The following is a 144,179-nucleotide window of genomic DNA, read 5'->3' on the forward strand; positions in this document are numbered from 1 at the left end:
CAGGTCTGGGACAAGTTGGTGTAAATGCTGGCACAGACGGGCTCACCTGTTGTGTGATTAAGTCATGAGGTTGCCGCTTGCGCTCTTTGGGACCAGGCCAGGCAGCATTTGTTCAAGGGAAAAATAAGGCTCTGTATGTGCGGTGTGACTGTAGCAACAGAAACAAATGGGCAAACAGATTCCGGTGGAGGAAAAGAATGAAAAAGTGGGCGGCGGGGACAATCCGGCAGCTGTGTTGAAAGGTGTCTTAGTCAGGATGGCTTGGTGGCAAGAAACAAAACCTACTCAGCTTGAGCAAAGGAGGGATTTGTTTGATGGTACAGGAACCCAACTGAAGGAAGTAGGGTTGACATCATGGCAGCTGGGGAATTGTCCCTGGCTCCTCATATTGCCTGCCCTCCCATCACATGGGTCTGATGTAGAGTTGGATTGCCATGGTGCCTAGGAGGGCTCCAGCTCAACTTAGTCTTACAGCTCAGGTGCCCATAGCTCTGTAACAGATGTGACTCTATTGGGAATTCCTAAGGCAGGTATCTGATCGGTCCAGTTGCCTGTGGCCAGAGGGTGGGGTCAGAGGGCGGGCTTCCCTTGAGCAGGTGGGGGTAAGTCCTCTGAGAAAGAGGTAGACATGGGGGTAGAAGTGGTAGGTGGAGGAAATTATACACATTTGCAGAAGGCGGCTTGACATGGGCACTGACAAATCAATGGCTCGGAATGGACTCTGGCCATGAACAACAGAATAGTTGGATCAGCCTTTCCGGCTGAATACTGTACTGGTCTGAGCAGTACAGGAAAAGGGCAGCATGGAGGACTGGCTATGTATTCCAGAGAGGACGAGGAGGCAGTGAACCTAAAGGGGTTAAAAAGATGTCAAAAGTATAAAGGAATTGAGTAACTGAAAGTCCAGGTGAGAATAAACACTGGGAGTTTGGAGACTCATGAGAACAAAGATGGCCTCCAGGGAGAGATGGCTTTAGAGGAGGAATGACTGGGGAAGGAGGGGGTGCTGAAGCAGCACTGGGTGAGGTCTGGGCTGTGGTCATGCTGGGAATGATGTACAAACCCTTTGATAAATGTCATAGCCATGAATGATGTTATGGGCTGACTTGTGTCCCCCCAAATTCATAGGTTGAAGCCCTACCCCCTCAGAACCTCAAAATGTGACTGCATTTGGATACAGGGTCTTTATAGAGTTAATGTTAGATGCGGTCATAGGATTGGGCCCTAATCCAGCAGGACTACTGTCCTTATAAGAAGAGGGGATCAGGACACAGACACACACAGAGGAAAGACCACGTGAGGACCCAGGGAGAAGATGGCATCTGCAGGCCAAGGAGCGAAGCAAGCCCTGCTGACATCTCCATCTTGGACTTCCAGCCCCCAGAACTGTGAGACACAAATGATGGTTAGCCCCCCAGCCTGTGGTAGTTTGTGACGGGCACCCTAGCAGACTAACACAGAGGCAGCGGGGAGAGGGTTATTATCGGCCTAGAGGCAGCGCTGGGATTCAAAGAGAAGGCCAACACCCACTTGTGCCAATGAAACTTAGGGCATGAGATAAGGCAGGAGAAGGGGGATGTATATCCCAGGGAGAGCAAGGAGTTCAAGGAAAGAGGTAGGAGAGGAGAGGTCTGTGTTATGGGGAGACAGCCCACAGCGCAGGGGATTAGGTGATGGGAGGCAGCTGGGAGGAGGCAACACAGAAACTGGGTGAAGTGGGCAAAGATGGGATGGTTGTTCAGGTTGGGCACAGGCAGCAGGGGTGGGAGAATAAGTGCCCCATCCCGTATCCAGGATGCAGGTATGTGATGCCACAGAAGCACTGGGTGGAGGTAGAACAGAGTCATATTAGAGGCAGAAGGAATTGACATGGGAGTTTGGCAAGATCTTGTAATTGATGGAGGAAGTGGAGTTCAGAGAATACACACACACACACACACACACACAACACACACACCTTGTTTTGTCTGAGGAGAACTCAGGGATTCTGGAACAAGAGGAATCTCAGGTCTTGTGTCACAGTGACCCCCTACCAGGGAGTCCAGAGCATGTCTAGCCTGAATAAGAAGGGGTGGAATTCTTTGGGGTGCTTGGATGGGACTGGACACTTAAGGCCTATTATGGTCAGGTCTGTACCCCCAGCTGCCTTGTTTCTGACTTGTTTTTCTGTTTCTGCCAAATTATAAAGCATAGACTGTCTCCTGCTCTAATTCTGAAGCTTAGCTTTTTGAGGGCTGATCTTGCCCAGTGGTTTGCTTCGGCAGAGGAAGGATTGTGGGAGCTTTGTGTAAAATCTCCCAGAAGTGTAGTTGAAGGTCAGTAACTGATTTGTGCAGGGTTTGGAAATGGGGGTGGGCAGTCTTGACTCGTGGATGGTTAAAAAAGCATGAGAGTGAGTGTATATGTATCTTGGGGAATGTGTCCAGCATGAGCCAGGATGGTGCCCTGCAGTACAGCTAGGCCCTATGCTAGGGGTACAATGCATGGTGTCATCATGTAAGTAATGCCCTTACAAAACAGATGGCAATGTATTGATGGCTTAACATAAATAGACATGGCCAGTAACACTAGAATGCAAGCTGTATAGGAGGAAGGACCATTTCTATTGTATTTCCCAGTGCTTAGATAACAGTGCCTAACACATACTGGTGTTGAGTAAGTACCTGCAGAATGAATGAGTCAATCATGGGGTTCAAATGCATGGAGTTCAAAAACTTAGGTACTTCACTCCCATCCTCTAGTTTCTTTTGTCCAAAAAACAAACAAAACTGAACAAAGGACACCTAGAGAAAAATCACATAAGGGGGGCAGAATGGCGAGAGTATGCTCAGCATCACTCAGAATCGAAGGAATATGATTAACATGATAATCATATGCTGTTTTAAAATGAGCTTACATGTTATTTTGAAATTAGCAAAGATTTTTAAATGTTACTATTGAATGCTGGCATGAATGCAGTGAGATATTCACTTATATTTCAGGTGGGAATGAAGGTGGGTATAACTTTTATAAAAAAGTCCATGTCTATTTAAAGTTGTAAAGGGTAAAAATATTGTAAAAATTATAAAAACATTCATATGAGTTGATGCAGTTCTGATTATAATTATATGGCTAAATCTTGGACCAAGTTTAATTCATTATACTGAGTTCCCCATTCCAGGAGGACATTTGCAAGGAAATGGCATTGTATTTTTTAAGGAAAAAATATTGGTAGTAGAAATAGTGAGATAGGAAGACAGAAATAGAAATGAGCAATTGAGAAAATGTTCCTGACCACATAACAAGATTGTGTGTGTGTGTGTGTGTGTGTGTGTGTGTGTGTGTGTGTTTTGATGTAGAATAAAACAGCCAAAGGTCCCCATGAGACCAATTATCAATTAAGCACTAATGTGCCCAGAGCTGAGACCAAATTATTCCCTACTATATTTTATAGTATTTTACCAACTTGCTTTTGTATGACTGAAGTTTATGACATTAGATTGTTTAACTTTAAAAACACTCTAGTAAGCATTTAGCTAACACTTAAGAAATTAACACATTAATAATTTATATTCAGTATAATATATTACAGGGCTTCAGTTACATTGTAATCTTTTGACTAAGGTACTTTAATAATCCTTTGGCTTTGGATGAATGCCTAGTGACATGGTATTTGCATTATTGCATTTGTTATTTTAACACTCACAACCTATGTTTTACTGTATAGCAGTTTTAAAAAATAGTATATAGTGCATATAACAGTGATATGGGAATCTTTCTCAATTCAGAAACAGGGCTAAATGTAAAATGCAAATCCGGGTGATCTTAATAACTATGATTATTATGTGTGTATATCTAAGACTTGTGGAATTCATTTGTTTTCAGATTTTATTTGATGGGCAAGTAGGAATGCTTTGGAGCTAAGCCGTCGTTAATAAACCCCTGAGTTGCAAATGTCACACACCTGTCAGCCATGAATGGCCCTTTCTTTTTTGAGCTGCTGTGATGTTAACTCTGCCTTATTTCCCTCCTAGCGAGGCTTCTCTTTCCAGGGTAGTCTCTGGCGATTAGTCATTTCAGCAGGACTTCCCCATCAACATCTGTTCCAAAAGCCAGTTATGTGTGAGAGAATGTGGCACTTTGAAATTTGCACAGGGTTATTATGCAGATGGCGGCAGGGAGGTCTTGGCTCTCCCACATAGGTGACAAACGCCACCTCCACTCACCACACATGTTCCTCCTCAAGCCTATGTTTGTTCGGTTTTTGGAAGCTTCCAGTATGAGCCTTCCAAGGGAGCTCACCTTCCTCATCTGCAATACCTTGTGACACATGGGTCAATATGAGACATATTCCCTGTCCTCAAGGAGGTCACCATCTGGGACACATGTCCCAGCACCACCTTGCCTCTGCTCTGTTCTTTTACCCAATGCAAACTGGCTTCTCTTCCCTTGGGAGGTTCCCCCTGACCCAGCAGTTGAAGCTTGGTGGCCTCCTTTTGGGCTGGTCCTGTTGGGTTCGTGTGAACAGGGGTCAAAACATTCCTCTCATCTTTATTCTCCTTTCAGTGACCAGGAGTCCTTCTTAAACCCAAGTGTGGCTTTCATATTCCTTGGCTCCAGAGCCTTCCCATGATTCTCTGTTGCTTATGGTATATTATTAATTTTATTTTTTGCATGGCACCCCCTTCCCTTCTTTCTGCTGGCTTCACTAACTCCGTGTGTGCTTGCTGTCCTTGAAATGATAGAATTTTAGGCCCAGGGCCTTACCCAATTGGTACATTTGGTCCATAAGATCCTATCTCCCAATCACCCTCCCTTTTCATCCCTCTCCCCAAATGCTACCATGAACATCTATTCATTCTTCAAAGTCCAATTGAAAACTCATACTCTGGCAGCTTCCCTGACCCCCATACAAAGTGAAGTTTTTGTGCCTAATATCCAATTATTCTAACTGTGCTGTACTGCTGATAATGCATTATGGTTATTTGCATATTGCCTTATCTTTTTCACTGAATTATGGGACTAATTAATTCATTCAACCTACTCCTTTTTTTGCCCAGCATTTAATAGACGCTTAATAAAAGTTTGTTAAATATAAATGAATCACTTAACTCCTCCACTTCCTCCAATTGAGTACAAGCTTTGGGGGCAGCCATTCTGTTTTTCCTCTTTGTTTATTCCATTGAACTCAGTTTGGTATCTGCCACGTAGCAAATGCTCAATGAATGTTGAAAGTGGTATCTATGTATCTGTATATGAAAGCCTGAATAAAGCCACATACAAAATTTTCCTGGTAGCATTCCAAGTTAGGGGGGAAGATGGGAGAAAGATGGTAACATTGCCCATTTTTTGGATGAGAAGCCTGAACAACAGGGAAGGTATATGGTGGGTACAACTCTGACTTCCTAGTGTGCTACTTGCTTTGCTTTTCTGGATGCTTCTGAAAGTCTCATCTAAGGTAATGCCAAAGAATCGGGTAGACATCACAACCTTGAAGAAGTCTTAGGGTCTTGGGAAAAAGCTGAGGTCTTGTCTGCTGAGCACATCCACTATGTGAATGAACCCCCACACGTACCATGTCCCCTCCCACAGGAGCTCTTTCTAGTTGCACAATTCTGTTTTTCTTCCACTGGAGATCCAAGGGGACTCAGGGTTCAGCCCAGCTTTCCCATCAGGACTGTGGGCACTTATATGACAAACATTAAATCTCTACTAAAAAGCATTGGTTCAGAGTGTCTGTGTGGTTCAGTCGGTTAAGCGTCCAACTCTTGATTTGGGCTCAGGTCATGATCTCACGGCTTGTGGGTTTGAGGCTCACGTTGGGCTCTGAGCTGGCAGTGCGGACAGAGCCTGCTTTGGATTCTCTCTTCTTCTCTGTCTGCCCCTCCTCTGCGTGTACTCTCTCTCTCTCAAAATAAATAAACATGAAAAAAAAAAAGCATCGGTTCATAATTTTGAATTTGTTTTTCTTTTTCTTTTTTTGGAACCAGATTCATTCACCCAGCCACATTTAACAGCTTCTGCTGCTGTGTGTCAGACATTCTGCTAGTTGCTGGCATAGAGTGATGGAGAAAGTAAACACAGTGCCTGGTCTCAGGGGCTCCCATACCAGCAGGGCAGGCTGACAGATACACATTTGCTCACACCTGACTACTACGCAGGGGCAACATGCAGAGGCCCATGAAGGAGGCGTTGGGCTGGAGCTGGGGCTCCGGGTGTGACTTGGCCCCTGCCTTTTGTCCGGACTGGATGACTCAGGGCAGCCAGGCCGGAGAAGCAGAAGGAAGCAAGGAGACTGATGGAGGAAATGCTTCAGAGAAGAGGAAATATGCAGAATGTCCCTTTCTCATCCCACATGGCTCAGGTAGCTTTCTTTCCTATTATTCTAAGCTCTGCCTTGCTCACTCTGTTCCCCTTCCCTGCAGAGTTTAACCCTGTCTTTATTTTCTGTACTCTCATGCAGGCACAGAAACGTGCATGTGAACACACACACACACACACACACACACACACACCCCACTATGGCCTCTGCTCCAGCTTTCGGAACGTCTGTTTCAGGGAGGGAGTGGGCTCACTTGCCTTTCTGATCTCAACTGTTGCTTTCACAGCAGCTGGCCTGCCTAGTGACGTTTTGTTCCTATTGAGACAGTAGAAACCAAATAGAGGCAAGCAAAACATGGAGTTCAAGGAAACAGAAGGAAGGGAGAGAGCTAAGCTGTTTTGCCCTTGTAGATAGGAAACCAAGTGCTTTGCTAACGATTACCTGGGGTAGGGCGGGGCGGGGGTGGGGGTGGGGATCTGCCCTGCCTGATGGTTACATTCTATTTTCAAACCGAACAAGTTGGTATAAAAAATGAAACTCTCATAAAAGTTAAAATGGCAAATGTCGATTTCCTTGTTTTCCGGATTTCACAACTCAGGCAGAAGAGGAGTTAAATTGTAGTAGTGCAAGGAAATAGCAGAGCAAAAGTCACTGTGCTGTTTCTTGGAACAACTTCTGCCCAACCAGTTATCATTTCTCAAGCCCTCTGAAAGCGTGCCAAAAGCTGTCTGCATAAGTAGCGACAGGCTGAGCAGCCAGCACTGGGTGTTCTAGTCTTTGGGCGTAATGCTCAGCAGCTTTTACAGTTATCTCTTTAATTGGCCTCTGATTTGCTTTTATTTTAAGCAGTCCCTTTTGGTGGAAAGTGCACTGAACTAGGAGTCAGAATATCTGGGGTCTAGTCTTACCAGGCCATAGCAAACGATTGCCTTTGGGAAGCATCGTATTTTTTACCCATGAGAGGAGAACCAATTAAAGCAGAGGTCTTTAAGGCTTCTTCCTACCTCCAAGAGCCTTTGTTCTAGGTCAGGGGTTGGCAAACGATAGCCCCACTGCCTGTTTGTGTTCTGTCCATAGGCTAAGAGTGGTTCTTCCATTTTTAATGGTTGAATGAAATCAAAGGAAGAATAATATTTTGTGATCTATCAAGATGATCTGACTTCTAATTCAATGTCCATAAATAAAGTCTTATTGGCAATGGGCCTCTTCACTTGTCTATTGTCTACGGCGGCTTTTTTATTGCGGTGGTAGAGCTGAGTGGTTGCAGAGACCGCATGGCCTAAGATGTTTGCTATCTGGTCCTTTACAGAAAAAGTTTGCTGATACCTGTTGACCACAGTGAAACATATATTCTTACTTTCTGCATTCGTGAAAACGATATACCTTAGTGAGTTACTGTAAGAAGTAAATGAGCTAGGGGCACCTGGGTGGCTCAGTTGGTTAAGCATCCGATTTCGACTCAGGTCATTATCTCACAGCTCGTGAGTTCAAGCCCCACATCGGGCTCTGTGCTGACAGCTCAGAGTCTGAAGCCTGCTTCAGATTCTCTGTCTCTGTATCTCTCGCTGCCCCTCCCCGGCTCGTGCTCTGTCTCTCTCTCTCTCAAAAATAAATAAACATTAAAAAAATTAAAAAAAGGAAGTAAATGAGCTAATGATGTGTATTGAAAAAGGATGTCATGTACATAAATACCTCAGCACCTGCGGGTTTCTGGATGGAGAAGGAAGAAACCCTCATTAGTAGTTTGTACAAAAACAAGCTATATTTCTCATTCAGCAGGGTTGAAAATGTATAGGATTGCAGTTGTGTGAAATTATGTGTACATCTGTAAGGGAAAATAACAAGAACTTACTTGCTAGGTTGGTATGATTCTAGACGAAGGGGTGTGTGTGTGTGTGTGCGTGTGTGTGTGCCTCAATTATTTAAACTACTGCTAAAACTGTTTTCAAATAAATAAGAAAAAGGGGAAAGTATCCAGTCACCTTTACTTTGATATTAATGTTGAAAAAAAAGGTTTTGTTTTTTTTTTATTTCTGGGTGAATGTTGAGCTTTAATGGAAGAGATTTAGTTATCTGTGTGTTCCATACTAAGTTGTCTGTAGGCGGCTCTCTCCTAAACAATTGAAAGATATGAAGAGTTAAATATTGGAAACAATATATTTTTTATTTTTATATGATTTTTTAAAGTTGATTTGTTTTGAGAGAGAGAGAGAGAGAGAGAGCAGTATGAGCAAGGGAGGGGCAGAGAGAGGAGACAGAGAATCCAAAGCATGCTCTGCACTGTCAGCACACAGAACCTGACATGGGGGCTTGATCTAATGAGCCGTGAGACCATGACCTGAGCCAAAATCAGGAATCTGACACTTAACCAACTGACCCACCGAGGCTACCCAACACTATATGATTTTAGAAAAATTACAACAGCCATGATTTATGGGTTTTGTTATAATACTATTAGAATAACCCCTCACCTGTTAAATAGGTCATCTTTTACTTAAGTGTTTAGCAAGAAAAACAAAGTTCTACTTGTTTAAAATTTAACTAACTCAGAAAGCTGAGAGGAAAACCGAACATTTTCAATGGAGATTGGGTCAGTTTCAGGTTTGGCAAAATACACAAAGATCAAAGTCTTTCATGAGAGGTTCAGAGCTTGAGTGTGCCAAAGAATAACCTAGAGATAGTAGAACTTGGATTTCACATCCTATTTTCTAATAGTCACTGTCTAGGGAGCTTCCAGATCCACTCAGTTAATTTCATTTGTCATTGGTATATAAATAGCGATGTCCTTTCTCCACGAAAGTGGCCAGCAGTTTGGTTGAACTGGTGGAGTTCTCTGTGGACACAGCCTTACAGTGAGCTGTGTGCAAGCTTCACACAGAAAGTGGGATTGCCCCTCTCTCTTTCCTGAGGTGCAGAATGAAATTTCAGAAGGCTGGGGCACCCAATTCCCTGGGCTGGCAATGCAGCTTCTCTTGGTAGTAGCAGTGGGACCTTGGGCAAGCCACCTAATCCCGCTGAACCATGACTTCTTCATCTTATTTTTTAAATTTCATTTTAAGTGTATTTGTTTATTTTGAGAGAGAGAGAGTGAGCAAGTAAGCAGGGGAGGGCAGAGAGTGAGAATCCCAAGCATGAGCCCGCCATGGGGCTTGAACTCATGAACCATGAGATCATGACCCCAGCTGAAACCAGGAATCCAAGGCTTAACCGACTGAACCACCCAGGTGCCCCCACTTCTTCATCTTAAAAGAGGATGATAATAGAAGTCACTTCATAGATTGGTGAATACTAAGAAAATTTGTGGAAAAGGGCTTTCAATGAATGTTAGCCATCGTTATTATCATGGGTGGTCAGGGTAGCTAAAAAGCAAAAATGAATCAAATAGTTGCAGGGGGGAGGTTCAAGCAAATGCCTTTTCATTTTCTGCTAGCCCTGAGTCACGTGATAAATGTAGACTGTCCAGCTCACTGGTTTCTAAAGAATGGAAATGTCTGGCAGAATTTGTTATCAACTTTAAGTCTGTAGAATGCCTTAGGCAGAAGTTCTTTAGCTCTTGATGAGTGATTTTTTTTTTTTACATTAATATCCATCCAACAGAATGATGAAGTACATGCCGGCCATTGGATGTGTCAGGAATGGTCAATAAACAATGACAAAGGATCTTTCACATTCTCTCAATAAACACTGCTGCTCCTTCTCACCATCTTCCTTGATAAACACCAGCTGGAGTGAAGCTTTCACCCGAGAGGCAGCTCATTGCCATGATGGAGGATAAAGTCAGTGGCTGCCTGAATTTATCATTGCCCCTCTTTTTTTTTTTTAAAGGCATGGTAACTGGTGGGGGCTGCCTGGTTTTGGACCCTGGATTCTAGTGGCTTCCTTCCTCACGTGGCAGACATCAAGTGTGATGACCTATTTATCTTTTTCTTTAACTCTGTCATCCCAGCCTCTTGCTGGGGTGGAGTGAGGAGGAAAGAGACTTCAGGGCAGTTGAGTGTGAGAGTGGCCAATAGGGGAGGGGAGAAAGAGGATTTGAAGAGTGTGTTGTACATAAGGAATGGGCGTTCCCCTCTTTGCTGTTTTCACGAGAAACAACAGAAAGGAACTAAATGTATTTTTGGATGTTGAACTAGTGTTTAATTGAATGCTATACTGGACCAAGATGGGGCCACCACTCTCAGCTCCTAGCTTACTCCCTGTGTCTAGGACAGTGCCTGATGATGGTAAGCACTTAATACATATTCGTTGAATGAAATACCAGCATTCTGGTTCCAGGTATATATCTCATGAATCCAATGCCATAGATCTCCAAATGTATACATTAAAGATAAACATCCTCTAAATCTCCTTTTTATGGAAGGAGCCAGTTATTATAACTCTTCTTTTGACATTTCTCTGTCCTCCTCTAGAGGAAGATAGATGTGTGCTAATACCCCATGAACAAGCTATGATATAGAAGGGAAAGTGATCTAATATAGGGGAGAAATGGCCCCAGGTCACAATCATGAGTGGGTGAGGAAAAGAAGAGGCAGAGACACACAGAGGTTGGTCATGTGATTCCTGATATAAGCTTGGGCATAGGGTTGAGGGACATCCTCTTATATTTTGTGCATGTAGGGCAGAGGGAAGGGGGCTACTCTCTTACCCTGGACTTTTACTCCTGATTCTGACTCATTCAGTAGAGGAGAGGAGCAGGTGTATGTTTGTGTGTATATGTGTGTGTGTATGTGTGTGTGTGTGTGTGTGTGTGTGTGTGTGTGTGTGTAGCCTTGAGCCCTGTTTATAAGTTGAGCTTGAGGTCTGTACATGGGTCACAACTGTGCCCTAGTGGGCCCCTTCTCATGAGAGTGGGGGTTGGGAGGGCTTTAAAGGAACAAGTGGCTTTGGGAATAGTCATTCATGTAAGAACATAAATCCCACCAGATGATCATCATAAATTCAAAAGTATTTAATTGAGTAAACATGTATTGTGCTCCTATCATGTCTCAAGTGCTAGGGCTAAAAAGATGAACAAGAAACAAAATCTATTCCCAGGTGTCCCACAGCTCAGTGAGAGAATATAAAAGTGTAATCAGTATCATAATGAAGTACGCAGAAGGTGCTGTGGGAGGGGGGAGCAATCAATCTTCGGCTGTAAGCTAGAGACAGCAGGCCATTTGAGTTGAGCCATAAAGGATAGTTAGAAGGTTGTCACATGGGTGATGTGGGGGAGGGGAAGGAAAGGACATTTTATGCGGAGAGAATAGCAAAGAACCAAAGAGGGGCCATGCAGAAATGCACGATCTTTTGTTGGCAACAAAAGGTCAGAGATTCTGAAGTGTGTAGTTCTAAGGAGAAAGAAGGTAGAGGAGAAAATGGAAGGATACATCCTATCCCAAGGCCAGTCTGTTGCAGGTTGGGTTTTCCAGATGCTGAGATAGAGTTTGGAAGCATGATGTTTCTTAACCACCAAGGCTAATGAAAGAAGAGGAAACAGGATTGGGCAGAGAGAGAAATTGAATCCCAACATATACTCCACAAAACTTCAGCCACCCCAGTGGGAAGTCCTGTTCACCTCCTAGCTTTGGGCATCACTAGAAGAGTGGACCATTTAATGGCATACTTAGGAAGTCAGTCCCTGCCAGCCCATGTGTCTGCTCAAAGTTCTTAAAGGACCCTAGTTGGGGTAGTGGCATCCAATGAAGGGTTGGCTTTTATTAACTCCTCAGTGATAGTGAACACAGGTCCTACACCTAGACCAAGACCCAATTGTGGCCAAGAGAACCACCTTGAGAAATCTAAAAGCCAATTCATGGCTAAATGTGCTGTAATTATTGACCAGTCGTTGTGGGTTGCTATTAATACCTTGAGGGCAAGCTTTTCTATGAAGATAGAAGTCAACAGCCACAGACCTCTCGGTTTGGTGGTGAACATATCCTTGAACTCCATGCTTCTTTCTCTCTGTTGAATGATGAGACAGGCTGTCATACTTGACATTGCCAATAACCCTTCAGGAGGTCTGTGAGCATCAAATAAAGGGAATACCAGGTTGTGTTCCAGCTCCAGTATGAGCTGGAATAATGAAAAAATATGGCTGAGGGCTCTTTGTTTTGTAGGCTGGGTAAGGCTAGAGAATGGCAGGGAGAGTGGAACAGAGTTGTGGCCCATCTGTCTTATTACTTGGTCCTCCAAAGACTCATCCTTGTCTTTTTTTAAAAAAAAAAAAATATTTGAGAGAGAGAGAGAGAGAGAGAGAGAGAGAGAGAACATGAGCAGGGGAGGGGCAGAGAGAGAGAAACATAGAATCTGAAGCAGGCTTCAGGCTCTGAGCTGTCAGCACAGAGCCCAACGCAAGCTTGAACCTTTGCACCGCGAGATCGTGACCTGAGACGATGTCCGACGCTTAACCAACTGAGCCACCCAGGCACCCTGACTCATCCTTGTTTTTAACACCACACTGCCTTCGTTTAAATCCTGGTGCAGGCACTTCTAGCTGTGTGACTCTGATCAAGTTACTTAACTTCTCTGTGCTGCACTTTCTTCATACATAAAATGGCAACAATACAGACAATAACTACATAGGGTCATGGAAATTGTTATGAAGATTAAATGCCTTGATGAGGCTGAAGAGCTTAGAACAATGTCTAATGTATAGTAAGTGTTCTGTAAGAGTTAGCTCTTACTATGATTATTGAAAGCCACTTAAAATCTATAACCCCAAACATCTGAGACCCTGGAGACCTTTGAAAAAGAAGAAGAAAAGAGGAAAACAATGTGGAGATGGGCATGACACTTCCTTCCTTCACTTACTTAACTAATATTTTGGCAATAAATATCCAGTGCCAGGTAACTATGTGAAGACATGGGGTAGCCTGAAGAAAGAAGATACAGTTTCTGCTCCTGAGGACTCACAGTTTAGCTGGGGTGGAGTGGGGGAGGCTTATACACTTAAGTAAAATATCAGAATATGACGTCCTATGTGCTTGATTAGAGGTATAGAGAGATGGCTATGGGAAGCGGCCAAGGCTTTGGAGAAGGAATGTCATGGGGTGAGGAGGAACTCAGTGGGTGCAGGTGCCACGGGAGGAGGATTTTGCTGGTGGAGTTTGGAGCAGAATAAAAGCGAGAAGGTGTGGAGGGGCTCAATGCTCCATGCAGGGAGAGCTGAGCGCAGCCATTGCAGGGAGAGGTGCAGGCTGATGAAGGGGCAGGTGAGCCGATGCCAGGCTGCCGACGGTCTTGAACCACCCACCTGGGGGTTTGAACTTCACTCTGACAGCAGAGTGCAGGGGCGAGATGTGATCAGAATCTGTGTCTCAGAAGTCTTGTCTGGCTTCACAGCCATCCAGAGTCCCTTATACTTCCTCCTGAGATCCTTGATGCTTAGAGTGAGCTTTGGGGACAAGCAGGGCCCGTCAGCCATGCAGAATCTCAAGTCTTCCTCAGACCGACCCCCCTCTAAACTCACCAGACCATTACAGTCTGGGCTATACTGTGTATTTGGGTTCAGAGAGTTTGCCTTACAAATGTTGCCTTCTCCCTCATTCTGTTGCTGGAAGGCTGAGCTCCATGAGCAGCAAGAAGCTGGGGTTTTGGGGCTGAGGATTGCTCAGGTGAGGTGTCCTCTGGAAGGCTGTGGTTCCTATATCACTGCCAGGGCTCCTCATCCGTGTCTGTCTCTCATGGCTTTTCTCAGTCAGAGTGTTTGCACTCAGCAGCAGGGACACAGACATGTTTCAAGAAGTTTCTGCTCATCAAGGGCTTAAAAATTGTCATTATCAGATTTTCATGTCCAGCCCTTGAAAGTAATAATCTGTTCCCATAGTTGTCTGCCCTGTCAGGCTTTCTCCCCCATTACATTAACAGCCCCATTTGTGATATTTATTTTCCAAGTTTCTCTACCCTTCTAGAAGTTTCCAAAGTTGCCTCTGGGTCTCTCTCTCTCTCTCTCTCTCTTTTTTGCAGAATAGGGTGTCTTTTCAAACATTATTTAATCTACCAACATCCCTTCAGTGGTAAGCACCATGAGAAGGAAGCCTTCCTCCTTTTCCAGGATGTATTAACCTCAAAGAAATAAGAATGTGGATCTGGGGAGAAGGAACAGCCACATCCCAATATCTAGGTGCTGCCTGTCACCGGCTCATACCCAAAGGCAAATGCATATGAGTTGGATGCTGTATTGCCCCAAGTAGATGAGCCTCTATTCATCAAAGACTTTCTTTGAAAGCTTAAAGTATATCTTTTCAGTGCTGCTCCCTATTTTTCTCAAGCTACTGTAGGGTTGGTATGCTAGTTCAAAGTACAGGGAAAGCCAGGGAAATTGTGAGAGAATTCTTTTTTGCCTTTCAACCTCATGTGGTTACTGAAAAAAAAAAAAAATCCGCAGACCTGCCTGGATGTATCTTACCGAATCAACTCTGGGAGCAGATAGCCCATAGCAGAACAGCCGAATTGGACATTCTGTTCTCACAGAATGAATGGTCTGCTGAGCAGTTAATCAGCTCTTCATTCCAACTCAGGCAAGAGAAAGAGACGAAGGAAGCTGGTTGGGAAGAACAGAACTTCACCTTGTGTATCAAGAGTAACTCTGAAAGGGATACTATTAGAATCTATTCCAACAAAGACATCCTACCAGATCCGAAGACGTGAAAACAAACAGAAAAGGATTCGAGTCCTGTCATATAGCACAGTGGTCAGACCAAGTTCGCTCAGCCTTGGCCCTATTAACATGCTGGGTTGGATAGTCTTCTGTGCAGGGCTGTCCTGTGCTTCATAGGGTGTTCAGCAGCATCCCTGGACACATTCCCTTGGTCGTAACAAGCAAAAAGTATCTCCAGACATTGCCACATGTCACCTGGGGGTAACACCACTCCTGGCCAAGAAAAACTAGGCTAAAGAAAGGGCTAACTGGATTCATGACCCAACTCTGCCACCTACTAGCTCCATGATCTTGGATAAGTCTCTTAGTCTCTTGAGCTCAATTTCCTCATCTGTAAAAATGGGGCTACCTCACAGGATTACTATAGGATTAGGCACTTAAATATGCATAATCTAGCACATAGTACATGTTCAATAAACATCAACTATTTTTGTGATGATAATCACGTCCTCTCACCTGAGGTAAAATACTGTAACCTGTAAACTGGAACGACTCATGGATAAGAAGATTAAGGACAAAGACCACATCTTAGATTATCACATGGGGACAAGGTCTGCTGTAGTGGACAAAAGCACTGGTTCGCCCTACATTTGTGTTCAGCTAAAAGAAAAGCACTACACACATCGGATTAGCAGGGAAGCTCTGGAAATTCTGAAGGACTCAAACAGTGTTAATAGGGGTGCCGGATTTAACCTTGGAAATCTGGAAAACAACAGGGCACAGTGTAAACAGAGTAAAAAAAGAACAGAGGGCCTTTTAGAAGAGCTGTAAGGCTTAACCAAAATCCTTCCCCCTCCCTGTGCAACACCCACTGTCTCACTTAAGCGCCTCCCTTAGAAAAGTCCTTTGAGGTCTGGAGTAACCAGCAGTCCTTGCTGAGGAACATGGCAACTTCGCCTTCCACTGTAAGTTGCTCATGGTTCCTGAAGCCCGAAGCTGAAGCATCTGGTGTTCTCTGAGATGCTGAACCAACTCTAGGCAGAGCCTGGGGTTGGGGGTGCAGGACGGGGAGTCCCAAAGAATGGAGTTAAAATTGACTGAAAGGCCATTGCTTTTGATGGATTTTATGATGGATGCATAAAATCAAGCAAGATGTGAACTTTAAATTGATTGCAACATGTTACCTTATCACTGTGTTCCCTGATTAATTTCTGGTCTGATCTTATCTTGTATTTCCCAAGATGCTTCTGAAGGCTTTCATGTCCAGCTTAAATCACACTTTTCTTTTCTCCTGCCAGTATTCCATGTTCCCAGGGTGCAAGTAGATGGGGAAGCATTTTCTATAGGACAAGTTAGTGCTTTTGGGGGCCTCTCCCTTGCCTATAGCAAATTTCTCAGGGTGTGAAAGAAAAATCAAACTCCATGGAGTTCTTTTTGCTTTTTTTGGTATATCTTTAATCTGCAATCATTTCAAGGCCTTGGTTTATTTTTATATGTTACTCATCCACTTTTTTGCTTTATATTTCATTTTATCCTGTATTTAAATCTTCAAATTTCAATATCACCTTGAGTGTTATCAGGGTTATTCCTCATGCCAAAAGCTCAGAAATACTGGTGTATTTATGTAGGTTTATCTGGCTCTTTTTTTTTTTTCCTTGAGGTACTGTTATTAGTCAGAATCCTGGTAGAAAGAAGGTGGCTGAGTTGAAAAGAACATTAATGAAGCTCTTTGGGCAGAGTTAAAGGAAACAACTCCGGATGGCAAGGCACCTGGGAACCAGGAACAGCAAGGACCTGTGACCTCCCTGAAGCCTGAGGGGCCATGAGGGGTGGGGATAGGGTTGTCCGAGCCTGATAAGAAATGTACTGGAAGGGGCTCTCACAGGACGATAGCCACGTGGGAATACAACCACCAATAGCCCTTTGGAGAGACATGAAGGAAGCAGAGAGAATAAACACTCCAACAGAGAGAATAAACACTCCAACTGTCTTTTCTCCCACTTTTTGGTTTCCTAGTGGTGCCTCTGATTGGCCAATCTGGATGACCCAGTCCACAGAGATTAGCGTCCCTGACACAGAGAAGGGTAGTGAATAGATCTGGATTGAGGTGGGAATAAAGCACAAACAATAACAAACATCAACTTCTTCACTTTTGGCTGTTGAAATTCTCATTAGGGTATCAATAGATGAGCAACTCTCAGTAGATTATCAATGGTGATGAGTACACATGAATGCATGCCAATTCTATTCTTGTTATGATGAAATCAATTTTTGCTCTTCCTAGAGATACGTATATAGTTTTGTTTGTTTTAGGAAGCTTCTCTTTCTCCTGCTTGATCAGTCTGGTGTCCCTGTACAGAGTGGACAACTGTCTTTAAAAACCTAAATGCCCACACAAAGAATATATTGGAAATGTTAATTCTCAGCCCCCACATGACATCTACTGAACCAGAAACCTGGTGGGGAGGGTGCCCACTGATTTGTGTTAACAAGCCCTCCAGGGAGTCTGACGCATGCTCACGTTTGAGAAGCATGGGGCAAGATGTTGTGCAGAACATCTCTGATACTTCTCTCACACCACACCTTTTTGTTCTGGGTGTTGCTGTGGCAACCAGCAGTGCATAGGTATAGCCTGACCACACCTCGCTTCAGCTGCACCACATATATCTTCTCTGCCTCTGGGCTTCTCTTCCACTGTGGTGTGGTATAACTGGGGGGAGCATGCTCAACTCTTCCTAGGCATGTGCAAACCTGGAAATGCTAAAGTGTTCATTAATAGTCCTGGGGCAGCCTTGTGGACCAATGGAGGTTGGGAGCCAGTAGATATATATCTCTCCCATGGTCCTGGGGTGAAGGCGCATTCGACATGGCTCCTCAGTAGTTTCCAGTGGAACTGAGCTCCATTTGCCCAAAGTACTAACAAGCTCAGTAATACTCCTTTGGATTGGCTTTCTGTCTTCCCAATCACTTTCTAAAATTAACCACTACATGCAAACCCTTGTCTCACGCTCTGCTTCTTGGAGGAGTCCAAGCTAAGACAAATGTTCTTTCCTCATCCTTTAGCAATATTTTACTCAATAGTGCTTATTTTTACCATCCTAGCAGTGGCTATAATCTCTCTGGCAATATGGTTCCATAGTTCTCTGTCTCCCCAGTAGGTTAGTATTCTTGAGGTCAGGGACCTTATTCAAGGAATGAATACTCTTCATTCAAGGAATATTCCCCACCCACCCTTGTCCTGGCGGGTTTTTGTATAGTGCTGAGCACAATAAGTGTTGAATTTAACAGACTGTCAGCCATGTCTGATGACTTGTAAAGTCACATTGTAATATTCTCAGTGTGTCTGACTTTGGATAGTGTTCTCCTTTATTGTTACAATCTTGAAGTTATGGTCTTTCTCTTTGAGCTATTTTCAATCAAGTTGTTGCTCAAAAATGAGGTTGGATTGCTTGTGACCATTCAGTACAGCCAGGCCCCACTTCATGGACATTGAGCTGTGAAGTTGTAGAAGGTCCTATGTTCAGGAGCGCCTGGGTGGCTCAGTTGGTTAAGCGTCCGACTTCAGCTCAGGTCATGATCTCGCAGTCCATGAGTTCGAGCCCCGCGTTGGGCTCTGGGCTGATGGCTCAGAGCCGTGGAGCCTGCTTCTGATTCTGCGTCTCCCTCTCTCTCTGCCCCTCCCCCGTTCATGCTCTCTCTCTGTCTCAAAAATAAATAAACATTAAAAAAAAAATTAAAAAAAAAAAAAAGAAGGTCCTATGTTCAGAAGGGTCCCACCCTTGGATAATGCTTGGCTCTTGCTAGTTGGAACAAACTTTTTCTCCTCCTCCTCCTCCTCCTTCTCCTTCTTCAATGTTTACTTATTTTTGAAAGAGAGAGAACACATAAGGAGGGGAGGGGAAGAGAGAGAGGGAGACACAGAATCTGAAGCAGGCTTCAGGCTCTGAGCTGTAAACACAGAGCTTGATGTGGGACTGGAACTTACAAATCATGAGATCATGATCTGAGCTGAAGGTGGTCACTGAACCGACTGAGCCACCCAGGTGCCCTGCCATCTTGAACTTCTTAATAATTTTATCTTTGTGGTTGTGTTTTGTGAGTGAAGTTCAAAGGACATTGGAATATACATGTGAGCAGAGGAGATAGACATAACATATGCATCTATCCTTCCCTACTCCCCAGTATAGTTGTTCATGATGTTCCATGAGCACAGAGTCCCAAGCCGAACCACACACAGGAAGCCAGCAACACTTAAAATGAATACCAGGCAAGTGTGTAATGTTCATGACTGAGTAATCTGAGAAGGGGAAGGTAAGTAAGGAGAGGAAGTGGGGAGAGAGGGTAAGAGGCCATGCTTTCCAGGTGGAACCAGAACATGCTTCCAAAGAAAGAAGGCAACGGTGTTCCAAGAAACACTGGAGACCAGGGAACCCTATCATATCCTTTCTCGCTCATTTTACTTCCCTGTATTAGCTCACCACTTCTTCTGAAAATGATGATATAGAAGAATAGGAAAAGGTAAGGTAACTCCATTCTTTTCTTTTGGTCTTCCTTACCTATCAATAAGCTGAAGAAAGAAAGTGTTGGTAGAATGGGCACATAACAAGAGGTGCAATAAACACAGTTTGGTTAATTTTGTTCAGTGTCTCCATTGTTCTGATAAGAATAAAATGGATATATGAGCTATAAAATTCCAGTTGTTTAATTTCAGTGATTCTGCATATCAGCTGAATGTTGTTATGTTCGCACGTAAAATGATCGTTGTATGAGATAAAGATGAATGGGAAGATTTAAATATATTCACATGTGAAAAGAAATATTCATAAAAAAGAAAAATAAAAAATACATTAAAATTTGTGTATAATGAGCCACACTGTATGTGTGTGTCTCAAGCATGTAAAATAAAATGCTTTAATAAATAAGAAATAATAAGACTAAGGTGAGCTGCTTCTATTCCCAGTTAGAACGTGCCAGGCTTTGGGAATAAAAAGATAAAAGCCATCGTCCTTGCCCAAGGACTTCACAGATTAGCAGGGGATTCAGACAATCAACTCAACAATCAGAGAAGAGGGTGGTGAGAGCTCTGAACATCTAGCTGCTTGGGGATCAGGAGCAAAGACGGCAGGCATGTCAGTGGGGGTCTGGATGCTGGCTCACGTAGCCCTGGTCACCGGTCACACACACACTCTAGCACGGCGCTTGGCACACAGTAGGCACACAATCATCAGAGGAATGAATCTGATTCAGGGTAGCTTTCTGGAGGAGGTGATTTTTTTTATGCTTTTATTTTATTTTTGAGAGGGGGAGAGAGAGAGAGAGAGAGAAGGAGAGACATTGCACGAGTGGGGGAGGGGCAGAGAGAGAGGGAGACACAGGATCTGAAGCAGGTTCCAGGCTCTGAGCTATTAGCACAGACCCCAACGTGGGGCTTGAACTCATGGACTGCAAGATCAGGACCTGAGCTGAAGTTGGCGCTCAACCAACTGAGCCACCCAGGCGCCTCTGGAGGAGGTGACTTCTTAACTGGAAGTTCAGTAACCTGAGCTTGCGGACACCCCAGTTGCTCCATTAACCTCCAAACATCATGTGAGTGATGAATATTTCTTTTCACGTGCGAATATATTATAAGTTGTGGTTGAAGTTACTGAAGAGAAGCCTAGGTGAAACGGTATTTCCAAGAGTCCCTTCTAGGATGATGACCTTTGTGTCCAACGTCAGGAGGGAAAGGAAACATTGGGGCTCTCATTCCTGCTTAGGTGTTATTCTTAATTACAAGGACAGGGTTTAATTTTGCATTATACATTTTATGGTTAAGAATTAGAGAAGTCTTTGTGTATTCCTTATCCAGATGCAATGCTTTCATTTCATAAATCCATCCATATAACCTATTCTTTTTGCCTATGTACTTCATATTTCTTTGCAAGACACTCAACAGCCTTCATCCCTGAAAGAAAGAGTTATTCCACAAGGCCCTCCTCAGGCAGCCCCAGAACCTCCGGAAGGTGACATGTGGCAATAACCATCATCCACAGGGCTTCCGAAGCATCTCAGCTGCCCAACCTTATGGCTCTTCTGCTTGGTGTCACCGTTGTTCATGTATTAATTAGGCCGGGAGTTTCTTGAGAGTGGCTTTGTGTCTAAGTCACTCCTGGAATCCAGTACAATGTCTGGTACATAGAAGGAGCACAAAAAAATGGGGTTGGTTGAATGAATGACCTAATATCATCTGACTGCTCCCAAGCTTCTTTAACTATGGTCTTAGGTGTCTCACCTCTTTATCTTATTTATCACTCTTTTCCTGACACTTTTTAAATATAGAACACACACACATTTGCACAGGCTCACCTCCCTCCCTCCATATACACACACTAGCTTTGGAAATGCACAGTGAACTTGACTGAAAGATTTTGTCAGGGCACTTACACTTGTTAGGACAGTTCACAGAAACATAAAAAATGATGGATTGCTTCGTCCTGGCCCTTACACATCTTAGCTTGATGGAATGTCTTGGTGGTATCTGATTTCAGAGCACACCTGTAGACCTAGTGACAGCCTATGCTCCTGAGTGGGTTTAGGAAAGCACTTATTTATTATAAAGTTAAAATTAAACTACACGTTTTTACATGTTGTTTAGTGGCAGGAGCTGATGCAAAACTTTGTCAACACAGAACTTTTCACACCTCGGGTTCCAACTTCAGTAAGTGGATTGCCGTGTAAGACTGGTGTTGGTTTTTGGCACTGAAAATGAATGAACTAACTTGGGAAAACCCAAAGGCATGGCCCTTTGCCTTTCTTTGAGTTAAAATCCTTTGATTTTAAAAGAATCTGGGTCACTTCTCTCTTTTGATACACTTCAGAGCTTCTTGGTTCTACTTCCGGATCAAAGTAGGAACTCCCAAGTGCCGTGGCAGCGAGGTGACCCGTCTTTCCAGGAAGTGCCCTCATCTGGGATGTGAGGGCAAGCTCCCATCTGTGGTGCTAGATGTAACCGTCTTCACTTCCTAGCTGAGAGCTCTGCTGCCCACGGGGTTGTGCGGCCTGTGTGTCCCTTTGTCTGCTAACCATGTCTCATTTCTTTCTTCAGGACAAAACGTCCTACTCACAGTGAAGGGCCCCAGATGTGCCCGTGTGAAACTGCTCACCGCACCGGGTTCTTCCCACCGCCACACTCCCATTGATGACAGTTCTCTGCATGCAATTTCTCCTAAAACTATCCACTTTTGCAGGGCCAAAGAAATCTCTCAGCATTTAGCATTACAGAGGCAGCTATGGTCTCAAAAATAAGATGGAAACTAGGATGTAGAGCAAGAGAAAGAAACAAAATGCTAATTGAAATCGAAAGCTAAAAGCTAATGAGACACTCACATCGTGGATGGGATGAGTTCCCTGCAGGAAAGCCACCAATGGTAACATGGCCTGTATGATGTTATGATTTATGGTTATTATGATTATTACTTTATAATCCTTTAGACCTTTAGATATTATAAGGTATTTTTTATACATGATTGTTGATGTTTTTATTATTATTACTTTAAATGTTTATTTATTTTTTGAGAGGCAGAGCGTGAGTAGGGGAGGGGCAGACAGAGGGGAGACACGGAATCCAAAGCAAGCTCCAAGCTGTCAGCATGGAGCCCATTGCAGGGCTCAAACCCATAAACTGTGAGATCATGACCTGAGCTGAAGTCGGAAGCTTAACTGGACTGAGCCACCCAGGTGCCCCTGATTGTTGATCTTTAACCATAAGTAGGTATTGTAATTTTTTTACAAATGAGGAAATTGAGGCTTATAGAAGGTAAATAAGTGATCCTGTACCAGGACACCTGCCTAGCACCCAGAAATCAACACTTTCAAGGTGGCTGGGGGTCATGGAAACTGATACCACCTTTTGGGAGGCCACGTCTCAGTTTATTCTCAGGACAATGCTACCTTACTATAGAATGGCTAAATATGATATATCTATATTATGGAATATGGGCTTGCAGTTTTAAAATGAAGTGGAGTCTACTTATTGTTTTGAAAGGATCCCTAAGAAGTACTTTCAATTAATAAAGTTGCAGAATAACACTTAAGGTATGATCATGTTAATATATACGGATAAATATCTGCATGTCTATCTATCTATCTATCTATCTATCTATCTATCCCTCTACCTATCATCTATTTTTATGTATATATGAACATATAAAAACACAGAAAAATACACACATAACTACCAATATTCCTCTGCTCTGGGAGGAGAATGAAATAGGGCATGGAAAGGTGGGGACATAAATGTCGACTTTTGCTTTTAATTCATTATTCCTCAGGGTTGATTGTTTTAATTAAATGTGTCACTGTATTGCTTGTGTGATTAAAATCTAGTAATACAAATGGTACTGTAGTAAATAAACTTGGTTATCCTGTGCTAGTCATGTCATAATCAGCTCCTTAACTAGCAGTACAACTGTAGTTGAAAAAACAAGTGGAGGAAAAAACTGGCTCAGTCGGTTAAGTGTCCGACTGTTGGTTTTGGCTCAGGTCAAGATCTCTTGGTTTTTGAGTTCGAGCCTCACGTTGGGCTCTGCACTGAGTGTGGAGCCTGCTAGGGATTTTCTTCCTTTCTCTCTCTCTGCCCTTCACTCCCTCATGCTCCGTCTCTCTCAAAAAAAAAAAAAAAAAAAAAAGGAATTTTAGAACCGCCATGGAGGAGGAAGAAGGAAGATTTTCATGAACTCCTCCCATTTTGGCACAGCACACACTCTCTGGCTTTCCGTGTCTAGTGCTGAGCTTCCTAGTAAAAGGGAGAGAGAGAAACAGGGACTGAATTCAAGAGTTCAAAGATGATTAAAGAAAGAGCTAGAAATTAAGACACGGTAAGAGCAGAATACAGTCATTCCAGTAGACAAAGAAGAGATCTTAGGATATTACAGACCCTCAGGGGCTCCTGGGTGGCTCAGTCGGTTAAGTGTCTGACTTCAGCTCAGGTCATGATCTCACAATTCGTGGGTTAAAGCCCCACGTTGGGCTCTGTGCTGACAGCTCAGAGCCTGGAGCCTGCTTCGGAGTCTGTGTCTCCCTCTCTCTCTGCTCCTTCCTGACTCGCACTCTGTCTCTCAAAAATGAATAAACGTTAAAAAAAATAATATTACAGACCCTCAGTGACGACATCCAAGGAATACCTACCATGGGTTCTCAAAGTGTGGTTCTCAGTCGAGCAGCATTATCATCGCGAGGGAACCTGGTAGGCATGCAAATTATCCAAGCTCGTTCCAGACCTACCAAATGTGAAACTGCAGGTGGGGCTAGCCGTGTTTTGACAAGCTTTCCAGGGAATTCGAATGTGTGCTAAAGTTTGACAACCACTGCTTTCCACCAGTGCTTCTCAAAATTGAAAATACATCTGCATGGCCTGGGGATCTGGTTATGCAGCACATTCTGACTTAGCAGGGATGGAATGGAGCCCCGAGACCCTGCACTTCTCACAAGATCCCTGGTGAGCCCCTGGTGCTGTGGCTCAGACCACATGGAGTCACTTCAGAAGGCAGATTGAGTGTGTATTCAATGACGAGAGTGTTTCCTAAGGAAATAATGCAAATCTTGTCAGCGTTTTATTTCATTTTTATTTCAAGGCCATGGGCGAGACTAATGCCTCTCTCTTTGAAGAACTTGCTCTCTGGGGTTCTGGGGACGCATTCAGGAACAGTGCCGTATTTGTGTATCTGTAGCTTTGCCTCCTGAAAGCTCCAAAACATTCGCTGCCACTCCTGACTTTTTGTGAACAGTTCCTCTTTCCAGATGGAGAAGCTGAGGCTGGCCCCCAGAGCTATTTGTGTTCCAAGGTCAGAGAGACCTGGGACAGCCTGGGCTGGCGAAGCCCTCCTGACCTGGCTGGAAGCTCTTCCCACCCGCCCCTTGCGCCTCTCTCAGCAGCCTGCGGGAAGTGGTGATGGAGCTCAGAAGATTAGCACGGCCGCAGCTCAGTAGTAAAACCCAGAGCAGCTCACTCTCCAGGCTCGCTGGTGAATAAACAGGGATCTTTATCATCCTTTCCGTCAGAAAGCATTTATTTAAAACCCCTTGGCTAACTCACAGGGTGAGCTGGCCTGTCACACACCATCACATGGGATGGAAACTGGTAATTAAATTTAGCAACCCACCTCGGCAAATCCAGACGGAGATGTTTACAGGCCAGCACGAAAGGAGCCAGGAGTTTTCACTCCTAAATCAAGAGGTTTCCAGAGAAAGTGAAGTAAGGCTCGGTGGGTTATGCTGAATTATGGGCACCTGTTCCCATCAATAACTTGATGGCAAGACTCAGAGGCCAAGAATGTCCGCTCTGCACACAGCCTGATGGAGGGCTGTCGGCCTCATTGTTGAGCTGTGTGGCTCAGCAGCGGGGAGATGCCGAGAGGGAGGCATTTGCTCCAAGGACAGCTTGTTTGTTTACCGACTCTGGGGGCTGAGGCAGACAGCAGTAACCAAAGAATAAATGTCATTTTCCCTACACACCCGGCATTAAGCACTGCAGTTGCAACATGGAGCAGCTTAAGTAGATTTTCGTGATGGCAAAGAGCAAGGTGGGCATATCGAGTCGGGAGTTTTGCTAGTTTGCAGGGTGCTGTCGGAATTCTAGCCTGGATGCCTGATGCAACCCCTGCCTGCAGTCCAGGAAGCTTTTCTGTTATAAGACTCTACTTTCTGGAAAAGCCCTTGGGTTGAAAAGTGAGCAAAAGTGGAATTTTGTGTATTTCTGGATTTGGTGGCCTGTGCCGGGCTGTCTAAAGTAGAAAGGACTTCTCTCATTTTAGCCAAAGACTCGGCCAGAATCCCCTGCTTTTGTGTGCCTGGGAGCATGACTGTCAGAGGGAGGGGAGTATCAGGCCTGTGCACAAGCTAGGCTCCAGTTACACCTTCTCCAGTGCTTGACGTGCCTGGTCAATTACACCTGCCCAGCTTCTGTAAGAGCTTGTCTTTGACAGGAGCCCAGATATGTGGGTGGGACGAAGAGGACCCTGGCAATCCTCAAGGAAGGTGGCGGGTGCCACTCCATCTGTGTGAAAGCATTCCACCGTCCAGGTGCAGATAAACATGTTTGAGCTTCAGCAACACCCACATGAGTATCTGTTCTCCCACCTTACACAATAGCACCTTACAGAAAAGGGAACAGGACTTCGAGTGTTGTCAACTGGGCCCTGCAGGGAGGAAAAGGCCAGCTGATAATGGAAGCCACCCCAGATTAGTGCGAGGGGGACTGGTTTCTTATTCAAGCAACCCCGGTGAATTTCCAGTCCCAGCTAGTGATGCTGGGAGGCATCGAAGCCTTCAGGGCTGGTAAGACCCTCACAAGCTGTAGTAAAGAGTCAGGGCAGAGTGATTTCCTAAGCTGCGTGTTCTTATCTACCTTTTCTATCATAGCATAGCTTCTTTCCTTATCTCTGCTTTCTCTCTGTTCCTTTTTCCTTGCCTCCCTTGTTTTCCTTTCACTTGTTTCTCCTCTCCTTTCTAGGCCTAATGACAAAAGCACGTCACCTACAGATGTTCCTGAATGGCACCGGGGCCCTTGGGCTTAGGAGGTAAGTGGTCCTCTGTGGCTCAGTTGAAGCAGGTCAAGGCTGACACTCCTGAGGCCTTGAATCCGATGCCAGCTTGACCCACTGTGCTGGTCGCTGTATACTTTCAGTGCCTGGGTTTCTCTCTCTGTAAAGTGCAGATAAAAGTCCCTCCCCTTCCTTCACAAGAGGATGGTCTGTATGACTAGGTTGGATATAAGATCATGACTCAGGAAGGGCATGGTGTGAATGCTGGGCATTGCCCTCATTGTACATTTATGTGCACAATGGTTACCTTTCAGTGTGCTTCTCCTGGCGTTCCTCATCATGTCTTCCTGGTCTTGTAGGGCAGGTTGTAGCGGAAGAATTGTGCTTGGCACAAGGTCACACAAGGTTGGGTGCCTCAGCTGAATCTAAACAAAGAGCAATTGAGTTCCTAACCTATGCTCAGCTCATTGGACCACAGTGACCTCTGCTCTCTGTACCTGGAAACCCAGCCCTGGTGGAGGAAATAATGCTCCTGCTTCCCCAGGTGGAATGGAAACCTGTTACACTGCCTCCTCCGCCCCATGGCTGGATCAAATCCAGCTCTGTTTGCAACTGGTCCACATCTTACACCTACCCAGCACAGCCTGCTCCTTGCCGAGAGAAAGCATGGGGCAGGGCTGTTTGTCAGGGGATGCTCAGTCTGGCAAGGGGATAACCAGCGGACACAGATCCACTTTTGGGGTTCATAAGTGATGGGGTGGCCTGGAAAGTGTGAGCTTTACAGCTTAAATTAAAGTGTTTCCATTGTGTCCAACTTTAACTCAATTCCTTTACATATAAGGCACCTAAAGCAGAAATGGCAGGACAGGACAAAAAAAAAGTGAAAAAATCCACTCTAAGTCTGGGATGGTTGCAACATCCATGGCTGGATTGCTGGTCTTTTGCCTGGATTCCCTTGCCCTACTTTGGATTGCAACAGTCTGTCTTACAAACTACATCTCCCAGGCTCCCTTGCTGCCTGGTTTCCAGCTGGGTTCAGCCCAAGGGGGTTCAGTGAACAAGGATAAATCAGAGGGCCGGAGGAAGGGAAAGGCTGAGGTGTTTCCCTCTGTCTCTCTCTGAGCTGCCCAGGGTTCCAGCTCCACCAAATGGTCCAGAGTTCAGGTGCTAACAACAGTCTCTCTCCAAACCTAGGGTGCTGGGATCCTGTTATTTCTGCCTGGGATTGGCTTTTTGGCTCTTCCAGCATCTGTAACCAGTCCCCCGACATTACATTTCCTCTATTTCCTGGCTAGGCACTGTTTCCCTAACTGATAAATGGATGGAATTTCTAGAGGTGCCTGGTCCCCTTTACAGATGAGGGCCCTAGGGCCCAGGGGAGCCATGGGCCTGCCTGTGGAACCTGGGGCAGAGGTGAAGCTGGAGCCCAGCCCTGCCCCTCACCCTCCAGTGTTGTGTACAGACAGGGTGGGTGAGCCTCCTCACGCAGGGGGCCCTTGAGGTCTGAGCCCAAAGTCGGCCACGCTTTACTGATCAGGAGAAACCTAGAAATAAAGCTGTAATTGCTAGCTGATGCACAGAAATGGACCAGATATTCTAATCAGCCAGAAAGTCCCTTACTTTATAAGAAACTTGGTGTCAAGGTATTAAAGAGGGATCTTCTTATTTCTCCTTTCTATTTGCCTCTTTAGATTTTGAGGAGGAGCCATGGTCTGGGGAATCTTTCTTTCTTTTTTAAAAAGTTTTATTTATTTACTTTGAGAGGTGGGTAGGGGCAGAGAGAGGAGAGACAGAATCCCAAGCAGGCTCCGAACTGACAGCGTGGAGCCTGACGTGGGGCTCAATCTCACGAACTGTGAGATCATGACCTGAGCCGAAATCAAGAGACAGATGCTTAACCGACTGAACCACCCAGGCACCCCGGGGATTTCTCTTTTGAAGAGAAACAGAGGCCCTTCATCTCTTCTCTGGGAGGTCTGGGTGCTGCTGGGGGGCACCATGGCTCTGTCTAGAGCACCTTTTTCTTTGAGTATAGCTGACACACACCTTCCATTAGTTTCAGGTACAACATAGTGATTTGATAAGTTTATATGCTATGCTGTGCTCTCCACAAGGGTAGCTCCCATCTGTCACCATACAACGCGATAACCGTACCATTGACTATATTCCCTATGCTGTGCTCTTTATCCCCATGACTTATTCATTCCATAACGGGATGCCTGTATCTCTCAGTCCACTGCACCCACTTTGCCCACCCCCAATCCCCTCCATGTCCAGAGCATCTTGTAATGACTCCTCGGGGCATGTCTAGAAGCCTGACCCTTGTCACCAACCAGGCCTCAGCTCCAGGCAGCCGGCGTTGACATTAGATTGGAGCCCAGCACCTGTTCCAGCCATCCCCCCTCCCCCAACCAGCCCTCCCTGCAGGGCACTCCGCGGTCAGCAGGGCCAGCAGAGCCCTAGAGGGGGCCCTCCCTGACAACCGCTCTTTGACTCATGCATTATTCAGAGGTCCCTGCCTGCCGCCTGCATAGCTCCTGGAAAGGTTCAGCTCCAGCAGCCCAGGCAGATCCAAAGGGATTTGTGACTGGAGAAGTTTCTCTTTTAACTTTCTTTTTAATTGGAATAAAATATACATCACATAAAAGTTACCATCTTCGCGGGTTTTGAGTGTAAAGTTCACTGGCGTTGAGCACAGTCACATTGTTGTAGAGCTGCCTCTGCCATCCATCGCCAGAACTTCTTCATCTTTCCAAGCTGAAGCCTGCACCCATTAAACACTAACCCCTCCTCCTCCTCCCCTCCCCACCCCCCAGTCCCGGGCAATCCCCATTCTACTCTCTGTCTCCGTGAATTTCACCACCCCAGGAACCTCATTTAAGTGGACTCATCCAGTATGTGTCCTTTGTGTCTGGCTTAGTTTCACTGAGCATAATGTCCTCAAGGTTCACCCATGTTGTGACCTGTGTCATAAGTTCTTTCCTTTTTGAAGCTAAAGAATATTCCACTGCACATAGAGGCCACTTTTGTTTATCCATTCATCCATCGATGGCCACTTCTACCTTCTACCTTCCAGCTACTGTGAATAATGCTGCTATGAACATGGGGTACAAATATCTGTTTGAGACCCTGCTTTCAATTCTTCTGTGTGTATACCCAGAAGTGAAATCGCTGGATCATATGGTACCTCTGGTTTTAATTTCTTGAGGAACTGGTATTTGGTTTCCCATAGCTGTGTGATTTTACATTCCACCAACAGAGCACAAGGGTTCCCTTTTCTCCACATCCTTGTCAACACTTGTTGTTTTCTGTTTTTTTTTTTTGACAATAGCCATCTTAATGGGTATGAAGCATCTTTTACCTTTATAATTTAATATTTAAAAAATGTGTTCTGTGTGTGAAATAAAAATTTCAACATCAATTTTTTTTCCTTTTACCAACCTCTGTGTCTCTGTTTCTAGAGACAACCACTGTTTCCACCCAAAAGAATGCTTCTGGAGATGGTCTATGCATAGCTTATGTGTATATACTTCTTTTTTTAAATTTTTTAAATGTTTATTCATTTTTGAGGGACAGAGCGTGAGCAGGGGAGGGGCAGAGAGAAAGGGAGACACAGAATCTGAAGCAGGCTCCAAACTCTGAGCTGTCAGCACAGAGCCTGACATGGGGCTCGAACTCACAAACCATGAGATCGTGACCTGAGCCAAAGTCAGATGCTCAACTGACTGAGCCACCCAGGTGACCCTATACTTCTTTTTAAAGCAAATAAGACTATAGAATACACATTATTTTATGTTACCTTTTTTTTTTTTTTTGCCTTTTAAAAAGTTTATTTATTTTGAGAGAGAGAGAGAGAGAAAGAGAGAGAGAGAGAGGAGGGGCAGAGAGAGAGCAAGAGAGAGAGAATCCCAAGCAGGCTCTGCACTGTCAGTGTGGAGCCCAGTGCGGGGCTCGAACTCATGAGTGGTGAGATCATGACCTGAGCCAAAACCAAGAGTTGGACGCTTAACCAACTGAGCCACCCAGGTGCCCCAGGTTACTTTTTTGTTTAGCTAAACATGGCATTTTTCATGTAATGGATTATTCATATATATATATATATATATATATATATATATATATATATTCCTATATCTCTAGGTGACAAGAGATTTAAATCTGTATAGGACATTGAAACTATAATTAGAATCCTAGAGTCCTCATCCTTCCAACTTAATACAGGAAGTTTGGACTTTGGGAAAATAACACACTCCCAGCCTGTCATCAAACACATTAATATTTCTGTAGCAAAACATAAAGATAAATTACACGAAGTGGGATAAAGATTCTAAATAACTATGCACTGGTCATAGTCAGGTTTTGCCACCAAATGAGTTTAAAAAGCTTTCAGTTTTCAGAGCTCGTTGGATTTCACACTTGCAGATAAGAGATTACAGGCTTGTAGTATTTAGAGAGTGCCAGATCCTGGATTGGGAGCTTTTTTTTCATCTTATGTTTGCTTCTTGAAATAATCTCATGAGATAGAAACTTTACTGGTGGGGAAACTGAGGCCCAGAGACAGAAAGTAATTTGCCCAAGCAAGTGCGTAAGCTGGTACTGGAACCTAGGTCTGCCTGATTCCCAAGCCCAGGCTCTTCCCGTTATGTCCCAGGAGATGACATAACCTTGTCTGCCACTGATCAATAGTGCCGCTTCACTCTCAAAAGAACTGAGTCTTGGGATATAAATTACAGGGTCATAGGGCGCCAGGGTGGCTCAGGAGGTTAAGCATCCGACCTTGGCTCAGATCATGATCTTGTGGTTCATGAGTTCAAGCCTTGCGTCGGGTTCTCTGCTGTCAGCTCAGAGCCCACTTCGGATCGTCTGTCCTCCCCACCCCTTTCTGCCCCTCCCCTACTGGTTCTCTGTCTCTCTCTCCCAAAATAAATAAAAGCTTTAAAAAAAATTACAGGGTCACACCCACCATACCTTTGGTGACTGAGCTTTTTGGCAGGTGAGACCTGGCTCTTGATTCCTGTAGACATTGTTGGAGTTTAAGACAGCCTTTCTACTTCCTTGGCCTGGACTGTCCATTTTTCCAGCACTTTATAGTTTATAAGAAAGGGGTGGACAACCAGACAAGCTCTTCCTCTTCCATGAAGACTTCCCTGAATTCTGAAACCTCAGAGGAGCTCATGGTCCATACTACACTGTTTACTTCTTATTTTGTGGGATTATTTGTTCTAATTTATTTTTAAAAATTGTGGTAAAATACACATTAGTAAAATTTATCATTTTAACCAGTTTTAAGTGTGCAGGTCAGTGGCATTAAGTACATTCACACTGTTATGCAACCATCACCGCCATCTGTCTCCAGAACTTTTTCATCCTGCAAAACTGAAACTACACCCATTAAAACACTGACTCTCCCTCCCCTGCCCCCGTTCCCCCCCTGCTCCCCCCCCCCACAGTCCCTGGCAACCACCCTTCTACTTCCTGTCTCTATGAATTTGATGACTCTAGGGACCTAGTACAAATGGAATCATCCAGTATCTGTCTTGTCGTGACTGGTTAAATTCACTTAGCAACATGTGCTCAAGGTTCCTCCACGTTGTAGGAGGAATGTCCTTCCTTGTTAAGCTGTTCCCTCTGCTTAAGTTTTATGTAAATGCTCTGAGGACAAGGGCATCCTCGAAGGCTACTGGGTCTCACACAATATGGCCATGATTTGACGGCTCAGTCAGTATCAATGGGTGCACGATGGGCAGATTGGAAACTTTTAGGGTTGTGACTGCCCTGGGAGTGAGGCCAGAGGGGGCCCCAGGCGGGCTGTGGCTTGCTCTCTGGTGGCATTTGAGCTTTTGACCACACCTGTGCTTTAGTTTTGCCATAGATTAATGATTGACTTATTATGTGGAATCAAGGGGTAGATGTTACTATTGTGTCTCATCAGTTCAGCAGCATCGCCCTTCAATCAGGGTGTGTGAGTGTGAGGGTGTGAGTACATGCCAGTGAATGCTTGTGTGAGCGTGAACATGTGCGAGCACGAATGTGTGTGAACTTAGGTGAGTGTGAATATGCGTAAGCATGTGAGGAACGTGTGCAATTGTGAATAACTAGGAGAAAGTGTGTGCGTGTGGGTGTGGGCATGTGTGTGGGAGTGTGAATGTGCATGTGTGTGTGAGAACATGTGTGAGTGTGTGAGTGCGTGAGAAAGTGTAGGGGGTGGGCTGCCTGGGTGGCTCAGTCGGTTAAGCGTTGGACTTTGGCTCAGGTCATGATCTCATGGTTCATTGGCTCTGTGCTGACAGCTCAGAGCCTGGAACCTGCTTTGGATTCTGTGTCTCCCTCTCTCTGCCCCTCCCCTGCTCACGCTTTGTCTTTATCTCTCTCTCAAAAATAAATAAACATTAAAAAAATTAAAAGAAAAAAAGAAAGTGTAGGGGGGTGGTCACTCTGCAGTTATAGGGTGGAATGGGGACAGTGGATGATCTGTCTTCCCATTCACCCGGCCTTAACAGGAGCACTGGGCTTAGAGAAATTATGGATAAGCTAAATTCTAGATTTGAGATTCTAATGGGGCTTCAGTGGTTCTAAATGGAAAGAGGAAACAGTTTTGAGTTTCTTTCTCTCTTTATGTGAAGGTGTGTTCTCTTCAAAGGACAGGAAGGAAGGTGCTAGATCTGGGTCTGTGAGGTCTTTTGTCTTTTATGGCCAAGATAGTCCTCATACCCTGGATGATGGAGGGGTGGGTGGGGGGACGAGCTAGGTGGGTGATGGGGATGAAGGAGGGCACTTGTTGGGATGAGCACTGGGTGTTGTATGTAAGAGATGAATCACTGAATTCTACTCCTGAAACCAATACTACACAATATGTTAATTAACTTGAGTCTGAATAAAAAAAAACAGAGAGTCTTCATACCCTGATCCTTCCTTCCTGTGGGACAGCCACTGTCCCATGTGCTTACGTCAAAACATTCAGGTGAGGGCTTTCATCATCCTGCTTTACTGTTCTGGAAAAGGAGGCACAGACAGGTTAAATGATGTGCACGTGGTCACAAAGCTAATTCAAAGAAAAGCAGTCTTGCGTTGTGGGTGAGGTTTGATTAGGACCCAGTGTGGGGTTGAGTTTGGGCTTTTCAGCCTGGGAGGTATCCTGGTACGTCTGGTTCAAACTGCATCTGACTATAAGGAAGTGGCTGTAAAATGTCTGCTCTGGCAGAAGCCCAGGTCTGGCACAAGCCCACGTCTGGCACCTTGACCCTGCCACTTTCAGACAGAGGCCTGGTTCTGGCCATTCAGCTTGCTTTTCTCTCACTTAGTGAGAGGGCACCTACAGTAGGAGCTCTGCAAGATGGTCTTGCCAGCCTGCATATGCAGGGTCTCAGCGTCACCTGGCCGCGTGTCAGGGGAGCTGGTTTGCTCTGAGTTTGACCTGGAGTTCTAGCTGGGCCTGGTGACCCTGACACTGTCCCAGCCCTTGTGTGGCATCAGTTCAAGTCCTGATATCCACCTGGTATTGCTACAGCTTCTCAGAGGCCCACAGCTATGCTCAGCACTAGGAACACTGCCCATTCCAGAAGCTTCCCCTCATGCATGGTAAACACATTTTCCCGGGTGGAGGAGGGGAAGGTGGTGGCCATGGTCTGGGGTCATCATTTGGTGGTATTCTCTTCTTGTTACTGAGCTCTTGTGAGTTACTGAAAACCAACAGGAAGCGGGCAGAGTTTGAGCAAGGAGAACAGAGCCCCGTGCTAGGGCACTCCTGCCTCTAAGATGCCATGTTCTAAAAGGTGCATGATGCCCCTGGAGCTTTGTGACACAGGGGTCTGCAGAGGCTTCTCTGTGGAAATGCATGCAGGGCCTTGATCGATCACCCCAAACCAGTCAGAGGTGGGCACAAGATCAGAGCTAGAAGAGTTCATGTGTGTATGTATTTATGTATGTGTGCGTGTGCATGTGTGTGTGTATGAATGCGTGTCTGTTTGTGTGTCTACGTGTATATATGTATATGTGTATGTGTATATGTGTATATGCATGCATGTATTGTGTAAGTCTGTGCATGCATGTGTGTATGTATGTGTATATGTATGTGTGTATGTGTATATGCATGTATATGTGTATGTATTGTGTGTCTGTGCATGCATGTGTGTATTGTGTGTATTGTGTGTGTCTGTATGTGTATGTATATATGTGTATGTATACATGTATGTGTGCTTGTATTGTGTGTGTGTCTGTATGTTTGCATGTGTGTGTGTGTGTGTGTGTGTGTGTGTGTGTGTAGCAGTAAGGTGTAGGTTCCAACCTTTCCTCAGATGTCGGGAAGAAGCCCTGCCTGCCTGTATCTGCTCCCAGCCTTTCAGGAGCCCCACAGATCCGGCCTGTAGCACAGGCTGGATGATACAGGAGGCCTCTGGCTGTCAGGCCTGGAGCTTGTGTGCAGGTAGAGGAGCCCTGGGCCTGCTGCTGTGCAGCCTGAGTGTGCAGGAGGAGGAGGAGGATGGGCGGTGGAGGGGGAGGAGAAGGGGAGGAGGAGGAGGAGGAAGAGGAGGAGGGCGGGGGAGTGAGCAGAGGCTAGGGTGGGGTGGGCCTGGCAGTAGCTTTCAACCTGCTGCCGTGAGGGCGGGGCTTGGGCAGATGGCCCCTTGGGTCCCAATCCAAGTTCCTTTTTGAACAGCACAAAATGGTTCCGAGACAGGCAGAGAGTCTGGTTTTACTCCTTCTGTCGCTATGTTGTGGAATCTGTAGTGCACATTTACATTCTAACCTCAGGCAGACATACTGTTTGTTGCAGAGGCTCTAAGTGCTTTCCCCGCACTCTGCCAGCCATGAAAGGTCATCTGAGGCTGGGCTCACTCACACAGTCCCCAAGGCTGATTGTGGGACATGGGTCATGGGCCCGCTGCGTAGCTGTCATGGTACCTGCTCAGAGACGTCTCCCAGCTGGTGGTGGTTGGTGCTGGGCCCAGGTCCCCACCTCTGCTGCCTGTTCAGTGCCCCTTGAAATGCACCCAGAGGTGTCTGTCTTCTGGCAGGGCTCTGACCTCAGGGCAGTGGGGCTGGGGAGGTCTTGGGGAAGTGGGGGTGGCGGCCGTGCATGGCATGGCGGGGAGAAGGCCCCCATGAAAGGCTGTCCTCTGTCTATGGAGCCTGTGGGTCTCCAGAGCTCACTTGCACAATGCTTCCTGCGAGCGTTTTCATCATAGGCTTTAGCAACTGTCATGTCAGCATATGACCTTTAAAACTGTTGAAAAGGAGCCACTTCTGGAGAATGTGCTCACAAGGAGCAACCCTTCTCCCTGCCCCCTGTCTGCCGCTCAAGGACGTGCCTGCCTGCCTCATGGACTAAGGCAGCCTGCCGCTGGTGGCCTAAGTCAGACCTGGAGTGCATTGCTTGGTCACCTGGCATCTGGTTTTATTGTATTATTATTATTAATTGTTATTGTTATTTTACCTCAGCTGTCTTCTGTGTGTTTGGTAGTGAACTTAGCATCTCTTTATCTTCTTGAAGACCCAAGATCCACACCCTGTTTCTCCCTCTGACCCTGCTGTTGCCTCCAGGGACCCCCTGTCTCCAGCAGCTGTCCTCTGCCACACACATGCATGCAGACATTTTCTGAGCCTCAGTGAGGCTCCCTGAGTGGCCTTCTCCCAGGCACATAAGGCCGGGATTCAGGTGGAAGGGAGAACACAGGGCATCACTGATGGGATCTAGCACTGGAGGGTACGGGGTGGGGGGGGAAGGGGAGGAGAGGGGAAGGGAACCCTTTCTGAGGAAGGAGAGGTCAGAGTCATTGCCATTGCTGTAAGATACCAGTGGGAGGGATCCCTAAATTCAAGGCAGACCCCAGAGCCAATTAGGGAGAAGGGTGGTGGGGAGACCTTTTCTCTTCGTCATTCTGATTTTGGTGGTTCTTCCCTGGGCCATTGTGCAGCTCTTTGCTGAGTTCTTGGGGTCCTCCAGATTGGAAATAGGGGATTCAGAGCTTCTCCTAGGTGGACCCAGGGTCAGCCTGCACCTATGCGTGTGCTGGAGTGGGACAGCTCCGGGTAGGGCAATCCCCTTCCCTCCCCCACGCCCCTTCCCCCCCAGCCTCTGGAGCTTCCCCTCCCCCCATCCCCCACCCACAGCCAATTAACTCCCACTTCTACTGGCTCTACCTCTCCATCATTCTTGCTGCACATCCACTTCTTTCTATTACCCCCAGTTCAAGAGTCAGCAACCTGCAGCCTGCAGCCTAGGTCTGCCCATCCACTGTTTTGTAAATAAAGTCTTATGGGAAAATAGCCACCCTCCTTCATTTGCATACCTCCCCTGCTTGCTTTTTTGTTGCAATTGCAGAGGTGAACATGTGCCCCATATTTACTATCTGGCCCTTTTACAGAAAACGTTTGCCAACCCCTGCCCTAATTCATCCTTATCCTCTTTTAATGGGATTATTGAACCATCTTTCCAACTGCTGTCCCTCTCCCCTGTCTGGCTCCCTTCCAATCCATTTTGCACTCTGGTGTTCCTAAAATAACAATCTGCTGATGGTGCTTTGCCATTTGCTTCACTGGCTCCTCAAGCTTTCTGGAAGGATTCTTAATACCTTCTCCTGGTTTGCTGGGTTCTTCCACCTGGCTCCATGTTCAACCACATGTGGCTTCCAAGTGCACTACGTTCCCAAGGCACCTGGGCCTCTTTCCCAAGGTTGAGTTGTTTCCTCTTCCTGGACTGACCTTTCTCTCTGCTCTAGCCTGACCTGCTTTCATTCCACCTTTCTCAGGAAAGCCTCTTGACTCCTACAGACTGGGTTAGGAACCTCTTCTATGCGCTTTCATGGTGCTCCAGAACTCTTCCTTTATAAGATATATCTTGTTAGAGTGACATTGTTTATTCATTCACGCACACATGCATGCATGCATTCTCCATATAGATCAGTCATTCAACTAAGGGTCTGGATTAAAAAAAAAATCCCAAACTCCCTGATGTTCTCAGAGCTTATAGGCTGGTGGAGGAAATAGAAATGAACCAATATTAAGAAGTAAGATGGAGAATATTAAAGAGGAGAATACCCTAAGGTAGAAAAAAATAAATCAGGCAGGAGGAAATGAAATACCCTGAAAGTGTTGACATTCTAGATGGGGTGACCAGAGATGACCTCATTGTGAAGGTGGTTTGGGGTAAAGGCTTGAAGGAAGGGAGGGAGGGAGCCATATAGGTATTTAGGGAAGAGCATTAGAGACAAAGGAAACTTAAATACAAAGATGGAAGGCAAGAGAACATCCATCTTCCGGTGTGTTTCAAGACCAGACTGGTGTGGCTGGAGGGGAGACAATGGGAAGGAGGGTTGGAAGGCCTTGTAGGGCTGTGCAGACCTTGACCTTTATTCTGAGAGGCATGAGACCCCATGTAGCTCTCACTGTGTGGAGGAGTGGCACAGGTTGAGTTGAGTTATAATAGAGTCATCCTAGCTGTGTTCTTACTTTCCATTAGGCAGATAAGGTCCTTGAGGGCAGGTATCATGCTTGCGGACCTTTATTCTTAGACAGCACTCTGGCTCATAGAAGACCACAACAGGTGTTTTACAGGTGAGCAATGAACGAATGAATACATGAATAAATGCTATCTCTCCACAGCTGGGTCCTGACTCCTAAGGGCTTGTGAAGTCTTCTCACTGTTAAAGGGAAGCTCTGGTTGCAGATGCTGCCAACAGCCAATGTTAGCTATCTGCTTGGACGTCACTATGGCAGCAACACACATCCAAACCAGTTTTCCTTGTTGCCACAGAAAGGACTGTTTAATGGATCCATGTCACCCTGAGGGAAGATTTCAGGGGTGTATCATATAGCATTGACCTTGGCCCTGCCCTGTGCAATGTTCTGCTCAGTGACAGAGATGAAGCTACAGAGAGTTATTACCAAAGTTAGAGATGGAGGTGGGAGGGATAGATGATTTGTTGATGGGACAGACTCAGGATTTAAAACGATCTTTGTAGGGGGCACCTGGGTGGCTCAGTCGATTAGGCGCCCAACTTCGGCTCGGGTCATGATCTTGCAGTTTGTGAGTTCGAGTCCCACATCAGACTTTGTACTGACAGCTCGGAGCCTGGAGCCTGCTTCAGATTCTGTGTCTCCCTCTCTGCCCCTCCCCTGCTCGTGCTTTTTCTTTCTCTTTCAAATAAATAAACACTAAAAAGACATTAAAAAAAAACCCCAGACTATCTTTGTAAATTCAAGATTCCAGCCAAGAGGCCCTATCTGTAGGCGAAGGTAAGTAGAGAGCCATATTAGGTTCTATGTCAAAGCCAAAAAAATCAACTGCAAAAATTGAATTGGGGATATGTAGCTTTGGTAAGTGATAAACACTACCTGAGTTAAAAGTGTAAAGCCATCTTCAAAAATCCTAAAGCAACGTTAGAAGCCATTCTAGAAGTGTATTCACAGATGCCAATTATCTAGAGTTGTAATCCTTCTCTGACTGGGTAAGGCCACGCCCAGGACTTCACGTCCAGGCCTGGATTAGACACCTAAAGAGTGCTGTGAACACGCTGGAGGGTGACAGAAGTATACTGAGAGAACAGTCGGTGTCTGGTGAAGAGGAGTCTGGGGGTGAGGTCCTGATAGCTCTCTTCAAAATGTCTGAAATATCGGGGCAAGAGGGCTTAGTTTTGAGAGTTTTTCTGAATGGCCTTAAGGGGTTGAAATAGGGCCAGTTATGTGAGTTCAACTGATGGAAACACTGTCTAAACATCCAATGGGTTGCCTCAAGGCCTCTTTCTGTGGGGGTGAGGCGGGGGCTGGGGAGGAACAACCGTGGGCAGAAATACTTAAGCATCAGAGAAGCACTTTTACTAGATAATTTAAAAACCCCTTTTCACACTGGGATTCCATGCTTTTTTTGCTTCTCTATTACTGTGTGTGGCAGAATCTGCTAGTTATTCTTTATATCCACTTTGTACTTTTTCTTTAGTACTAAAACCCAGTATTTTTAACATGCCTTCTGCATGGAACAAGGTCTACTTTCCACAACCTTCCTTGGAACTAGGTGGGGCCAGGGGCTAAAACTGTGGCCAGTGAACTAAAAATGGAAATTTCAAGTTCAACTTCTGGGAAGTAGTAGTCAAGAGAGGGGGTATACTCTTCTTTCCCCTTCTTTTTTGCTGCAGGCTGGAATGTGGATGTGGTGGCTGGAGTGCAGTAGTCATTTTGGGCCATAAGGTAGAAAGTCTATGTTGATAAGGAGCCTGAGTTCCTGATGATTGGGGCTGTTATTACAACTCTAGTCTGTTCACCTTTCTTCTTCATTATGTGAGAACATAATAAAGAACATAGTAAAGTACAAACAATGTGTTTGTAACAAACCACAGTTATTTTGGGTTTTCTGAAACTTATGAACCCACTGATAACTAATCTACCATGGAAAGTACACACACACACACACACACACACACACACACACACACACACAAAGGAACACTATTGAAATGAAGGACATGGGCTTCCCAGTTGGATTGCTTTGCTCCAAATTCTAGCTCCACTACTTTCTAGTTGTGTGCCATTGGACAAGTTTCTTCACCTCTCTGTGCCTCAGTTTCCAAACTTATAAAATGGGAATGATATAACAATTATGCAGTTTTTGTTTGTTTTTAGAGAAGATTAAATTAGAGAATACATTTAAAAACATAGAACAGTGATTGACCCATAGCAAATATTTGATACATATTAGCTATTATTATTTTTAAAAATTTATTTGTTTTGAGAGAGAGCAAGGCGGGGGGGAGAAGAGAGAAGAAACAGAGAATCCTGAGCAGGCTCAGCACAGAGGCTGATGCAGAGCTGGATCCCATAAACCGTGAGATCATAACCTGAACTGAAACCAAGAGTCAGATGCTTAACCAACTGAGCCACCCAGGCACCCCTTAGCTATTATACAGACATAGTCCACTTGTTTGTTTATAATTTGCCTCTCCATACTGAGACAACTGTAGAGTTGTACTGTTTTCTCTTATTCATTGGTTCATTTGATAACTTTCATTAATGTCACAAGAAGAAACAGTAGAAGAACATTCAAAATGTGCATACACAATCAAGATTTAATCTTAAGACAGTCTGCTTTAAGACATGAGGTTAAGGAATGAATTGTATCTAGAAGGGTGGGTCATTAGGATTTGCTGTGTGTTCTGAATTTCTTCCCTGTTTGGGTTACTAATTTTTAAATTGTATACGAAATACAGATTTCATAGTGGTAAGCAATAATTGGTACCTAGAGAAAGAGTTTAGTTCTCTCTTAAGGGTTGTCTTCCAGAGTTTCTTAAGAAACCCAAGTTGGAACTTTATTTATTTATTTATTTATTTGTTTGTTTATTTATTTATTTATCCATTCATTCATTCATTCATTCATTCATGGGATGTATAGGTGAACAAAGAGGGGTACACACCCTTAAGATGATCCCAGCTAACAGAGAAAGCAGACATACTTTCTGTAGCTCTCTGGACGTGCCTCTTCTTATGTCTGGTTTTCTGGACTGTGGGTGTCAGAAGGTGAGTAAGAATTTGCCAGGAAGAAAAGGTGGGGTGGCACTTCTGGGAATTTATCCCCCAGAGGCACCTGCACATGTGTGGAAGGATGTACATACATGGTTATTCATGGAAGTGTTGCTTATATATAGTAGGGGAATTCTGGAACCCGCATGTCCATCTACAGAGTCCTGGATAATCTATGGACATCCTCAGAGTGGAATACTATGCAGCTGGAAAAAGAAAGGGGTTGCTGTCTGTGCACTGCTGGAACACACTTTCTAGAATATACTATTAAGTGAAAAAAAGGCAAGGAGCAGTGAGCATAGATAGTTGGCTACATTCTGTTTAAGAAAAGTGTGGTGGAGTTAGAGTATATATCTCTCTCTTTCTTGTATTTGCAGAAAGATTGGAAAGACAAACAAGGAACTAATAAAAGGGATCATACCCTAGTAGGGAGGGGGGCAGGTAGCGGGAAAGGAGAGGACCAGGTCAGGGTGTGAGCAAGACTTCTTACTTGTTCTTTATCATTTTGATTTTTGAACTATATAAATACATTATCTACTCCAATATATAAAATGCAGTGTAATAAGAAAAGGGAGGGGTGCCTGGGTGGCTCAGTCAGTTAAGCATCCTACTTTGATTCAGGTCATGATCTCTCGATTCATGGGTTCAAGCCCTGTGTTGGTCTCTGTACTGACAGCTCAGAGCCTGGAGCTTGCTCAGATTCTGTCTCCCCCTCTCTCTCTGTTCCTCCCCCGCTTGTGCTCTCTCTTTCTCTCTAAAAAATACATTAATTAATTAAAAAAAAATAAATGGGAAGAACATTCTCCACAGAGAGATTAGCATGTGTAGAGGTTCAGAGGCATGGGACAGCACTACAAGGGAACAAAGTTCTCCCTAACTTTATTATTTTTTAATGTTTATTTATTTTTGAGAGAGAGAGAGAGAGAACACAAGCAGGGGAAGGACAGAGAGAGGGAGACAGAGGATCTGAAACAGGTTCTGTGCTGACAGCAGAGAGCCTGATGCAGCTCGAACTCATGAACCACAATACCATGAACTGAGCCAAAGTCTGATGCTTAAACAACTGAGCCACCCAGACACCCCTCTCCCTAACTTTAATCTAGAGTCTCTCTGGCGGGGCTTCCAGAACTATTTGTGTGTCTCTGTTTTTGATTTCTGGACACCTACTGGGATAGAAGTTCATTAAAAATATGGGACTTTGTCAATCTTGCTCACAACCATATACAAATTACCTTTGGTTGCCTGATATTGTGGACTGACTCTCTGAGATCTCTTGCTCATGTGTATCCCAGCATCCTCTGAAGGAATAACCCCCTCCTGTTTCCCTGACATTGTTCTGCTTACCACCTGGGGTCCTATGCTCTCCCTTTCCTTCAGTTTCCTGCACCAGGAGTCTTTCCATCTCTCTTCAAGAAAACAAAAAGGTATGGTTGGCCAACAACAGAGAAATTATGCATTTAAATAGAAATATATAGCTCTGAATAAAATTACACATCAACATAAATCTATACGCATACATGCATAAGAATATAGTGCATATGATTATACTTACACATCCACACAGAAAGCTACATGAGCTGTACAGTAGATATATTTCACCTGTTAAACAGGAACTGTATAGTGGGTTTTCTAGAATAGCAGTTTTCAAGAATTTTAGCTTGCATACCTCCTAAAGGATTTTTGAAAAAACCCTCCTTAACTTGTATAAGTCAACATCTTATGATAATTTTTTAATCATAAATTCAAATAATTGCCAAGGATGTAATTTTTGGCATAATGTAAAATGTTGACATTTTAAAATAAAAATATTGCATGTCTTTAAAATATGAGCCAAATGGAATTTAAATGTTGTGATGATTTGATACTTGCCATATTTTAAATTACACCAAGAGTTGTTATTGTTAACATTCAGACATTTTTTTGTCTTCCCCTTTTTCTCTGTGGATTCCTATCTCTATTCCATTTCTTTGTAGATATTTATCCTAATGTAGTAGGTTTTTATGTTTGAAAGTCTTTTATTGGTTTCATAATTATCAAATCTATGTGTGTAAATTGCAATGTGATATTTGTTTTGTTTCCTGTGACAAGTTGCTAATGGTGAGTCTTTTTTTTTTCTTCAGAATTAAATGAACACCAGAATAAATAGTAGAATAAGATATATTTGCTTTCTCTCACCTCAAGAATGGTGTGTAGCAATAATCACAGCCCTAAAACAGGAAGCTCAGGAGTCTGTGAGCTGGCTGAGTGGCTCTTTAGTCTAGAAGGGCTCAGCTGATGGGGCTGGGCTGGCTCAAATGTCCATAGCCAGCCATTTGGATGGCTGGAATGCCTTATTTCTGCTGCACATGATTTCTCACTCTCCAATGGGCTATCCTAGGCTTCTTCCTGGGGTTGTTGGGCAGGATCCCAAGAGTGGGTGTGGCCAAACAAAACCTCTCATGCACAGCTTCCAGGCTGACTCATTGCACTTCTGCCACTTTCCATTGGCCAAAGTAAGTCACAAGACCAGCCCATACATCGGGGCGGGGGAAATAGACTCAACTTTGATGTGAAGAGCTTCAAAGTCACATTGCAGGGACAATATTTTGTTAGATTTATTCTAAGTATTTCATTGCGGGGGGTGCCAAAGTAAATGGAATTGTGTTTTTTATTTCAAATTTCACTTGTTCAGGGCTGGTGTATAGGAAAGTGATTGACTTTTATACATTAACCTTAAATCCTGCAACCTTGCTGTAATTGCTTATTGGTTCTAGGAAATTTTTGTTTATTTTCAATTGTTTCAGATTTTCTGCATAGATAATCATGTCATCTGTGAACAAAGACCGTTTTAGTTTTTCCTTCCCAATCTGGATACCTTTTATTTCCTTTTCCTGCCTTGTTGCATCATCTAAGACTTCTAGTGTGGTGTTGAAAAGGAGTGGTGAGAAGGGACATCCTTTTCTTGTTCCTGATATTCGTGGGAAAGCTTTGAATTTCTCACCATTAAGTATGATGTTAAGTTGTAGGAATTTTGTAGAATTCTTTATCAAGTTGAGGAGGTTCCTCTCTATTCCCAGTTTACTGAGGGTTTTTTTTTTTTTTAATCATGGATGAGTGTTGGATTTTGTCAAATGGTTTTTCTGTACCTATTGATAAGATTGTGTGATTTTTCTTTTTTTAGTCTGTTGACGACATTAATTATTTTTTGAATATTAACCAGCCTTTCATGCCTTAGAGGAATCCCACTTGGTTGAGTGTATAATTCTTTTTATACATTGTTGGATTCGATTTGCTAATATTTTGTTGAAGATTTTTGCATCCATGTTTATGAGAAATATTGGTCTGTAGTTTTCTTGTAGTGTCTTTTTCTGGTTTGGGTAATAGGGTAATGCTGGCCTCATAGAATAAATCAGAAAGTATTCTAGTTCCTCTTTTGGAATAAGATCTTAATTATAAAGTTGGTAAGAAGATGTTTTAGACTATCTTATTAAACAACACATCAAATCTGAAAGAAATCCCATGAAACTTTCATCCTAGGGCTTTAGCTAATGTACCTTGAACATTTTAGAAATTGTTTTAAATATTCCAATTGCAGTTAAAATGACCAGCATATGACGAAAATTATAACTCTCCAATAGTTACATGGCTTTAGCTATTTGAATGCACCTTTCTTCTCAGCTAATGACACCTCCTAGGGATGAGTCTTAAGACTGGCTGCAAAGAATTTCTTGCATTTGAAATTGTGGAGAGAAAAAAGTATTTTTTTAGCATTAAATAATTCTTACAGATGTTCTTCTTGATTTTTGTTCATAGGACCAACCTCAACAACAGTGATTTTTCTTTCTCTCTTTCTCCCCCTTCTCTTTCTCTCTTTCCTTCTTTGACAGAGGTGAGAAAGCAGAAGAGGTGACTGCTGATAAAAAGCTGTTTTTATTCCCATTTCCCCACTGTACCATCTAACTGAATTCAGACATCCAAACATGGGCCAAACACCCAGTTTGAATAATGGGCTTTCCCTTAACAAGCAAATGAACAAGTGTCAAAACCAGGGAAATCCCGAAAGCCCTGTGAGCGGACAGAACCTTCATTATTCATCATGGGAGGCTTCCCTTTTGTTGGCTGCCTTGGAGTTTTCCCATCACAGGATGATGAATCATGGTAAGATGTGTCAGAGCTCAGGGGCATGTCTTTCTTTCACAAAGGGAAGAAAGGCTGTAGGGAACTTTAGCACCTTCTTAGCCCAAACACTTGAGGAAAGAACACATGTGGAAAATGAGAATCTGGAAGGTGATTCTCAAGACTATGCAAGTGGTACCCATGGAAAGTCTTCATGTGCCTCAAAGTTAGGGGGTGCCTGGTAAATTAGGGGATCTTCCAGGTTATCGGAGTAAAGAGAGACTGTGCTGAGGGCAGACAGTTCTTATCAAAGAAGAGAACTTCATTATCCTTATGACTTGGTGATATGCAGGAGAACTGAGGACATCTCAGGCAACTCTGGGCACTTTCCTTGGACTTATGTGCTGAAAAGCCACAGAAGTTGCTTTTCTAAGTAGATCATATGCATTCTGAGTGCAGACGCATATCCTCTTTCTATTTCCCCCCAGAAGGCCCAGGATTGTGCTGGGCATATGGTAGACCTGCATAAACATGCAGCAAATGGACTTTTCTGTATCACAGGAGTGAAGGGCTCGAAGAGACCTCTAGAATTTTTCAATCACTCTCTTGTGCATCTGGTGAAATGGAATTCAAAGTCTCAAAGGCAGCTGAGAATTTGCCCACATCTTAAAAAGCAAGAGAAATATTGCAATAATATCACATGTTGACCCATTCCAGGACCTAACAACCAGAGTACAAGAAATGTTTCCCTATGTGCAGCATAAATGGCAGCTTGCTTTCCATCAAAGCAAGAATGGTTGATCCCATCATCAGTGACTTTATTTATTACTTAAAATATTTATTTATTTTTAAGAGAGAGAGAGGGAGAGACAGACAGACAAAGAGAGCAGGGGAGGGTCAGAGAGGGAGAAAGAATTTTTATTTATTATTTAAAATATTTATTTATTTTTGAGAGAGACAGACAGACAAAGGGAGCAGGGGAGGGTCAGAGAGAGAGGGAGAAAGAATTTTTATTTATTATTTAAAATATTTATTTTTGAGAGAGACAGAAAGACAAAGAGAGCAGGGGAGGGTCAGAGAGAGAGGAAGACAGAGGAGCTGAAGCAGGTTCCACACTGACAGCAGAGAACCCAATGTGGGACTTGAACTCACAAACCATGAAATCCTGACCTGAGTGGAAGTCGAATGCTTAACTGACTGAGCCACCCAGGAGCGCTGTCAGTGACTTTAATCTTTATCACTAAGCTGTGCCTTCCTCCCACCCTCCCTTCCATGGAGCGGAGAACTTTGTGCTCGCTCCTTTTATGTCTCAGAGACGTAGCATATGTTTGGAAGGTGTTCTCATTTACCTTCTCTTATTCTGAGCTGAGGAGAATTCTGGTTTAAAAGGAAAAAGAATATTAAAGTTACCTTTCTAACTTTAAAAAATCTGTGATATTCATGGAAAATGCTATGCATTTGCCATTTTCCAATCTTCCCTCCCTCTCAGAGTGCTGGTTCTTCACCCTGATATCAGATCTTCCATGGTCATTGCTGCTGCTGTTGCGAGCTGGGCACCAGGCTGCCCGGATAGAGACCACATTCCTTAACGCCCCTTGTAGCTTGCATCTTGTTTGTGGTCCCAAACACAAAAACCAGCCATGTTGCCTGGAAGCTTATGTACAGTTCCATCAACAATAGCAGTGCACGTGCTTTTTGTCTCTTCTTTGCCTCCTGCTTGCTGTTATTTAAGTTTATCTATTGCTGTGCACCGATACACTCTAAAAATTAGTGGCTAAACCACTGCAATTTGTTATTTTTGTCATTCTGTGGGTTAGGAGGTTTCTTAGCTTGTCTCGTCTGACTTCCTAAATAGGTCACAAGATCTCATATGGCCTCATTGTCATCTCTGACAGCTGGGCCTCCTCGATCCTTCTCCATGAGGTGTCTCATTCTCCCATAGGCTAGATGGGCTTCATCACCACGTGGTGTTCTCAGGATTTTAAGAAGGAGAGAGAGGAAGCGTCAAGATCCCTTAAGGCCTAGGTTCTAGAATTCATACAACATTAATTCTGCCAAATTGTAGTGGTCAACCTGGATTCAAGGATGGAGAAACAGACCCCAGGCATTGATGGAAGGAGAGGCAGTGTCCTTGACACTGCAAACATGTGTAGACACACATCATGCTTGTTGGCTGGGCTATGGATGTGATGTGTAGACATCAAGCAGCTATCCTGGACAAGCTATAGAAACATGGTGCTGAGAATGGGGGAGCGGTGAGAGGGAAAGATCCTGAGTCTCTGCAACTTTGGGAAGGCTCTCTTTGAGCCACCAACCAGCTCCTTTACTGTTTGAGCCACTGTCATTTTGGGCTTTCTGTCATTGGTAGTGAAATCTTTACATACTGTCCAATTTACATACTCTTAAATTTCCAGGGCTACTTACCACTACTTAGAGTTTTCTGCAGTTTCAGAGTTGGGGAGGAAGGGGGAAACCTAACACTTTGAAGATGACAACATGACATCGTGATGTAATTTCCTGTCCCACTTGGCGAGCCTGGGATCAATAAAATGAGGAAGGTGAACAAGAGGGATGCCACCATGAGGCAGGAAAAGGTTTGGAATTGTCAGGAGCCTAAATGTTGCCTGGCTCCAAGTCGTTCAACATAATCTCAGTGACTAGCCCAGGGGAGAGCCCAGGAACCACAGTGGCAGGACCAGGAACGTTCCAGGCAAACTGAAAAAGCCAAACTTGCCCATGCATGGACTTGCGGCTCAGTGGTTCATTTGGATGTGGTCAAAAGTGGGCCTGCTCCTTGATATAATGATAAGCTGTGCATCTCTGATTCCATCTGGAAACCATTCTTACATTTGCATTAGGAAGAGATGATTTTGAGCTGGGTCTCTCTTAGCTCATCTGTTTTGCATGTGCACAGGGTGGGTTTTAGGGATGAACAACAGCTTTTCTCCTCCCCATTTTTTTTCTTCCAGTTTTATGGTTTGGTTTGGGCTTTATTTATAACATGTCACATGTAGAAATACAGCAGGGCACTATCCAGAGGCCGAGCAGCATCATATCATTTTACATATTCCCCGCTCATAATTAGTTTAGGCTGTTTTAAGGTTGCATTTTCCCCCCTATAATGATATAGTACACACAAAGTGTTAACTAGAAACAGGAATATTCCCCTCTACCTCTGTCCCACCCTTAAACCATCCCCCTCCTATGTCACCTCCTTCCACCCCCCAACACCCTGTCAGTATATCATTCACCCACCAGTGAAAAACAGATTGATCTGGAGGCTTCAGCCACTCTCAGGGGCCAAGAGACCTTGAACTCTTACCCCATCCCCTCTCTCTCCTCCAAACAGAATGGTACACAAACAAGACTAAGCAGAGAGAAGGCATCTGTCTACAGACAAGGCTGATTCCGTGACCTTGCTTTGTTACTCAGCTCTGAGCATAGAGGCCTCACCGCCAGGGACTGTCCAGAGTTTCTGAGACCTCCAACAGTGTGTGGTCTTTTGGTCCCTCAGAGCCCATCAGTTGCTTCAGACGCTGCATCCTGCAGATGGTTGACCCGCCTTTGGCACTGTATGAAGGACAAGCTGGTAAGGCCACATATGGGAAAACCATGACATATGGCAGAATTACGGTCTAGTTAAAGAAAATGTACACATACATATATGCATTTTGTCTTCAGAGGTCTTGGTTTAGAAAACAAGTTTGCACATATCTGGGCACAATTTACATACACGTGGGCATACTCTGCATACACCTGGCACAAATTTGCAATGTTATGTTCATAAGGCTCTACTTCCAGGTAAAGTAACAGAACAGCTTATACACTGTAATTTGTATTTTCTCCCCTAGACCCATGTTGGGTTCCATCGGTTGTATAACTAATGTATTGTCTTCCCCTAATTTGTCCTCCATTTCCCAGAATGTGTTCTAATTTTTAAGAAATGCATCACATTGTTTGTTATGAAACCCAGTCCTGAAGGACATTAAAAGGCTTTTGCGAGCTGATAGCCATTGTCAGTTATTGTCTGTGGAGACACTGGGCTCCCTGGAGACACCCCACAGTGCCCTCCAAAAAGTGTTAGTAAATTGGACCTTTAGTTGCATTTATATAAATTATAACATTATATTCATAGTTGTGTAAAAAAGATCATAATTAAAAATGATACCTCTATAGAAAAGGACTTTACCAAAATACTAGAATCCACATCACAGTTGTTCTCAAATGCAATATTAGGGGATATTAGTCATTGCTCAAGAACAAGATTATCAAACCTGCCAACATAACTGTGTGCAAACTTGAGAAAATCATGTCACTTCCCTAAGCCTCAGTTTTCCCCTCTGGGAAGTGGGGATAATGACAGCTATCTCCGTGTTCCCCAAATCTCAGGCTTGGAGACATTACCTTAAGAATTTTTCCCATATCCTTAGATCACCAGTACTATGATTTACTTCACCTTTCTGGAATTTAATAATTTTTTATCTTAATCAGGTATTATCTACCTTACCCTAGTCCTAAGCAAAAGTGTCTGTGAGGGGACACCTGGGTGGCTCAGTCAGTTGAGTGTCTGACTTATGTTCAGTTCATGATCTCGTGGTTCATGAGTTCAAGCCCCTCATGGGATCTCACTGCTGTCAGCACAGAGCCTGCTCAGGATCCTCTGTCTCCCTCTCTCTGACCCTCCCCTGCTTGCACTGTCTCAAAAATAAACAAACATTTAAAAGAAAAAGTATCTGTGAAATGACAGGTTTGATGTATTCTTTTTTTTTTTTCACATTAAAGTAAATACATAACTCTCAGAAAATTTTTAAAAGATCCTTATCTGTGGGGCACCTGGGTGGCTTAGTTGGTTAAACGTCCAACTTCGGCTTAGGTCATGATCTCACAGTTCGTGAGTTCGAGCCCCGCGTCGGGCTCTGTGCTGACAGCTCAGAGCCTGGATCCTGCTTCGGATTCTGTGTCTTCTTCTCTCTCTGCCCCTCTCCTGCTCATGCTCTGTCTCAAAAATAAATAAAAACATTAAAAAAAATTTTTAAAGATCCTCATCTGTATTCATTTGAATTTTTTTCTGGTACCACTACACTTGAACTGTGGCCAAAAAACTGGAAATAACATGGATAAAGAGCTTGGTATAAAGCCCCATCATAGTCGTCAATGGTAGTCATATCTGTGATAGTCATATGGCGGCAGACACAGCTAGTTTCCTGCTTAAGCCTTCCCCTTCCCTTATAGTAACAGAATGTGGAATTTCATCTGGTCATGCAACAGAAAAACTACATTTTCCAGGATTCCTTGCAGATAGATCTAACCATGGGATTATGTTTTGGACTATGACACATCACAAAATCTTTGGTGAAATTTTTAGGAAGTCCTCCTAAGAGAAGTCATATACTTCTGCAATGCCTTCCATTTTGCTTACTCAGACTTGCATGGGAAGGCAGGCGTCTGCAACCATAAAGATGGGGGCCATCTCCCAGAGATAGCAGAACCAAGGGGCTGAGGATGGATAATTGTGTGGGAGCTCTGGATGATTTGCCTCTGGTCTTGTTTTACCTAAAGGAGAGGAGATAAACTTCTCCTTTCAACCACTATCTTTCAGGACTTTCCATCACTTGCAGCTGAATATAATCCTGATGGATATAATATTGTGCACATGGGTGGGTGGGGCATCCATGCTGAGCTGGGGCTGGTCATATAGGAGAAGGCCGACTTAAATTTTCATGAATTTTGTATGCTGGTGAATGTCACCTTGGTAGCTTGGAACTGGTTACGGTGGGAGTATTGATACCACAGAAATGGCAAATGCTGCACATCAGAGCTTTTTACATGTTTTCCTCCACGAGAGCCAGTTATTGAACACTTACTATTGACTGTCACATCACTGATGGGCTTAAGAACCATGAAAGTTTGATTATGTAGTGAGTGAGAGGATGTGAGTTTGGGGGAATGATCTGACCTCTCAACTTGTTCAAACTCTAAGTCAGGGACTGACTCTAAGCCAGACCCAGGAGCCTAGGCTTCCATATTTTCTAGTTCTGACCTTGAATGGAGGATGCTTGAATGCTCCTTGGGGTGGGGTGGGGAGTCTCCTGTGGGGAGGACTCAACACGTTGATAATAAGAGAGCTTGCCTTCCCCTTGTTGTAGGGATAATGATTAGGGAAGATAGGAAATTAGCATTCTGACTTTGCCATCAGGTGCTCAAAATATTGAGGTGCATATATACCTATGACTAACCTATTAACCAAGTTTTTCTCTTCCTTTTCAAAGGTCAAAGTCTCTAACTTGGAAATAGACATGGCACATATTTAGAATTTACTGCCACTCCATAATTAATTATATTTAACAATATGTGCTATATGTTGATTAGGCATCAATGTAAACAGTTGTCACAAATGGAGCTAATGAGGATAACTTTTCCATAGTCAAGTTTTATCCCTAGTTACCCTTGTCACTGTTTTGCTAGGAGGTTTACCTATTGCCAACTGTTGATTTCTTTGATATCCGTTGTGTTCAGTTGACCCTCACACACCATTTCACCCCAACCCAGTAGATAGTTCCACATCATAGAGGATAAATTAGTGTATCTTCATGGGAGAAAAGAGGCTTTGATATAAACAAGCTTATATTTAAATTCTGGTTCCTCTGTAATTTCGGCTGTGTGATCTTGAGCAAGTTATTTAATTCTCATGTCAGTTATTAATAGCTGGATAACAAACTACCTCAAAAGTTAGTGGTTTAAAACAAACACAAGTGTATTATTTCTTAGGACTGTGTGGGCTGACTGATATTTCTGCTGGTCTAGCCTGGGTTCACCCATGTTGCTGCATTCAGCTGGTAGCTGGGATGGAGCTGTCAACCACAGTCTTGGTTTTTCCCACATGACCTCTCTGTGTAGTTTCTTGGGCCTCCTCACAGTGGCCTTGGGATTTCAAGAGGGAGGAAACAGAAGCTGCCAGTCCACTATAAGGCCTGCGGTCAGAACTCCCCGAATGTTGTTTCTGCTGCATTGTTTGCTCAGGGCATGTCACAAGGCCAGTCTACATTCAAAGAGGGAGAAATAGTCCCCATCTCTTGACAGAAGGGGCTGCACACACACCAGGGCTGAGAGGGACTTTTGGCGGCCATATTTTCAGGTGACCTCCCTGAAGCTCAATTTTTCCATTTGTCAAAAAGGGAAAATACCTATAAGGCAAGGTGATTCTGAAAAACTTCAGTGCAATCATGTGTAAGAAACTGCTAACATAAGCCTGATACATGAAATAGCTGCTCTATAAGTGGCAGTTCACTATTCCTTCTCCTTCCTTGGCACTGCCCCAATACACCCACCTACCAGGCACCTATCATGTGTGGTTTCTTTTCTGCTCCCCCAGCACACATGAACCAGAGGTCTTAGGTGTCTAACAATTGATGGATGAAAAAAGAGTCTGAGTATCACAGCTAGATATTGTAGGCTTATTTGGGGGTGTTTGGGAGTGGAGCAGATACAGGGGTGGTGCAGAGGACAGATTAAGAATGGGTCTAGGAGCAGGGTGTGGAGAAGTGTGTGATAGAGTAAACGGGGGTGGAGTGGGGTGGGGGAGTTAACTCTGGGACTTGCCCCAGCACCATCTACTTCCTTCTGATATTAAAGAAAGTTCAAAGTTTACTATAGCATACATCTTCTTTTAGGGCCATAGTTATGAGTTATGGACAGGTAGGGGTGTGGGTGGGTGGATGGCGGTGAATGAGAGAGAGGGAGCAAGAGAGCACAAGAGAGCCTTTTGGGGACATGTTTGGAGACATTTATGATTGTCACAACTGGAGGGGGTGCTACTGGCATCTAGTGGGTAGAGACCAGGAAAGCTACTTTGCTAGAGACCAAACAACCTACTATGCACAAGATAACCCCAACAGCAGAGGATCATCGAGCTCCAAACATAAAATGCTTCTAGAGGACTATTGTGATTTCTGCTGGGCAAAGAGAAGGCACCCTGTTCCTCCCACCCTATCAAATGAGGTCGTTTCTTATGATAAAAAGCTTCTGCACAGTGAAGGAAACAATAAAAAAAATAAAAGGCAACTGATGGAATGGGAGAAGATATTTGCAAATGATATATTGGATAAAGGTTAGTATCCAAAATCTATAACAAACTTATCAAACTCAACACCCAAAAACCAAATAATCCAGTGAAGAAATGGGCAAAAGACATGAACAGACGCTTTTCCAAAGAAGACATCCAGATGGCTAACAGACACATGAAAAGATGCTGAACATTACTCATCAGGGAAATACGAAGCAAAACCACAGTGAAATACCAGCTCACACCTGTCCTAGCAGAATGGCTAAAATTAACAACTCAGGAAACAGCAGATGTTGGCGAGGATGTGGAGAAAGGGGAACACTCTTGAACTGCTGGTGGGAAAGCAAACTGGTGCAGCCACTCTGGAAAACAGTATGGAGGTTCCTCAAAAAATTAAAAATAGGGCTACCCTATGACCCATAAATTGCACTACTAGGTATTTATGCGAAGTATATAAAAATGCTGATTCAAAGGGACACATGCTCCCCAATGTTTATAGCAGCACTATCAACATTAGCCAAATTATGGAAAGAGCCCAAATGTCCATCGACTGATGAATAGATAAAGAAGATGTGTATATATACAGTGAAATATTACTCAGTGATCAAAATTCCTTTCACAAGATATAAATTTTTTCATACTGTAAGTAGAGCTAAAAGCCTATTCATGTTTCTGTAGTGTGGTCCTCTGCATGCTTATGTTACAGTCAAAGGGAGCCAGAAGAATGAAAGGAGTATGATTAAGGATGGCATAGAATCAGATAATAAGGTGTTTGTTTAACAAGGTTTAATATTTATTAGGTCCTTCCTGCAGGTCAGACCTTGGGCCAAACATTTCACATTTCACATGTGTCCCTGATGTCAGCTGCCTGATGGCCCATGTTCTCTAACTCCACAGATCACTCTTGAATATTACATCGCCATTACTTTACCTTGGCTTCTCCCTCAGCGGGAGCTCCTGTCTCTGGGTGCACTGTTCTATAATCCCTTAGGATACTGGAGATGGGATGGAGCTTGCTTTTCTTCTGGTTATTTTTCTTTGGAAAAATTTATTGAGATACAATTCACAGCCCACACAATTCAGTCATTTAAAGTGTACAATTGAATGGTTTTTGGTTCTTAGTATATTCACACAGTTGTGCAACCATCATTACAATTAATTTTAGAACATTTTCATTACCTTAAAAATAAATCCCATACTCATTAGAAGTCACGTCCATTTCTTCCTCTCCCAACCCCCCACAACCATGAATTACTTTCTGTCTACAGATTTGTCTGTTCTGGACATTTCATATTAGCAGAACTATACAATATATGGTCCAGTTCTAATAATAAAATACGTGACTGCTTTCTTTCACTTAATGATGTTGTTGAGGTTCCTTCATGTTGTGGTATGTATCGTTTTCGTCTCTTTCTTTCTTTCTCTCTTTCTTTTTCTCTTTCTCTTGCCAAATAGTTCATTATATGGACACAGCACATTTGATTTATCCATTCGTCTGTGGATGGACATTGGACTGCTTTCACTTTTTGGCCATTATGACTAAAGTTGCTATGAATATTTGTGTACAAGTTTTTGTGTGGACATATGTTCTCATTTATTTTGGGTATACTCAGCAGTGGAACTGCTGAATCCTCTTATGTTTTGAGGAAGAGCCAGACTGATTTCTAAAGCATTTGCACCATTTTACATTCCCACCAGCAATGTATGAGGGGTTGCAATTTCTCCACATCCTTGCCAATTTTTGTTATTGTGTCTTTTTGATAGTGGTCATCCTTAGTACTTCTGGTTAATTCTTGTGCCATAAAAAAAACTGTTAATTTCCTAATCTCACCTCTCATGTCCAGTGTCTGTTGTCTTCTTTCTGCTTTACATCAACCCTACAGAATTCTTTTTTTTGCCTCAAAAGATAGTTGTATGTAGTAGAGTTTAACAGGTGATTTGGGTCTATGGGGATGGGTGAGGAGAGACATCACTGCACAGTAAACAGACTAACATAAAAGTAAGTACAAGTGATCCCTGATTTATGATGGTTCCATTTAGGATTTTTCAACTTTACATTGATGTGAAAGTGACACGTATTCAGTAGAAACTGTACATCAAATTTTGAATTTTGACCTTTTCCCGAGTGGCTGATAGATATGCTATAGACACTCTTTCCTGATGTGAGGCTCAGCTCCCAATCAGCATGCAATCCCAAGGGTCAACAACCAATATGCTGACAACCACTTCTCACCCACATAGCCATTCTGTTTGTCACCTTCAGGATAGCATTCAGTCAATTACATGGGAGAGTCAACACTTTGTTATAACAGAGGCTTTGTGTTAGAGGATTTTGCCCAGCCGGGAGCTACTATAAGTGTTCTGGGAACATTTAAGGTTGGCTAGGGAACATTTAAGGATGTCTTGTGGGTTAGGTGTATTCAATGCGTTTTTGGCTTAAGATATTTTCAATTTATGATGGGTTTATTAGATGTAACCCCATTGTAAGTTGCAGAAGATCTGTAATAGTTTTTGTATTAGCTTATTTATTTATTTTTGAGAGATAGAGAGAGAGAGAGAGAGAGAGAGAATCCCAGTCCCAGTGTGGGGCCTGATCCTATGAACCGGGAGATCATGGCCTGAGCAGAAATCAAGAGTCGGATGCTTAACCGACTGAGCCACCCAGGCATCCCTGTATGAGTTCTTTAAAGTTCCTCAGTCATTGCAAACCTGAAGACTTTTACAGGAGCTGGTTTTCCTTCCCAGGATCTATGGCTTCCTTCCCCGGGCAGATCGTCTCTCTCCCTCCACTGTTGTTCACTTCCGCGTCCTGTCACCCTTACTCTAGGACTCAAAATCCTTCCTGTTCTACTACGTGGAACAAGTTAGCGTCCCCATATTACCCTCCCCCACACCAGTCTGGCCCTGGAACTATCTTACCACAACAAAGATACCCCATGTGTGACTAAACTGGATAGTTTCTCTGAGAGGGATTTGCCACTAGCTTTTTTTTTCCCCTGAAAAATTCCACACACGCAAAAGCAAAAACAAACAAATGGTTCAGCGTCCCACCACTAACAAAGTATGAGATGAAGAAAATGAATCTCTCACCTAACCCCAGCCCATTACCTAAAAGTAGGCTTGAGTAATTAGCTGCTGGGTATGTTCCACTATTTTCAAGAATTTCTATAAACATGAATACATGTGCATAGCATAAACCATGTTAGATATTGGGCTGCAACTACACTTTTTCATTTAACAATATGTTGTGGACATATTTCCATGTTGGCTTCATTTCTTTCAATAGCCATGTTATGAATTTATCATAATTAAAAAAATTTTCAATGTTTATTTTTGAGAGAGAGAGAGAGAAAGCAAGCTGGGGAGGGGCAGAGAAAGGGAGACACAGAATCTGAGGCAAGATCCAGGCTCTGAGCTGTCCACACAGAGCCCGATGTGGGCCTCGAACCCACGTGCAGTGAGATCATGACCTGAGCCAAAGTCAGACGCTTAACCAGCTAAGCCACCCAGGTGCCCTTGAATTTATCATGATTTACACACCCATATTCCCTAGTGGAACTATAAGTTGCTTCCAAGTACCTCCTATTGCCATCAGTGTTGTGGTGAAATCTTTGACAGGTGCTTTTACTTTCTGGGGCTGGGACTCGACAGGTGGAGCATCTCAGGCACATCCAGGGCGCCTAGACGGCCCTGGAAATGTGTGCCTCCTTCAATGTTGCATTCAAGGCTTACCTTCTTTGCCTCACCTTAATCCCAAGCCTATTACTTCCTATAATTCAGTTTCTTTTAGAAATACCTGGCATGAAATAGGGCTCTAATCTCCTCCTCAGTTTTCCCTGTTTATTGAGTTGCTTACCCTTTCTCTGGTGAATTGAAATAGAATCTTATTATATACTGGATTCATATCTATATATCTCTATCTATGTTTATTTCTGCATTTTCTATTTTATTCTGTTAATCCATTTATTTTTACTCTGTGTATATACGTATTTAAGTATGGCTCCACTTCACCCCCAGCCGTACTGACTGAGCCCTTCCTTAGGACGAGTTCAGGAGTTACGGACCCAGTTTGCTGATTTCCCTTACTTACATTTTCCAACATGCTAGAGGCTGTTTACCTGGGAGACCTGCTGTGAATCTGGGTATGGCACAGAGAGCCACGGTTTTGATTGTTATAACTCTACGATGATCTGTAACACACAGCAGGCCAAGATCCCATCACATACTAACCCTTTTCCAAAAACGTCTCGGCAATTGTTGAAAATTTATTCTTCCACACAAATTTTGGAGTCATTTTGATCAGTCCCGCTACCATTCAAATTTTTAAAAAGTCATGCATCACCTCCTCTACTCCTCACACATATCTGACAAGGTAGGTGCCATGGATGAGGAAGGTGATGGCAAAAAAGGAAAACGTGGCACAGTACCTTGCATACTGTGCAAGACAGAAGTCAGGTGCAGTCAGTAAGTCACTTGACTCCAGGGCAGGCTCTCCAACATGCTTGCAAACGGCAGAAATGAGCGCACAATCATGGGGTCTCTGCGAGGCAAGAGACCTGTGACCAGGAGGAAGCATGCCTGACAGATGTCCTCGCTACAACTGGACTCCCAAGTCCTCCACTGTGTGCATGTTGAGGCCATGCTTCCCAGGCTGCTCCCACCCAAGGATCTCCTGCAGTGGAAGAACAGACACAGCTGAGTTGTAGGTGGAAGTTCTTGTCGTTAGAGTCACTGACCTCCAGAATTGTGGGAATGCTCAGCACATGGAAGTTCAGGGGCCTGGTGGGCAAAACCTGAGACCCTGAAGCATGGGTCCAAGAACCAAGAGGTGGAAGCAAGTGTGGCCTTGACATGCCTCCAGTGAGTTGCTAGGAGATTTTATGCTTCCTTGCTCCTGCACTGCAAGGCTAGAGGTCCTGGAGATGGTGAGGGTACCACTGAACTCTGGACCCAAGGGCACCTTGGGCTTATTTCCAGGGGCCAGCTGGTAAGAAGAGTCACCATCTGGGCAGGAGCTAGTGACCCTGACCAGCAGCAGGAGGAAGGGCTCCTTTTACACAATAGGCAGAAATCCTTGTGGAGCCCAAGGATCTCCTTGGGTGCCTCTGGGTACCCCTCCCCCAGAGCAAATATGAATAGATTCTCCAAACAAGTCTGAACTGGGAAGGCTGTGGGACCCTCCAGGTCTGGGTCATGACACCAGGTCAGCCACTGCGATCTGCTGGGATGAGAGACAGCAGTGAGAGGAAGTCAGGCCAGGTAGTGGAGGAGGAAGAGGATGGATATGAGTTTAGCTCTGATATCAAATGCAGCTATGGGGGCCGCACACTGTCCCTCTAGCTTTCTTCTGAATTTGCTCTGAGGAGGAGAGATGCATGGGAGCCATGGAGGGTTTGCTACCTGCAACTGAGGAGCAGCAGATATATTGTGCATTATGGACTGAATTGTGTTCCCCCCGAAACTCGTATATTGCAGCCCTAAATCCCAGTACCTCAGAATGTGATAGTAAATTTGGAGATAGATAGAGGTCATAGGGGTGGGCCCTAAGCTGGTAGGACCGCAGTCCTTGTAAGAAACGGGGATCAGGACACAGACACACATGGAGGAAAGCCCACGTGAGGACACAGGGAGAAGACTGCCATCTGTAAGCCAAGGACAGAGGCCTCAGGAGAAGCCATTCCTGGGACACCAGGGTGGCTCAGTAGGTTGAAGGTCCGACTTCGGCTCAGGTCATGATCTCACAGTTTGTGAGTTCAAGCCCCGCATCAGGCTCACTGCTGTCAGCGTAGAGCCTGCTTCGAATCCTCTGTCTGCTCCCCACCCCTCCCCCTCTCACACTCTGTCTCTCAAAAATAAATAAAACATTAAAAAGAAGAAGAAGAAGAAGAAGAAGAAGAAGAAGAAGAAGAAAACAGCCCTGCCAGCAGCATCTCAATCTCTTGACGTCTAGCTTTCAGAACTGTGAGGCGATCAATACATTTCTGTTGCTTAAGCCACTCACTTTGCCGTATCTGTTCTGGCTACTGAGAGAAGTAACACATGGCAGAAGGGGTGGACCGTGATGCCCAAGAAAATGTGCTGGTCATGTCTCTTGGTGCAGGGGTGTAGCTCCCCCTCCCCCACTGCTCTGAGACCCACCTTGGAGCTCTGGGCATGCACTGAAGCATCACATTCTTCCTCCCCATGCTTCTTCCCTTCCTTCTCTCCTGCACAGGGCCAGGCCTGCTTTGTGGTCTGCAGAGCCCAGATATTTTCCCTAGACACGGCTCTTGTGCACCCAACCCTCTCTCAGCGTCTGCTCCCTGGAAGATCTGAACTATTAAGTTTGAGCCTCCTCCCTCCCCCCATTTCACAGATGGGGCTGTCGAGGCCTGCTTGAGCTGCATCTCTCTGCCTGCATGCACCAGCTTTTGCAGAGGCAGGTTCTGTTTGCTCAAACTGTATTTCATAGTTCATACTGCGATGAAGAGATCTTTCTAGCTTCTACTTTCAGAAAGCACCCTTCAAAAATAAATTCATATTCCCCTTTTCTGATTTATTCCATGTGTCATGCTCATCACTATCTCATATCCTCCCCTGTGTGACTTAGTTCTCTCATTTGTTGTCTGGCATGTAACTAGTGAACGAATGAGTGAGAGATCTCAAAGTGTACCAGCCTCGCTGCTCCCAAAGTTGGATAGCAGAGGTTGGTGAACATCTTTCCAGCTTGCTATTTATCTTGCTGCATCTTTAAGGGCTTGTGAACTTCTCCATCACCATGTCTACATTAGAAGCTCCAAGAGGATAGTTTAGAATGAATGAGTGAGTGAACCGGACTTTTCGGTGCATCTGACTTCTACTTTGAAGAGGTTGGGAATTCACATAGAGACCATGAGTGCTAGAAGGTCAGAACATCACAATGGTCAAGCAGGCTGCTTTGCCTGCCTCACAGTCCCATGCCTCCATTTTCTGGTAAACCAAACTCTGCATCATTCAATGCGGGAAATCCTAGCACCACTGTCATCTGCTGTTGAGCATCAGATGTAGTCCTGGATCAGCAGAGTGTCTTTGGGTCTCCATTCTTCCCAGTGACATACTCCACAGGCTGTCAATGGGAATGAAATGTGTGGAGGACAAGCTCCTTAACTGGAGGATCTGTCTGCTCTTCCTCCTCTCCTCCACTCCACCCACGGTGGCCTTGCTATGCCTGAAGCGTGCTGGGCCTGCTCCTACCTCAGGGATTCTGCAGCCGCTGTTCCCTCTGTTTGGGGCTTTCCCTGGATGACTACATGGCCCACTCCCTCCCTCCCTTTGGGGTGTCCTAGCATTTGTGCTGTGCCTCCGGAGTCCCCTCAACTTACTCCACCAGTCACTTGGAAAAGGGTCGGTGGATAGCCCTCAGAGGTCATTGCCGAGGTTGAGGAGAGATCACTCACTAAGCTCACACCCTCTCTCTGGGGGCAGCTCGCACCCGGGGGCAAAAGACTGGCCCTCTTGTCCCATGGGACAATTCCGAAAAGCCACTCTTATCTCAGAGCTCCCCAGCTGGTTGGCTGAGGCCCTGCTGAGCCTCCTCCCAGTCCTATTCCCCCTCTGCCCGGTTGATTCTTTTTTTTTTTTTTTTAATTTTTTTTTAAAGTTTATTTATTTATTTTGAGAGAGAGAGTACACAACCAAGGGAGGGGGCAGAGAGAAGGAGAGACAGAATCCCGAGCAGGCTTCAAGCCATCAGTACCGATCGTGACGTGGGGCTTGAACTCACGAACTGTGAGATCATGACCTGAGCCTGAGTCTGATGCTTAACGGACTGTGCCACCCAGGCGCCCCCACAGGGGTTGATTCTGAAAGCACTTCCTAGCTTCTTGCCTGCAGTCTCTGTCTCTAAGTCTGCTTTGGGGAGCCCAATCAGTGAAAGCTTTCTATTCAAAAGTCACTTTCTCCTGAAGCTTTCCCTGGCCACAGGGAAAGGTTATTTCATTCCCCACTGCACCCCCACACCACTGATATCCATACCCCCTCCCCAGGTTTATTCTCTCCTTGGCACATACTGGTACCTAGCATCCCATAATACTTTACTGTCTGCTGTTGTTTGTTGTCTGGCACAGCCACTGAATGAAGGAGTGAATGGTCTCAAAATTTGCCAGCCTCGGCCGCTCCCGAAGTTGGATAGCAGAGGTCGGCGAAAATTTCCTCCCACTTGGCATTTCTTTCGTGGCCTCTTTTCAGTGCTTGTGAACTTCTCCATAACCTTTTCCACATTGGAAGCTTCACAAGGCACTTTGGGATGAATGAATGTGTGAACTGGATGTCTAGGTTCATCTTATGTGGTGTTTGGGTGGTTGGGGTGAATTATGAAAGCTTCATACTCCTAACGGTTAATTTGAGACAGGTGGTAGCTGCTGCCCCAATGAGAGAGGATTTGGATTGTTTTTAGTGATTGACGCAGCAGATAGCCAAGGCCTAGTTCAAAGTACAATGTAATGAGTGTGAGTCAGAACCAAGGTAGGAAGTGTGTTCACTGGGGCAGTCACCTAGTTCAACCGTTAGGATAGGAACAGGATATAGTTATATTTAAAAAAGAAAGAAAGAAAAGGAAAGAGAAAAGGAAAGAAAGGAAGGAAGGAGGAAGGGAGGGAGGGAATGATGAAGGAAGGAGGGAGGGAGGCAGGAAAGAAATAAACTCTGGTGCTCTCACCAGCCCAGCACCAAGCACAGAAATGACACACAAGGCTTCAAGCTGACAAGTAAACAGCAGGGCCTGTGCTGAGGAGGGATCCTGCAGGTTGGGAACTGGGGGCCGAGGTGGAGCTAGGAGGAAGGGAGGCCACTCCATCCCCAGAGACCTCTCATGCTTCTCAAGGAGACGTGCTTAGGCTGTGGCCTCAGAGGTTCCTTGGAGGTGGCAGTTGATGGGGACATTGAGGGGGACTCTTGGGCAAAGGCCAGCACTGACCTTGGGCAGGTGTCGTAAGGAGGCCAAGCACCCTAGAACTGTGGGTGCAGGTGACAGCTGGGCTGGGGCTGGGAAGAAACCCCTTTGGGCTCCTCCACTGCCTTCCCTCCTTCCCCCTCTCAGAGAAGCAGGGCTGGTTTAGCGCCCGGTGCAGTTTGGGCCTCTGTCCCAAGCATTACTGGGCAACTTGGCTTTGGCTGGATGTGGGCGCTTAGTGACACATTTACTTTTTGAAGTCAAAGTACGACAAGTTTACACCGTTTGGCCTTCAGTGAGCTCCCACAGGACCAAGGTTATACAGACATTTCTGCCACACTAAAACTGTATACCTTCTTTAACCCTTAAAAAAGAAAGGCTTAGTTTGGGATTTCAAAAAAATTACACATCACCGTTGGTAGGCTCTAATATTTAAATGATATTTTTAGATGGAATGATTTATGGGAATTAATTAATTAAATAATTCATTGTCTTAGTGCCTTTCAGGTAAGGTATCTGGAGAGATGTGAAGCCAGTTATCTACCTTCAGGGAAGATAATGTTGGAACAGCCAGCAGATAACAGTGTTCTGGAAAGATTCTCAGCTGTTGTGTGATTGGTTGGACCGGCTCTGTCCACTCCGGTAGCCGCTGGCCACACGTGGCTCTTAAGCACTTGGACTGTGCCTCATCCAAATTGACATGTGCTGTAATTGTAACAAACATACTGCCTTCTGGGGATTTAGCATGACAAAGAGTGCAAAATATTCCATTAATAATTTTAAATATTGATCACATGTTTAAAATATTGATTATTTTGGTTCCATTGGGCCAAATAAGATCTATTACTAAAATGAATTTCACCTGTTTTTTTTTTTTACTTTAAAAAAACATTTAAGTTTTAATTTTAGAGAGAGAACAAGAGAGTGTGAGCAGGGGAGCAGGGGAGAGGGGCAGAGGGAAAGAGAGAGAGAGAGAAAGAGAGAGAGAGAGAGAGAGAGAGAGAGAGAGTCTCAAGCAGGCTCTAAGCTCAGCATGTCTGATGCAGGGCTCGATCCCACAACCCTGGGATCATGACCTGAGCTGAAATCAAGAGTTGGACGCTCCACCCACAGTGCCACCCAAGCGCCCCCCCCCCACCCACCTTTTTTTTTTTGCTTTTAATGTGACTGCTAGAAACTTTGAAATCACACACATAACTGCTATTATGTGGCCATTGGAGAGGGCTGGGGTCAGCCCCTCAAGACTCTTTTGACCTCCAACTTTCTGTAGACACTCTTTATGTATTTAGATTCAAAATACTATATACAAGGGAACCTTAAAGAGTTTATCAATCAGGGGCTTTTTGTTGGAAAGTTGGGATTTTTCCCCCCAAAAGTAACAGATAACAACGGGTGTATATACAAGAGAGTTGAGATGGAGATGTGGGGGGAAGGGTGGTGTTGTCCACAGTATGGGGTACAGTCAAATAATCCAGAGTGAAAGGAAAGGACAGTGAGTGTGTGGGGAAAGGCCCTGCACCAAAAGCAAGAAATGGGACTTTGAGCATTCCTTCTGCTGCTTAGAGTAAGTCCTGAGAAAAACCACCACTTGTGTAAATGCAGTGTCTGTGCAGATAGGAGTCCTGGGGGCCCAATGGATCTCCAAGCCTTGGGAGAACAAGGGCTGATGAGTGCATTTCCATTCAGATTTCATAAGAAAAATAGAACTCCCTGAATATAATATCTCTCAACTCCTCTGAGCAGGGAGCTCACCAGATTTAGGGAACATGTTAAAGAGTAAAACTAAGGCAAATATATAGAGAGCTTGGTTACTGTAGTCTGGGATCCCTTTTTTCCTGCAAGGACTGAACTGGAACATGAATTACGGCCTATCAGTTCCCAGGCTGTCTCCCCACTGAGAGCCTGTGTGTAAAATAAACCCTCAGAGCACTTATGCAAGGTGTGATTAGCAGAAGTGCCCAGGATTATGTTTATGGATGTCTGGAGGATTCTCAAGCTGAGAGTTCAGGCAACCTAGGGGAAAAATAAATTCTCTCTCGGGTCTCATTTTGGAATCATGAATCCAGACACTGGATCATTTAACTGCATTAGATGATCTTTTGGGTCTGATTTGCAAACTACAAAAAAGAGGAAGTCAGCACGAGGGATGAGGATATGGGCTAGGCTCTGACCCTGTGTAACATTCAAGGGACTTGCTCCTTGGAAAAGAAGAATTTGAGTTCATATCTTTTCCAATGTCAAGTTTCTTTTTGTGAAGGGTTTAAGCCAGATTGTTGCTTTTACTTGAGTGGCATTGGTTATAAATAAAGTATTTTCATTTTCATTTCATTCCATAAAATAATTTCAATTTTCAGTGTGCATATTGTCCAAGTAGGAGAATTCCATTTACCATTTTTTTTTCTTGTCCAACACTGAAGGCCTATTCCTACCAAAGCATTTCATAACTCTTCAATCGTATTTCAGCATATCTCCTGGTTAGCTTGTGTGGTTATCTAGTAATTTGAGTTAACTTAGAATAGGTGCTAGTCTGTTATACTTCATAAATAAAAAACAAAGGCACAGGGTTTGGCAAATTATTTACTACGTATTTTTCACAGAACACCACTAAAGCCTCAGGTGTGGTGGGGTGGGAGAACAACAGAAATAAAAGAAAAATTTTAACCTGGTGCAATTTAATCTTAAATATAGACGTTTAGATAAATACAAAGGAGAGAGGGAAATGTGTGTCATGCTTTCTTTTTCCTTCTGTCACAGCTATTTTTAATCTTGATTGTTCCAGAGGCTGTGGCAATCCCGAGACTCTACTGGGTCCAATTATAGCTGCATATACACCCTTCCCTTTGCAGAGAAACTCTTGGGTGTATGGGTGTCTATTTTACTATCTGACCTTTTCTCTAGTTGTCAACTTATAACCCCTATCAACATTTATTCCCTTGAGATTTCTCTTAATAGTTTGGGCACTGGAGTAGGACAGTTAGTTGAGTGCAAGTCTCACTTGTAAGCTTATGAGACCTTGGAAAACTTCTCTACTCTTTCCAAGCCTCATCTCTTAAATAGGCATAATAATGGTGCCAGCTCACAGGGCTGGGTGAGGATTAAAAGAGATTATGCACATAATGCCCTCAGCCCAGAGTCTGGCACTCAGTAAATCGTGGCTATATTTATTATCCCTCCCCTGCCAACCTCATCCTGGTTTCCTATGAAGGAGCACACCTCGAAGGGTGAGCCGGGAAGCCTCAGCACCTGCATCCCTGGGAGCCTGTGAGAAATGCACATTTCTCCATCCACCTCACACCATTGCCATCAGAATGTCTGGGCTTGGGACCCAGCGACCTGTGCGGACAGGCTCCAGGGGAGATTTGCATGCATGGTCAGTCTGAGAGGCACCCATCTGGAGATCCTACTGTGTGACTCCTCACGCTGACACTCACCTTGCTCCTTGCCCTGCCCCACCTCATTCCTGGGAACAGTCGAAGCTGCAGGTGTGGGAAGAAACTGAAGTGGGTTCTGGGAAAGGGCTGTTGACTCAGTACTTCCGGATGGATAGACAAAGGGTGTGGAGGGTATTGGCCCATCCCTGCCTTCGACACAGCCAGCGGAGAGGGGAACTGAAAGGAATTTCTGAGTATCCCTGCAGGAAGCCAGGGAGAATTAGGCAGGCCCTGCAGGGCAGAGCACCCAACCCTTTAAGAAAGGGGTTGCGAACCTGCCAGCCTGAGTGCCACTAGATGCTCCTCCTACCAGATCAGCAGCTCTCCCTCTCTCACACCAGCCCCTTCCATGGGTCCTGGGGGAGAGTGCTGTATGGTCTGGCTGCTGGGCCTTTCTTCATGGCTCTACCTCTGAGACCCCTACCTCCCTTCTCCAGCAAACGTTTGCCCCTGGTTTCACCCATTTTGTGTCATAGATAACACAGTCACATATTTGATTCATCTGGGAAACTGTAAGCTCCCTCAGGCCAGGACTTTATTTCCTCAATCACTGTTGACCAATGGCCTACTGTGCCAAGGTTTTTTCTGGGGGCTGGCGAGTCAGCTGAGAACAAGGACCACAGCCAGTACCCCCAGTAGGGGTGACACCACCCCACTGGGGCTAACCCAACAGGTTCCCCAGATGACTTTACTTTTCTGCCTCACATCCTCTAATGGCTTCCAGTCATCCATACTCCTTTCTGGGGCCTGTAATGCTCTGTATGCTTCCCACTCTCTCCTCCCTTCAACAGTGATTCCATCAGCCTTCAGACCTATTCTTGCACAGGTTTTTGCCCCTTACTCCCCCTGAGATGCTCTTCCCCAAACTCCCAAGGCTTGCTCCTTCCTTCTCATCTGATCTCTCTGTCAAGTACAACCACGCCGCATTCCATCATCCCAATCTCCCATTTGGCTTTAGTTTCTTGGTAGCATTTATTATTGCCTAAAATTATATTCTATACTATCATATTACATATGCCTTCTTCACTTGTTACTGTCAGTCTCCTCTAGAATTTAGCAGTTCCCTGGAGGTAGAAACTTAATTTGCCTGTTCTCTGTCCTATCTCCAGTGCCTATACTGTGGTTGGCACCCAGGAGGAACTCAATGAGTATTTGGTGAATGAATGAATCAATGGACAAATGATTCTACTTGGAGTTTGCAGAATCTCTCATTAGATTCTGGTCCTCCTGTCAATTCTTTTCTCCCCTCTTCCCTTGGAAGGTGTCGAGACTTTTGAAATGTTCAGTGGGCTGAAAATATGATTCTCCATCCCACGTTTACTTAGGATGTCAGTGACTGACCCCCAGTGATACTCCCTAGTCCTTGTAGGAGTCCTTCAGGATGTCAGGAAATAACAATGCATTATTATAAATAGCTTTAAGGGAAATCTACTATTGACTATCAGTCTGGGAATAATAAACATTCCCTATTAATTTTCTTACAGTATAGATACTACTTTTAAGGGGGTTCAAAATATTCTTTAGAGTCCAGACAGTAACACAGTGTGGTTAGGTTGTCTTGTCTTAGGTTATTTGTCAGAAAGTACCAAGTCTGGGCAGGTGAATTTTCCAGAAGTATAAAGCATCAACCTTCTTAATCCTAAAATTAAAACACAACTATGAAAGTCGTTTTGATAGAAGACTTTTCATAGATTAAAATCCTTATCTGCACCTACATATTGTGTTAACCTTCTTTGAGGGTGCTCTGCAGAGAGAGAGAGGAAGGATCTCTCTGTTGGAAATTAGAACAACAACAACAAAATGATTCCCAAGACACTTAAGTTGGAGTTTTCTTTCTCCCTCTTATTTTTCTCACTTTCCTTCCTCTTTTCCTCATTTGTGACATAGAAAAGTAAAAAGTTCCTTCTCAGCTTGGGGCTTCGAAGTCTCAAAGGGAAAAGTAAACAAACTTCTACCCTATTAGCAGATTCTGTGTCTGACAGATGTTCACTTAAACAATCAGATGTGCCAACAGACCTGCAGGATGTTCCCTTAGGAGTGGCCACCAGGGAAAGGACTTCCCCATTCCTCAAAAAAAATTTTTTTTAAAGTTTATTTATTTTTGACACACAGAGAGAGAAAGTGTGAGCAGGGGAGGGACAGAGAAAGAGGGAGACACAGAATCCGAAGCAGGCTCCAGTCTCTGAGCTGTCAGCACAGAGTCTGACATGGGGCTCCAGCTCACAAACTGGGAGATCATGATGCTTAAGTTGGATGCTTAACCAACTGAGCCACCCAGGCACCCCTGGACTTCCCCATTCTTACTCCAGGGAAGTGCCTTGGGGTTTTGGTGGAACTCTTTATGCTTAGATAATATAAGGAAGATTTTTATAATGTACCATCTTAAAGCACTGTCAAATCACAACATATCCAAGAAAGAAAGGAAATTGAACAATTACATTATCAGGAGAGTGTTTCTTTAGCCTAAGAAAGAAATCATTTTCTTTGCCATTTCTAGAGCCCTTTGAAAGAATTTTCCAAATTAGCTCAAGTTGTCAGTGGTCTGCATCTGTCTTATGAGGACATCTTCCTTAGGAGAAAATGAAGGATTACTGATTTCCTGGTACAAGAAGGAGCATACTCTCAGGAGAACTTTGTACCTCCTATCAGTGATAATACTTTCAGTTGCAAGTGACAGGAAACCCGATCGAAACAGGCTTCAGCCAAAAAGGAAATTATGCTGGCTGGGGTCACCAAGCAGCCCAGAGTAGATCGGGTGTGGTTTCAGGTGTGACTTTATTCAAACCTCAAGGATACAACCAGGCCCAGTTGTCTTTTCTCTCCCATGTGCCTCCCATACATGGGCTCTCCCCTTGCAAGATGGCTGCCAACAGCTTTCAAGGTGAGGGCTCCTGTCTTCAAAGACAGCAGAAAAAAGAGAAGACCCAGACAGACCCTCATCGCATCTCACCATCTCTAAATGCCAACCAGGAGCCTGTCCCTCAACTAATCATAGTTCCAGCAGCATAGGATATCCTGATTGGCTTAGACTCAGGTCACATGACCCACTCCAGAGCCAATGAGAATGGAGGACTGGATGACGACCTAGTGATCTGAGGACAGATCTCTGCTACTGAATAGCTGCACTGTCATCAACAAGACAGACTGGGGAAGTGATGGTGCATATATAATTTACAAGGAATCCTACAAATACCATCATGCTTTCTTTCAGTGAAGATTTATCTCACTGTTAAAGTTTCCCAACTGGCATATCATCAAAATTAGCGGGGGATTTAGATTCCATAGGCTTGGGTGGGAACCACCGAGTATAATAAATCTGTTAGTTTGATCATTTTTAAGATGATCCCAGACGACTTGGAAGATCAGATGGAGTCGGACACCCTCCTATGCATCCCTCTTGTTGGCACCTCAACTCCATCCCTATGTCTATGCCTGTATATTCTGCCTTGTACTGTAGTATTTCTGTATGGGCTTTTCTTGCCCTTTCAAAACAATAAACCATTGGGGGAAGCGGATCTTGCTGTTCCTTGAGCCCCAACCTTCACAGGCCCTCCTACCTTGCCTTAGACATAGAAGGTGCTCAATTATTTCTGTTGTTTGGATCAAAGTATGAGTGAATGGAACCCTTACATTTCTCCCTTTTTTCTCCTTCTCTTTGTTTTTGGCATCCCGCCCCCCCCCCCAAGATGTCTGTCCTTGGCGTTTGTCCTAGCAGACTCCAGCCTGATTTGCTACAAGGCCTTGAGATGTTATTTCTGCAGGGTTGCTTGTGTTTTAAGAAGAAATTGTTGGAAGACATGACATTTTAAAGTCATAATGGTAAGCAGAAGTAGAAAAAAAGACCTAGGGTACAGAATTTGGGGACACCCCCCTTTCTGAGAACTCCTTTATTTTCCAAATTAGAAACATTAAAATGTTTTCTGTAATTTCTCTATTACAAGTGAGGCCAGAAGCACATGACAATAAAAATAGTAGAACAAAATTTAGGAAGACAGGCAGGGGTTCCTTTTTAAATAAGATAAGATACCCAGAAGTCATAACAAAAGAAAAAAAAACCCAGAAATTTGATTAAAAAATTAGAAATATCTTCATGAAAAGATATACCTTTAATTGACAGGATGACAGGAGAAAAAATTAGTAATACCACCACAGAAGCTTACTATTTGATAAGTGCTTACAATTTGATATGAGAAAGTTAACATCCCAACAGTAAAATGGGTAAAGGATATACATGGGTGTAAATAGGTGATTTATAAAAGAGGAAACACAAATGGCCAGAGTGTATGAGAAGATGCCAACCCTCACTTCAGTCAGGGAAACAAATGTGAAATTAACCAGATGTCGGTTTTTACCCATCCGATTTGCCGAATTTGAAACAATCCATAACATCCAGAGCTGGGAGGTTTGGTGAAATGGGCATCTTATCCATTGCCCATGGGGGTATGCTTTGCTGTAAATGTTTACCAAAGTTGTTTGGAAACATCTATAAAATAAATGATGTTTATAGCCTTTGACTGAACCGCAAATCCTATTTTTAGGAATCCAAGCTAAAGCTTACAAAATGAAAGCACCAGGATGTATCACTACAGGTATAAAGATTATTTCAGCTTTGTTTGAGGTAGGGCGGGATGGGGAAAAAACCCTACATATCCTGTCATAAAGGAATATGCATTCAAACTGTAACATCTCATGAAGCTAATAAAAAGAATAAATGAAATCTATAAATTGGGGGTGGGGTGTCCATGATATATATTATGTTATGTTATGTTTATATTTTATTATATTATATATTAGAATACCACTTTTTTATTAAAAAGTGATAGAGAAAGCAAACCCCTTCCATATGTGTTCGTATTTCTATATGATTATGGACTCATAGACAAAGGTGTGAGGGTTAGATAGCAAACTGTTAACATTGCTACCTTATGGGATGGGATTACAGTGGGGGCGGCAGGCCTGCCCTTAACTCAGAGAGGTGGTGGGCCCAAGGAGAGAGGACAGACGGAAGCTTGGCCTTGTCTCCCCCTTCACCCCCACCTCCCAGCTCTTCACTCTAACTCCCTGTGCACGTGAAGAGACTTTGTGCATATATGTGTTGGCACCCCAGCCTGCCTGGCCCACACAGCTGTTCCTGGAATTATGAGAGCACCCATCCTGGGCCAGGCTGCCCCTGAAAGAACAAACCCCAGGGGAGCCTCACTTGCGCCCTGGAGGAGGGCTGAAAGTTTTGGAGAGGGAATTCTAGTATCACTGGTACCTAGAATATGGTCTAAAAGGAGTCACAGACTCCAAGAGGGCATGCGTCCTGGGTCCTGAAGACTCCTAGTTCACTGGTGAGGCTTAGGTTTCTAAAGCAGAGGGCTAGAACAGTCTGTCCTAGTGGCCCACTTTGAAGGAGGTGGGTACAGGGAAGTGGGGGATTAAATACTTTTCTTTATGGATCTCTAAATTATTGACTCATTACAATAAACACTCGGGAATTTTAAAAAGATGTAAAAAGTATCCCTTTAAACATTTTAAAGTGAAAACCAAAAACCTAACAGGGTTAAAGACACCCAGCTAAATTAATCTCTAATGGGGAAACGTCAGGCACCGTCACGTACATTTGGGTAAGAGAAGGAGCTGAGACCACCTACCACTTTCTCATACCTCCTCATTCCATCTCGCCATCCTGATCTGTTGTTTTGCTGTAAAGTCAAGGGGAGTCACGGCATGGGATCAAGCACACATAGGTATATACACATTTTTTGAGAAGATATATCCACCTATCAAATATTTACAAGGGCTCATATGTGTTGGGCATTATTTCAAGTGGTAGGAAAATAGCAAAGAATAAAATAACAAAAAACACTTGCCCTCATGGAGATAGGCATTAAACAAGAGAAATACATAAAAGTAAAGGTGTGTGAGAAGGTGCTAAAAATAAAATCAGGACAGAGTGAGAGGTAGGGGACTCCAGTTTTATGTGGTGTGACCAGGAAGGTCTTACCTGGGATGAGATGTAAATCTTTATCTGTAGGAAATGAGGGAACCAGGTTGGGAAAGGAAATTCAGTGAAGTGACAGATTTGTACACCTCACATTTTCCCCCCTTGGAATTGATAAAACAATAAACCAGACATGAAAGACATGGAGAAAACTCCCATGCATATTGCAAGGTGGAAGAAACCAGTCTGTACAACTCCAGTTATATGACATTCTGTAGAAGGCAAACCTTTAGACACAAAAAGGTCAGTGGTTGGAGGGCAGAGAGGTGGAGGGGACTAGGTTGTGCACAGCGGACTTTTTAGGGTGGTGAAATTCTTCTGTAAGATTCTGTAATGGTGGATACATGACATTACATGATTGCCAAAACCTGTAGAACTTTACAGCACAAAGACTGAACCTTAATGTACGGAAAGTAGAAAAAAAAGTAATTTAGAAGGTCAGAGGATCCCAGGGAGCAACACAGACTGTGACAAGAGATTCTAACTGTAATTAAAAAAGGGGTGCCTGGATGGCTCAGTCAACTGAATGTCTGACTCTTGGTTTTTGGCTCAGGTCATGATCCTAGAGTCTTGGGATTGAGCCCAGCGTCAGGCTCCGTGCTCAGCTTAAGATTCTCTCTCTCTCTCTCTCTCTCTCTCTCTCTCTCTCTTTAATTAAAAAAAAAAAAGTGTATGAAACAACCTCATGGAAGTGGGTGGTGGGAAGGGACTGGCCTAAGTAATACTGGGGATGAGCAGAATCTATAAAACTAAAGATTAAAACTATAAATCTACAAATCTATAAAACTAGAGAGGAACTGCATATAAGCAGTGGGCTCTAATCGTAATGTTGTTTCCCACACTGCTGCTGGTTTATGATTCTGATGCTTATGTACATATATACAGGGATGGGGCATTAAACAAATGGATGGTGGGTGGTAGGAGACAGGTTTCTTACCGTGGGAGTGGGTATTCACAGATAAACAATGGGGGGAAACTAACGTGGTCTGTCTCTTAATAGATTAAAGTTGGAGACGTCCAAAAAATCATGTTTTACTTAACATTGATATAAATAGTTACATATAGAAGTGTTTGTAGAAATGTGTGCATAGAGGTTGGTATAACCTCATATATTTCTTTGCTCTGTCCTCTGACAGGGCCTAAAAACAAACAAACAAAAAAAGATACTCTGGTATTAATGAGTATACCTACGTCCTGACCCTGATTTTTTTTTTAAGTAGGCTTCATACTCAGCGTGGAGCCCAACATGGGGCTTGAATTCATGACCCTGAGATCAAGACCTGAGCTGAGATCAAGAGTTGGACTCTTAACCGACTGAGCCCCACCTAGGCACCCCACAAGAACTTGATTTAAAAAAAATTTTTTAATGTTTTATTTATTTTTGAGAGAGAGTGAGAGAGAGACAGAGGACGAGCAGGGGAGGGGTAGAGAGAGAGGGAGACACAGAATCCAAAGCAGGCTCCAGTCTCTGAGCTGTCAGCACAGAGCCCAATGTGGGGCTCGAACCCATGATGACCTGAGCTGACGTTGGATGCTCAACCAACTGAGCCACCCAGGTACCCTGCCTCCCAACCCCCGACCCGAACTTGATTTCTAATACCATTCTCTAATAAAAGGAACCAAAGCTCTTTGGAAAGTTAGGACCTGGGTACGAAATATACAAGATGAGTCTAGAGTACCTTATAATGCCAGAAATGCCTTTGACATACCCCTTCCTCTCTACCTCTTCCCCCAAATGAGGAGGTATGTCAAAAGGCACAGAAGCCAACCAAAGGAGCTCTCAATGGCTAAAGCTGGAACAATTTGAGCAATACAAAAAGATTACAACCCTAAGTATAACATAAATATCCATGAGTCCATTCTAATATAAACAAATAATTGAATAAATAAGCAAGTGGGGAGGATAGATAAATCTCTATGCACAAGAATTCCTAATACTTGTACACTTTACCTTCAAGAAAGCGGAGCAGAACTTCCCAGGTAAGGACCAACCTCCTTCCAAAGAGTAGGGTATGGAAAACAGGGTGGGTGGGAGAGCATCACTTGACATGGAGAAACATGACAGATATGGTCTCAGCCAGATGGTCACGGTCAGCATCAACAGTGATAAGTTATGTTGATGATATGTGATGAGAATAACACTTAACCTCTTCCTCCCCCAAACCAGAATACCAATCTAATCATAGAAAAGTATCAGGCAAATCCAACTGAGGGACATTCTACAAAATCCTTAATCAGTACTCCTCAAAACTGTCAAGGTTATCAAAAAAAAGAAAGTCTGAGAAACCGTCACAGCCAAGAGGACCCTAAGGAGACAGGATCATGGGATGTGATGTGGGATCTGGGGAATGAGTAGAGGGAAGATAAAAACTCAGGGAAACAGGAAATCTGAATAAAGTGCGGATTTTCCTTAATAATAATGTATCAGTATCAGTTCATTAATTGTAATAAATGTACCATATGAAGGTAAGATGTTACTAATGGGAGAAAACTGGGCATCAGGAGTGTTGGGTATATGGGGACTCTCTGTGCTATCTTCTCTAATTTTCTGTAAATCTAAAACTATCCTAAAAATTAAAGTCTAGAGCGCCTGCGTGGCTCAGTCAGTTAAGCATCTGACTTAGGCTCAGGTCACGATCTCATGGTTCATGGGTTCAAGCCCCATGTCAGGCTTCATGCTGGTGGTGTGGAGCCTACTTGGGATTCTTTCTCTCTCCTCTCTCTCTCTCTGCACCACCGCTCCCCCCCCCCCCCAACTTGTGCTTTCTCTCTCTTTCTTAAAATAAATAAACTATAAAAAATAAAAATTAAAGTGTATTATATACTCTTAAAAACTTTGTAAAATTACAATAATGACTTTTTTTTTTTTAGGAGAAAAAGAGTGCAAGCGGGGAATAGGGGCAGAGGAAGAGAGAATCTTAAGCAGATTCCACGCTCAGCACAGAGCCAGACTTGGGGCTTGATCCCACAACCCTGGAATCATGTTCTGAGCCAAAATCAAGAGTCAGGTGCTCAACCAACTGAGCCACCCAGGCGCCACACAATCATGACTTTTAAACCCTGGTTTTGTTTGAGGGAAATGTAAGCTATGAGCTTTTGTGCACATGGGCACCATAAGGGCATTGTTAGTGTTTGAAAACTGGTGCCTGGGGCCCTTCACAAGTCATTCTGTGGCTTTGGAAGGCTGTAAAACAAAATGGGGCTCCCCGAACATGAGTGACCTCAAAACAACTCCTGGGAACCTCTCCTTAAACCCCTAACCTTCCTTAACAGACTTCTCTGCATCCAAGAAACTGTGAATTTCCTGACAAGGAAAGAAGGCTCACTCTTGCCTTCTGAGAGTGGATATTTACTAGTAAGACATGGGCCACCTCATATTTGGTACAATTACCTGGGAACATGTAAAGTTCCATCCCAAGTCTGTTATTTTAGAGATGGCCTTTGAACACTGAAGAATTCCACTGGCTTTGGATCATTTTATGTTTCACCTCCCAGGGGAAACTGTCAATAATTTACATTGCACAGCATTGGGTTATCTAATAACTCTGAATTTTCTGCTCTAAGAGAGGGGAATAGGAAAGTGGCTCTTTGTTTTTTAAGGGGGAAAAAAAAACATCACTGCTCTTCCTGGTTGAGGTGGTAGGGGTGCTAGAGGCTGGCCCTGGCCGGGCTCCAGAGGAGCCTTCCTGAGGATTCTTAGGTAGAAAGGAGATTGGAGAGAGGGATGTTTGGGAGAGCTGGCCTGGGATGTAGAGGTGCTGGAATTCTCCCTCTCCTGAGGGAATCATTCCCTGTAAAGTGCCAGGTAGAGTGAAGAAGAGAGAATCCACTGACGGCAGAGGGACTGATCCTTCACCCCTTCCTAATGGCAGTTCCTGAAGGGATGGTGTTTGTTTGCCTTTAAAAAGGAACTGGAAATGCTTTCAGCATTTTGAGTGACTCATACCAGTCTGGTATATTTGTAAATATCATTCCTTGGACTGATTTAAACAGGAAGTCTGGGAAGTCTGTTTCCCCAACACATTGCACTAGTGGTTGGATTCTGCTTCTGGGGAAAAGCAAAAGATACACTGATTTCCAATTTCATTCGAGGTGGAACCCCCAAGCCATCCGTGTTGGCCATGAAGGAGGCGCCCTGCTTAACTGCGGTGAATTACAAAAGAGAATTCTGTCCTACAGGTGGAAAACCACTGCCTCTGTGCAGCCCCCTTCTTTAATTGTAACATCCCTCTGCTCCCATCCCATAATGCTTGGGCCATTTTTAAACCTCAGGGTGCTCCTAGATCCTTTCTTGCTGCCCAAGTGAAATGTGAGAAAATGTGTTCAAAGCCACAATTATAAACGCCCCAAAAGAAGGTGTGCGGCCTTATGTTGCTTTCTTACCTTTCCTGTAAGGCTTGTCCTATTGATCTGCTTTGTGTATACCAGACACGAGCTATTCCTGTTGTGCTTTTCTCCCTCTTCCTGGGTCTTTAACACGTTTCTAAGCTTAAGCAGGTGGTAGATAAGTCAGATCTGTCGTTTTGTGGAACTGTCCTGGCAGAGTGGAGGTGGTCAGGTTGTGGGCTGGGGTCTGGATGGGCCATGCATTCAAGTCCTCTGGGTGTGTGGGGACTGAATGGGCTGGGCAACAAGGCCCCCCCGCCCCAACTCCCCCCAGCGACAACAAGGAATGAAGGAGCCGGTTGCAAAGGCTTTGCTTTCTCTGTCACCTGTCTCTTCCCAAGCGCAAGCATGTTTTATGTTAAACAGTGAGTGGGGCAAAGTTGTGGTTTCTCCTAATTCCTTGTGTGATTTCCAGACATGACAGTCCTTCTCCTGGCAGGCTGAGTCTCTCCCCTGCCCCCCCCCCCCCCCCCCCCGCCGATTCTTGCATTGAATCAATTCCACTTTAAAAAGGGAATAAAAAATGAAAGAGAACACGAGGAAAAGAGAAACTTGTGGAAAATGTCTGTGTGCAGAGATGGTGCTTCTCTGTGGAAATGTTGTGTCGCCACATGGAGTTATTATGTTTTCAGTCACAGAGTTAGAGAGCAAGCAAGGACAGGGTTTTCCTCTTTCTCCTCTCCTCCCTACCTCTGTCTCTCTCTCTCTCCCTCTGTCTCTCTCTCCCTCTGTCTCTCTCTCCCTCCCTCCCTCCCTCTCTCTCTCTCTCTCTTTTCATTTGAAGAATTGGATGTTTGCCCATCCAGACAAAGCTGGCTCAGGGAGGAAGCAATGTGAGGAGACTGGAAATAGCAAGAATCTGGACACGCTTTGATTTCCAGCTCTGGACTGGGAGAGGAAGAAGCTCTTCTCCTGTCCGGGCCGGGGTCCGGGTGGAAGGGAGTGCCATTCGCCCCTGTGGCTCTGGGTGGCTCCCATAGCTGCACAGGGGCCCCAGAGCTGTCCTGCACCTGGCTGCGGGCGGCACAGGCCTGCACTGATAGGGATTACGTGGAACATATGCATGTAGGACGCTTATGGCTATTTCCAGACACAAGGCCACTTTCCAGCCTGAGAAGCAGCTTGGAGGCCACAGGGTAATGAGATAGAGTCCCAGCTGAACCTGAGAGCTCCACTCCCCTGCCCTTCCTCTGGGCCTTCTCTCTCCTCCCCCCCTCACCCCCCTTCCCCCCAGTTCTTTCCTTTTTTGTTTCTCTACTTCCAGTTTGGTTTACTCTTTTCCTTCTTTACTTGTCCTCACCTTCTTTTCCCAGTTCCCTTTTCTCTTTTGTTCTTCTATTTATCGCCTTTCTCTCCTCCCTTCTTTTCCTCCTTAGTGTCTTCTCCTTCTTTGCCCTACACTTCTTCAAGTTTGTCACCATTTTGTTCCTGACTCCTCTGTTGGCTGTGGATGGCAGTGCTCATGGAGAGAAAATGCCCTCTGTATCCATTGAGAGCCGGTGCCTGCCTTCCTATTGCTACAAAGAGGCAGTGGCGTTTTAATACAAAAAGAATGACTGCAACCATTGATTGAATACTGCTTTTAATTTTTGTAACAGCCCAGCTGAGCAGCATGAAAGTTTATGTTTTACAGATTGGGAGACCCAGGCTTAGACTTACCAGTCTTGCACAAGGTCATCCTACATGTCAGAATGTGGCACGGGGCCCAATTCTGTCGAATTCTGAAGCTCCCCTTGCTTTATACAGTGGTGAAGGTAGTGGTTAATGTGGCCATGGATGCTGGGTGAGGGATGTGTTCGTGGCTCCATTCAAATGTGTAAAGAAACCATCTCCAATGTTGCTGTTACCAGAGTCACCTGCTGGGTACCATCCCGCAGTTTCCAATTTGGATCTGGGGGGTGGAGCCTGAGAATGTGTATTTCTAACAAGTTTCCTGGTGATGCTGATGCTGACCACACTTGGAGACCCACTGGTCTGGAAGGCATTGGCTTTAGAGTTAGGTGGCTGGTCAGAGCTCAACCCCAAGTGGCGGGAAACATTTTCTAGAAGTGAGTGTGGGGTGAGTACAAAGGGAAGTACTTAAATAGTTTAACCCTGTCTCATTTCACACAGGGCTCAAAGCTGCCTTACAAAAATATTCACAATGGGCACTTGGGTGGCTCGGTTGGTTGAGCTGTCCAACTCTTGATTTAGGCTCAGGTCATGATCTCATGGATCGTGAATTCAAGCTCCACATTGGGCTCTGCATTGACAATGGGGACCCTGCTTGGAATTCTCTCTCTCTCCTTCTCTCTCTCTCTCTCTCTCTCTCTCTCTGCCCCTCTCCCACTCATGTACACATGCTCTCTCACTCTCAAAATAAGTAAATAAACATTAAAAAAAGAAATGGTAAGTAATTAAAAAAACAAAAAAACCACCAAAAACCACAAAAATATCCGCAATAGAAAAATGATAAAGAGTTGAAGAAGTTAAATAAAGGTAAAATGAAGGTAACAGTTTAGTACAAATGGTTGGAATCCAAAAACGATAACGTTCCCTCTCTGTTGGCACAGCTGCATGAACTTCTCTTATTTTCCTGGTTGACTGCATCCTGTTTTCATTGTGGGGAGATTCACTTGAATTTTTTGCTTTGAGTAAAATTCTCCTTTTCCCAAACTGCCTTGTAGATAAGGTCTTCTTACTCAGACAGTTTACAAGTTGTGAACTGATTGATCTGTATCTTTTTTTGTAACCTGACATTGGCAAAATGGTAATTGTGTACCATGGATTAGTTGAGCAACTATACTTCTGGAGATATCTATAATTTGCTTTCCACAGAAAAGAAAGCTAAGAAATAGAATTGGGAGACCCACAAGAAATCTGAGCTAGGATTCCTGTCTTCAAGGCACTTACAATCTAGCTTGAAGAAAAAGATGTACATCTAAAAACAGCAAGAAAATAATTATGCCCACTAGCAGAGGCCAATAATTCTAAATGTAGCAATTCACGGAAAGGAAAGGTCAGACTAGGTTGATGCTGACCCAAAAAAATGAAATTTAAGTTGATAAAATTAAAGAGATAAAGATAACGAGAGGGGTGGCACTGGGTGACTCAGTGGGTTAAACAACCAACTTCTGCTCAGGTCATGATCTCACGGTTTGTGAGTTCAAGCCTTGCATCTGGCTCTGTGCTGACAGCTGGGAGCCTGGAACCTGCTTCACAGTTTCTGTGTCTCCTTCTCTCTCTGCCCTTCCCCAGCTCATGTTCTCTCTCTCTCTCTTTGAAAAATAAATAAAACATCAAAAAAAAATTAAAAAAAGATAACGCAGGGGGAACATTGAGAAAATGTCAAGAATTTTAGATATAAAAGTATAACTTCATATAAATGACACATAGAAGGCTGTGGTTTTGTAGAAAAGGGAACTGAGTTTGCCATCAGAAAACTCAGATTGAATTACAGATTTGCCACTTACTGCTGCGTGACTTTGTGGTGGTCCTTTGACCTCTTCAAGTCTTCATTTCAGTAAATATAAAAATGGGGACTTCTGGTATCTATCTGTACCAACTGAGCCTCAGCCAGGAAAACAGAAATCAGTATTTGAAGCCAAAGGGCACTTGTTTTAATGTTTGTTTATTTATTTATTTATTGAGAGAGAGAGAGAGAGAGAGAGAGTGAGAGAGCATGAGCAGGGAAGGGCAGAGTGAGAGGGAGAGAGAGAGCCCGATGCAGGGCTCGATCTCACGACCCTGAGATCATGACCTGAGCGGAAATCAAGAGTCAGATGCTTAACTAAATGAGCCACTCAGGTGCTCCTGAAGCCAAGTGCATTTAAACTGGGCATTAGGTGCTTAGAAACCACAGGACAGAGTGGGAGAATCGGAGCTAGGACTGCCACCGGCTTGCAGCTATGAATCAGGAAGCTTCTGCTTCCAGCCGGAGGCCAGGCAACAGGCTAGTGCTGGCCCAGTCATGCAGAGTCCTCTGGCCCCAGCAAAAGCGCACACTTACAAAGCCTGAGAGCTGGCTGCCACTACAGAAAGAATGCCTTCCATCTCCCTCTGCCTTCTGAATCTTGCACAAGGGCATCGTCTTGGCAGGAGCCCCACTGGAATGCAGCTGGCGAGGTGGTTGAGAAAGTGCAGGTCCCAGGCTTCTAGCCCTGGGAATGCAGGAAAGAGCTCAGAAGCAGGGTCGGGAGGAGAATGTGGGCCAACAGACCGTACTTGGCCCTCTGACTGAAAGGGTAATTGAGAGCTTAGATTACAACTCGTTAGCGTGTTGTAAAATCAAGTTAGAGGGTGGTGACCAACACTTAAAAAAAAAAAAACCTCAAATGGATAAAGTAAAAAATAACACTGTGTGCAGCACAGAGTCCTATTTGAGCGTGTTCACGAGTGTGTGTAGGTGTGTGTGGAGGGGGGGGGGGGAACGTGCCTGATACACTGGGTCATGATGAACAGCTGAGGTCTGAAAACCACAGAATAAAGAATCAATGACATAGAAAGATTTGTGCAGTTTGTAAATTGTGAAGAACGAAGCAAATATTATGAATTAATAACACATTTGCCTTTCCTGGCTATTCCATTTTTCCGTGTTCCATTTTCACTCAACCTTGGTTCTTCATCTCTGTCGTGTCCAGGTAACACCTGTGTCCCTGCAAGTATGTTCACGCTGCCCCCACTCGTGGAGGCCCACGAACTGACATCAATAGGATCAGAAAGTGGAAATTAGCATATTGAAAGAAAGAAAGAAAAACTGGCCTTCGTGTTTGATTTCCTGAAGGCCCAGCCTAACTTTCCTGGTTAAAGTCATATTTAGCAAAATGGCTGTTGGTGTTTAGCTGGGAAGAAAAATAAGTCAAATGAGATGGCAAATAGCTTTTAGAAGGTGCCCTGAACACCGTACTCATCATCACAGAGCCTATTTCCAGATTGAATGATGTCTCTATTCAGACAGCAGTTTCCTGGGGTACCCTCATTACCAACATCTGGAAACGGAAATAATACTCCAGAGTCAGGTTCATACCTCAGCGAAAGCAGGCTTTGAAATTTTATTAACTGAGAAACCATTGTCGGCTCTTTCCTCATAGACCACATTATTTCAGGGAGTCTCATATCTTTGGGAATGGGTTGAATTTCATTTTGCTCAAGGGTAAACGAAATTTTAAACTAGGTACAAACCTAATCATTTTTTTTTTTCCTGGTTTAGAAATTCCTCCTTATCTCTCCTTCCCTGAACTCCCTCCTTTTTTAATTGCTTGTAAGAGGCAGCCCACGATAGGGTAACTGGTTTTTCCTGGAATAGCGAATACATAATAAAAAGAGCACCATTTACTCCTAACAATTTACTGGTTGTTCTCTGAGCCCCCTGGGAGGTGGGTGAATGTTGTTACTCTTCTCTTTATAGCAAAGGATGTATGACAAGGTGATAGGATCCAGGTCAATGCCAAGTAGGAATTCAAAACCTAGACGTGTTTGCTCTATAGAGAACAGTATTTTCTGCCTCCCCACCAGCTCAGGTGAACAGAGAGCTGCTATCAGCCCAGGGCTGTGCTTATCTAAATGTACCTGTGCGTTTCTCTGCTGTGTTTGTCCCCAGGCGGCAGGGAGGCCAGGAAATGAGAAGGGGCTCTCTTTGCCACCCAGGAGAGCTAGAGAATCAGGAAGGGGGATGTGGATTGGGGGACTGTGGGGGGTGGGATGGGAACTATTTGGGGGGAGGCCATGAGACACGTAAAAAAATAATTGGGAACATTGAGAAAAATGAGAGCAGGAAGCATGAAGAGTAATTAAAGAAGTCACAGCATTTCTCCTGAAAATTCGTGTGGGATTAGAACGTAAGCCAGAAAAGGGAGATTCCGATCAGAATAGATTTGATCAGAATATCCTGTGTCCTGGGTAGTTGTGAGGGTTGTCTGAGAATGGATTTAAGGCTTTGGGGCACTAGGGACAAAATGATGTTAAATTCAGAGTGCTGCAAAGAGCTGTCTTTTGAAATGAGAGTGATGGGATAAAGGAAGAAAGTTCCCATTGGCTGATAACATTTCAGAATCTATGTTAGATGTGTAGCCTTCCTCCCTCCTTCTCCTCCTTCCTTTCTTAAAAAATAACCTCTCCCAACAGTAGGCTGTTCCTACTTTAAAGATGAAATTTTAAGGTTCCAAGAAATTAAGTAGCTTGCCCAAGTTTATACAACTAAATGAAAAAGGAAGATTCAAATTGAGCTTCCCCTAACTCCCAAACCCACGTTCTTTCCAAAACACTACTCCACTCCCCCTCTTCCAGAAAATGGAATGGAAAATGTCTGTGGAAACCTGATCACCGTTCCAAGCTATATTACACAGCGAGACTGTGCTTATGTTATCTTCGTGTGTGCGGTCTGTGCCCAAAATTTCCATGAAACATTCTCTCTACATGGCTGGCTGTCTGTTCCAAGGAGAAGCTTTCATGGCGGTTGCAGCTCTACAGAAGTGAGGAGGAAAGGGTGTGATCCGAAGAGCACTATCCTTGGAATAGAGATTCTTTGGCCAGTAGGAGTTATCACTGCAAATGCCAGTCAGTCCTGTGGTTCAGGGGTGGTATCTTAGTTTCATTTGAGTTTCCTATAGTTCTGTGCTGTAGGATTTAGGCTGGGGCTCCCCAGGACCAGACTATGGGATTTGCAGAGCCCTGTTTAAAATGAAAATGTGGGGCTCCTTGTGAAAAATGTATTAAGGATTTCAAGATGGTGATGGCAGAGTATTCCCTCCCGTACGTGCAGAGCCTTCTGAGTGCGTGGTTGCATAGAATTTTCGCCCATGAAGCTGACCCTGGAACTAAACCATGTAATGTGGTCCAACAAGATATTCACTGAAGGCCTGCATCCTTTGTGTGTTATGCCAAGGTTACTAACACAAACACATCTGGTGGGTTGGAAGGGAGATACTGTGAAAAAGCAAGTTGACAACGGCAGCTATCATAAACTCCTTATTTGTTACTTCATTCATGAACTCATTAATTTGAAAGGCATTTATCGACCTGCTACCATATTCCCAGCAGCGTGTTAGGTGTTGGGGATGTGAACGTTTCATGTGAAGCATGATCCATATGTTCTTTGCCTCTCCCAAACGGTAGCCATGGCCCTGGAGACAGAGAGCTGCTTAGACACTGGACTTGGAAGTAAATGTCCACTGAGCCTCGTGACCAGTGTTTGTTTGTTTGTTTGTTTGTTTGTTTCTTTCTTTCTTTCTTTTTTTTTTGGAAGAGGGAGAGAGTGAAAGGGGGCATGAGCAGAAGGGGCAGCGAGAGGGAGAGACAGAATGCCAAGCACATTCTGTGCTGTCACAGTGCAGAGCCTGATGCCGGGCCTGATCTCATGAATCATGAGATCATGACCTGAGCTGTCCAGACACTTAACTGACTGAGCCACCCAGGTGCCCCTTGACCCGTGTTTGTTCATTGAGAAGGCTCTTCAAGTCTGCCCAGGGATCCACACATTGATGATTTACGGGCTGTTTCGTGGCAAGCAACAGAAGCAGATTCTGCTACCTTGATGGAGTAACAGTATTTATTGGAAAAGTCTGGAGGGGCTCACAGAATTAAAGCCGATGCAGTATAGCCAGGCTTTGTGAAGGCAGAAATCCAGGCAGGCTTAGGCAGTCTGTGTGTAAGAAAGTAATAGTCCCATCACAGTGCAGCTTGTAGAAATGAACCGACTTCAGCTTTAAAAACAACAATAACAACAAAAAACCAGGGGCATCTGGATGGCTCAATCGGTTAAGCATCTGACTCTTGATTTTGGCTCAGGTCATGATTTCAGTTTGTGAGTTGGAGCCCCGTGTGGGGCTCTGCACGATCAGTGCAGAGCCTGCTTGGGATTCTCTCTCTCTCCCTTTCTCTCTGCCCTTACACTGCTTGCTCTCTCTCCCTCTCAAATTAAATAAACATGAAACACAAAAAACATTAAAAACAAAACAAAAATAAGTTATTTATTTATTTTGGTAAACTAGGATTGTTGCAGACATTAGAGTTAAGCCTCCTCTCAGTTTGTGGCACCAGCCCTCACAGGCAAGGCCCCGGCTCGTTTCATTTTCTGTCTTTTCCCTGTTTGATCCCTGAGTCTCACTGTCTTCCCCCCCACACAGCTACTTTAAGTGTGCTCAATGTATGTCCTGGATTTGTATGTCTGTACATGTGTCTAAAATAAATAGTGTCTTCGGTTTATGTGCACATCCGTGCGTAAAACTTACATTGTTGGTTTTGTACGGTAGATGCTGTTGTGATGCTTACTCTTAGGCTCAACAGACGGCCTCTCTCTGTTGGTGTATATAGTGGTTCTAAGCTGCACATCGTGCTTCCTAGAATTATCCACCATGTTCTAAAGTCCATTTTCTTGGAGATGGTCACCTTTCTTTTGTCTCCGGTTCCCCACAACACAAACTTCTGGTGATGAACAGTCTCCCGTATGTCCCCTGTTGACCTGCGTGAGAGTTTCCTAGAACAGAAGTCTTGCCTGGTTGTAAGAATCACTTTGTATGGAGATGGGGGATGGAGGTGTTACTTAATCAGATGCAGATTCTTGAGCCCTTCCTCTGGAGATTCATCTCTGGAAGCCTGAAGGGGCCCTGGAATCACCAGGTTTAATAAGTGCCCCAGATGATTCTTTCTTTTTTTTTTTTTTTTTAAATTCAAGTTAGTTAACATACAGTGCGGTCTAGGCTTCAGGAGTAGAATTTAGTGATTCATCACTTACATATAACACCTAGTGCTCATCCCAACAAGTGTCCTCCTTAATGCCCATCACCCATTTAGCCCATCCCCCACCTAACTCCTCTGTAGCAACCCTCAGTTCTCTTTATTTAAGAGTCTCTTATGGTTTGTCTCCCTCTCTGTTTTTATATTACTTTTCTTCCTCTTCCCCTATGTTCATCTGTTGAGTTTCTTAAATTCCACATATGAGTAGAATATATGACATCTGTCTTTCTCTGACTTATATTGCTTAGCGTAATATTCTCTAGTTCCATCCACGTTGTTGCAAATGGTAAGATTTTATTCTTTTTCATCACTGAGTAGCATTCCATTGTATATATATATTCCATTGTGTATGTATATATATATATCCATTGTACGTATATTCCATTGTGTGTATATATACATATATGTATGTATGTATATATACATATACATATATGTATGTATGTATATATACATATACATATATGTATATGTATATATACATACATACATATATGTGTATTCCATTGTGTGTGTGTGTGTATATATATATATATATATACACACACACACACATCTTCTTTATCCATTCTTGTTTGGGGGAACCTGATCTACACAACACGCCCTGCATGGGGTCTCTGGGCCAAGGGCACACAGTTCTTAATTTCACTCTTCTCCTGAAAGACTGGTCATTTGGCTTTCACCGTCTATTGATTCTTGGTTCCGTCTCTGATTGGTTCTCATTTATGACTACTTGCTCTTTACTTGACTGCATTCTCCTTTATCTATTTGATTGAAGGCATGATGCTTATTTCTATGTTCTGTTTCCCCTGGTCATTACTGTGAATTCATCTAGCATCGACTCTTCCATTTTCTTTGATCTCAGGCAGCCTCCCCAACTGTTACTCCCTTTGAGCTCCTGCCTTGCAAAATATTGGGTGCCTTGGCTGGTGATGTGAACCTCCAGGGAAGGTCTTTAGTTCAGGTCCTGGATTGTTTCACTCCTGCATCTTAGAGAAAGCGAGAGAAAATGTGTCTTGTATGTGCGTGTGTGTGTGTGTGTGTGTGTGTGTGTGTGTGACTTGAAGAAGTGAGTGGTGCTGGAACCAGGGAGAAAGTCTCAGAGAGAGAAAGAGAGAGCCTGAGTTAATTTAGGTCCATCCTTCTTATACTCCTGCCTTGGAGGTTTGTTTTGGCTGTAACCACCTAATGCTTGAGATAAGTTGGGGCAGGGACGGCATTTTTGATGCAATTATGGAACCCTCGTAGGGCTCCAGCAGTGTCTTGATGTGTCTGTTGCCTGTGGCCAGGCCTGAGTGAGCTGATTTTGTGTCCCCAGGAGCGGTGGCAGTGTGGGCAATGATACACCTGTGACAGGTGAGGGATGGGAGGCAGCATAAATGAAACACTTTGTATTTATGCATCCTTGTGCCCAGTCCTCTCTCTCCATGCCGTGTACCTGGCTCCCTCTCCTTCTTTCACAGGTAATCAGGTGTTTCCCACCAATTTCATATCAGTTTTTCAGATCTTTCAAGCTTCCTGGGGCATCTCGGGGGCCGAGCTCCTGGAAGGCCCCTCTTGTGTCCAGTTTCAAGCTGTTTTCCAGGCTTAAGCTGCTCCATTCAGTATTCATGGGGAGAGGGTCTTACGGGCCTGGCCTAGGCCATGTGGCCACCCCTCAGCCAGCGAAGGACATCTTGACTTCGCTGACAGGTAGAACAAGACTAGTGAAATTGCTAGGGGAAGGGAAAGTAGGCAATGCAAGATGTTCCCTTGATCTAGACGTTTGCCTTTTAAGGGAGAAGTCAGAGGTTTGGGCAGCTAATCCGGAGAGCCTTGAACCAATGGTTTTGTTCACACGGCTGCCCACTGTGCTTGGATTACAGTCTCTCCCAGGGCGAATCTTGTTTTGAGACCATAGGAGCACTTTGTATAGTTGATGCTTAACATCAATACAATGCCAATAGCCGACCAACCCCTCACAAACCTTGTTTGGTGGGTGATCTTTGCTCTGATCTGGTGCCAGTTTAGCAGAGGCTGATATTCAAAGACACTGGCACACAAGTCCAAACACCAGCTTCCCATGGTGGCAGTAAAGCTAAGTGAGCTCAGCTTAGAATTCCCGTTAACACTGACGTTTCACAATGATTGGGGGAAGCCCTTGCTTTTAAAGTTTTTGATTTGGAAATATCAAGTGTTCTAAGCATGATAGCTACCAAAGATGAAGCCAGAAAAAACTCTCAGGGGGTGCCTGGTTGGCTTAGTCGATTAAGTGCCTGACTTTGGCTCAGGTCATGATCTCATGGCTTGTGATTTTGAGCCCCACGTTGGGCTTCACTCTGACAGTGTAGAGCCTGTTTGGGATTCTCTTTCTCTCCTTCCCTCTCTACCCCTCTCCCACTTGCTCTCTCCCTCAAAAAACAAAACAAAACAAAAAAAAAACAGAAGTCCCCCAAACTCTCAGGATGTATGGCAATTGTTGGCATATAGAAAACAGTGGTTAAGGTCACAGGCTTTGGGGTCAGGAATTCTGGGTGTTCCAGTCAAGGCTCCACCAATGCATTATCTGTGCTACCCTGGGAAAGTTACTTAGTCTCTCTGTGCTCAGTAAATTTATTTTAGATCACATATTTAGAGTCTTAGTCATTACACACATGTAGAATATTTAATATTAGGATATACTATATTATTCATATTTGATGTATTAGTTAGGCAACTAAAAATCAAAAGAAATGCAAAGTTTTTGTGTTTTGTTTTGTTTCGCTGCTGCCATTATCTTCAAAATATCATTACTATTGATTTTCTTACTACTCAAGAAAAGTTATACGGAACTGATGTAACTATTCCAGGAAAGTAGTTGTGAGCCTTGAGCTTTCCGGGACTATGTAATTTCTACCTTTTCTCCCCTTAAAAATGGCAGCTAAACTAAGCCAGTCCTGTCCCAGTGGAAACTTCACACAGACTGCAGAAATATAAAATGGACAAAAGCAATGCAGTGGAAATGTCCAGGCAGGTTAAATTGGCATTGATTGGAAGAAACGTATCTGTTTTTGTGGAGTTATTAATATACTTTCATGAATAACCAGGACTTTATGTCTTAAGTTTTTATTTAAGTAACCTCTACACCCAACATAGGGCTTGAACTCATGACCCCAATATCAAGAGTCGCATGCTCTTCTGACTGAGCCAGCCAAGCAACCAGGATAACCAGAATTTTGGAACACAATTTGAAAATCTTTACAGCATAAGGCATTCAATGAAAGAAAAATCTGTAGTAATTGTAAGATATACACATAGCCATGTGTGCATTTATACACACACATGAACCCGACAGAGCATGAGGGTGCAGTGCTAATGTTTTGTCCTATTGAATTATTGTAGTTTGAGAGAATTAGCCTAGAGAAGACTTTCTTCTCCCTCTGTTTAATAAAGACCAGCAATTGTTTGAAGGCCTTTTATATCCTGTTCCTGTTTTGAAAGCACCCTCGTGTTCCCATGTGATATAGCCCTGGGATATCCTTCATTTTCATCATTCTGGATTACAAAGACAAATGTGTCAGGCCAAAGCCAAGGGATAGTTGTTGAGGAAGGTGGAGTTGGGCCCTCATGACGTCTCAGTCTTGCTCAATAACAGCCTTAGCAGAAGCTGTGAGGGCCCAGTCTTTGGACCTCAACCATCTCGTTATGCTCTAGGGACTCCTAGCTGCCAGTGTCTATGTTCCCTGCCTGAGTCTTTTTCTGGCACTGGAGAAGGTCACTCTGCCCTCATGCTCCATGCAAGGTGGAAGTGCCATAGAATTAATCCCACTTAGGGATGGTCCTCAACCAAGGACTCACGAGAGTTGATGTGAACCCAAGCTCTTGACGCTGAGGTGGAATGATTTTGGGGTGTGTAGTTTGAACTGTTTCTAGCGTTCCCTTCCAGACTTGTCCATGGTGGTAGCTGCCTCATGAGGCATATTCATGGTGCACTTCCTCTCCTTGTGTCACTTCCCTGTCCTCTGATCGGTGTGGCTTTTACTTCCTGAGTAACCCACTTGCTCCGTAATCCTTGTCTTAGGGGCAGCTCCTGGGTGAGTGGGGAGACCCAAACAAGATGCCATTAAAATTTTTTTTTTAATTTATTTATTTTTGAGAGACAGAGAGAGACAGAGAACAAGTTGGGGAGGGGCAGAGAAAGGAGACAGAGAATCTGAAGTAGGCTACAGGCTCTGAGCCGTCAGCACAGAGCCTGATGCGGGGCTCGAACCCACAAACTGCAAGATCATGACCTGAGTGGAAGTTGGATGCTCAACCGACTGAGCCCCCCAGGCACCCCACAAGAAGCCATTTTTAGCTTCATCTCCCTCTCTATACCTTCTTCAACTTGCCACTCTTTCAAACTCTAAGTTGGGGCTCTGGGTAGCCCTGTGTGTACAATACGAGCCTGTTCTCCAGGCTTTGGTTGATTGGACCAGGGAGGGAGAAGAGCTGAGCCAATTGGAGTCCTGTCCCTAGGAGTCTGGAGATTGGTAGGGATGGGTGGGAGTTGAGTAGTGGTGGCTGAAAGAGACAGAGAGAGACTGAGTGAGTAAATCTTCCCCAGGGGGGATCTGAAGCATGCACACTTGAGAGCTGTGAACACATTCTGCATGCATCTATTGTGGGGATCTGAGACTGCTCAACTGGTCCACAGAGAGCAAAATGGAGCAGGTGTGCACTGGAAAGCATAGGTGAGGATCACAAAAAATAGTGCTGTGGTTTTGGCAACCTTCCCATTTCTGGTTTCAATCTTTTCAGAGGCATGGCTCCATTTCTGCTCTGACAGGAAACTTTTTTTTTTTAAAGAAAAATCCTTGCTTTTTGTTTAAGCCAGGAGGAGTGGCTTCTTTTGCTCAAAGCCTGAACATCAACAAATGCACATTTTATATCATAAGCTATTCCTATTAAAAATAGTGTTTTTAAGGCGGTTGCCCTCTCAGTTCTGGAATTAAGATGTTTTATTTTATATTTGTTCATCCCCTTCCCTAGGAGACAATGTAGCAAAAGTAAGAAGTAATTTCCTTTCCCCCTATAGGGAAAAACAAGGGGCCTCCTTTTGTGGAGTTCTTGTGGTCTCTGCCCTCCTGGTACTGAAGACAATCCCCTCTCGCATCCTGAGATCTTGTGAGGGCAAGAAGCTAGATTTCCTGAAGAGGTGTAGGTTGTGTGTATGGGGGCTGTGTGGGCACTGAAGGTTAGGAGGCTAGATACAAGCTGGGGAAGAGAACTGGGCAATTCGTGGGTTTGCCGGACCACCCTTGCAGTTCTTGGTGGCACATCTGAGGACCTGGGGTGTATGTGAGGTTGGCCACCAGGCCCTGTGGCCTTGGCAACACTGATAAAGCAGAGGGGACATCTTTTCAGGCTGCCAGGATGGCAGAGCATGCTGGATGGGAGAACCAGCTCCTAGCGGTGGCACTGGGCAACAAAGAAGAAATAGTGACCACTCAAGACTGAAGAAAAAGTTCTTGTCCATCTCTTTGAAGCAAGTGAGCCCTGGGATTACGATGTGCTACAGGTGGGGCACGAATATTGCCTAATATTGGCCATTCTAACCAACCTTGGCCAGTGGGCTGTCTTAGTCAGTTTGGACTTCTATAACAACAATTACCATAGACTGGTGGCTCAAACAAGGAGCATTTATTTTTCACAGTTCCAAAGGCTGGAAGTCCAAGCTTAAGACCTCAGCAGATCCAGTGTCTAATGACCACCCTTTTCCTGGCTTGTAGATAGCTAGCTTTTTGGTTTATTCCCCATATGGGGGTGGCTGGTGCAACGCAGAGACTGGGGGATGGGGAGGAGGGAGGGAGAGGGAGAAAGAGCACACTTAAGAGATCTCTCCAGTTACTTACAAGGACACGAATTCCATCATGAGGGCTCCACCCTCATGACCTAATTATCTCCCAAAGACCCCACCTCCAAATACTATCACATTGGGGATTAGGGTTTCAACATATGAGTTTTCTTTTCTTTTTTTTTTTTAAATTTTTTTTAACGTTTATTTTTTTTTGAGACAGAGAGAGACAGAGCATGAATGGGGGAGGGGCAGAGAGAGAGGGAGACACAGAATCGGAAGCAGGCTCCAAGCTCTGAGCCATCAGCCCAGAGCCCGACGCGGGACTCGAACTCATGGATCGCGAGATCGTGACCTGAGCTGAAGTCGGACGTCTAACCGACTGAGCCACCCAGGCGCCCCACATATGAGTTTTCAAGATGGGGCACATTCAGTCCGTAACACGGTGGGGGGGGCTGGATTTGGATTTAATTTAATTTGAGTAAGACATTTTTTATAATACTCCCGATGTAGTGGAGGATTTCATATCTGTTTCATTTATACATTTGGATAATTTTTATAATAAAGGATAACCATTCTTTATAAACGTATTTTGCCCCACAATAAAATTTCAAAGGCGATTGTTTCTTGCTGATGCCTAAAGGGATGTCTTACTCTACTGTAAAGGTTAGATAGGCATCTAAGGAAAACAGAATTATTGAGGGGATGGTATATTGTTGTTGGATCTCTCAGAGAGCCAGGTTAAACAAGAGGAACTGACTCTAGAAAAGGAGAGTTAGGGGAATGTATCAGGAAGTCACTGAACAGACAGAAAGACCAGAGAACAAGATTAAGAAAATGGGTGGAAACCAAGGGAATATGGGAAGCCAAGAACATGCCTCAGGTTAGAAGGTCACTGCTGTCAGACACTGGCCATGGCCACCCCCTGCCACCACAGGGCACTGATGGCGTTGCCATGGGTAGAATCTATCCAGTGCTGTCTTGTGCTTTTGCATCACTTGCTATAGGCTCAGTGTCCCGGGGGAGCCTCAGGTTGGCCAGGCACATGCTGTTTGCCCATGCTTGGCCTCCAGGACCCAGGGAGAGTGAAGATCTGACTTTCTGGTTACAGTAGTGGAAGGTTTGAATCCTACGGAGTTAATGACAACTTCCCCAAATATGGCAGTGAAAATTTCCCCCAATAAAGTCACTGTGACATGGTGCATGTAGCAATGAAAAGCATCCAATGCTTGGGTCCTTGTGGGTGGGGTGGCTGCCCCCATGTCCCTCTCCTCTTCTTGTGTGGCACAGTCTATCTCCCTTAACTTGTCCACTCTGGTGGCTGCAGTCCCACTTCTGTGCCCCCGAAATGTCTAGCTTCATTGCTGTTTTTCTTCTGAGTTTACCTGTTATATTCAGCTGACCACTCCAGGTAGTCTCTCGAATGTCCCTCAAGCTCAACTGAACACATTACCTCTTAGGAAGGCTATCTCTGGAATGGTTAAGGTTGTAGGCTCTGGAGCTGGACACGCTGGGTTAAAATCCTGGTTGAGTCACAGCTTAGTTGTGAAACCTTGGAAAAAATTACAGGCCTCTCTGTGGCTTGGTCTTACCAACTGTAAAATGGGGATAGCACCTGTCTCATAGAGTTTTTAAAATGATTAAATGACTCAATATGCGGAAAACACTTAGAATATTGCTGTGTACATAATAAGCCCTCAATTAGTTATTATTGTCCAGTATACTGGACCTCCCCTTATTTCCTTTTTCCAATTAATACTCCTTGATGGGGGGCACCTGGGTGGCTCAGTTGGTTAAGTGTCTGACTTTGGCTCAGGTCATGATCTCACAGTCTGTGGGTTCAAGCCCCATGTTGGGCTCTGTGCTGGCAGCTCAGAGCCTGGAGCCTACTTCAGATTCTGTGTCTCCTTCTCTCTCTGCATCTCCCCAGCTTGTGCTCTCTCTCAATAATAAATAAATAAGCTTAAAAAATTATTTAAAAAATACTGCTTGATGATACAGGCAAGAAAGTTCTAGATCACACATGGCTGCTTTTCCCTTTCTCTTCAATGCCCGTATTATATCAGTTCCAACGTCTTTTGATTCACTTTTTCAAATGCCTGTTAAGTTCTTCTCCTTATCTGCAATCCCACTGCAACTCTCTTCCCTTGCTTGAATGATTGATATAGACTTCTAACTAGTATCTGAGCTTCCAGTTACTTTCAGGTTAAACAAAGACATGTCATTGTCTCATATGATAATAAAAACAGCTAACATTTTCGAGTTTTTACGATTAACTGGGAAATGTTTAGAGCTTTACATGGATTAGTTAGTTCTTTAAATTACCACACCCAGCACCTGAAGAGGTACTTGTATTATTTCCCTTTTGTAGATAGGAAAATTCAGCACAGAGTACTTAGGGGACTTGTCCAGGGCCACACAGCCATAATGGCCCAGGCAGGACCTGAACACAGGCTCTCTGTCCAGCCACTTCACCGTATATTCTCCCCTATGCAGTTGCACCCCGAAGGAGACACGCAATCCCCAGAGTGTGTCACTGGTGAAAAATTTAGAACTTCTATTTACTTTTATTTTAAACTAAAATTATGAAATCCATTAAGGTTGATTAATGTAAAATATATGGATTAACATTGGCAGCCTCACTTGGCCTGTCAGATGGTCCTCACTGCACGCAGTACCTGAGGCACCTATAAGGGAAGAAGGAATTTGACAACTTGAGAGGTTGACAGTGACATTTTCACACAGGTTTGCTGCCATTGACTCATTACATGTAGTTCACGTGCTATGAGGGGGTCATCAGGGCAGGCACATGCTTACAAAGTTGACTTCTAAAAAGTACTATATTACAGTACTTTTAATGAAATGAGAAGTGGATATGAAATACTGATCCCGAATGGAGGTTTACTCAAGGCAAAGTGTTGTCAAACCTATAGATGAATGTATTAAAAATGTCTGACCTTTTCTATCTGGTAAATGACTATTAGTTATAAGCTGTTAGAAAATAATCTTGATAAATTAAGAATATCCTAATATGCACCTTCAAAGTAAAATGGACAATCTAACAATGAGGGAAAGAATAATTGATTTTCAAAAGGAAGTCACGTTGTGGAAAGAGCATGTTAAAAACAGATCTTTGGGAATATTTACAGTGCTGCAATTTTCTCTTTTCTTTTTCTCTCCCTCCTTCCCTCCGATCAGCTGAAAATGATAGGTGTTAAATATAGAACCTGCATTCTTTGAAAATATAGAAAAATAATTTTCTATTCTGCCCCTATTTTTCAAATGAAAAATTTCAACAGGCTTTGAACCCATTTGGTAAAAGTATAAAGTACAACTTCTAATTAATTTCTGGTAACAGGCAATCAACATTAGGGAAGACTGATCCTTACCAGCCAAATTTCAATAAAAGCTTTGCCTCAGTGATAGCATTTAAAAATGAGTACCAAGAGTATCAGAATCCTCATTTGGACCTACATACCCTGTAAGACAAATACTTTGTGTATGACATTGAAATCATAAAATCATTAAAATCAAGTATCAAAATAAGACCTTCAAATCACTGTCATGAAATGCTAAACTGAAGTTGAAAGTAATTGGGATTATTCAATCAATCATAAGACATGTTACTTATAAAACATTTTTACCGTAGATAAAATATTTTAAATTATTAAAATATTTCAAAATCTTTTGCTTTTAAATGTCATAATGTTTCCAACAAATTAATATGAAGCCAAGTATATAAAACTAATCAATACAATAATATCAATATATTAGCGCTGTATAAAATGTTTTGACAAAGAGTGTGGAGATTACTGCTCAATATTAATATAACTATGTTTATGATTGCTGTCTACCATTTAGAATACTTTATTTTCAAAGTGCTTATTCCTACCACTTTTCTGGAGTAAAAATTATTGCTATAATTAAATGTTTAGGGGCACCTGGATGGCTCAGTTGATTGGGCATCCGACTTTAGCTCAGTTCATGATCTCATGGCTCATGAGATCGAGCCCTGCGTCAGGCTCTGTGCTGGCAGCTCGGAGCCTGGAGCCTGCTTCAGTGTCTGTGTCTGTCTCTGCCCTTCCCCCACAATGCTTTCTCTCTCTCTCTCTCTCAAATATAAATAAACATTAAAAAAAATAATTAAATGTTAAGTTCATGTTTTTTACTTCTTTTGCTCACATGTGTGTGTGTGTGTGTGTGTGTGTGTATGCAAATATGTACCTTGTTTCTAACTGGCCACATTTTTTTTCCCTTCAACTTTTCAATCCTTGTTTATTCTTTAGATTGATCTGACCTAATTTCCTTGCTTTGCCCCTCTGACTCACCTCCACGTCCCCCCTTTCTTGTCTGGTCTCACTGGGTTTCTGGTTTCAGGCTTTCTCCTTTTCTCTTCTTCTCTCGTCTCCCTCCATTATTCCATCCTTTCTGGAACCCAATCAGTACTCTAGGAAGTATGGCAGTGATAGACAATCACAGACAAGTAAGTAGGGAGTTCACCAGCTTCCACTTCCATTGCGGAGGACAAATGAACTGGCCATCAGCATTCCCCAGGATAACTTAAGGGCAGGACTGTGGAAGGTTGGGTGGCTGAGCAGAGGTAAGAGGTGGGTGCCCCACATGTGGTGCGTCTGGATCTTGCTACCCTGAGTTCAGTGCTCTCTCTCATCTTCTACTGAGAGCTGGAGGGTAACAGCAGGTGACATCAGAGAAAAACTAAAAATCATTAGTTGTGTGTGGGAGGACCTATAGCTGATTTGGGAAAGGCAGAAAATGGTGGGCATGTGGACCTTCCAATAAGGGGCCAGAGCTTTGCATGTCTCAGAGGAGTTGTGCCCCCAGTGGATTAAGATGGAACTATAAAGGCACCTAGATACAACACTATTTGTTATAGGGCAGAAATCAGTGTAAATCCTGCCGGCCCTGGCTCTTTTCCAAAGGATTTTATTTCCTGAATCACCAAAACCATTTCCCTTTGCAGGCTGCCCCATGGCCCCCATGCTCAGCACGGAATTGCAAACAGTGAGGCTCCAAGGCCACTGACTGCCCTCTGGCCACACCTGCTGGCGTGGACTTTGTCCCAGTTAGGGGCTTCCTGTACCTTTGCTGCACATCAACGCTAACTGCCCTGGGCCATCCTTCCTTCCTCAGCAGCAGCCTTGAGGTGCTGCTGCCTCAGCGAATGTCCAGCCCCCGGCTGAGGGGGCCTGCAGTCACGTCCCAGGATAGCTGGCTGTGTGTGCGTGGTGCGAGGGCCTGCGGCCACCCGGAGCGGGGGCTGGATCCATGGGGACACTGGGAGAAGACAGGGTGCACCGGAGCCACATTAGGTGGTGTGACCTCTGGGGATGTCCGTCCTGCATCCTCAGGACCGCTCACCATCTGATTCCTTGGCCGGCTGCACCCCCCCCCCCCCCCCCCAGTCAGTAATCTGAGTCCCCGCGGGGCTGGTAGCTGCAGCCACTAAGCCAGGGCTGCTCTGTTTTTTCTCAACGGTGAACACGTCCCAGCTCTTCTTCAATGTCAAAGTGTTTTCCCATGAACGCCAGGGGTAGCATTTCCCAGCCTTATCAGCCCTAGCAACCAGAAGCCCGGTTTCCAGGAAAGCAGCCACTCGATCCAACCTGGTGAAACCCACTCCCCAGCTCAGCAACTGACATGGCATTTATGCCCCAGCACTCAACAGCCCAGTGTTTTTTTAGCTGTGGCCACATGACATCATTTCCAATTGGCCAGCCTTTCTCCTCCTCCTCCCCCGTACAGCCTCACCCCACCCCACCCCCTTCTCCCTGCGGCTCAGGGTGGTATTTTGTGGAGTAGTGGGAAAGCTTTGGGCTTTTTTGGGGGGCTCATTCCCTTTGTTTCTCAAAATATCCCTGGCCCTGACTGCTCTAATCTCTTCCCTGAGTAGAGACAGCGAGGCTCCTACTCCAGGAACACAGCCTGCTCCCTGAGACAGCACTCTGGCTCAGCCCTGGGGGGCCCGGCCTGGGTGGCCCTCAGGAAGACCTTCTCCTTGTGGGGGTGCCTCCCTCCCTGGTGTGAAATGGAACACTGTTTCTCAGAACCCCGCATCCTGTGAAGCCCTTGGGAAAAAATAACCTCGATGCCCACAGGCGATTGTTCAGTACTTCCCACGCCTGACACTTGTCTTTGAGTAAGTCTGGTGGCGCTCTGGCCGGCCCCGCAACAGCAGGACTGTGTCTTGTGATATGAAGAGGTTCTTTTCCTAACCATATATGTCTCCCCAAGAGCACCAATAAATAATGTGGTTGCTCGGCCTGGGTTGTCTTTCCCTAGCTGGCCCAGGAGCCCTCTGGCCCCTGCTCGCGGCTTCTCCTGTTTCAATTTCCATGTGCTCTCCGATTTGTAACTCAAGGAGCTCCCAGGCTTAGGAACAGATGACGAGCTGGCCACTCCTGGCTGTGGCACCTGGGGAAGGGGCGATGGGCAATGACTTGCAGGCATGCTCCCAGCTCCCTGGCCCCGGCTGCCGTGACACACTGCAAGGTGAGCAACGATGTGTGCTGGGGGGTGGGGTTCTCGGGTGCCAAACACAGAGGATGTGGCAAGGTCAAGCAAGTGAGTAATGAGATGGGGAGACGTGGAAGAGTATTTCTCACAACGGAATCTTCCAGACAGTCCTCCCAACACACCCTCATATTCCACCTGCGTCTCCTGCCAGAAGGGGGGCCGCTGAGTGAATACTAGAGCTTGAAGACCTTTCAAACCCATCACATACCAGCTCTTTATTTCACAGATGGAGACACTAAAGCCCAGAGGAGAAAGAACTTGTCCCAAGTCAGGGTAGAGCTGGGGTTTGACCCAGCTTCCTCCCAGAACTGTTATTCCGCACATGTAAGAGCTCAGGGGCTACCCCTCTGCCCCCCCCAGCCCCCCCCCCCCGTGTGTGTCCATACCACGCCCAGGAAGGGGAGTGCACACTGAGACGGGGTGAGGGCGAGCTACAAGATTAAAGGCCGTGGAAATCATGGATTTCGTCCTTCAAGCCTGGTCCCTGTACCCCCAGCTCTAATGACCCATTCCAAAGTGATGGATTTTTCCTTCTGGTTCAAATTGAATCCCCACCCTCTTAGACCTGGGGGAGAGCACAGGCAGAGCTCCAGGTTCGGGCAACTGGGAAGAACACTGTGGGCTCTTCATTGCCTCCAGCTGTTCTTTTATCATTGAGTGCCTGGAGTGGAGGGAGCCAAAAGGGCCATGAGGGCGAAACATGCCATTTGGGAAGTGGCTGGCAATGCTGTTGTTGGTGGCCAAGCGGTTACAGTGACAGCCAGTACATCCCTAGGCTCTGATTTATCCTATCCCTGAGCACTGGAGTGCAAATTTCTGAGAAGGCCCCTACAGGTGACAAAAGCTGAGAGCAGCTTTGGGCTTTGAGGGGCATCTTCCCTCAGAGCTCTGGAATGCAGCGTATTTGTTTATCTCCAGCACAGTTCGTGCCTGCCCACCCTATCCACCTCTGCTTTCTCCTGAGCTCAGCATGCCATTGGCATTTAATAAATGTTAAAAAATAGCAACATGGGAGCCACTGACCTTCACATAAAGGCCTCTGAGACCATTGCCAGAACAGTTCCTCCTTCACGAGGCCAGACAACGATAGCCTGGAAGGGGAAAAGAGAAACATGCCCTCAGCACTGGGGCCACGGACGCCGGGGTCCGGGAGTGGTGTGGAGTTTGCAGCCAGGGCTTAGAGGCCACAATATGTGGAACGGGGCCAAATGCTCTCACAGAGATGCCTGGGCTCTCTGCCCTTTGCAAAGCAAGGACGGTGGCTTTGCTCCACCTCACCCTACCCCTCCAGACATTTCTATGCTCTGCAGGCCAATGGGAGTCACGCATGCGTGGTGATCCAACATTTCAGATCCAAGCACTGGATCAAAGCTGGGGCACTTCTGTCCCCCTCTCTACTGTGCCTGTCTGTCCTTCACAAAATCCCTTCCACCATCATTAGGCTGAGACTTCCTTGTCTGGTGGTAAAGGCAGGGGGTACTGGGGTTTTCCAGCCAGTCTGAGTCAGGTTTCGATCTCTTCCTTTTTTTAAAAAAATTATACAACCTTTTCTTTACCCACAAGTCCTGGTCAGTGGAGTCTAGGCAAAGTATTCTTTTTCCACCTGCTCTCTCCCTTCCTCTTTTTCTTCTTCCCTAAAGACTGGAAAAGGTGAATATTGTAGAGGGAGGGATCTGTGTCTACTGAGGGCTTGGAATTAGAAGGCCAGCTTTATGTAATTTAACCTTGCTTTCTAATTGAATTGACAGGCAAGGCCATTGAGATTTGGGGAGAGTAAGTGGGCAGCCAGGGTCAGCAGCTGGCTGGGGGACAAGGTTACATCCGGCCAATCGTATGGGGGCTCACAATGTCACATGTGTGACTCGCTAGATCCCTTTTCTTCTCAATGACGGTGTTGTAAGAAGAGTGGCCATGGTTAGCCCTGTTTTACAGGTGAGGCAACTGAGGCTCAGCGAAGTTACCTTCCTAAAATTGTCACTTCAGTTTCTGAGCCACTGTCACAGCAACAATGGCTATTTTCCGGGAACCCTGGGCATTATGGATGGCTGGACTGTTGGTGTGACCAGCCACCCCTGTTTGCCCAGGACACTCCCAGTCTCAGCAGTGAAACTGCCATGTCCTGGAAAACCCCTCAGTTTTGGTAGGCCGGACAGGGAGGTCCTCTCACTGACAGCTCTTCCATCATTTACTCTGTCCTCTTGCCTCCCCACGGTGCATCATCTGTCTCTCTTGATCTTGACAGCAACACACTGTTAACTTCCCTTGTTGTCTTGGGAAAGGCAGAGGGGGCTCTGGAGGTGGAGAGCAGGTGCTAGTTCATGGTTTTTTTCCAGGATTACAGGGAGAGACGTAGCACAGTGCTGGGAAGGCAATGAATGCCCATGACATGGCCACTCCTGGCACTAGCTTAATGCGATGCAGACGATGGAAGGATGGAAGGGGCAACCAAGAGTGACAGCAAAACTGGGGACTCTGGTGCAGTGCAAGGGAGCTCTGAGTGGGCCGCCTCTGTTTGCTGAGTTCCTCCTCAGGAAATGCCAGCACTTCCTCCATACCGGGTCCTTGAGGCTGTGACTAGGTCCAAGAGGCAGGCTGCAGGACACGGGTTGCAGTGAGGAAACCCAGGCACAGGGAGGCCAGCAATTGCCTAAGCAAGGATGTGGGGAGCGAGGAGTTGAATCCAAAGCTATGCTCTTAATTGTGGGATGGGGCTGCCTCTTAGTGGGGGAAAAAGGATGGGGAGGAAAGTGCTTAAGAGGGACCTTGAAAAAAGCACATGCAGGAAGAAGCAGACAAAACTGAATCTCTGTGGGAGCCGGGAGTATGAAGAGGGCTCTCTGTGCCATGAGCATTCCCACCTGCCAGGCATTGCTCTGTGCCTTCCCATATATTAACCCCATTTCAAACCTCCCCAGTTCCTGTGAGGTTGCTATCATCATCATCACCATCATCATTTCTAGTTTACAAAAGAGAAGGATGAGGCACAGAGGGGTAAAGTCACCTGCCCAAGGTCACATCTCTAGTAAATGACTTAGCTAGGATTCAAACTTGTCTAATGGTGAAGGGCTAGTGGAGTTTTTTCCCCTCCTCTTCCTCCTAATTTTTTTTAAGTTTATTTATTTATTTTGAGAGAGACAGAGACAGCATGAGCAGGGGAGGGGCAGAGATAGAGGGAGAGATAGAAAATCCCAAGCAGGCTCTGCACTGTCAGCATAGAGCCCGATGCGGGGCTCGAACTCACAAACTGTGAGATTATGACCTGAGCTAAAATCCAGTCAGATGCTTAACCGAGTGAGCCACCCAGGCGCCCCTCCTCTTCTTCTTCTTTAAAAATTACACAACATTTTATTATGTACTGGCAAGATCAGTGGAGTTCAGGCAAAATCTTCTTTTTCAGACAGCTCTCTCTCTTCCTTTTTTATGTTCTTTTCTAAAGGCTGAGAAAGGGTGAATATTTCAGCCCCTCTTCTGTGCTGCCTTTTTTCTGGCTCAGGCCCACCATGGAGCAGGGCTTGCATGTGGGGGTGGGAAGTTGGTGACTGGTAATCCCATGTGTGTGAGTGAATGTGTGTGCATTCAGATCAAAGTTGCTCCAGGAAAACATTTGGATCCTGGAGCTGGAAGGTCAGCCCCGCCTCGCCTCACCCCTTTGTCGTTCATCTCTAAACCTTCATCAAGCCTTCATGGTTAGTCTGCTTTCAGGAGCACAGGGAAAGTGCCAAACCCTGAGATCACCTGTTGGCTTTGTCCCAACTCGCTGCTCAGGAAAGTAGCCTTTGTGCATCCCCTGCACCTGTGTCTGATGGGAAATGAGGGGTGGGAGGAACACATCAGGAAAGAGCCTGTGCTGGTTGTGGGTTCCATGCTCTAGGGGAAGCTCTTGCTCTGCCCCACCCTTCTGGACAAAGGGGAGTCCTGCCTCACCTCTTCTTAATGTTACCCTTGCAACTACCTCTTCACTCTGGCCCATTACTCCCCTGCCTCCACCTGTTCCCCCTCCCTAAGTCTGCACAGGGCTCGTCCTGGATCCAGTGGAACCAGCCCCGCTGTGAACAGCATAACCATGAATGAACCACACATCAATAGGTTGAAATGGATGAACGACAAAAGCCTGATACCAGCCACAGTTGATGGTCTACGTTGTAATGAAATACAGAATCACCTTCTGCATAGCGGGGAGTCCTGTTTCAAGTAGCTTTCACCCTGGAAGCTCTCTTCCTGCCAATAAGTTAGGTAATTAGATCTATACCAGAGCGATGGAGAGAAGCCATTTCCAGGTAGAATGCATTTTGCAGAGCAACCAGTAAAGAAGAAGAAACTGCCTAAACTGGAGCATTGCATGGGTATCTAGTGATTATGCTTCATAACAATACAGAGAATTAATCTTTACAGCTCATAGTAAGTACCCCATAGAAAGCTTTGAATAAATGAGTAGAAACTCTGTTTTTATATCTGAAGTTGGAGCAAGTAGACTGAGAAACAGAATTCTATGTGATCAGAATATCAACGCTGTTACAAAATTGTGATTATTCTAATCTAGACTGACTTGAAAGGTAGAGCAGTTTGAGATACAGAAATAGATCATGAAACCAAGGTAATGAAAGAAAAGAATCAGCCATTGATATACATCACTTTGCGGGAATTGGCTAAAAGCAGGTGCTGTGGATTAGTGCACAGGTTATGTACTGCCCAATGTCAGAATGTACTCTTCACGGTGACTACAATATGCAGGGTGTTTTGCAAGGTTATGGCTCTGGATAAACGTTTTCCCAATCTCTTAGTGAAGGATATTTAGAAAATGAGTAGCAGAACAAAACAGTGCATGTTATTTGGTTTGTCTACACATATATTTATGTTTATCTTAATAGTTTAACAAATTGTGTATAATTCACTCATGTGGATTCGATCATTAAAATTTTTTTGATTATGAAATAATTATGGATAGATTTACAGGAAGTTGTGAAACAATGTACAAAGAGGTCCCATGTACCTCCAGTTTTGCCCAGTGGTAACATCTTGCAGAACTAGACAGAATATCAAAATCAGGAAACTGACAATTGTGCAATCCACCAAATGTATTCAGATTTCAGAGGTTTTACATGTAGTCATATATGTGAGTGTGTGTGCTTGTGTGTGTGATAAGATGTATGTATACTTGTGTGATACACACACACACACACACATACACATCTTATACACACATCTAATGTCTTATCACATTAAACAGGTGGTAGATTTTTGTAATCACTACCACAATTAAGGTACAGAACAGGTCCATCCTCAAGGATCTCTCCCATCCCGCTATACCTTCCTCCATCCCTAACACCTAGTAACCACTAATCTGTTCTCCAACTGTATAATTTTGTTATTTCTTTTTTTTAAGTGTTTATTTATTTTTTAAGAGAGAGACAGAGACAGAGCATGAGCAAGGGAGGGGCAGAGTGAAAGGGAAACACAGAATCTGAAGCAGGCTCTAGACTCCAAGCTGTCAACACAGAGCCCAATGCCAGGCTTGAACTCACAGACCGTGAGATCATGACCTGATCCTAAGTCGGACGCTTAACCAACTGAGCCACCCAGGTGCCCCAGTTATTTCAAGAATGTTATATAAATCAATCTTTTTTTTAATGTCTATTATTTTAAAACCAATTCTTTTGCAACAGCGTTCTGGCGTAGGGATTTCTACACAAGTGTTTCTAAGGAAAAGTGGTTGAACTTGAGAGACTCAACTGATAGAGAAGTCAAGAATATGGTAGTTGGAGGGGCGCCTGGGTGGCTCAGTCGGTTAAGCGGCTGACTTCGGCTCAGGTCATGATCTCGCGGTCCGTGAGTTCAAGCCCCATGTCGGGCTCTGTGCTGACAGCCCAGAGCCTGGAACCTGTTTCAGATTCTGTGTCTCCCTCTCTCTGACCCTACTCTATTCATGCTCTGTCTCTCTCTGTCTCAAAAATAAAATAAATGTTAAAAAAATTAAAAAAAAAAAGAATATGGTAGTTGGAGATACAGGACAGGAAACCAAGAGAGCACTTTTATTTATTAAGCACTTACTGTGTGCCAGATGCTGTTCTAAGGTTTTGTGTGGGCTGCCTGCAGAATGGTACCTGGAGGGGCTGCCTTCTCTTTGGGGTCCTTGCCCTATCCTCACCCAACATACACTCATAGGTCCTTTTTGTACGCACTTCATATTGGGTCACCATCTGCCAGAGAGTAGGAGTGTCTCTTCCTACTCTGAGAGCTAGGCATCAACCATAGGGTCTCTGGCCACTGAGTTGTTCAGGTTTGAGTTTCCCTCCCCTTGGGTTCTGAGCAAGCTCTGACTGCCCAGGGAGCTGCATGCCATTCCTCTGTTTATGGTCCTTGGATTGTCCTTGCTTCTACCTCCCAGCTGCTAGAACCAAATGCTATCTGGCAGCTGGACGCAGGTGGCCTTCACTATTGGCATCATGTCCTGTAGCCACTTGACTGCCTCAAGGTTCTCACCTCTGAAGACCTAGAGAGAAACACACAACCATTCTTGACACCCTCAGCATTTACAGGAATGAAAGATTAATGGAGAGGAACTCATTGTTCTAAATCCCCAGCTGGATATGAGATTTAGGAAATTCCCTTCTTGAGGTTATTAAGTCTCAGTGGGTTGGTGAGTCTAAGTTTCTAGTGACATAACATAATTGGCCTATTATCCAGGAACTTGGGGCTGAATTAGCACAAACTGACATTGAGGGACTTTAGACCCAGGATGGATTATTGGCATGGGTGGTTCTTATGTTGGGAGATCTTTGAAAACAGAAGTGAACAAGGTGGGCCTGAACGGTTGGGTGCCATTTTGTCTGAAGTAAAGGCATAAAGTAAATATTACCTGAGAGCCTTTGTTGCACTTTGATTTTGCAAAATACTTACTATATGTAAGTGGACCTATGGCCTGAGGCAGAGAAGATACAATCTTGGTGTTCCAACTTTGCCTGGACACCAGTGAATATACTACAGCTATTCTGTAGGCCGGATCCTCTGGTATTACACTCCAATGGAGATCTGAGTACTAGATTGGATATTGACAACCATTTTGAAGTCGGGACACTTGTCACTGTTTGATTAGCCCTGTGGATAAGTACCTCATTTTGGCTAGCATTAATATTTTATTTATTAAGGCAAATAATACTTGATCGTGTTGTGAATTGCAACAGGAGATAGTCTGCATTTAACCATCTTTTCTATGTTAGAATCTGAGGCCATGAAGCTGGAAGTCACAAAGTCTGGTATTTGAGTTCACAACTCATATACGGAGAGAAATGGTGCCACTGCGCACATTAAAAACCATGTGATCACTTTCACACCAAATGGTAGGCACTTTGGTGACTTTGGACATTTACTGGTGACTCATTAAACTATTGGTCTTCAATCCTTTGCCTTGGAAACCCCCTCTTTCTCGGGCCCCTCCTTATTGTAGTTAAAATAGCTTAAAGTCCTTGTGAATCCTTCAAGGGCAAAAATGGATGGATTCCCTCTAGAGTAGATTCCAAATCAAAGCAAACAACATTAAAGCGAAGTCCAAAGCATTTTGATCAGAAATGAAATGTTGACGAATATTTTGTTTATAAATAAAAGCTCTGTGATGCATTGGCAGTGTGGTTTATCTGTAAAGAGAAGTCCTTGGATTTATAACTCAGACTCACTGTGCACCCCTTTTATTTCATGGCAAGTGTCTTTCTGGCAAGAAGTACATTAAAGACTCCCATCTCTTATTTACAATCCTAAGATCCAGAAAGCTATGAAAACCAAAAGCATTTTGTATACCTAATACCACTTGCCAACAAAATCTGACCTGAACTGACTTGAAACTATTAATAGGCTTTATTTATCTCCCTTATCATGAATCTTCATGTTTCATTGCAGAAATATTGTTTGCATATGGGGCAGTGCTCCTCTGTGAGTGTTGTTATACCATATGGGGTATATACACCCCATTATCTTTCTAAAAATCGGAAAAATTCTGAATTCTGTAACACAGCTGCCCCAGCGGTTTTAGACAAGGGATTGTGGACTTGCAGCACAATCATTTTTTTTCTTTTTTTTTTTTCCATGCTACACAAATATCAGATCCTGTTTTTGATAGGTGATGGGACCCAACCAGATGGCCGAGCTTGTCAGGCTTCTAGTCCCTATCACTGACAAAGTCTAAGGCAACATGATCCTATGTTAAACCCCAGGGCTCCAGCGCTTCCTCTGCCTTCCTCTGCCCTGCCCAGAGTTCGAGTACTGGCAGCATTGCCTTTAGGCTGGCAGGACACAGAGGTGGCTGCAGCACTGTGAGCCTGCATTTCCAGGGGGCCTTTTCCAGCCCCTCCCACAGCTTCTCCATCTGGAGGCAGGGAGTAGGTGGCGAGTGGCAGGCTCACTGCTGCCAAGGCTTTCCCTGGAGTGCGTGAGACCTTAATGGTAAACCCACAGAGCCACTCATTCATTGATTTGTCAATGCATTCATTAACTCAGTTAACATTGTGCACCTTTCGTGAGCTAGGTGTATTTTATTGAGATCCTTGTACAAAGTGAGAGAGAGAGACAGAGAGAGAGAGAGAGAAAGTGAAGCTTGGACTCAATTAAGATTTTCCTAGGCAATGTTTCATAGAATCCAAGAGGTTCTATTAAATCTTTATTAAATCTGTTAATGGGTTTTAGAGGAAAAAGATTTCCATGACCAAGTAAGTCTAGAAAGTGATGAACTAAGCAGAGTGAAACAGGTTTCTGTAAAGTAATGTGTGTGCTAAACATCCCAAAGGGGGCATTAGCATTGACCAAGGAATGCTATGTATTTCCCAGCTCACATTATTTTTGCATTCCATGGAGGTGTAGGAGGAATTCTGTAGGTGACAGAGCCGAATGACTCCATGAAGCAATGTGAAAAGTTTCCACCATGCTCTGTCTCTGTCATTGTGCCTCTTCCAACTACTCTGAAACAATAAAAAAGTGCAGGTGGCCACCTGGGCTAGCGTTGCAAAGGAATGCTCTTCTGGGATCGTATGATCTTGAAAAGTAATAGTCCTCTGAGAGCAACTTCCAACTGAATCTCTTTGAACTTTTTAAAATTCCCTGGACAGCTTGCCTTCCATGGTATTGAACAACACAGCACAAAAAACCATTATTGCTCCCTGACCTGTTAGCATTTTAGGAACCAAGATTTCTCATGATCCAAGGCTAAATGGAGGAGGACAGAAGGAGTCCTGTGTTCATGACTGGTCTTACAGTTAACATCTATCCTAGGAAAACCGACAAACGTGCACCCGTGTAGTATTTTAGGAGATTCTCCACAGTTAAAATGTTAGTTTTACTGATGGAGTTAGAACAAAAATTTATGATAATGCATGGGACAACCTTTTGTCAGAGATAAGGTGTATGTAGTCTTGAGTAGGATGGGAGTAGATTAGATTCTTTAGTGTTTTCTTTCTTTCTTTCTTTCTTTCTTTCTTTCTTTCTTTCTTTCTAAATATTTATTTATTTATTTTGAGAAAGAGTGAACGTAAGAGGGGCAGAGAGAGAACCCCAAGCATACTCCATGCTCTCCGCATGGAGCCTGATGCAGGGCTCAAACTCATGAACTATGAGATCATGACCTGAGCCAAAATCAAGAGTCAGATGCTTAACCCACCGAGCCACCCAGGCATCCCAGCATTTATTTCCGAATTGAACTTGGGTTTTTTTACCATGTTTGTGATTGTAGCTGTTGTTATACTTATTTCTGCCACTGACTTGCTCTCTGATGGGAATTATGTCACTTTATTTCTGTTTGATTTTATGGTGCCTTAGTTTCTCCAGAGGCAAATGAGGATTTGTATTTATGGAGAAATCCCTGTGAAATTGGGAATACTCGTAGAGTGGAAAATTGTAGCTAGTATGAAATGACTTTTTTTTTTTTTTTTCAGGGATCACTGTGTAGTAGAGCACTCAATAAAAATGTGGCAGGAATGTAAGAATGCTGGTCCACTAGGGCCAGCCTCTTCTGTCTCCTCACCTAGTGAATCTCTCAGTGGTCAATGGAGATTTGTAGCACTTGTTGAGTACATAAATAATTGCTTAATGACCCTCAGAAGGAAGGAAGGAAGGAAGGAAGGAAGGAAGGAAGGAAGAAAAGAAGGAAGGAAAGAGGAGAGGAAAGAGGAGAGGAAGGAAGGAACAATGGAGGAAACCATCTTCTGAGCTAGCAGGTAACAGAGTGTCACCGTTATTCTTTTCTCATCATGGAATTCAGGAGACACGTGAACTTTTTCCTTCACAATTCTTTCCAAATATTATGAAATATATTTCAATACTATGAAATATTATTTGATCAGGACTTTCGTTGGTTCACTACATTTTATAAGAATATACATTTCCCATTTTTATTCTTTGTGTCCCCGAAAACCTGTGTCCTTTAGTAGTGAGGTCAGCCCCCATTTGGCCTGTGGGTTAACTGACTTGATCTGCACACTACTAATATTTAAATCACTTGATCCTTTCGAAATAGTCTATGCAAACCCAAGTGACCTCAGCGCAGCAGACATTTTTCTTCTCTAATTGTAAGAGAGCCAAGTTCATTCTGTTCCTGGACCCTCCGCCTCACATTGCCCCGCATTTCCTTCTCCTTGAGGGGCCATGGCATGGAAGTCAAGGATTTGTGGTCCACAAAAAAGAACACCACACCTAGAGCCAGGAGACGAGAGGTTGAATGCCACCCTAGCTACTCACTCATCCTTCATGGGGTCTTGGGCAAATCTCTCTGCTTTTCTAGCCTTACATTACCCCACAGGACTGTCCTGGAACGCAATAAGCTCAGTGTGGCATGCTTTGCTTTTCCCTGGTAGAATGCCACAGAAAGCCCAGGGCAGGGGCAAGTGGTTCTAGGTCTACACTGTGGCCACACACACCCCCAGTCTCTAGGAGTTCCCAACCGTCTGGGGCTGAGGATGCATCTCTGAGCAGCCTGAGCCGACTAGAGCCCACATCTTTTGCCACAACCCCCGCTTTAACGGAGGGGAAAAAAAAGTATTGCCACCTAGGCGTCTTTTGATTGGTTAATAATAATAACTCCAAACCCACTATTCTGGGAGCCGCGAGATCTAGGTTCTGGACTGGAGTCTGAAGTATGTTAGTCCCAGTTCTCTGCATTTCATTTTCTCTATCTGTAACCTCAGGAAGGTGGACCTAGTCATCTTTAACACTGAGTTCTTCCACATCTCCTAAGCACTGTTTTTAATACTTATTGTGTAATAACAGTACACAGGTACAATTTGCAATGCCCATTTTCCAGAATAAGAAACTGAGTCTCCGACTGATTCACAGAGGCAATAAACAGCGGATCCCATTTTTAGCCAGGAAGTCAGACTTGAGGCTGCTGAGTACCGACTTCACTGCCTCCTTTAAGTGATTTTTGGGGCAGATTTACCCCCCCCCCCCCATCAGGGACTCCTCACCCCTGGGCTTTTGGGATACAAAATAATGAACCCACTTCTCAGGGAACTTCCTGAGAAGTTTTCTGAGAATTGTTGTTTCTGCATTTACTTAATTAATCAGGTGCCCCAGGCCTCATGATGGGATGTGCCTGGTCCTTTTCTGGTCTTCGCCAGTTAGCTCTAAAAGTCCTTGAACACATATTGGTATAAAAAGGCAACCTTTTATCTTCGGTTTGTTGTGTTTTTCCTTTAATTTCTGAGCATAACAATGAGTGTAATTAAAGACAAAGATACTGGTTTTATAAACCACCAGCTTATGAGCCATTCTGCTGTGGTCCTGTTGCGTCTGATAAAGACTTCATCATTTGAACAACCAAATCTGGGCATTTCAAGAGACAGACGTACCAGACAGCTATTCAGAGCTGAGTTGTTTTGCAAGGAGAGGCTGGATCCTTTGAAGCCAGAGTGCCCAATTCTGCTTTCTGAGGTGTGTGCACGGTTCCTCTAAATGCCAGCTTTGTGTGCATATCTGAGGGCTGGGAAGAAGATGTGACGCTGGTGATGAAGGCGTGCCTTGTGCTCCCAAAGCTGAGCTATTTTCCTGTCCCTGCCCACACCAGGTCCTTTCCTCCTCTGCGGGATCCCCCTGTGCTCACCTAGAGATAAGGCAGCACCGATGTTTCCCCGGAGGCTAAAAGACCACCTTGTCTGTACTCCTGGCAGCCTGCAGGCTGGTGACTGGACCTGCTTGGCCCCCAGTCCCACCCTGGGTGCCCAGCTTCTCCTATTTCAAAAGAAACCCTTGCTTGAATAAAGCCCAGGAGGAAATGAGTTCAGAAGGAGGGAGGTGTCTCATTTCCAGAAAAGGCTTTAGATTCAGACTCTGACCTCACCTGTCCGTCCACCTGCAAAGGGCCCATTGAAATCAAGGCATCCTAGACCTTGGCCCAGCCTCTGAGTCACTAGGAAACTCTTTCCTTGTCTTCACTCCTGGCCCTGGGTACTTTTTGTAGGGAGAGCTTTCTCTTGCTGTTTCCAAGCTAAAACATCTTTTTCTTATACTCTCTGCCTTTCTGTAGCAGGAAAAGACTCCAGATCGCAATGACATGATTTATATTGGTTCCCAGTCAGGCATCAGGAACTTCTGAGTGGAGGGTGGAAATCCAAAGGGAGGTTGAGTGCCTAGCCCCTAAGTGTCCCTGATTGAGAACCACTGCCCTCAGAGCCGCGTTCAGCCATTGTGAAAGTGTCTCTCTCACAGAGGTTGGGTACTATAAAATGAGACCTCAAATCTCTGACTTACTCCCTTCAGGCTGTGTTGTGTCAGGGTTGCAGTGCCCCCACATCTGTATCCAGCTGAGCTGGGAGTGCTTATTCTGACAGCCTCAGGTGAATGCTTTCCCAGGGAGAAGTCAGTGCATGGCCTGCAGAGCAGAGCCCGTCAGGGTGCAGATCTGGATCACAGCCCCCACTTTTAGGCTCTTGGTTTCCTTAGATGCACATGGAGTTCATACTCATGATAAGATAAAGACTAGGGGGGCCTGGGTGTTTCAGTCAGTTAAGCATCTGACACTTGATTTTGGCTCAGGTCACGATCTCACAGTTTGTGGGTTTGAGCCGCACATCCGGCTCCGTATTGAAGGCAAAGAGCCTGCTTGGGATTCTCTCTCTCCCTCTCTCTCTCTGCCCCTCCCTTGCTTGTGCTCACACACTCTTTCTCCTCTCTCTCAAAACAAATAAATATTTTTTTAAAAAGATAAAGATGAAAACTGGTAATAGCGAATATTTGCTGAGTATCAGGCATTTAACCCACTGCTTCATGTTCATTTTCTTCTTTAATGTGCACAACTCCATGAAGCAAGCACCTCTTCTGTGCCCATTTTATGGACGAGGAAGTGAGGTGTACACATAAGTTACGTGTCAGCCTCACACAGCTGGGAATTTGTCAAATTTAGATCCAAAACATGATTTTTTTGACTCCTTATGATAACCTCACTGTATTATTTTTGGAATCAACCAAAGGTCTGTCTATCTATCTATCTATCTATCTATCTATCTATCTATCATCTATCTATCATCTATCTATCTATCTATCATCTATCATCGATGTATCTATGTACCAAGCATCTATCATTTATTTGGAGAAGGATCTACTTTTCACTTCCTTGAATCCTTGAGATCACCTGATGATAGAGGGGTTACTTCTAGAGCTGACAGGGTAGAGGGGTGGTGGGCAGTCTGATCCCAGGTCCTCTCCTTGCTGGAAATCCTTGCACGACTTAATCTGGGGTGAGACTATCCTGTTGCTGATCTACCAGTTAAGGCCCTGAGATCGACTAATACAGCCACATCTGCCCAGTTGGGGAGGAGTAACATTTTTTTGCTCAGGAGACTCCTCCCATCCCCCCAGTCTTTACACCAGCTCTAACTCCCCACCCCTACCCCTGCAACTTGAGTGTCTCCCTTCCTCCAACACCTCTTGGCTCTCACCTGACCTCACTTGGGGCCACATCTGGATGATCTTCCAGTGTCATCCATCAACACGGAGAGATTAGAGTTCTCTGATGGTGCTTTCTTGTCATCAGTCTGTGTGTGTGTGTGTGTGCGCGTGCATGAAATAGCTTTACCAAGATAATTTACGTACCACAAAATTCACCTATTTAAAGCCCACAAATCAATGGTTTTTAGTATATTCAGAGGTGTTCAACCATTGCTACAGTCCATTTTAGAACATGTTCAACATTTAAGAAGAAACCCCTTTGAGTATTCCCTTTACCTGTCCACTTCCTGTCCTGGGGCAGCAATAAGCTGCAAATTTACTTTCTCCCTCTCTTTCTTTCTTTCTGTTTTAATTTTCTAAGCAGACAGGGAGAGGAGTGAAGTGAAGGCCTCTTCTCTTGCCATAGAAGCTATGATCATTTGCATGAGAATGTGGACTTGCCCCTGGTATAACAATCCCTCTCCAAGAGGGGGCTCAGCAAGGTGGGAGGTCAGAGGTCACGTGGCCATTCACCACCCAAGACTAAAGCTCCTGCTGTCTTCCTCTGCCCATTGGACTGGAAGATTCCAGGAGACACCTCTTCCCCAGGGGTGTTGCCAAAAAGCCAATGGGAGTGCAGACACTGGGGCCTCCAGGCAGCATTAGAAGTGAAGGTGGATGGTGCCAAGGCTGGAAGGAAACTAAGAAGTCCTTAGGGCCCATTTAGGGCCCATTTCTGGATCTGGGAACTGAGGCTCAGAGAACTTAAGACGGGACTGGCATCCAGGTGTCTGGAAATCCTGGGCTTGGCTTTCTTGCAGCAGAATAGGCACACAGCTGGCCAAACCCGGTCAGGAGAGGTTTTTTTTTTTTTTTAAGTTTATTTTATTTTTTTATTTGCAGGGCCAGCGGGGCAGAGGGAGAGAGAGAATCTTAAGAAGGTTCCATGCTCAATGCAAAGCCCAAGGCTGGGCTCAATCCCATAACCCTGGGATTATGACCTGAGCCAAAATCAAGAGTTGAATGCTCAACCTACTGAGCCACCCAGGCACGCCTGGGCTGCGAGAGTTTAAAAGGAATCTGCATGGGGTGTGAACCGAACACGGGGAGAAAGGCACCAGTGCCTTGTGATTGGAAAGCAAAGCACTGTCTGGGAGGGTCTCCCCACAAAACTCTATCGGCTACTTACTGACTGAAAGCAGGGACTGATTTTATGAGGGAAAAACCCAGCCACCCAGCTGGCCAGCAGACCAAGAGCGCAATACCACAGGTGGGACATGTGGGCCCAGGGTGCCCCAGAGGTGCTCCAGGACAGCTGGTGTCACTTCCGAGGCTGGCTGGGGAGGAAAGATTGGGCTGACCCTGCTGGGGCTCAACTAAAGAATGAAAGGTCGTGCTCTTGAGATTGTAGGGGACAGGAGAGGCAAAAAAAGAAAAAAAAAAGGCTGTGTGGTTTCTGTATTGATGGAGTCTATATACAAGGCATGATCTTGGATTGGGTTGTGAACCAGAAAGGGAAAGGTAACATGGCGGGGACCAGTGGTGGAAACTGAATGGGGTTTCTGGTTTGGAAGCCAGTGCCATTATCGAAGTCCATTTCCTGCTGTAAATGACTGTACTGTGGTTATGCAGGAGAGTGTCTTTGCTTTCGGGAAATACACACGGGAGTATGTAGGAGGGATGGGGCATCAGGTTTACAGCTTGCTTCCAAATAGTTCAGAAGGGGAACCAATGGAGATGGGGCGGGGGGAGGAGAGAGGGAGGAAGGGAGAAAGAGAAAGAGAGAGAGGGGGCAAATGGGGTAATCTGGGTGAAGGGGATATGGTAGTTCTTTGTACTACTCTTACAACTTTTCTGTAATGTGGAATTATTTCAAAATAAGAAAAAAAAAAAAAAGAAAAAAAAGGAAACCAGAGAGCCCCCTCCCAAAACCCCAGTCCAAACCAAACCAAGAAAGCACAATAAAAATCCTCAGGAGACCATTTAGTGCCCTCATCTTTGTCATTAGAAAGATTTCTAGGGAGGGATTTTAAAAATATTTATAAAAATAATATTTTTATTCATATTACTTAAAAGTTCTTATTATTTCAAAATGTATCTTAATTTAATGATTTTTTTAAATGTTTATTTATTTTTGAGACAGAGAGAGACAGAGCATGAACGGGGGAGGGTCAGAGAGAGGGAGACACAGAATCCGAAACAGGCTCCAGGCTCTGAGCTGTCAGCACAGAGCCCGACGCAGGGCTCGAACTCACGGACTGTGAGATCATGACCTGAGCCGAAGTCGGCCACTTAACCGACTGAGCCACCCAGGTGCCCCAAAATGTATCTTAATTTAAAGTCTCCAGAGGAGAAATTTCTCTTGGATGTTCTCAGGTTCAAAGGTGTACTGGGAGGAGGGGTGCCTGGGTGACTCAGTGGGTTAAGCATCTGACTTCCACTCAGGTCATGATCTATCTCATGGTTGAAAGTTCCAGTCCCACTTTGGGATCACATTGCTGTCAGCCCAAAGCCTGCTTCACTTTGGATCCTCTGTTCCCCTCTCTTTCTGTCCCTTCCCTGCTTGTGCAGGGGTATATTCCCTTGAATATACCATTATTCAGCTTGTTTTTAATAGTAAAAGTGCTCTGAGAACTGGGAGTGACGAATTGTGTGTTCACTCCTCGTGAGCATAGGGAACACTCATGCTTCCTCCACTTGAGCTATTGGAAGGCCCAGAAAGGACCAGCTGGCCCATGGGAGTTGGGTTAATGAGTAGTGATTTCTAGACTGAGGCAACACATCTCCCTGGGTGGTTAGGATGCTATTATTTAGCCCAACGACATAACTGAAGCAGTTGTTTTGAGACATGTCTAGACTGAACCAGGAGCATGTAAATTTAATAATAATCCCTTGCCTCTCAGACACAGGTGTGTGTGTGTGTGTGTGTGTGCACTCACCTTTACCTATACTGGTGTACACATGTGTGCACACACATTCTCATCTGTTGCACAGAACCTGGAGACCCCCACACTATGGTTGTGCCCAGGACCTGTCCCACTTCTCTCTGTTCCTACCCCTTTGTGCTCCCTTTTGTAGTGCAGAAGCTGAAGTTTGCAAATTACATTGTCCAGATTCTCTTGTCATTTCGGGTCCTGTCAGTGTCTGCATGGCAGGTGCTGTCCTTTGATTGGAAGGAGACAAGACTTTTTGTCTTGTTGCCTCTGGAAGTGGCAGTGGCAGCAAAATTGGGGCTTTTTGGTTCCTGCCCAGGCAGTGCACTTTCAACAACTGTGGCAGCCTCAGGAGGAGAGCTTGGGGTCTGAGCTCCCACTACATCAGCTGAGTGTGGGGTCCTGGCCTGCTGCAGTGGTGGGTGGTGAGGGGCAGGCACTCCAGCAGCCACTGGGGGCAGCCCTGTGGGCTCTGGTGATCCTACTTTTAATCTTTGACTTCAGCCCTAGACTTGGTAGCAGATTCCTAATGTTATGTATCTCTGGATAACCTTACCTTTTCTCCTCATTTTCTCAGCTCTTCCAATATTTTGTTGATCTTGATCTCCCTATATTAAATTCCTTCTGTTTGAAACACCTGGAGTGGTTTCTGATCCTGCAGGTTTTGAGGACTAGATGGAAAATTTTTGTCTTGACACCTTGATGATTACCAAATGGTTAGTAGCTATGGAGCAAGACAGTTTGGGTGAGGAATGTCTTGTTTTTGTGCTTATTTCTGATGCTAATAATTTAATGGGGTAGAGCAGGTCTGCTGTATTTATCTCTGATTTTTTTCTTGTCCTTGTGACATTTGATGCAATTAAATACTTTTTATTTACACTGTCACCCAAGTACCTGTTTCCAGCCAGGCTCACAGCAGCATTTCTTACCTTCCACAATGTTAACAGAACCTCCATCACACTTCAAAGCCTCCTTTTGGCTTATAATTTGGATTTCAATTCTTTATCTCTCCTTGACTTTATTCCTCCATTGATTTACTCATCCTTTTGTAATTAACTATCTCATTCAAGCAACAAAAATTTCAACTCTAAATAGATGTTACTGTGAGCATCTAGTATGTATTATTAAACATAGTAGACTAGTATGAACCCCCAGTATGAATCTGGAAACACAGGGAACTATATGAACACACTTACTGTCCTCATGAGCCTCCTGGTTGGTGTAGCTGATGGGCCAGGCAATTTCTAGGTGGTGTGAGGAGGCCTTCAATATGCGGCACACTAAGCTTTCATCCACTTTTTCATTAAAAGGCATATCCTTGTTGGGGCATCTGGGTGGCTCAGCTGGTTGAGCTTCCCACTTTGGCTCAGGTCATGATCTCACAGTTCGTGGGTTTGAGCCCCCTGTTGGGCTTGCTGCTGTCCGTGCAGAGCCTTCTTTGGATACTCTGTCCCCCTCCCTCTACTCCTCCCCACTCACACTCTGTCTCTTGAAAATAAATAAACATTTTTTAAAAAGGCATATCCTTGGTATTCCCCCACGAAATGCACATGAGTCTCCATGATCCACTGTACCTCACACACAAGAAAGCACTGGTCTGGTCTGATGTAGAACATAATTTAACAAATGATTAATGTAGTTAAAATAAAAATAAATAAAATCTGGAGGCAATAGTTTTTCAAATAGGGTATGAGAGTCTGAGACTAACAGGCAACCCAAGAGTAGAAGAGTTGTCAGTGGCCTTCCAGCTGCCCTGATGGTCTGCAGACCAAGACAGTCCACCCTCCTGCCCTGAACTGAGGGGCAGGAGTTGACATGTCCCATTTTCCTCTAGTGCCCAGAATTCCTGGCACTAGTGAAATCATATCTATCTCTTTTTCAAACACTCTTTATGGCTCAGCCCAATTAGATAACTCAACTGTGCATTGACGTAAGTCCACCTAATGTATTTGGTGATATTATTTTCTCTTTCTTACTGTTTCTTGTATTGTGGTTTTTTTTTTTTTTTTTTTTACTTTACTGAAAATTACCTTTACTTTTGAGCCGACTGTTCTTCTTCCCCCCAATACTCCTTTTCCCCAAAGAGGGAGACAAGAGTGAAAGTGGTACAGGAGACTGGATGTGCCCACTTGGGTGAATATGGGCTAGAGGTTGTCCCTCTACTGTGTCCAGCCCTCTGTCTAAGGAGAGGCATTGGTGAGGAAGCAGGCTTCCCTGGTCAGTGTGATAACCTGGGAGGAAGTGGGTGCTCTGAACTCTGTCTTGGAAGCTCTAGAGGCTCAAGGGAGGCAGCTGATTTCTAAACGGAGATGGAGTGTAAGAAAAGAGGGCATGCGAGTGCATTCCAGCTGAGTAAAGTGTGAAGTATAAGGACCCCAGGTCAGAAAGCCCAGGACATTTGCCAAAGTCCTATAATAAATCTTGGTCCCTGGGGAGGGGAAGGTGGGAGTTGGGGTTGGAGCAAGTGGTGAGGGTCTTATATGATATGCTAAGGAATTTGGATACCATCGACAGATTTTCAGGAGGGGTCTTGCCCAGTGAAATTTGTATTGTAGAGCAAACACATCATACCAGCCGACTATCCCAGGTAGAAAATGGGGAGTAACTTTGTCAGGCAGGACACAAACCCGGAATCTCTCACGATAATCCAGCTGAGAGATGACAGATGACAGTGGCTCAGGACAGAGGTAGTGGAACTGTGTGTGGGCTTTTCTTTCAGAGATTTTCTGAATTTTGGTCAGTTTTGATGTTTTTAGTCTTGGAAAGATCTTTTAATTTTCCTTGGACACTCAGATAAGCTTGCAAAACACTTTCAGTGCCAAGGACTCAGAGGCATGTGGGTCATTTCATCCCCCCCCAAAAGAAATAGGTTTAGAGTCTTTTGGTGAACTGGTGTTTGGCAGCAAACAATACCTAGAAAAATTATTTTGCGTAGAGTAGGTTGTTGGTGCTTTGACCCTTGACATCTATTCTAAAAAATTAAGATTAGAAAACAGCCTTGGGTTCAACCTCCACGGGAAATGAAGCAGAAAGAGTACTTGGTGAATAACTATCAGGACCCCAGCAAAATCTTTGTGGGGAGGAGAGCATGGAAATAAGAGGAAACAAGGCTTGATTCTTGTCCCGTGTGATTTACCATAAGGTGGGACAATGAAACATCACACGTTATGTTATGTAATTAAGTGGTAGAGATTTTGTGGCCAGGATGGAGCTAAGTGACTGGAAGCTGCTGCATGAAGGAGGGCTTGCAGGAGCCCTCAGGGGCTGCAGAGAGAGACAGGAGAAGGTGTGCAGACAATGAGAAAGTGACGCACAGGGGCTGGGCAGGAAGACACCTGCCCCAGGGGCTCTGGGCTGGGCCAGTGTCAGCTCCAAATAGAGCTGCTGCGCACAAAGCTTTCACAAAGATCACGCGCTCAAAAGAAGCTGGCATCTTACTGTTTTGAGTGATGATTCCACGTCCTTCTCAAAGTGTTTAATACTCCTGGGCCAAGGGTTTGGATAGGAAATGCAACCCTGATGTTGGCATGGCTTCACAAGAAAGGGCGGGCTTGTGCTGGGCTGCTTGGCTCCCCATGGAGGCAGATTCTCTCTTCTCATCCTCAGATACGTCCATAGTCACTGGAAAGGGAATCTGTGGACTCTTTTTCTGGGAGCTGTGCTGGTTCCAGATAGGTTGAGGGGTTTTAAGGAGGAATGGATCTAAGGGGTGCCTGGGTGGCTCAGTCGGTTAAGTGACTGACTTCAGCTCAGGTCATGATCTAACGGTTTGTAAGTTTGAGCCCCACATCGGGCTCTGTGCTGACAGCTCAGAGCCTGGAGCCTGCTTCAGGTTCTGTGTCTCCCCTCTCTCTCTGTCCCTCCCCTGCTCGTGTTCTATCTCTCCCTGTCTCTCAATAATAAATAAACATTAAAAAAAAATTAAAGAGGAATGGATCCATTTCTCCTTTTTCCAGCTCTCTCCACCCAGGGGGCAGAATGGCCCAGGAGCTGATGGGGTTCCGAGGGGAAGGCTTCTTCATGGAATTGGAGAACACGAGACATATTCATTGCCCTTGTTGGGCCGCTTGTCTCTTTTCAAGAATAAAACTATAAATTCCTCGCAAGGTACAAAAACAGTTTTTAAAAACCCATTCTGGGCAGTCGGAAGGTCTAACCCGACCATCGGTTACGGCAGGGAAGCCGTTGCATTTGACAGTAGAAACCCGGAAATGGCTCTGTGTGGTGCAGGCCTGTCAGCGCTGAGATAGAAGCACGTCCTTGGCTTTCATCTCCAGGGTTTTCCAGAACTCTCTCTACAAATGCTTCAACTAACAGACACAACCTCCTGAGGATCTCAGAGTTGTCAGAATTTGAGAAGATCTTTGACATTTTAATAATACTGGCTTTGATTTGTCCCCTCTGAAAACAAATCCAAATGAGCCTAAATCTCTGGATGCGACCTGCCCCTTTAATGCGTGTATTAGTCAGGTTGGGCTGGGTTATGGTGCAGTGAACAAGCATCCCCCAATCTCAGTGGCTTAAAATCTGAAAGGTTTATTTCTCTTTCTCATTACATGTCCATTGTGAGCAGGCTGGGGCCCTGCTCCATACCTGGGCCTTCAGAGTAAGCACCTTCCCTGGGTCTACTGGTCTCCAGGCCAGATGTAAAACCAATGCACCTGGGTGGCTCAGTCGCTTAAGAGTCAGACTTTGGCTCAGGTCATGAGCAAGCGGTTCGTGAGTTCGAGCCCTGTGTCAGCCTCTGTGCTGACAGCTCAGAGCCTGGGGCCTGCTTCCGAGTCTGTGTCTCCCTGTCTCTCTGCCCCTCCCCCACTCATGCTGTGTCTCCCTCTCTCTCAAAAATAAATAAACATTTAAAAAAATGCCTGGTGAATCATCGCTGCTTTCTAGAGCTTCTTTCCGCATACAGACCACCTCTGCAGGCATTGCTTTGGCCTCAGTCAGACACGAGGCCACTTCTAACTTCAAGGGGGAAGGAAAGGCAGTCCGTGGTGTGCCTGGAAGGAGAACGGGAGATTTGCCGACTCCCCAGCTGTGTGACCTCTGAAGGGTAGGGATGAAATGGTGGTGCAGTCTGGTTTAATGGCCTGCAAGCCAGATTTTCTCTTATTAGTTCTCACCATTAGGCAAATCCTATACTTCTAAGAGGTACCATTTCCTTATCCTTTTTTTTTTTTTTTAATTTTTTTTTTTTAATTTTTTTTTCAACGTTTTTTATTTATTTTTGGGACAGAGAGAGACAGAGCATGAACGGGGGAGGGGCAGAGAGAGAGGGAGACACAGAATCAGAAGCAGGCTCCAGGCTCCGAGCCATCAGCCCAGAGCCTGACGCGGGGCTCGAACTCACGGACCGCGAGATTGTGACCTGGCTGAAGTCGGACGCTTAACCGAGTGCGTCACCCAGGCGCCCCCTCCTTATCCTTTTAAGAGGGAGTTGGGTGGGAAAGGTGGCGAATGGAAAGGAATAATTATACCTGTTCCATTTGCCTCATAGGAGTGCTGTGTGGATCAAAATAAGTCAACACCAGTGACAGTGAAATATGAAGAGAGAGGGACACAAATATTTTAATGATGGGCTACACACTGCTCCAGGGAATTGGAGCTCAGAAGTGGTTGTCACGAGCAGCTGCATTTATTAGGGGAAGGTCACAAGTGACCAAAAAAAAAAAAAAAAAACAAAAAAACAAAAAAACAAAGAAAACACACAAAAAAACCCACCAAAATAGTTGTAGCTTAAATACGGTAGATCTTTGTTTGTCAGATAAAAACTGAGAGTGTGCAGCCAGGATGGGGATGACGGTCTCACAATCCTCAGGGCTTTGGATCCCTCCATGTTGCTTCTTTACCATCCCCCATGTGTCTCCCTAGTTTAGCCCAGGTTCCCCAGAAACCAGAGCTTGAGGCAAAAGCAAAGGCACTCACACTTTATTGGAGAGTACAGCCCCAGGAAGCAAGATGGAGGGGGAAGGAGAGTGAGGCAGAGGTGGACAGGGTGAACTACAAAGGACTGCATCACTAAGTTCATCACAGCTTTTGGCAAATGCAGCCAACTGTTGGGTCTTGTGGGATGTTTCCAGAAAGGTCGATCGGGGCTTGGACCAGGAAATGTGGGAGGAGGAAGGGAGAAGAATTTGTCTGACTGGTCCTCTTTGGTCAAAGTTGACTTTCGCAGGGTCCCTGGACTTCGAGGTGCTACTGTCTGGCATCTCCTTCAAGGGAAAGCCAGATCTCCAAACAGCGGCAGAACCAGGCATGTAGAGCCCAGTGAGTGACTAGGAGTCAGTGGGGCTCTCTACCTGCCCATCTCATCCAGGGCACAACAGAGCCTGGCCTGGAGGACAGTGTCCCCGCTCAGGTAAGCAGGTCCTCTGGTGTCTTGCTCCTCAGCAGCAACAGGGAAGCCTTGGGGCAGGAGGTGAAAGGGATGTGATGGGAGGCATGAAGTAATGTGCTTCTGGGCTGTACCTGCAGGCAACATGAGGAATCGGGAACATCCACAACAATGGGCCCGGCCCCGCCAAGCAGGTGAAATGTCACAGCACCCTTACCTCTGCCACAAGATGGCATGGAATTCAACTGGCCTCCCTTTAGAAAATCCAAACCCTTCTCCGACTTACAAGAATGTGGTTGAGGTCAGGTGATCCTCTCAGAGGATTATTAGTGGCGTCGAGCAGAGAAAGTTTGTTTGAGCAGATCCGGAAGATACATAAACTGGCTGTGATATATTCCACAGGCCCAAATGTCTGCATGAGTTCCAGCCATCGTGTCCCTATACCTAACAAGGAAGATGAAAGGAAAGTTCGCACATGACACCCTTGCTGACCTCCCTTTGGCCAGAACTCAGTCCTAGCAGCACACATAGATACAAAGTGTCATCTTTATTCTTGGTGGTCTTACGACCATTTAAAAACTGGCTAAAAGGGGGGCCCCGGGGCCCCCCCGGGTGGCTCAGGGGCCCCCCCCGGGTGGCTCAGTCGGTTATGAGTCCGACTTTGGCTTAGGTCATGACCTCACGGTTCATGGGTTTGAGCCCCGTGTTGGGCTCTGTGCTGACAGCTCAGAGCCTGGAGCCTGCTTCTGATTCTGCGTCTCCCTCTCTCTCTCTGCCCCTCCCGGACTCGCACTCAGTCTCTTTCTGTCTCTGGAAAATAAATATACAGTGAAAAAGTTTTTTAAAAATTAGCTAAAAGAACAGACTACTAGGGCCAATTGGCAGTTTGTGCCACAGCGGCCAAGGTTGAGAGGCCCTGAGTTAGCACAGCAGAGTGTCCCCGAAGTGGGTCATCATTTTAAACAGACATGAGCTGGGATGTGAGAGAGGTAGGGATAGGTGAATGCGGGTGGGGAGCATTCCAGGGGAACACAGAGATGTGGAGGAAGGAAAAAGGGGGGAGCAGGGCAATGGGAGAGATGAGAGGGTGAACGGAGAAAGAGAAAGAGGGGCAGGAGGATCTCCAACCCTCAGACTGGGCTCTTTTAGTTTCTATGGATACCACAGGCTCTTTAATAGCAGCAGACGAAGATGAGCAAGAAGGTGGGTTCCTGTTGACAGCAGGACTTCCACCCAGCCAGGGCTGCACACACCTCATGCTGACCTTGGCCTGCACCTCATCATCCCCTGCCCCTTGTCCTAGAAACCTGGCCAGCTAGCCTGCTTCGGATTCTGTGTCTCATTCTCTCTCTGTCCTTTCCCGACTTACGCTCTGTCTCTCTCTGTCTCTCAAAAATAAATAAATGTAAAAAAAAAAAAAATTAAAACAAAAACCTGGCCAGCTAGATACTCCATGCTTAGTCTGCCTCCTTCTCCTCCCACATTCTTAGATAAGAAATCAGATGAGTTCCTTCTAGGATCGCGTGCTCCAGTTTTACTCCGTCAGTCTGGCATCAACCTCGGGACCTTCTGTGGCTCCCCTGCACTCTGAAATGGCCCTTCTTGTGTCTGAGAGGCTTCCAGGGAGACACAAAAAGGATCCAGTTTGCAGGACATTAAAGGTCAAACCAAGAGCCTCCCCTCCCCCTCTGCCAGGGGGCACTTGGTCTCCTAGGAGAACAGACCCTTCAGAGACATTTGATCAGGATGGGCTGGTTTGGCCTCCCCTACGCGCATTCGCATTGTGCATCGTGCATCGGGACTGAGCCAGACTGTGGAGGGAGGCTCCCTCCCCACCTGGCTGGTCCTGAACTGAAACTAGTTGGTGCCTCCCCAAACCTGTGTGAACTGAAACCACCCAGTTTCCTCAGACAGCCCAGCCTCGTGCGTCATCTTGCTGCATTTTCTCCTGCCCTGAAGGAGGAGCCTGGCTCCACTGTGTGTCTCAGCACTGTGAGATACTTGGTTCTGGCCTTGGCCTTGATGCTGTCACCAGAGAAGCCTCCACGCAACCTTGGGACATGTCCTGGGCGTGTCCTGGGTGTGTTGGGCACCAGGAAAAGATTCTGCACTCTCTTGGTTTCCCTTGCCCGAGTCGGGGTGGGAATAGTGAAGGAGCTGTGAACCAGAGGTGGCTCTGGCCTTCCTTCCCACCTTCTTCGCACACAGTTCTAGAAGCTGCCTGCTGAGCCCTCTGGAGGGCAGCATGGGTGATGCAAAGAGAAGGGGTTCAAATCTCAGCTGCCCCAGGTACTGTGCAAGGTTGTCATGAGGATCTCAGAGCCTCAGTTTCCCTGTCTGTAAAATGAGGGTATTACTTAGACCTGATTGGGTTGTAGTGAAAGGCCCTGGCATATCCTGAGTCACTGTTCTTCTTAGCCCCCTTTGCCCCAGTTCCTGGGACCAGAGCAGCTCGCTTTGCCTCCTGTATGAGGACCAGCACGTGCGTGCTAATTTAACACCAGCAATGCCCAGTACGTGCTTCCTCTGAGCTACATTCCAATGAAGGATGTTTCTGCATCCTGGCCGGACCGTGGGGCCTCTGCAGTCTCAGTGGAGAGACCATGGGGGTTTGCGGTTTCTTTTTTGTGTATCGGTGTTTGCCACAGTCCCAGGAGCCAGGTGGGTGGGTGCTGTGCTGGACATGAGAAAGTGTGAAAGCATCAGGCCTGGTGCACAATGGTCTCCATTGTCAGCCACCACACTCACCTTCAGGGCAAGCCTCACCTCGCCCTTCAGTTCCCAAGGGGATCCCTGCACTGATGCTATGGGAGGCAGCCCCCCATCCCCAGGGCTGGCCTGGTTTTCCAGGTGCCACTCTATAGCCTCAGAACGGCTGTCTCCAAGCAGGCCCTTCTCCACTGACCTCTCTGAATAGCACCTTGACTAAAACTTCCCCCATAGCCTCATTTCCACCTCCTTCCCCTCCCACCCCATCACCGTCCCTTGGTATTCCCTCAAATCTTTTCCCTTTAAATTTTATATTGAAGAAGGGCACCTGGGTGGCACAGTCGGTTAATTGTCTGACTCTTGATCTCAGTTCAGGTCATGATCTCATGGTTGGTGAGTTTGAGCCCTGCATTGGACTCTGTGCTGACAGTGCGGAGCCTGCTTGGGATTCTGTCTCTCCCTCTCTCTGCCCCTCCCCTGCTTGTGTTCTGTCTCTCAAAACAAAAAAATAAACTTAAAAATAAATTAAAGAAAAAAAAGTTTATATTGAAGAATAATATCTTTTGACTTTTTTTTTCCCCCAACAAACAACACGGTCATAGCTAAGGATTAAGAGGACATCTTGAGCATGCAGGCGGTGATGACCACTCTGTCACAAGCTTCCGGTAACCCTGAGGAACCCCAGCAGCCTCCTGGTGTGGGTTCTGTATTGATTCCAGGAGCTGTCAGGGTGACATGCTCTCGGGGAGAGGTGGCAGCGAAGGGGCCCAACATCCACGTGGATTAAACAGTGACTCCGGGTGGGGAAGAAAGGTGGGAGGTGGTGAGTTTCTGCAATTCCCCCTGCAGGCATAGGCGGAACTGAGCCACGAGTCTACAGGGGCTGGTCTGAGCACAGAAGCAGACGTGGTTACAGACGTGGTTACAGAAGGGAGGGATTTCGGTGAAAAGAGGTAGTGAGGTCATCGCTCTCCCAGGTGTGTTTTGGGAGAAGCATGTCAGGTGGGAGTTGGAGGATTAGGCTGCACTGAGTCAGTATGCTTCGGAGAAGAGGTGGCCAGCCGGGAGTAAGGGGGTGATGAGAAGTGAGGTGGCCAGAAGGGCTCTGAGACGTTAGCACTGGCTTTGCGCCGGCAGCTCTGTCTGCGCATGCGCAGCTGCCCACCTGAGCCCGTCCCCTCCCTCCACTCGCTCCGCCTTCCCACCCCCAGGCTGCGGAGTTTTCGGCTGGATGAAGTGAAGCAGGCGTCGCTCCAGACTGAAGGGAGGGGAAGGCAGCCGGGGCTTTGTCACTACTTGGTTAGTCCTTCATTCATGCCCAGATCCAGCTCTCCTCAGCCCCCATGGTTCCCTGATTCGTGGTGGCGCTTCTTTCTAGGTCCTTCCCTAACCTTTTCCCCTTTCCTCCCTGGAGCCTGGGCTCTTGGCGCCCCCACTCCCCAGCCCCAAACTTCAACCACACACTAACGCTTTTTGTCCAGTTTATATTCTTCTTCTTCTTCTTTTTTCTTCGCTACCCCTCGGCACAGGTCCTGGGTCGGGCAGGAGCAGGGCTGTTCTGCAGAGCGAAGAGAGGGGCATCCAATCCCCCCTTTTCCTTTTGTCGCCCCGGAGATCAGGGAATTCCCACATGTAACTGAGCGCAGCCCAGCTGTCCAAACCGCAGGACGGGGCTGCTGGCAGCAGGGCGCTGCAGGATCAGGGTGGGGGACAGGCAGCCCAGAGCATGCTGTGGCAGGCCCCAGCTCCTAGCCAAGCCCCAGGGCCCGCGCTCTGCCGCTTAGGCAGGGAAGTGGTGCCTCCCTTCCAGTCTCTTGTCTCTATTCCAGTAGTTGAACCTTGAGGCCTGAGAGTGCTGTAAAATTTGACATGGTCAATTCTGCTTTTAAAATGGAAACCCAGGCTCAGTTGGTTAATCATCCCACTTTGGCTTAGGTCATGATCCCCTGGTTCTTGAGTTCCAGCGGGTGTTGGACTCTGTGGTGACAGCTTCAGAGCCTGGAGCCTGCTTCAGATTCTGTGTCTCCCCTCTCTCTGCCCTCCCCCCCCCCCTTTCAAAAATAAATAAAGATATTTAAAAAATAAAAAAAAAATAGAACCCCAAACAAAACCCACTGTCCATTGAACTCCCAATCAGAGAGCAGAGCACTCTGTGGGGTCAGGGGCCTGGCCCAAGTCCTGGCCCTGCCACCAGCTGGCTGAGTGACCATGGGCAGGTCACCTTATCTCTCATGGCCTCGATTTCCACAGTTGTAAATTGGCAGGGGTGGATAATATTTCTCTAAGGCTTTTCTGGTTTTCACTATTACGGCTCTGAGTCTCATTATTGTGAGCAAATAATATGGTCATAAAGTGAGTTACAAAAATAAACATAAAAATAAAAAGTGCTACTCTAATTTTTTAGAATGTGAGTGTTATTTTCAAAGGTGACTTGGAAAATGCAGCTGTCCCAGAGAGGAGGAATATTTTCCTGTGCCATAAAAGGGGTCAGAACTGGTGTGGCTTAAGCTCAGTATTTATGTTTCAGATAGAATTGGAAACTCGCTTCTCCCCTTTAAGCACTGGAGGGAATTAGTCACACCTCCCTGTGGAAGTGGAGAAGAGATTCTCTGGGCTGCTCAAAAGGCTCTTTCAAAAAGTTCTGGGGACAAGCAATGCTCTGTGTGTGTGAGAGAGAGAGAGACAGAGACAGAGACAGAGAGAGAGAGGGAGAGACAGAGACAGGGAGACAGAGAGACAGACAGATGGAGAGGCAGAGAAAGGCAGAGAGAAAGATTGGAGAGGAAAAAGGTACACAGAGGGAAGGAAATGATTAAGATATCAATCAATGACCCGAAAGGTTTGCTGTCCAACAGAAAGACCTAAAATGCTAACAAATAGAACAATATACAGAGTATAATACGGCTATAAACAAAGGCTTCTGGGGAAAGTCATGGAAAGGGTGGTTGATTCAGGCTGGAAGGATGCCTGGAAGACTTTCTGGAGGAGGTGACATTTGGCACAGAGTTTTCCCTTAGGGAGTGAACTGAATGTCTGGGGGGTGAAGAAACTGGGGAGGGCATCTAAGCAGGGAAAACAGCAACTGTGAAGGTAGGCCCTCTGGCAGCTCTCTCTCTCTCTAAGCCTTGGGGCTCTTGGCCCAGACCTTCTTCTTACACATTTCTCCCCTGGGTGGGGCAAGATGCATAGCAGGTCAGCATCCTGGTGCTCAGCTAGGGTTCCTCCTCTTCTCCTGAGGTGCCATAGGGGAAGTTGCTGGCAGTCTGCAGGCAGCCATGGGAGGACTTCCACTTTGCTTAGTGAAATCTTTCCTTAGAACCACAGTTGGTTCTTGCAAAATTTTCCGGTCACATAAAAGCCAAGAAGCCAGTTTCTGAAAAGCTTTACCCAGCAGGAAAGGAATACCCAAGGAAGAATGTTGTATCATTGATGAGACTCGTTCCATCTCTATGTTCCTTTACAGTCAAAATGGGGAGGGAGAGGTGAGGACGAGAACACAGACCATCTGTGAGCAAAGTCCTTGAGTGGACAAAAAGTTCTCACCAGTGCAGAACACTCTACCATCCTCCATGCCTCATTAGTTCATCGGACTTCCAGTAGCTTCTTTGGCCAGCTGCAATGTTGAGTTTTGAAGGAGAGGGTGAGGATCCCAAGGATGAATAAAGCGAATGGTCTTCCTTGTGAAGTTGAGAATGAAGGATCACACAGTGAGCCAGGTGGCTACAAGATACAGTGAGAAGTGGCTGTGTCCTGGGGGCTCAAGGAGGCATTCTTTGTGCGTAGTGTGGAGGGAGAGTGGTTTACCCACAGAGACAGACAAGAAGGATGTCCGAGAAACAGCTGAGTAGCAGAAGCTCCGAGTCCCAGTGGGTTGCTGCCACTAAGTGTCACCCCACTTCCCAGTGCCTCCACTCAGTGGTAATAATTGTTTACGAAGTGCTGTGTCACCTTTTGGGGAGAGGGGGAGCTCTGCAAGAGAAATCTCTCATCATCTTACCAAGCACCACGTCAGCTGGTTTCCCTGGGGCCTCAGCACACACCAGAAACCTAATCAGTGCTTATTGTCATGGAAGCAAAGAGATGTCATCCTGTGACCCATGTCCCTGAGATGTGCTTTGTCAAGTAGGAAAGTGCACTTTCTGTTACCTTGACCATATTCAGAATGGAATCCTCTAAATCTATTGCTACTGTGTTTGTGAGGTTTTAGTTTTCTAATTAAAGACAGTGTGTTAAATACATCTTAACAATAATGTATGTGAGCTTTAAATGTATGGAATTGAACACATCTTTTATTTTATTATTACTATTTTTTAATGTTTATTTTTGAGACAGGGAGAGAGAGCAGGGGAGGGGCAGAAGGAGAGGGAGACACAGGATCTGAAGCGGTCTTGATGCTGACAGCTGAGAGCCAGATGCAGGGCTCAAACCCACAAACCACAAGATCATGACCTGAGCCGAAGTCGGACGCTCAACCGACAGCCACCCAGGCGCCCCCTGAACACATCTTTTAAAATCAGGCACAGTTACCATGATTTTAGTGGCTATTTATTGAGTAGGGATATGGGGTTTTGCACTTTTTTTTTCTAACTGTTGTCAGTTATTTTGATTTTTCTTCTCAACCTCCCTGTGTCACCTTTAAAGCATGTCCAGGGGTCGACACATGGACTTGATACAAGCGTCTACAAGAGCAGGCTTGAGGGAGGAGGAGGAGGAGGCTGTAGGAGGTGGGAGGTGACGAACTTGGCAGGGCTGGGGGCTGAGCAGGGAGGAAGCCAGGGTTCACAGAGGGGTGCGGCACGGATGCCATGAGGAGGGTTTGAGGTGTGGACGAGGTGCCTGTGGTGTTTCAGGCTAGTTCACCATCTCCCCTGGAGTGAGCCCCAAAGTGAAGACTGTGGGCCCTTTCAGACCCGATTGTCCCCAAGTGATGGCATCTGGAGGGACCTTCTGTTACTAGTGATAAACCAGGTGGACCCTAGAGCCTGCCTGCTTGGGAGAAAATCCCACCGTTCCACTTGATGACCGTGTAACATGGGCAATTGATTTAACTTCTCAGCACTTTTGTTTTCTTGCTTGTAAACGGCTCAGAAAGACCACCTGTCTCCCAGGGATGCTGTGAGGTCCACGGGAGATTAGGCCTGTATGAAGTTTAGAGTAGTGGCTGATGCAGAGCTACAGAGCTCAAAGGACTACCGATGTTCTTCTTCTCCCTTATCTTTCTCCCTGTGGACATCCTGAAACACCTTCTGTGCCCTCAGCCTGATTTCTGGGTATGAAAGACCGGGGTAAGATCACTTCTTGTGTTTGTGTTAGCTAGGATGTCTTTAGCAGCAAAGTAATAAAAAGTGACTTCTTTCATGAAGATGTTTATTTTTACATAACAGGAAGTTCAGCAGTAGATGGTTCATCCAGATATTTCCACATCTCGCAATCTTTTGCCCGATTTTGAGCAACTTAGGTGGTCATTAGCCAGTCTATCAAGGTTGAGCAAAGGACAGAGAGATGGTCAAAACCAAACAGGTCCATTTATGAGGTGTGGCCTCAAAGGAGAGGAGCTGTATTTAAAAACAAAAACAAAAACAAAAACAAAAACATGCCAAGATGTATGTTTTCACCTGAGCGTTGTCCTTTGAGGTGGTCACTTTGGAAAGCATGGCACTTCTTCCCATGTGCTGTGTTGCTCAAATGTTTTTAACTCTTTTACTGGAACCTTCCCCGGAGGCAAATTATGAATCACATAGAAAGGTTAATACTAATTTTATAGTGAGATCCCTTGTTGGACCCTAAATAGGCCTCCTTTTTGATGTATTCATTCATGAGGTTCTCAATTGGACAAATCTTTTATGACTGTCCACTGTATTCAAGCAAGAAAAAAAATCACCATTTTTATTAATCAATGATTACAGCCTTGGGACTTTAATGGGTGATCTCACTTACCACACAATGACTCTGAGCAGTTGGAAGTATCCTCTCCAGTTTAAAGATGAGTGAATGGAGGTTCATACTAGTCAAGTGGCATTTTGAAAATCACACAGAACAGAGCCACACTTTGAATCCTGTGTGCTGTGACTCCACCTTCCCCACACTTGCTCCATAGGCTTGGTAGTTGTTCTCAAGGGTTTACAATTAGTAGGGTATATAGGAAATGCACAAATATCACATGGTGGCACAGATTGTAATAAGTGTCCTAAGAATGTATAAATATTTTAATAAAGGGATGCAGAGTCAGGAAAGATTCAGTTTAGCCCAGAGTACCAGAAGACTTCATGGAGGTAGGCTGGAAAGTAGGGCAGGACAGTGGGAAGGGGCAGGGGTAGGAAAGATAAGAAGGAGCCTTGTCTGGAACACATGACAGGTGTGGATGAGGGCATCGGGAAAGGGCTGGGAACTCAGGTTGGAACTAGTTTCTAGAGGTCAAGGACTTTCTATTTTATTTCATAATCCTTGCAAAGCCCTTGGAGACTTCAACAAGGAAACATATTCAAAAACATTTTAGGGAGATTAACTTGACAGTGATGGCCAAGGTAGGTGGGAAAGAGATCTTGAAAGCAGAGACACCATGTAGGAAGCTATTCAAATAGTCAAGACACAGTATAATGTTTCTAAGACATTCAGATTTCATGAGCCAGCCATGTTTACCCCCAAATTTAAGGGACTGAGATAGGCATCCCAACATTTTATTTTTCTAAATAACGGCACAAACAGCCACAACAACCGTCTAAGCCACTACCGTTTCATAAGTGCAAAGAGATGTCAACCTCTATAAGCAGAAAGGACATTATCTCTGTGTAAAGGACCGTGTTTTCCAAAAAGGACATCTGAAACCTTATATAATATATGATCCCTCTTCCCAACATGTGCTCACGTGCATGCACACACACACACACACACACACACACACACACACGCACACACGTTACTTTTCTCATTTCATAACAGACCAGTAAAAAATTGGTTCTGGATATGCCACTAGTTTGTAACCCACACACAATTGTTACTTTTAGCATTTCATAATTTCATAACAGACAGGTAAAAACTTGGTTGGCACATGCCACTAGTTTGTAACCCAGCTTCCGGGAACCACTGTGGTAGAATTTTGTGGGGTACATTTCAAACAACCCCTTTGTCTGGGAATGGTCCTCATCAATAGACACTGCTGAAGGAGCACACCTAGAGACCTGTGTTAACACCCATAATTCTACCTGGACTAATTCAGATGCTGGAATCAAAGCTGGATTTGTGGCAAGTCTAGAGGTTAAATCTCCTGGCTGGCTGGTTTAGTGGTCCATCAAACCTCTCTTTAGAGTTTGAACCAAATGACAGAGCCTGCATTTAGTCTCCAGAGCACATGAGGGGTTGGGACAATCATTTGGGGACATAAACAATCTAGGTAAAGACAAGCTGGACAATGGCACAAGTCTACAGAAAGGAATCCACAGAAGCACCAAATGGCCCGAGAGGGAAAAAGGAGCTGGAAGCAGCAACAACCTTATCCCTAAAGCCTTCCAAGTCTAACTCCGTGTCCAGCTGCATTTCCATTTTTGTGTCTGTGAGATCCTCTTGTGCCTTTTAATAATCCCCTCGGGTTGACTGGTCATTTCTTTCTGGCAACCAAAGAACCTTGGCTAGGATTGAAGTCAAGACAAAAAACAAAGCTCATGATGTAAAAGAAAGGGACACACAGAGAGAAACAGGAAAGGAGAAGTGAGTAAAAATCGGTAAAGGATGGAATGTGGGGCCAAGAGGGAATGTCAAAGATCACTCCAAGGTCTTGAACCAGGGAAGCCAGGGGTGTCAGAAACACAGGTGAGGAGTGCGTTGAGTTTTGGCATGTTGGGTTGGAGTTGCTGGTGTGGGGTGGTTGGTTGGTGTAGAGGTCTTGGACCAGGAGAGAGACTTAGGAGTCAGCCACAGCAAGGAGACATTTGGAACTTTGCGATCAGATTGGCCACAGAGGAAAGCATGTAGATGAGAAGGGAGGAGGAGTGAAGAAAAATGAGGGTGGGGGTTGGGTCTGGGTTGGATAACTCAAGAGGAGCGTAAGGGATTGTGGGATTCTCCCGAGGACAGTCATGAAATGGTGAAGGTAAATGGAGGCAAGAGAAGCAGAAGAGGGTCTTGGAGAACAGAAAGGATTGAGACACCACTGGTTTCCTTGCCCCTGGAAATGAGACACCACTGGTTTCCTTGCCCCTGGAAAATGCTCTGTAGATGTATGTGAGCTTACCTGAGGAAGAGTGTGTGTGCTTCATAGAGACTTCTGGAAGCATACATTCTGGTGTGCTAAAATAACTCTCAGAGTTCTCACTACATCTTAGTAATTCTGGTTTAGGATTTGGAGATGGAAGAGGTGCATGGGTATGAGGGAAGGCAGGGACGAAGGAGAGAGTTGATAGATGAAATTAGAACACGAAGGAAGGAGAAAGGGGATGAGTTAAGATCTTTGCCAAAAATGGAAGTTTTTGGATAATCTGTGGGTTTCAGTGATTTGTAACTGGTTTTCAAAGGGTCTGAGGACCTTCTACCGAATGCCATGTGGGTTTATTTCGAAAGGAGATTCTTGGGCCCGAGCCCAGACTTCCTGAATCAAAGCTCTAGAGTGGAGGCCCAGAATCAGCATTTCATTTACTTTTTATTATTTTACTTTATTTTATTTTATGCCTTTTACCTTGTTTTTTTATTAAGTTTCTAATTTTAATTCCAAATAATTAACATACAGTGTTATATTAGTTTCAGGTGTACAATATAGTGATTCAATGATTCTATACGTTACTCAGTGCTCATCATGACAAATGTACTCCTTAATCCCCTTCACCTATTTTATCTATCCCCCACCCACCCACCTTCTGATAACCATCAGTTTGTTTTCTGTCATTAAAAGTCTGTTTCTTGGTTTGCCTCTCTCTCTCTCTCATATGAAATCATATGGTAGTTGTCTTTCTCTGACTGACTTATTTCATTTAGCATTATAGTCTCTAGTTCCAACCATGTCATTGCAAATGGCAAGATTTTGTTCATTGTGGCTGAATAATATTCCACTGTATATACATACACCTCTTCTTTATGCATTCATCTGTTGATGAACACTTAGGCTGCTTCCATATCTTGGCTACTGTGAATAACGCTGCTGTTAACAGAGGGGTGCTTGTATCCCTTTGAATTAGTGTTCTTGTATTGTTTGGGTAAAAACGCAGTAGTGCGACTGGATCATAGGGTAGTTCTATTTTTGACTTTTTGAAGAACCTCCATACTGTCTTCCACAGTGGCTGCACCAGTTTGTATTCCTACCAACAGTGGTTCTTTTTTTCTTTTTTTTCACATCCTCACCAACACTTGTTTCTTGTGTTGTTGATTTTAGCCATCCTGACAGGTGTGAGGTGATATCTCATTGTGGTTTTTGATTTGCATTTCCCTGATGAAGAGTGATGTTGAGCATCTTTTCATGGGTCTGTTGGCCATCTGTATGTCGTTTTTGGAGAAATGTCTGTTCATGTCTTCTGCCCATTTTTAAATTGGATTATTTGTTTTTTGGGTGTCAATTTGTAGAAGTTCTTTATATGTTTTGGATATTAACCCTTCATTGGATACATCATTTGCTAATATCTTTTCCCATTCAGTGGTTGTCTTTTAGTTTTGTTGATTGTTTCCTGTGCTGTGCAGAAGATTTTTATTTTTACATGGTCCCAACAGTTTGTTTTTGCTTTTGTTTCCCTTTCTTCAGGAGACATATCCAGAAAGATGTTGCTTTGGCTGATGTCCAAGAAATTACTGCCTATGCTCTTTCCTAGGATTTTTATGTTTTAATGTCTCAAATTTAGGTCTTTATTTCAAACTTATTTTGATGGGGCAATGAACAAATAAATGGTGGTGATTCATGCTGTGAAACATTATACAGCTGTTAATAGGGTGAATTAATGCTATACTAATTGATGTGAAGTGTTAAGTTAAATAAGCAGGAAGAAGAGATGTGTGTATATAACATGGTCACATATTTATATAAAAATAATGACAAAAATAATACTGTCTTTGTTCCAGTGTTTTTAGTGTAGTTCCGTCAACAAGTGGAAAGTCTGGAGGGACACATACCAGAATGTTAACACTGATTTTCTGGGGAAGGAAAGGCAAAATAAATAAATAAGAATTTTTTTTATATAAAAAAAAGGGCATCTAGGATAATAACCATTTTTGCTGATTTTTTGTAAATTAATGCTTGTGGGTGCATATAAATGCTCAGAAAGGCAAACAGAGGGACAGACACCAACATTATCATGGTGAATTTTCTCAGAGTAGGGGGATTTCTGGTGATTTTAATTGTCTTTCTTTTTGCTTTTCAGCATGCTTAAAGTTTTGCAGTGATCAAAGTTATTTTCTTCACTGTGGAGGAGAAAAGTTTGTGTGGGGGTCAGAAGTGGCATTTTAAACACACTTTCTATGTCACTCTTGTGCCCACTGACATTTGAGAACTTGTCTCCATTATTCTTAGAGGGTTGGCTGTGTTGTTTCATGTTAACTCCTCCTCTGAAAGACATAGGTGCCTTCTATTATCCACCTATTATGAAGGAAATCGACAATTCCAAAGCCTGCTGCAAAATTCTAGAGCCTTCTATGGTACTACTTATTCTATCTTATAAAGATGGAATGCAGGCAACATCTCTCTATAAACACAGGCCAAGATGGCACCTGGCAGGGTTTCTGGTTCTCCTCAAAAGAGACCCACCAGTGAGTCCCACCTCTGTAGTGTCTGTTGTCATTGTGGCAGGTAGGAGATATGTTCCTCTTTTTCCACATAGCCTGGAACGCGTCTCTAGAAGACATCTCCCAGCGTCATAGGAGCCATGTAACTCATAATTGTAGAATGTAGTGTAGCATCAGGTCTGTTGGCCTTAGGAAGAAGGCAAGTGACATTGACCCTGTGGTCTATCAAAATGTGCAGTATCTGGGCTGTGAATGTGAGGCATGATTATGTCAGTTCTTTTGATGGTACAAGTTTTTTGATTCCACTCACAGACCTAATAGTTGTCATTGCAAGAATGCCCCCAAGTACCAATGTAGAGTTGAGTTTTGAACAAAAAGACACCCACACTCACTCAGACAGTATGAAACAGACAAAACTTACTCTCTTATCTCTATTAATGGCATACACATTGCATCATTTAGGATTGTTTTGGCTGCAAGTGACAGAAAATCCAGTAATAGCTTAGACCATTAGGAGGGACCCAGGGACAGTTTTGTGACTCACTGATCTCATTGAGGGTCTGGCTTTTTCTGTCTTGCTCCTCTGCCATCTTCAGTGTGTCAGCAACATCCCACCTTCCAATCAGAGATGGCCGCCTCAGCTGGAGATTGTATTGCCTCACACACCTGGGAATCCTGGGCAGGAAGCAAGGAGGGCCTTAGCAAAAGGCCTCCTCTTCCTGCAGCAATCTCATCAGGGAGAGAGATCTTTCCTGGAGGTAGACTCTGGACACATGTATATTCCTGGACCAATGATGGCAAAGAGGAGGCAGCCATTGACAAGGAGGAGTCACTACCATATTAAGGGCTCTGTTAGCAATGAAGAAGGACTGCTCACTGAAAGGCCATCAAAAAACATGTCCCGCGTTGGTGAATACTATTAACAAATACCAGTTTCAAAGGATTTTGTTTTCTCCAACCAGACCATTGTGTCTTGTGTGGGCAGCCAGAGAGCAGCAAGAAGGTGACATCAGAACCCTTCCTTGGAGCATTTCTCCAAGTGTGAGTAGGTGAAGGCAGGACTGACTGACCCTGTGACATAACTACAAGAGCCTCTTCTCCATACCATCCGTGGTGCTTCAATCCTACCATCTTCATGTTATCTGTGGTATGTCAATCCCACCATCACTGTGTTAGAAAAGCACCGCTGGGCCTCCGTTTCCTGCTGTGAAGCCATTGGTGGAACATCAGCAGCAGAGCTGTTCTAATGGACCTTCCCCCACTAAAGGGTTAGCCCCACTTGCTCCACAACCTCACAGAAGAGACTCCAAAGTGCAGAGGGCAGACAACTTGATACTTAGGCTGGGGGAGAAGCTTTAGGGATGGAGGACGAGTCTGAGAAGCTCCACATACAAAAAGGATTAACATGGCATAGGAGGCTGCCTGCAAGGGGTAGGCAGGGGCTGCAGGGAGGTAGACTGAAGACTGTAGGACGTAGGCTGGGGGCCCGCAGGGAGGTAGGTGGGGGCTGCAGGGAAGGTAAGCTGGCAAAATCAGGGGATTGAGACTGACTGCAAGGTCAAGGTCAAGGTGAAACCTTGAGAAACAGATCAAAAGGCCCTTGGATTTGTCCTATTACATCACATCAAGGAGAGAGGCAGAAAGTAACACTAGCAGTGTTGTGATAGAACACTTCCACAGATTTTTACCCAGCACTTGACATTAGCCAGACTCTGTTAGATGCTGACGTTTCAAGAGAAGCTGTAAAAGACAGAACTCAATCAAGTATAAAGATACTGTCTTTTAGCGACTTTAACATTCTTGCTCCCTCTCTTTATGGCTCTGGGTATCCCCCCTTCTGATTAGCTAAGGACTCATCCTGTGTCACATGTTTTATACACATTGTGTCATTCAAATCTCTCCACCACTCTCTGAGATAGGGACCCTTTTTGCTTTTCAGCTGAGAGAATTGAGGCCCAGTGACAAGATTACCTAGGTTCCCACAGGCAGATTCAAAAATCAAAGCTGGTATATTTTTCTTCTCCTTTATGCCTACTTTCTTTTCTTTTCTCTCTCTCTCTTTTTTTATTGGTCTTTTTTAACATTTTGCAATATTTTATTATTTTTTATTTCTAATCAAGTAATAGAAACAAATATTTAAAAACTCTAATCATTCTAAGCTTGATCATGAAAAACAGTGTTTTCTTGTACACCTTCTCTCAATCGCTTTCCTGCTTTCCAGAGGCAACCCAGAGGCAACCACTTTCAAAATGCTGGCTAGTTCAATTCTAAATAACAGGCTAATGGTACTGTTTTTTGATGTGTTAATTTTAGACATTATTGTTTTCTAGTCATTAAGTTTTACCTCTCTGCTGAACACTGTCTACCTCTTCTAGATGTACCTCTTTTTACCCAGTCGGTTCCCAGGGAGGCTGACCTTTGTGGATGAAGTGCACAGGTTCCCTAATCCTCTGGCTTTGGGTTGCCTCTGGTTAATGGAGGCATCAACAAGAGATTGGATTGGAGGGATGTAAAGGAGATGAGATATTTATTCTTCTGGATAGGAACCCTCCTCCCCTTCTGGCAGACAGCCCTATCTGTACAGCTGCTCTCTGGGATTCTGATAATTGCCCCTCCCCTTGCCCTTGAACATTCAGGCCTAGAAATGGCAATGAACCCCTGTTATTGCTAGCTCAGGGTACTTCCCTATCTTTGTTTTCCTAAGCCCTGTCCACACTTTGAAAATAGTTTCTGTGTTACAGTTTCACACCACTTACCCCTCCCCACCCCCACACAATATACTGTTTACTTCATTATTTAAAAAGAAAAAAAAAATGTTTCTTTATTTTTGAGAGAGAGACAGACAGACAGAACGTGTGCAGGGGAGGAGCAGAGAGAGAGGAAGACACAGAATCTGAAACAAGCTCCAGGCCCTGAGCTGTCAGCATAGAGCCTGACGCAGGGCTTGAACCCACAAACAGTGAGATCATGACCCTAGCCAAAGTTGTACACTCAACTGACTGAGCCACCCAGGTGCCCCGTTTACTTTGTTATTAAACTACATAAATATTGCTGACTACATAGCCTAGTAGTAAGTTATAAATTATGATTACATTTTCTTTACTGAACAAATTTTTGTTTTTCCTGCATTTAATTGCCTATTTCTAAAAAATGCCTTAGTTTTCTGTATATCTGCTTTTAATTATTTCTACCTGCTTCATCAGATCTAATAAATGCCCTTAGGTGTTGTTTCTCAAAGGCTCAAACATTATTAGCTTTTTATATCTTTTTCTTGGGGGGGAAGGTGTGTAAAGGAAGCCAGCCTTCACAATAAACAGAACTTGATCTGTGCACTCTGAAATTAAGGTCATAACTAACCCACTAACAAAGTGATGCGAACAGTACAGGATTGTTTCATTGATCTTAAAGATTTTACTGTCCTTGGCAAATATTGTGATGACTTGTAGAGAATAAATGTTTTACTAAACAAATAACTGAGACCTCTTTCAGGTGTGTCTTATCATCACCCCTTCAATAGTGCATTTTAAGTTTGCTGACGTTTAGTTATAAGGTCTGATTTCTGACCTGCTGAGGACCACAAGGTTCATCTCTGCTGCCCAATCATCTCAAGGCCTAGCTAAGCACAAAGCAATTTTCAGATGTACTTGTCTGTAAATAAAAGTCAGGAGATTTTCTCTGGTCAAGAATTGATGTGCAACACGCCTCCGCCTCTGGCGGGTGAACATATTCTTATAATGTATTTCTTTTAAACATGAGATCTCTATTTAAAATTCAGAAGCTATGATTTTAGTTTTCACAAGTTTTTCATAGAGACCCTTCCCTGGAGCCCTCTGTTAGCCGGCCACCATGCTGGGACTCTCCTTTAACATCATCTGATACTTCCCTTTGGCCCTCCTGTGCTGGATTTCCTGTTTCCTGGAGTTTATATTTTCCTATTTTTTAATTTACTCCCTTGTTTTGCTGGAACACATCCTTTAGCAGCTTCGTAAGAAAGAAGACACATAAGGTAAATTCTCTTGTGTCCTTATGTGTCTAAAAATGTATTTACCCTATGCTTTACTTGATTTGTGGTTAGACAAGGATAGTTGGTATCATAGGAAGATCCTGGACTCACTTGCTCCCACGGACACAACAAACCTGCAGCTACATATGGGAAAATTCCCTCCAAAAAAGGCCTGCAAACTAGCTGAAGAGCTCTTCCACAACAAAAGATAAAACGACCACATGGAGAGAGGTGGGAGAGGAAAGACGCGGTCTTGCAAAAACCCTACTTCTGGTGCCGCAGCCCACAATCAGAATGGACCTTACAAATAAGGAGCTTCTCCTTCATTAGTTAGGAGTTTGTGCTCCACCTCAGACACCTCAACCTTTGGGACCCGTGCTGGAGAGACAAGGCCCCAAAACACCTGGCTTTGAAAACCAATGAAACCTATGTCCAGGAGACCCACAGGGAACAGGGGTTCCATTCTTAAAGGGCTCATGCACAAACTCACTTGCCCTGGGACACAGTACAAAAACAACAGTTTGAAAACTGCCTAGACCATACATGAGGGAGATTCATTTGCTAATCTGTTTTTTCTTAATTTTTAAATGTTTATTTATTTTTGATAGAAGGGGGGGAGGGGCAGAGAGACAGGGAAACACAGACTCCAAAGCAGGCTCCAGGCACTGAGCTGTCTGCCCACAGCCTGATGTGGGGCTCGAACCCACAAACTGCGAGATCATGACCTGAGCTAAAGTCTGCACTCAACCGACTGAGCCACCCAGGCACCCCATTTGCTAATCTTATAGCATTTAGAGGGGCAGTAACCTGCTTGGACTCAGGTTGAGGACAGAGGTGCTGACAAGCACCATTTTTGCATTGTCCCCTCTACTTTGCTAGTGCCAGCACCAATGGGGGCCATTTCTGTACTTTCCTTCTAATCTGTTAGCACTGGTGGATGTGTGTAGCCCCTGCACTGCTTCTTTGGCCCTGCTGGAGCTACTGGGTGAGTGCCCCCTCCTGTGCTGCTCCCCTAGCACTGCCCAAGCCATCAGGCAAGCATCCTGCTTCTATACCACTCCTGCAGCGCTATCAAAGCTTGTGGGCATGTGCAGACCACACAGGGGATGCCCTTTGAGCTCCTGGGTATGGTGGCCAGTGGGATTGTGTTTCTGGGCCCTATGGGTCTGCAACAATCAGAGAGATAGTTCTTGGCAGGCCACCACACCCAGAGCACCATAGAGACAGCAGAATGAGATGCACCCCTAGTCTTAACTTGAAAAAGGCCTATTTTCTTGCCCTGGAGCTTCATCCTGAGGGGCAAGCTTCAGATTCATCACACATCTAGAGGCTATGGAAATGATCTCAGGGAATGTATATTCTGCCTGCAAGATGCTCACTTCAGATGGAAGGTCACACACAGATTGAAAGTGAAGGGATGGAAAACGATGTTTCAGGCAAATGGAAATCAAAAAAAGCTGGGGTAGCCATACTTGTATCAGACAAAACAGACTCTAAAACAAAGACTAATAAAAAATAAAGGAGGGGTCAATCCAACAAGAACATGCAACGTTTGTAAATATTTAAGCGCCAAACATAGGAACACCTAAAGGGAGAAATTTATAACAATACAATAATAGTAGGGGACTTTAATAATACACTCACATCGATAGATAGATAGATCATCCAGACAAAAAATCTATGAGGAAACATTGGTGTTAAATGACACGTTAGACCAGATGGACTTCATGGATCTATACAGAGCATTCTACCTAGAAGCAGCAGAATATACATTCTTTTCAAATGTGCATGACATAGATCATATATTAAGCCACAAAAGGATAGATCATATATTAAGGTCACAAAATAAGTCTCAATAAATTTAAGAAGATTGCAATCATATCACGTATCTTTTCTAATCACAAAGATATGAAACTAGAAATCAATTATAGGAAGAAAATTGGAAAAAAAACCCACAAATATGTAGAGATTAAACAACATGCTGCTGAATAACCAATGGATCAATGAAGAAATCAAAGGAGAAAAGTGGGAATGCAAGCTGGTGCAGCCACTCTGGAAAACAGTATGGAGGTTCCTCAAAAAACTAAAAATAGAACTACCCTACAACTCAGCAACTGCACTACTAGGCATTTATCCACGGGATACACGTGTGCTGTTTCAAAGGGACACATGCACCCCAATATTTATAGCAGCACTATTAATAGCCAAAGTATGGAAAGAGCCCAAACGTCCATCGATGGATGAATGGATAAAGAAGATGTGTGTGTGTGTGTGTGTGTATATATATATATATATATATATATATATATATATAGAATAGAGTGTTACTGGGGAATCAAAAAGAATGAAATCTTGCCATTTGCAACTACATGGATGGACCTGGAGGGTATTATGCTAAGTGAAATTAGTCAGTCAGAGAAAGACAAAAATCATATGACTTCACTCATATGAGGACTTTAAGAGACAAAAGAGATGAACATAAGGGAAGGGAAACAAAAATATAAAAACAGGAGGGGGACAAAACAGAAGAGACTCATAAATATGGAGAACAAACTGAGGGTTACAGGAGGAGTTGGGGGGGGGATGGGCTAAATGGGTAAGGAGCATTAAGGAATCTATTTCTGAAATCATTGTTGCACTATATGCTAACTAATTTGGATGTAAATTTTAAAAAATAGAAAATAAAATTTAAAAAAATAATAAAAAAAGGAAAAAAGAAAAATACCCTAACACAAATGGAAATGCAATATACCAAAAGCTGTGGCATGGAGCAAAAGCACTTCTAAGGGGTAAGTTTATAGTAAGATAGGCTTACCTCAATAAATAAGAGAAATCTCAAATAAAAAAAATATAACTTTACACCAAAAAGAATGAGAAAAAGAACAGATTAAGCCCAAAGTTGGTATAAGGAAGGAAATAATAAAGATCAGAATGGAAATAAGTGAAATAGAGGCCAAAACGACAATAGAAAAGATCAATGAAACTAAGAGCAGACTCTTTGAAAAGATAAACAAAATTGAGAAAACTTTGGCTAGATTCACAAAGAAGAGAGGCTCAAATAAATAAAATCAGAATGAAATAAATAAAATCAGAATGAAATAAGAGAAGTTATAACTGATATCAAAGAAATAAAAATAATCAAAAGAGACTACTATGAACAATTGAATACCAACAAACTGGACAACTAGGAGAAATGAATACATTCCTAAAAACATACCATCTTCCAAGACTGAATCATGAAGAAATAGAAAATCTAAATAGGCTGATTACTAGTAGGAGATTGAATCAGTAATCAAAAATCTCCCAGCAAACAAAAGTCCAGGACCAGATGGCTTTACTGGTAAATTCTATTGAACATTAAAAGAAGATTTAAAACATACTCAACTCTCCCCAAAAAATGAAGAGAAGGGAACATTTTCAAACTCATTTTATGAGACTAACATTACCCTGATGTCAAAACCAGACAAGGACACCATAAGAAAAGAAAATTACAAGCCATTATCCCTAATGAATATATATACAAAAATCCTCAACAAAATATTAGCAAACCAAATTCAACAATATAGTAACAGGATCATACATCCTGATCAAGTGGGATTTGTTCCAGGGATGCAAGGATGGTTCAATATCCATAAACCAGTCAAGGTGGTATACCATATTAACAAAATAAAGGATAAAAATCATATGATCATCTCAATGGATGCAGAAAAGGAAAAAAAAAAACTTGAGAAAATTTAACATCAGTTTATGATAACCCTCAACAAAGTAGGTATAAACAGAATACCTCAGGATAGTAAAGTTGTTTTATGACAAGCCCACAGCTAACATCAAACTCAATGGTGAAAATCTTTTCTTCTAAGATCAGGAACAAAACAGGGGTGCCCACTCTCACCAGTTTTATTCTAAATAGTATTGGAAGCCCTACCCAGAGCCATTAGGCAGGAAAAAGAATTTAAAGGCATCCAAATTGAAAAGTAAAAAGCAAAACTGTCACTATTTGCAGACAACATGATTTTACATATAGAAAACCCTAAAGGCTCTGCCAAAAGGTGTTAGAGTTAGTAAACAAATTTGGTAAAGTTGCAGGGTATAAAATCAATATACAAAAATCTGTTGCATTTTTATATACTAACAATGACCTATCAAAAGGAGAAATTGAGAAAATGATCACATTTACAATACATTAAAAGAATAAAATATGTAGGAATAAATTTAACCAAGGAGGTAAAGACCTGAAAACCATAAGACACTGATGAAAGAAACTGAAGATGACACCCAAAAAATGGAAAGATATCCCATGGTCATGGATTGGAAGAGTTAATAGTTAAAATGCCCATACTACCCAAAGCAATGCACAGATTCGATACAATCCCTATCATGATTCCAAAGACATTTTTTTCACAGAAATAGAAAAAAACAATTTAAAATTTGAATGGACCCACAAAAGATCCCAAATAGAGAAAGCAATCTTGAGAAAGAAGAACAAATCCGGAAGCATCACATTCCCAGATTTCAAACTATATTACAAAGCTATAGTAATCAAAAGAGTATGTATTGGCATTAAAAGTAGACACAGATCAGTGGAACAGAGTACAGAGCCCAGAAATAAACTGATGCATGTATGGTCAATTCATGACAAGGGAGGCAAAGATACACAATGGGTAAAGGATGCTCTCTTCAATAAACAGTGTAGGGAAAACTGGACAGCCACAGGCAAAAAGAATGAAACAAGACCACTTTCTTACACCATACACACAAATAACTTAAAATGGATGAAAAATTTGGCCAGTCCTCCATTTTCACTTATTCCTACCTTACACTGTGTCTGACATCCCCAAGTCTAGAGAATCCCAGGTTAATTTTCTCCAGAGCACAGTCTCCCATCCCTGACTGAGGTGTGGGTGGGAGCACAGTACTGTGTATGGGGTGGGGGTAGTTGCTAGCAGAAAGGAGCAGGAAAGGGCACATGGAGACCTGAGCAGCTCATGTTCAGGGTTTCGATCTGCTCCCGCATCGAGGCCTGAGACTCACACCTGTCGTTCTGGGTGCCTGGTTCCTCAAAGGCTGACAGCTGCAGGTTCTGGAGGAGGACTGGCCACCTCTCATGCTCTTGTACCCCTTTGCCCACCAGTGCACACCCTCACTTGCAGCTAATTGCTAAATCTTTACCATTTTCCTCTTTGCTTTCCATCTTTCAAAAACTGATTAAATCTTTCATTTGCTGAAGTCTCCTCTTCTGATCTCTTAATTCCTTTCCTGTCATCTTAGGGAAACCTCTGGATGTCAGAGATTTGGTTAGAAGTCCCTTTGGCTATGTTTGAGCTATTAGGTAGTGTGGCCTGCTGGGAGATCACCTCAGTTTCTGCTTTGAAGGTTTCTCCTCTTATAGTAATAACAAAATGTTGCCCATCTTTCTGTTGACCACTGCTGGTGAAAAGGACTCTCTCTTTCACCAAACTTTAGTCAGACTTCTCTGAACCCTCTTCTGAACTCGGCCTTGACCTTGGCCCCAATCCTGTCCTCGGCTTGCCTAGCCAGTTCTTAGCAAGAATCATGTTAGGTCAGGTTAGCAGTAATCCCCTACCCTTGATGCTCCTCTTGGTGATCCTTCACTTTTCTCCTTGGCTATAACAAATCCTCACTCATCCTTCTTATACTCAGGGTTGAGCTCCATCTTTCTGCTCTACTGCAACAGTCTTGGATAAAGTCTTCCTTACCATTTCAGCAAGTGCCAGAATAACTTTTTTCTCTAACACCAGTGATTGAGAAGCAGTGCTTAATCAGGGACTAAAATGGGAACTGGAACATTGGTCTTTGCCTCATAAGCACTTGGCTTGGCCTATGTAGCATAGGAGGTGATTTTCTGGGGCATGTTTCTTTCAAACTGTGAGCTGCAACCCATTAGTATAGTGAAATCAGTTGCTAAGTCACAACCAACATTTCAAAAGTGAAATCAAGCAGAATTGGTAAACACCACTGGGCACTGCCTGTAGTTGGAGGAGATGTTGACTCATGAAACCTTTGTTTCAGTTCATGTGTCTGGGTATTGGGTCAAGGTGTCAATATATTCTGACTGGAAACTGGAAAAATCTGAAAGCCATTGGTTCTAGGAAGTGGCTTTGAACCTTTTGCTTTGTTTTTCTAAGAACAGCTCTGCCAGTCAGACTGACACTATCATCTCAACCTTAGTGGGGATGGATTTAGCAAGGTAAGTTCTCAGCCACCAGTGCTAATATACTGATTTCTCAGTCTCTTTTTTACTGTAATCTTTTCAGCATTATCCTTTGGTTAAGGCATTTTCCTAACTTTGTCTTGCTTAAGAAGGCCAGGATACATGAGAAGAACTTCATTTCTGAAGGTGATGAGTAGACAGTGAGAGAAGCACACCATGTCAGTACCAAACAGATTAAAAGCAATAGCTAAACTGACTCGCACATTTCTGTTTGGAGTAAAATGAAGCCTTTGTGAATAATCTGTATTTTAAATTATTAGCTCTTGGGAACCTAAGAAAGGAGCATCTGATTCAACTTTTTATTACCTCTTGGCGGGTGGTAGACATTGAGCAATAAAGGATTCGTGGCAAGATTTAATGCTTAGAATCACAATATAAGTAAAACTAATTCTACAGATGATTCTACAGAAGGACGATAGACCATTGGAGGCGCTGTGGCTGGCAATTCTGCCCATTTCTGCTGTGCCTTGAGCGGTTGTGATTTTAACTGGTCCACACCCCAGACCCTTCACAATTTTGTCTTGGGTAGGGAGAGAACTCAACCACTGGATACTCTAGAG

General features: G+C 44.5%; 1 long non-coding RNA gene across 3 annotated transcripts; it reads left to right on the plus strand.

Annotated features, from left to right (window-relative positions):
- Positions 1 to 1,574: 1,574 nt before the first annotated feature.
- Positions 1,575 to 49,986, plus strand: LOC132666775 (uncharacterized). 3 transcript variants are annotated; one of them, XR_009604829.3, is made up of 5 exons: positions 1,575 to 2,315; positions 6,141 to 6,343; positions 26,368 to 26,441; positions 38,600 to 38,632; positions 39,529 to 39,930. It is a non-coding gene; the product is annotated as an uncharacterized LOC132666775 (long non-coding RNA). The 3 variants fall into 3 exon arrangements; XR_013555516.2 differs by lacking the exons at positions 1,575 to 2,315; positions 39,529 to 39,930 and adding an exon at positions 48,351 to 49,986 and having other exon boundaries at positions 5,974 to 6,343; XR_009604828.3 differs by lacking the exon at positions 1,575 to 2,315 and having other exon boundaries at positions 5,974 to 6,343.
- The last annotated feature ends 94,193 nt before the right edge of the window (positions 49,987 to 144,179 follow it).

The sequence above is a fragment of the Panthera onca genome, chromosome B2 (assembly GCF_046562875.1).
Source record: "Panthera onca isolate mPanOnc1 chromosome B2, mPanOnc1 haplotype 2, whole genome shotgun sequence".
NCBI classification, from domain to species: domain Eukaryota; kingdom Metazoa; phylum Chordata; class Mammalia; order Carnivora; family Felidae; genus Panthera; species Panthera onca.